We start from the raw sequence: 144179 nt of genomic DNA, 5'->3' as shown, positions 1-144179 counted from the left end.
TTTTATAAATATTGCGATAAAAATATATTGAATCGACTCAAATCAACCCGAGTTAACTTGTCAATCTGCATGTCGGGTCATGAGACCGTAATAACCCTATACAAAGCAAATTAAGGTAAATTATGAAGTTTAATTTTTAATAAATGAAATACTGATGGATAAAATTAAAAAAAAAATTAAAAAAAATAAAAAAAAAATAACTCAAGTCATTTTTTTAACGGACCAAACCCGCAACCTAAATCATGAGATCGAGATAACCTAATAGAAAAAAAATAAATTTGAATCAACCTCTGTTAACTCACCAAACATGTAATCTGATTTATGAGACGAGAATAATTTCATAAAAACAAACCAAAATAAATGACAAAACTTAATTGTTAATCAACTTAATATTGAATAATAAATTAAAAAAAAATAATAAGAAAAGGAGAAAAAATACTCGAGTTGATGTTTTAATTTTACAATTAAAGTCATGAAACTAAGATACCTTTATAAAAATAAATTAAAAAAATATGAAGTTCAGTTCTCTGATAAAATATAATAATGAATGATATAATTGAAATTGAAAAAAAACAAATCCAAGAAAAAAAATATTATTATGATAAATAGTAGTTTTATGAGGAAGGAAATAAAGTTTTATTCTTTATTAAATTTTTTTTTTGTTAATTATTATTATTGTTATAACTGCTCAAGTACCTAATCATGGAATCAGTGAGTGAGAAGACTACGAGATGGAATTATTTTGAGATTTAATTATTTTCTTACCTTTTGAAGCGACGGGAATAAGCATCAAACTAGAACACTGAATTTTGACACTTCTAGGCAACTACTCCTTTAAGTTACTGACTAGTTCCATGGCCGCGCTGCAGCGTGAGTGTGAATTTAGGTGTCAATAATGTTTTCATGGGTTTTTTTTTTTTTAATAACAATAGTCATAAAATTATAACACTCCAAGTTAACTTCACAATGATGTTAGATTTTTTTTAATATAAAAAAATAATGTCTAGATTATTAAGAATTCTTTGACAATATTATTAAACACAATTTAATTTATTAATCTTTAAATCTCTTTACCCCAACTTCTTTTTTTATGATAAGTTTTAAATTAAACTATACAAGTATTAGCCCGACAAAACTTAGTAATCTTAATGAATTTGAAAACAATCAGAATAATCAGTAAAAACATGGTTCTATTTCAAAGAGATTACAATATAATATATTTTTTATATTAAGATGTTTATATATTGACTTAACATGGGTTAATCAAGATTAACTCATTGAATTCACAACTCGAGTCATAGATATTACCAGAATGAACTAACCTGGTTAGGGCATATGTTTTTTTCTTTTCCCTCCTCTTTTTTTCTCCAAGGTCTAGACCCCATTGGAATATGTTGGGATGAAATCAAGGATTGAATTGAAGATTTATTAGATAATGGACTAAATTATAGAAAGAGAACAAAAAATAATTGGCGCATGCAATTATATATGCGCTAGCTCGTGAGGAAGCAGCTACATTGAGAAGGTGTGTGTGGCTTCCTTCGATCTTCAATAGCTACCTTTTTTAGTGTCATTGGAATCATCTTATAAATGGATTCATTTCATGGTGATGTGTGGTGATGACCCGGCTTCAATGTGGCTCTGGCTATCCAAAGTTTCAATTGTAAACCCTTTATCTTTAACCTTCTAGAAAACAAAATCTAAATAATTTTATGTGAAATCTAGTGTCATGATTTTTTTTTTACTAAATTAAAACCCACACCAAGACCATCAAAACAAATCATCAAGGTCAAATCCTATAAAATCACAATGGGAAGATAAAATTTATATATAAAAAAAACTACATGGACAGAAAAAAAAAAAAAAAAAGACAAAAAAAAGTTGTATTGTGCGAATCATAGTGGGTGACTAGCTACAACGAATTGCTTAGCTGCTAAGTTTTTCTTAATTAATGAATCCTTGATGCATGCATGGACGATGGAGAGTTGATTAAGTTGATATGAAGATAAATCCGCAATGGTGTGAAAACTATATGCAAGCTGGAGAATACTATTTATAATGAAACTTTTTGTATGTCCAAGTGCGAATAACTTAAAGATCCCGATCAATAATAATGCTTTATAACAGTGCCAAATTCAGCTACTGGATTGGCTAAGTTAAAGACGGCATGGACTTTGTGAGAGAAAAAGGTTAAAAGCTTGTGATAAGGTTGCTATGATCTTTTGATTTTGTAAGAAGGTTTGCTTATATGTTCATGCAACATTTGGCCAGTTGTGCATCGAATTGTTCAGATACATTGTACCGTGGCTTGATTTGAGGCACACAATTACCGTGCATAAGAACCCTAGATCTTTTAGTATGCTTTGAATCTCACATGGCTTTATCTGGTCTGTAAAAAGAAAGAGGAAGAGCTTTGTAAGTGCAGGAAAACTGAGTAATCGCATGAGGAGGACTGTGTTTGATTTTTCTTTTCATTTTATTTGTTTTGAATAAGCTCATAGATAGTTTCATAATTCAGACCGAAGCACATTCCCAGGGATTCACCGAACCTTTCTGTAATCATGATTTCTTGGCCAGGCAAGTTTGAAATGTAAAAACAAAGACGCTCTGTATCTATCTCTATCTACTGTGTTTGTTTTAACATAAAATGTTTTGAAAATTGAAATGATTTAGATCGCAAACCTCTGTAAATCATCGAATTTTCAAGCCACCGTGACATCTAATCTTACATTCAAGGAACCCCCGTCAGTCATCTCCCATATTACGCTCTCGATAATCTTTATTGCGTCACATTGTTGACATTTCTCTTCCCGTCTACATTAAATGATTACAGCACATGTAACCATGTATTAAACATTATTTTGCTTAGCCCACGTGTACATTCTTTGCAAGTAAAGCTAGGAGACCCTGAAAATTAGCTTGGGGGCGAGGGGCCAATGGTGGCAACTAGGAGGCTGAAGTCATGATTCCCAAAGCTGAAATGGACATAACCACCTGGTGTCAACACAGGAAATCCACCCCCGCGAGCATTGATGAAATCACCGAGTTGTGGTTTAAGCAGCTTCCAGTTTTTAGGACCTGAGGAGACATGTAGAATTTGCGCTTTCAAAATCCTATGTTTGGATAACGAGTCCTAAAATGTGGGCTTGCGAGACAACAGAGATCAGGTCGATATTTTCTTTCTAAATCTCTATACGTAGTTTGGATGAAGAAATGTTGATGTGCTATTGAAGGTTAAAACGGAAGTCATGTGGGAGAGAAAAGAATCAAAATTAGATCGCTTCAAAACGAGAAAAATGCTTTAGAATTTTAGTAAAGGAAATCCCAGGACGCAAGTTCTTTTGAATAAAATCATGTCAGCAAGGTAGCGCAGCACAGAATTTCCAGTTTTAAGTCCTTCATAAAGGAGATCCAATGTAACCTCGCAACGATAGCAGTCCGGAACACAGTCCATTGTTTGACAAGCTAGAGCACAAATGAAGAAGCTCCGGCTGAACCTACCCCAGACATCAAATTTCTGCGTCAAGAGAAAGATCACTACTTGACTGAAGACTGCAAAATCCAATCCAATACCATCACAATCCAACAAATTACTGAAATTCTAATTCACCTTCTCCTTCGCTGATGTTTGACAGGAATATCACAATACACGCGAATCAAACCCAGAAAACTGATCAGGCTTTAACTGAAATATATACACCAAAGACAGACAGAAAATAAACACAAAAATAGCCATCTTTAATTCATTCATATAGCTCACCAGTTCAGCCCCTCAATTTGATTTTCCCCAAACTCACAGAGTTATACTAAAACAGCTACAAAGAAACAATACTATATTGTACAGGGCTTCTGCCACCAGGGGAGCCTTAAAACGTCCCATAAACCTACAACATTAATAAATAAAGTCGGGACCTGTAATCTTTACCAGGATCTATCCCAACTGCTAATTGCATTTGTTGTTCTGTTCAATGCCTATCGGACGCCACCAACTTTTGTTGATATGGCTAGCCTAAGCTCTTCTTGCGTGTAAAACCGACTCCCCATCTTCACCGTGGCTTGCTGGATCATCAAATCATTCATCACAGACACATTGGCATACTGAACATCAAGGTCCAGGTCTCTCAAAGCCGACATTAGCCTAGCAGCAGGGTGGTTCTTTTTACAACATTGGATTCGTATCATCGCATCCCATCCACTTATCTTCACATCGATATCCATGTCTATCAGTCTAACTCCTTGGTTATTTGACATCTTGAGCTCCTCTTTAGGTGGAGGACTTGAATCCTTGCTTACCAACTCCCTCTTCATTGATTCCACTTGCTTCTCAAACTCCTCCTTGCTAGACTCAGCAGATTGCAGCTTCGTTCTAAGCTCGTCGATATATGATATGGCATCACCAAGAAGTGATGCTTTGTCCATCTTTGATACATTAGGAACCACAGCTCGCAGTGCATAAAACCTCTGATTAAGTTTCTCTCTTCTTTGCCTCTCTGCTTCAACATGATTCAAAGGCTCTTCTCTTCCATTGGCAGGTTTTCTCCCTCGTTTTCGTGGCCTCTTTTCTGGTTCGACAACCCTGCTGCTATCCGCCTCTTTTACAACCGAAGCCTCAAGATCAGAGTGATCTGAATCCCCTCCTGTACCGCCACTGGATTTCAGGATACAAGAAGAAGGTAAAATCACACCAGAAGTAAATGAAAGCATCCCTTCTTCATTACCACCTGATCTCTTCTTCTTCTTATTCTCCTCTGTCACCAAACCCGAATAGAAATTCCCATTTGCACTGGAAGCAGTCCTCTTACTCTCCCCAAAATTCAATATCTCTCCAGATTCTGGCTTCGTCAAATGGGAATTTCCATTTCTAACACTAGTCCCATCATATGTGCTGCACTCCCCAAAATTCAACTCTCGAGTGAAAAGACTTTGAGCATGAATTGGCTGCTGTTGATGATTCTGAACATGATGAATTCCACCCAGATGATCAGTCAAGCTACTCGAACTCTGATTAGAACTATGATGATTGTTCTTGTTTTGATCATTCCCGTTCAGATTCCAAGGAATCCCACCATTTCCATCTTTAGTGTCTGGATCAGTAAGCCATAAAGAAGACTGGTCGTTCTCACCCTGATCAGTATTTGTAGTTCCAATCGGCCAAGAAACCACCTCCAAACTATTAAAATCGAACAAAACCCTAACCTTGTTCATCAGATCCGAGCTTTGAAAAATCAATTCAGTTGAACCCAATTCAACAACACCACTGGCAGACGGTATACAAACTAGAGTCTTTAACCCAAAAACCTGACCCTGCCTGGCTCTTTCACACGGCGAAGCCCCCAACCTCTCCGACCCAGCAACCCAAACCGGACTCCCATTGAAAAGAGCTTGACCAGGTAACCCACTTCCATTAACAAAAGACTGAGTCATGCTAACAAGAAAAAACCACTCAGTATCAGTAACCTCTTCATCGATAGCATCATCAGTAACAGAATTAGGCCCAGCAATCAACGAATTCAGCTTACGGAGCACCGTTTTACGATGCTCCTGTTCAACAGCTGATGATGCCGAATTTCTCGTTCTAGCTTTTCCTTTATCTTCCTCCCCTTTATAATATCCGTCGCCCCATCCTAGGACGGAGGCGCCAGAATAATCATATGAGGATTGCCAGAAAATAGCATAAGTCCAGCCCTCACACGCGCCTTCAATTAATGTCTGAAGGCGTTGCTGGAGTGTTTCTTGGTTCAACATAGTTCTCTCAGATGGCTGTGCGGCTGCTGATGGCGTGGAAGTGGAGGCGGAGGATTGCGGAGGCGGTGCCCAAAGAGAAGAGAGATCGGAGGAGTTCATAAATGCTTCCATTACAGACGCGTTGTCGTCCGTCCATAGATTCATTGTCGGCGGCAGTCGGTAATCAGTCATCCCAGAAAGCAGATGTGTTTTTTTTTTTCAAAGGGAGATAGGGCTGGGGTTAAAGAGTTTGTTTTCGAGTGAGAAAGTGGTGAAAATAAGTTTATTTCAGAGAGAGGAAGTGGTGTTTTTGGCTGAGATTTGTTTCAGAGAGGGGGTTGCTGTGGTGGTGGTGGAGGAGGAGATGGAGAGGAAAGGAGAGGAAGGTGAGCTAGAACTTGGGGTGCATTGGGTTTGGGATTTATTTGGTATGAATTTGAGCTTAAATTTTTTTAGAGTGAAGTTGAGAATGGGAGTGGAAAGTGAGGGTGGCAGTTTCTAGGAAGGAAAGGGTCGCCGATTAATTCACGAGATTTTAGAATGGAAGGGAAAAGGCTGGCGTTAACGTCATATCACTGCTCTAGACTGTTAGGGTTAGCCTATTGTTATGCAGTGGAAGCACGTGGGTATTACGTGGCATAGTTCTCTTCGTATTTAGATAGTGTTTTGACTGAGGTGAGTCGAATTTTGTCAGCAGTATTATTAAATTTAATAAAGTGATTCAATTTTAAAATCTGTGAATCCAGCTTCTAGTTAAAATTTTAAATTAAATTATACGATACAGTTTATCCAAAATAAATTATTTAATTGAATAAATTTAAAAAATAATTTAGATACTGATAATAAGGTATAAATTTTAAAAAAATTAAAAATAATAATTTTTTTTAATATTAAGATAATATCAAATTAAGATTAATCTCAGTCAACCTCTACAATGCAGGTTATAAATTTCAATAGGATTTAATCAATCTGTTTTTTTTTTTTTTTTTTAGTTAATTTTATGATAACATTATATATGCTTGCAAAATCGAGCACCAATCAAAAAAATATTTATTTGAAATTGTGATAACCTTATAGAAAATAAAAAAAAACTATGAATTTTATTTTCCAGCCAGTACAATATTGAAGAAGAGTGAAATAAAAAAAATTAGAAAAATAACAAAAAACAAAAAACAATTATATCCGGTTTGATGGGTATACTCACTAAACTCTTGATTGGAGCAACTCGGGTCAACACGTCAAACCCGCAAACCTGGTAATGGAATGGAATAAATAATTTTTTTTTTCTAAACTATTGTTTATTTAACTATATAATAACAAAAATAAGACAATCGCAAAATCAAGTGTCAAACCAATACTGAAATGTTTTTTTTAAGATTATGATAATCTCATAGAAAACAAAATGAAATAAATTACGAAACTCAACTCTCAATCAATTCAATATTGAAGATGATTAAAAAAAAAAATTAAACTCGCTAAACTCGTTAACAGACCCATTGATTTTCTAAAATTTAATATTTTTTTTCTAAAACAATTTTTTATAAGTATACGATAAAAATAAAAATAGATAATCACGTAATCAAGTTCAATTAGAAAAAAAAATACCCCGCTAAACCGCGAATCAGGGCAACTAGGATTACTTCGCCAAACTCGCAAACTGGTCATTTACTCCACAAAATTTAATAACTAGGTTTTTTTCAAAAACAAAATTTATTTAATTAAATTTTTAAAAAATATATATCATACCTCAATGCTGATATAGTTTTATGATATCAACCCAATATTAAGATATTTTTTTTGATATTGTGATAACCATATAAAAAATAAATTAAAATAAATTATCAACTCTAAATTTTTATAAACAAATATATATAAGGACTAAATAAAAAATTTCAATAACAAAAAAAAAAGGTCAAAATAAAAAAAAAATAATAATATCACTGTAATCCAAGTGCTAATGGGTGTGAACAAACAGTATTTTCCACTTCTTTTAACTTTATACTTGATATTTAATACTTAATTAGTACTTAATATGTGGTTTAATGTTTATTCACGGCAGCTAATACTGGACTTTATGACCAAGGGCTTTGTTACCATTACAATTATAAATAAGTGGATTTTAGAAACTATTATAGATTAAAACGTATTGTTCAAGAAAATTTAACATAGACAATAAATATGTAACTTGAATAATTTTAGAATAACTTTTTATACTTTAAAAATTAAAAAGTACAAATAAAATATTTTTATATACAAAATTTTTATTTCTAAAATGTTATTTAAAAAACACTTGATTCTAAAATTGTGTTAAATAAAACATATAAGGAAAAAAAATATTATTATTATAATTTTAAAATTTAATATGAGAATTGACTTAAGATAGGACCTGAATTATGATTGAAAGTGTTAATTTATTAACCATAGTTATCAAACCCGGTCTGGAGATTGACCCGGTTAAAGGATTGGGTCCCGAGTTTTATAGGTCAACCGGAAAATTTAAAAAATATTTTTATATTTTATATAAAAAATTAAAAAAAAATTCATGTAAATATAGAATTACTTATTATAAATAATAAAATTTAAAAAATATATTTTAAATTTTTTTTTATATTAAAAAATATTATATTATTTAAAAAAAATGAAAAAAAGCACACATAAAGCCATAAAATTTTCCCTATCTCTACCAAAAGTGAAAACAAGTCGCCGCCCCCTTCTTCTTGCTCTTTCCCCTCCTTCAAGAGCACACCCCACCTAATCGATTGGAAGACCTGCAACCACAAGTAAACCGAATAAAAAGTTGAAAACTAGGGTTCAAGACAATTAAGGTTAAAAAGTTAAAAACTAGTGAGGATTTGGTTCGTATAAAAAACACCGATTGTTCTGGAAGCAGCATAGCACCCACATAATTACCTTGTCATCACTAGATTTGGCCCAAAAACGAGCATCGGCTTTCTGGTAAGGATCTTCGGGCAACAAAGGAGTTTGCTTCCATGTCTCTTCAATGTATTTCAGAATGACTAGTGATTCACAAATGACCTTGGCTCCTTCGACCAGCTATCAGTAGCAGCCAAACACAGCAGCGTTCCTCACTCTCTCTTACTCTCTGCTGCTAACAGCAGCTCATTGTAGAGAAGATAAAGAAGCCAAATAACAGAAATCACATCTGAAGAAAAAAAAAAGGGTTTCGCCCATGTTCATCCGGTCATGAATCAACTGGGTTTTGCCGAGTTATTGCACCGGCTGGTTACTATATAAAATTCATCACGGATGAATCAAATCTTAAATCAACTTGCTAGGTCGATCCCAGTTTAATAACATACTATTAACCTTAACCCATGTGTACACAAAAAATTCTTAAAAAAGAACCTGAATGATGTCATTTAGACCAAAAGATGTAATCTAAGAAATACAAAGAGAACCTTTAGAGGATATACAAATGTAAAAAATAATAATTAGATATTTCCTCACCGGTTTTGACAATACTTGGGTAGTATTTTTTTTTTAAAAAAAATTTATCTTGTCATCATTCCTTACATTAATACTATATGCTTCTTCTTTTCTTTTTTACAATTTACAAAATTTAAAATAAAATAGAAAAAAATATTAAAGTTTAAAATAGAGGAATTTAATATATAATTCTTGAAACCATAAAAACTAATCAATTAGTTTTGTTACATTATATATATATATATAAAAAAAAAAAAACCAAGGGGAAGACAAAATTACTTTGCACTAAATCGTAGTTTATTATTATTCACTACGATAGTATATGATAGCAAAATGATGATTTTGGCCTTCTAAAAGAAAACCTTTTATTTTATTTTGATTTGAGGATATTTTTGTCTTTTCACATGATATATTAGTTATTAAAAAAGTATCCATAGGTATAATTGTATTTTCTATTTTTTAAACATAATAAAATAATTTAATTATCTCTATATAAAAAATTATAACTTTAACAAAGAAGGGCACAAAAAAAAAATGAAACATGGATGGATCTTTCATTAGCAATCCCATCTGATATTTTTGTTTTTTTATCTAGTTGCTTACTTCATGAGGGTGTTTTTTTTCAAATTATTGTTGTTGTTTTTTTTAAGAAAATGTTTTGTCAATTTACTATCATTGCCGGAAAAAATTATTGCATGATTAAAATAAAACAAAGTTATTAAATCTAATTGGAGGTATAACATGAGTTATTTGTTTTCTTACTTCTTTGACATGCTCTTACATCACCTAGACATTGTTTTTTATGCAAAGAAATACAGACCCACAATATAGTGTGAGCCCGTGTCTAGTTATACATACAACTAAAAGATATGGGTTTTCATAAAGAGCTTCATTGTTTTATATAAAGAATTAAGCTCCTAACTTTTTTTTTGCTTTTTAAACTTTTTTTTCTTCAATTAAATCCTTTATTAGCTTTAATTATATGAAATTAAGCTAGAAATCATGATCAACATACCATATTAAAAGAAAGTTAACTAAAATGCAAAACATAAAGAAAAAATATGCATAATCCCAAATCTTTGATAGTTTTAATTTTAATTTTAATTTTGAATTAATTTTTATATATTTTTCTATAATTTAATAAAAAAAAATTGAACTAAGTGGGGTCAATAACCCATTATAATGAAATTATAATTAACTCACCACTGTCATGTGCGTTCATGTTATTTGATTGGCTGTTTTATTAATGACATGGTGGAGAAAATAGACAAGAAAATGAGGGGTAAATGTTCCAAAGCAGTCGTTTTTCGTATTCCAAACCAAAGTGGTCCAACGGAAATCCAAAATTATCATTAATATGGTCCCCAAGGGCGAAAGCTATTCACAAGTTTCTAGCTCCTGCAATTCCCACCTCATCCTCCTCATTCCTTTGCGGGCTTCATAAAATAGCCGCCACAACTAACAGGACTCAAGAACTCGGCAGCCATCTTCCAAATAATCGCCAGGGCACTTGACCCCGCTGAGCTACAAGCTGATTGGTCTCTCTGTGTGTGGCATAGTACTGTAGTTGATAAAGACAACATTAAAAAAAAAAAAAAAACAAACGGGGATTAAATAACTAAAAAAGAGTTTTCCACTAAAAGGGAAGGCAACGAACGCTTTGGCGTCACGAAATATGATCATGGCCCTTGATTGGGTCGTCTTTCATTGTCGGGTTATGTTATATAAAAAAAAAAAAAAAAAAAACATACTTTTCCGGGTTGTTTAAACCTTGTTTTATTATAAATCCAGGAATAAATGATTGAAGCACGTTTTGCTTGGCGAGTAGTTCGCAAATCGCGCATAGACATGTTTTTTTCAGTATTTATATTCATTTTTTTCCCTCCCTTAATTTTGTTTTTTTAATGCTAAAAAATGCAAAATATTACCCTCCCGTGATTCTGTTTATTTAATATGATGTCCTTACGGTCCTTTGCCTCTTTTTTGGAAAATATAATTTTGTTTTTTTACTACTAAAAATGCAAAATATATTATATTTTTCACAGGATACATGTTAAAATACAAATATCAAAGGTAGGTCTATTTGTACGAAAAACACTTAGCATATTATTTTCTTAAGTAATGTCTCGTCCTTTTGCTGTGAACTTCACACAATGTCTTGTATCCCATATTTAAGAATATGAGAAATTTAAATTAGATAAAAGAAATAGCTAATAAACCTATGTGCGACAATAAGGTGTTTTTTTTTTGGTGAGAATAAAAGGCCCTACTCAATACTGCATATGGAGGTTTAGAATATACTTGAAAGTGTAGTTATAGTTATTTTTTTCAATTATTAAAATGAAATAGACAGTTAACTCTAGGGCTGACAATTAATTTTATAAATATTTAAATATTTTTTTTAGTTGGTGTAAAATATTATCCAGTATCAAATTACAACAAATAAAATATAATTTGAAAGATAAAATGTAACTCACACCAAACTATAATATATTAAATGTATTTTTTTGGAAACAAATTATGAATGATATCTTGTTAGTGAATACATTAGTGTTATCGTTTTCTTGAGATTATTTTTGGTATTGACTACTTAATAGCTAAGACATACAAATTTGAGTAATTAATATATCTATTTGTTTTTGTGCTTCAAAAGTATTTTTAAAAAAGTTAAATTTTTTTAAAATTAATATATTTTTTTAGTGTTTTTCGATCATTTTAATGTGTTGATATAAAAAATAATTTTTTAAAATAAAAAAAAATATCATTTTAATGCATTTCTAAGTAAAAAATACTTTAAAAAATAATCGTAATTATATTTTCAAGTCGGCTACATGTCTTCAATGGAATGATTTGTGATGATGGAAATGTACCTAGAAAATGAATTTGTCAAAAGGACAGGGGCGATATAATTCTAGTGACTTTGTTTTGATATTAAATAAGTTAAATTGATCATTATTTTACATCATTATGAACCAATAAGGAAACGAGCTGTACTAATAAATGTTTATTCAAAATGAAAAAACCTCCACAAAAGAGAAAACACATATAGTTGAGAACATGTAATTGACATGTGACTGCACAAATATAGATAGAAAAATAAAATAAAATAAAATAAAATAAAAAACAAGATAATATTAAGTAATTAATAAGAAAAAAAGGAGCGGAGTATATCGTTGATGAGGACCACAGTTAAATGACTTCTTTGGATCCTAAGGTTGCTTTTAGAGACAGGAAAAGGGAGGGCGGGTGGTCATTATATAACAATTGCAAAATTTTTATTTGATTTTCAACGACTTCTTAAAAAAGGTCCATCAATCATGCAAGGTAACGGTCTAGATAAGAGCATTACAGTACATCTCTGATCGAGTACCATTGGCCTCGGAGTCAAGGAAGTCTTCATCCTTTAACATCACTAGTTTAGATTGATTTTGGTAATGACTTATTTCAATCAAATTCTTTGAATTTCCTGGAAAAAAAGTGACCAAACTTGAGCAATGACTACCAATCAAACATTGTAGAAGAGGTTCAAACTAGTGGTGGAGCTAGAGTGTTTTAAATGAAAAGGTAAATTATGAATAAATACTATATTATATAAACATGTATTAAATCAATCCAAAACATATATAATTCATATTAAGTAAAATTAATTTTAAAATACACGTCACTTAATCAAAATCAAAACCTATTTCAATTCATATCTATATGTATATAATAAGTATGTTGATTCAATTACACTTAATCATTTCTAAACATTTAGTTGGTGGACAATGCATAGTGTATGTGTAAAAAAAAAACAATGCTTGGAAAACATGTTTTTTACTTGATATTTTACCTACAAACAAATCATGTGAAAATATTAAATTTTAATAAACTACTCTGTCAATATAAGAGATGCCAAGAATAGTGGTTTTGCATGAATATTGATTTATTTCTTTATAACAAGAAAATAAATACTTATTTGATTAAATTAGAAGACTTAAACATTTATTTTGAACATATTTAAATATATTTATATCAAAACCTCTAAATTATCATAAACCCTAATATTTTTAATAACTAATTATAAAAAAATAAAAATAAAATTAGATAACGAAACAAATAAAAAAAAATAAAAAAAATTTACCTAAACTATAAAGGAAAAGACAAGAAAAATTAATGGATGAGTTAAGCAAGAGGCAGGAAACGACAGCTGAATAATGTTAAACAGAGGAATATAAAGAACGAAAAGGGCAAAAAGGAAAAATTAGGATAATAAGCTGTATATATATATGAGTTTAATATATTAATATTAAAAAATATATATAAAAAAAATTAAAAGGGTCATTGCCCCTTTTTATCCACTGTGGCTTCGCCACTGGTTCAAACCACCATGCATATTGCCCGATCACCACACAGGTCCCCGTTATGATTGAGTGCCCAAGCATGGTGTTCGTTCTTTATTGTTAAAAAATAAATCCTTCTATTTGGCTTTCAAGTGCGACAGTGTTACGCCCATGAAGAAATCACAACCTGGATTTTATAGGATTGCTGACCCTAAAGAAAATATGTTCTGTGATCAAAAGATGTTTAAAATCCCCGGTTTGGGGGAAGGAGAGGAGAGGAAAAAGAATCGCCGAGGAAGCCAGGTATTACTTGGTAGATGATGCTGTGTATTTTTGTGTTTGTTATTGTATTTTAAAAGTATTTCTTGAAGATTTTTTTATTTTAAATTATTTTGATTTTAAAATTAAATTTTAAATAATAAAAAATATTATTTAAATACATTTTTAAATGAAAAATATAAAAAATATATTATGATTTGATTTTATTCATGTGGTTTGAGTGGGAAATCTTGAGTGCTGACACGGGTTTCGATGTCGAAAATATATTTCTTGACCCCGCAGAGAAATTGACCAGAAAGGAGAGGTCAGTTGCGAGAGATAAACGTGAATTAAAAGGGAAGCCTGGGAGAACCAAAAATGGTAGGCCCCACAAATTAATTTATTGACCCGCGGACGGCAGCTGCACGTGATTCACGACTTCTCTCGTTCTCCTTGAATTTTTTACTCTAGCGTGTCGTCAGCTTTTTCCACGCGCCTCCTTGTCGTTACACTTTTAGTCTTTAAAGCCGCCTTTGTCACCTTCTGGAGAAAGAGAAGCCTCTCATTCCGTTTACTGCAACCCTCTGTACTGGCGGCGACCGCAAATCTTACGAGCTCTTTCGTCACCTTCTGGAAAAAGAGAAGCCTGGATCGCTGATGGATCGATCTACCTCCCTAATTGCGTGTTCCCGTTCAGAATGAGCGCCATCATTTTCTGTCAATGCCGTCTCGAGATGCTCAGCTTTCTCAATCTCTCTTAAACTCCAATACGGTGGTCAATAGTGGTCGAGTCCTGCCTTTTCCGATAGTAGTCAAACGTCCTTGTGTTCTCTCGAAGCTATGAGTTGGGATTTTAGGTCAGATTTTACTTCTTGATTTCTCAAATTTACTTGTCCTATTATTACGATAGAACTAAAAGGTGTTTAGTGGAAGGTTAAAGGTTAAAACCTACCTTTCTCAAATTCAAGTGCTTTTTCATAAATTTATTATTAAGGTGCTAAGTGATTTCAAATGGTGTTTTTGGAGAATAAAACATTGCCCTCCAAGCTCATGGGCTAATTATTACCCTTAAAGCAATATTCATTTTTTGGATCCCTTTATTTTTATTTAAAAAATAAATCTAATTAATTTTTAAATATCTCCCACAAATCATTAGTAATAATTTAATTATTTTTTATTTTTAACTATTTAACTTATAAATATACCAAACATTTTTTTTTTTTAAATGTACACTTGTAATTACTATTGAAACAACTTACCTTTATTCTTTTTACCTCGTATCAAATGCTACCAAGGAAGGTAAAAGTTTTTGCTAACTAGTTTATATATATATAAAATTAGAAAACTAGTTGGTGGAGTTATGTCTAGCAAGGAGAAGTGGACATGGGGTAAAAAATGAAGAACGAGAAAGATCACCATCTTATTCTCCAGTACCATTTACAATAAATAAGGCAAGGTAAATGGATAAATTTGCCCTCATACTACAACCCTATTCTAGATCAAGTCATTTTCCTTAAACAACTTTTTCAATTGAATCCCCCATGCTACTATACGTCGTCCATTTTCCCAACAAAAATTAGGGCCACAATTAAATGCATGGCTAGACTAATTAGTTAATGTCTAATTAGATGGAGGACTTTATTTAAAAACTGTTTGTTGGGGGCTAAGCATGTATGATAATATGGTTGTTGTTGTTTTTTAAAGTACTTTTCACTTGAAAATATATTAAAATAATATTTATTTTTTTAAAAAATTATTTTTAATATTATATAGCGCATCAAAATAATTTAAAAATATCAAAAAATATTAATTTGAAGTAAAGAAAAAATAAAATAAAATTTAAATTTTTAAAAACATAAAAATAAACAAAATTTTATAGAGAATGGAAAATAGCGTCCAGGCACATCTGTTTTCTCCCATAAGATAATTATTTAGCTGCGGTTTATTTTTGGCTTCTCACGGCCGGAAAGCTTCCAAAATCTTTGTTTATACAATCAATTAAATTGCTTCAAAATAGGTTTACCAACCTAATTAACTTAAGTTATTCAAGCTGAAAACAACTGATTAACGTATTCTTAAGTGCGATGAATGAGTTAAAACTTAAAGGTGTACAAATTACAGTCCAAAATTAGTTGATTTAATAAAGTGAAAGACCTTAATTTGTTCATGCACCTTTCAGTGTCACTCCCAAAATGACAAGATCAGTCGGACCCATATATATATTGGCAAGCCTCTCCTGCATGCTTTGTCTCCTCCCACTTGTTTACATTACCCACAACAATTCGAAACCCATATTCGGCCACACGTAGTGGATATAAAGGTTTCTACATGTCATAAATATAACCGATCAAAGATAAATTATTATGCTTATAATCTTAGCATATCTTAATCCATAACAAGCTTTTTAAGAGAATGAGATTCTGGATATTATTTGATAACAAATTTGTATAATTTCTCTTCCGACCCTCCTTTTTTTTAATATGACTTATAAATGAAAGTATGTAATTAATTGATTCAATAATAATATCTTTATGAAAATTAGTTCATGTTATCATTATACTGATTCAACTATATATACCAAATAGAAAGCATAAAATATTAAAAAAAATCTATATAAATGAACTAGAGCATCAAATGTATATCATCATAAAAATCATGACATAATATCAACAACAATACCTAATAATACTTGTCGTGTATTGTATATGGTTTTAGTTTCTTTCCCATGCACTAGTGTCATAATTCTTAATTTCTAAAGACTGACCTAAAAAATTATTTCATCGTGTTTTCAAGTTAATTTATAAATTATTAGGTCAATCTAAACTAATTATTTTTATTAAAATGATAATTTTTTTTATTTATGTTTTAGATTGTTTAGATATTTAAATTTAGTTGGGTCTATTAAATTATTAAATCTCTATGAGTTTTATTTTATTAATATTTTATTTCATTTAAATAAAAACTTGACTCGAGTTTGAATTTAAACCCTTATTTTCTCAAACAATTTACCAAGTCCAATTATTGTTTAATAACCATCCATTATAACGATGTACAATGGCACATAGAAAACCATCATGACTTACCATCAATGGCGAGTAGATTTGTCGAGCACATTATTATTTTTGAAACATAAGCATGTTCATCATCAATTATTAAAAGTTTTAAAGTTTTTTTTTCTACAACTTTGATCTGTATTATTTTGAGATTTATTTTTTTAAAAAAATAAAAAATCCTAATTTTTTAATTTTTCAATGCACTGTATCAAGAGTTGTTTCAAATTTTTTTAAGATTATCATTAAAATCAAGTAGAAAAGAAGAAAAATAAAACAAAACAAAGGTCACCACGTCAAACCGGCAACAACAATACCAAACGTGTTGCTTGTATGTGGAGGGGATACAAAGATACTTCAACCAATGCCTTTAAAATAAGATTTTGGCCACTAAATATGGCACATGTTATTCAAATCCAACAATATTGTCCACACGTTTTCAAATTTGTTTTACTTTAAAGATAATAAAATAATTATGTTGTGTAATAAAAATATATAAAAAAAGTATTTAACTATATTTATTTTTATAATAACCAATGACTTCCATGAAAGAGACCCCCTTACCTTAAAAACAAAGCTAAATGAATTTGTCAATCAAAGGTGAAATGGTAATTTCATTTAGGAGCATCTTTGTTTTGTTCTTGTTAATTTGAGCAGCTTGGGTTTTTATCTTCCTTTTTCATTCCAAACACAAAGGGACTGTGCTGTCTATGCGCGTGGTGGAGACATCCAAAATTCTACTTGAAATGGATTGCTTAAAGTTTCCGCTGCAATTTAAACGTGCATGTTGGTCACATTTTGGGTCCGAGAAAAAGATTTAACATGCTAACTATGATAGGCCTCCTTTGTTGAGTTGACTTCACTGACTCTGGTAAATTATGTTTTTTAAATGATTTTTTATTTAAAAATATATTTTTTTTAAAATTATTTTCAATATTAGCACATTAAAATATTTAAAAATATCATAAAAAGATTAATTTAAAGTTAAAAAATAAAATAAAATTTAAAATTTTTAAAATACAAGAACAAAAAAAAATCTGAACTTCCACCTTCGATAAATGAATAATTTATGGTGGCACGTGTTTTAACAGGCAAGCATGATGATGTGATAACGACATTTACGCTCCAAAAGAGGTGAGGCACGAGCGTAATGAATAAATCGGAGGGACAGTCAGCAAGGCTGTAAAAAGTTATAAAATAAAAATTAGAAGATCATTATAAAATAAACAATATAAAAATTTAAATACCTTGAAATACATACTTTAAATAAAAAATTATATATGATTTAACTTAAAAATCCCTAGACAATGATGAAGGTAAATATAAGAATGGTTTAATAAAGATATTTCTTAGAAATTGTATACTGTTAATTCTATATATATATATAAATATATTTTCTTCAATGAATTATACTTTTAGGTTGACTGAAAAACTATTTCCCATTAAATAATAACATTTTAAAACTCTTTAAACAATGAGAAATGTAGAGTAAAAATAATATTTTTAGAAAAACAAACACATCATAATTCAGAAGCTTAAATATTTTTGCAATATCAGGAGAATACAAGAAGCATGAAGAAAATTAAAGAGGAGGAAAAAAAAAAGAGTATAAAAACAAATGAAATAAGTGGGCCCCACAGGATTATAAAGCAAAGTTGAAGAATCACCACAGGCCCTTTTGGTCACACTGTCAGGGGGGGCAGGGTGTTCTATTGGGATTAGAAAGCATCTAAAGAAACAGCTGGCAAGCAATCAAATCAAAGGGAGGAGGGCCAGGAGGCCTCTGTGTCATCAAAACTCGTAAAATCGGTATAAACTCGTGAGTTTATATGATTTTATCGAGTTATCTGAGTTAATTTTAATTGTTAAATTTTTTCTATTTAATTTTACATATTAAATATAAATTTATTTGGTATAATTACTTAGGATATGTTTGTTATGAGATGAAATTTATTCACATAACAAAAAAAAAAATTAGGAAGGGAAAGACGCCTCGTCTGCAAATGGGCTGAAATATTACATTTGTTACCATAACTTCTAGCTATTGAATTATTGATGACTTCAATATGTTTTTACAGAGAGCAAAATTCTAGAAGTTTGAAGCCTCAGAAGTAATAAATATGATCCCTTTTACACGAACAGCATTGTTTAGTGCTGCCATGGAAGGCCCGTCAGGGGCCCGCGATGAACCAATATGGGTATGTGACGACTACCTTACAAAGTTACACTTCGGATTATGGGCCTTCCGGCAACACACTAGGCTCGTCGTGCTTATGTTGTCGGACCAAGTTTTGATGAGATTTTTTTTCCACTGTGTTTAATTTTTGTCTCAGATTATTGACTATCCGTTTGCTACCCAATAACATTACGTTGGAGGAAGCAAAAGAATATACTCAAGGAATATGCGGTTCAAATGTGAGGTAATAAAAAATATTTCTCATTCAAAAAAAATATATATATATAGTTGACAAAACCATTCAGGCAAAACCTGTTTTAAAATATTAAAAATTCATTCACACAAAAACATTTATATACCTTGTTGTTTTAATTAAATTTACTTTTTACGGGGTTATATTTGTCTAATGACCAAATTACGTATTTGGTAAACTAACTTGGATATGCGTTTTTATCTTTTTTAATTTAATTTAATTTTAATTATTTAATTTTTTGAAAAAATTAAACTTCAATTATATTTTATTTTTTTTCTTTGTATATAGTTATAACATTCTCATTTAATTTTTTTATAGTGGCCAAGATCTCAAACTTTTGTTTACTTTTTTTTTTTTTTAAAAAAAAATAAACACTACCATTACCTTAACATCTTTTTTTACGTTGAAAAAAAATCTGATTAATAAGATTATTATAAAAAAAAATTATCATATGCTTATTGTGCATTTTATGAATAGTTGTCAAATTTAGCTGAGTTTAAATGATATATTTAAAAATTAAAAATTAACAACTAATCATGTAAAAATTAATAAAAACACATTTATTTAAATAAAATAAAAACTTATTCATTTATGAATAATATAAGAAATTTATTAAAAATAAAAAATTATACATATACTAAAAAAAATAATCTTATACAGTAGGAAATGACATAATTATAAAGTTTTCTAATTTTTTTTTATTGTAGCAGTGACAAATCTATAGTTTTTGGGTTTTTTTTTTAGAAAAATATGTTTTTCTTATTTATTGTTTTCCTTATACTTTGATATATTTATGATTTAACACTTGACCTATTATCATTATTTTTTTTCTTATCTTAATTTTTTGTAATAAGTTTTTAGTTTTTCCTTTTGTTTTCATTTTAAAAAAAAAATATATTTGCTATTCCTTATGATTGGAATACTTTTCACTCTACACTTTTTCTATCTATACCATTTTTCTTGTTCTTATCTTCATTCTTTTATATTTTGTTTTTTAATTTCTGTCTTTATATATATTTTTTATAAAAATATACTGTACAAAGATTAAGAAAATAATATTTTACAGTAACAATTAAAATGTTGTCTCATTTTTATATAATGTTAAAAAATACCTTAAGATCTCATATAGTTTTATTAATGTATATGATTTTCACTATCTTTATTATATGTAAGCATTGACTTTCTAATTCACGATTATAATTTTTACTCGATGTCAAAAAATTTGTTAGCTAGACCTACACATTAATTCATTTATGTTAGAAATTTTTTTTCAGCATGCAGCGAGGTGAATTAAAATAGACATGTTAATACTTTTTATATTTATATTGACACAAATAGTTCTCATTTATTTAAGTAAATGCATGCAAATATTTTTTTTATTTTTTTTTGTGAAAATATACATTTTGAAAACTTACATGTTTTTTTTAAAAAAAATATATTTAATCCATGACTAAGCATGGGTGAAATAACTAGTTGTGGGAAAAAAAGATAAAATGGCAGAAGTTTGGATGGACCTTAGGGAGGCCGAGGTAAGCCTTCGACACCGTGGCCCTTTCAGGAAGAGGAAAGCATTAGAACTACATTTTGGGCCCATTGTTCGATAGATTGGCAAATAAATAATTAAATATTTTAACCAAAAACTTTTGTAAATGTAGTTGGAGCTTATATCTAATTATTGTTGGGCCCATTCTGGAAACCTCCTCTGTCTTCAAACGAAGAAAGGGAGAGAAAAGAAAAGGAGAAAACCTCCGTCTTGTTCTCTAAGAATGGATCCTATTTTAATAAATAAATAAATAAACCATATTATGTGATTTTTGTAAATAATAATAATAACGCTAGCTTCATCATATAATTTGAAAAACTAAATGACTGAATTTTTTTTTTTTTAAATACCAGACTGCAATTAAAAAAAGAGAGAAAATCTAACATGGTAAATTAAGATTCCGTAAAAACACAGATACTGTATTTGTTGGCTGTGCTTTAAAGTCTCACCATACGACCATGGGTTGACGGCCTGTAACACTCAACAAGCACTGACCGCTAGCCTCACCCCCAACCGTCAGCACACACAGGCCCATTTAAGTCATTTCCTTAAAAATAACCCTTTTTTTTTTAATTTTTTAAACAGCCAGAGCCCCTCGCAGACGGAAACAAGTCACCAGAAATCATCGTCCGTCAAGCAAGCACCTTCCAGGGGCATTTTAGTAAATAAATAAATATATATCTCCAATTCATATCTCCCTGTCTAATCTGTTGTTGTTGTTATTAAATTGAAGCCGAAGCAAACGAACTCGCTCTCTCCAACTTTGCAATTTTATTTCGCTTTATATTGATCTCTCCCTTCCTCTATTTGCGATCTACTGGTTCCAGGCTGAGGTGGAGGCGGTGTTGCAGCAATTCGCGTCACCTCTTCGGGATCACTTTTCGTTTCTCTCCCTCCCTCCCTAAATTAACACCATGGCGTCGGAAAATTTCACTGACAAAAACGTGGTGTTCAGAAAACTGAAAGCGAAATCGGATAACAAGGTTATTCTTTATTTATTTCGTTATGGATCTGATTCAGATCTGGAAATTTTATTGTTATTATATTGGATCTGGAATTTACGATTTCGTGTGTTTGTTATTAGATGTGTTTTGATTGTAATGCGAAAAATCCTACTTGGGCTTCAGTAACGTACGGGATCTTCCTTTGCATCGACTGCTCTGCTGTTCACCGTAGTCTCGGTGTACACATCAGCTTCGTTAGGTAAATTTATTCTCTGTTTTTTTAGTTCCGTGTTTAATTATCCGATTTTGCATTTAATTTAGATTTAAATGACAGTTTTTTTTCTTTTTAAAGTAGAATGAAGCTTGTTGATGCACAGGATTGGTGCAAAAAGTTAATTTTATTTGGATCAGATAATGTGAAGTGAGAATTGTACGTGATAGATTTGGAGATTAATCAATATGATTTTTTTTTACTGAGAGATAATGTGATCATTGCTTTGGAAAATTAAGAAGGGAACATCAAGCATCACATGAAAAATGAATGCTTCCTCTTTAAACTACCTGGCATCTTGTCAATTAGTTTGGACTAGGTTGTTGAGGTAGTTTTAGTTTTATTTCACTGCTGGATCAATGGTAGTGTATGGACGATTCTTTTTGCAAGTAGACCTTTGCATTTTGGAAATAATGGCCGTAAAATTTAGAATGTGGTTGGTAGGATGTAACCAATGACGGTAAAATTGAGATCTCAATTTCAGAAAATTTACTCTGGGTTTCTCTGTATCTATAGACTGGAGAGACATGTTCCAACTCCGAACCAAGTTTTGGTGATATCTTTGCTCCCATTAGAGCTATATATATTAAAATAAGGGTTTCTGTTTATCCTCTTTTCTTCTAGCATTTATTTTTCAGGAACGACTGTGATGCAATGTTATTTCCTATTCATATAGGTCTACGAATTTAGATTCATGGAGTCCAGAGCAATTGAGAACAATGAGCTTTGGGGGAAATAATCGCGCTCAAGCGTTCTTTAAGCAGCATGGTTGGACTGATGGGGGGAAAATTGAGGCCAAGTATACATCCAGAGCTGCAGAGTTATATAGGCAAATACTTTCAAAAGAAGTTGCTAAAAGTATGGCAGAAGAAGCTGGCTTGCCATCATCCCCTGTTACTTCTCAGTCAACCCAAGCAGCAAATGGACTTCCTGATGTCAAGATTAATGATGCTCCTAAAGAAAGCTCATTAGGAAAACAAGAAACACCTGATTTAGTTCGTTCCCCAAAAGCTTCTCACTCGGTTATTACCAGTTCTGTGAAGAAGCCACTTGGTGCAAAGAGAACTGGGAAAACAGGGGGGCTTGGTGCTAGAAAGCTTGCTACGAAGGTAGGTTTTTGCCTAACTTTTAGAATTATCATCAGTTATCTTAGAAGCATATCAGCTTGACATTTTTTACCTAGCCTGCTTCTTAATAGTACAGCCTTCAATTGCAGCCTAGTGAAAATCTCTATGACCAGAAGCCTGAAGAACCAGCACTTCCTGTAACTTCCACAACTAACAACAACAACAACACAAAAGCTGGCACATCCTTTGCATCTCGCTTTGAGTATATAGATAATGTTCAACCTGCTGAGATGATTTCTGGTGGCCCACAAGTGATTAGTCATGTATCTCCGCCAAAGTCATCAAGCTTTTTCGCAGAATTCGGGATGGAAAGCGGTTTTCCTAAGAAAGGAAGCTCAAACTACTCAAAAGTTCAAGTAAGCTCTTTAACATGCATTATCTGCTTATGGTCAACTGTAGAAAACCAGGTAATACTTACACTTACAGCTAATAACCACTAGTTAATGCAATACCACCTAACTGTGACTTCTCAAATATAGAGACTGCAACCTTTGAAAGGATCCAGGTTTTTATACCAGGCAAGAGTCTGAAAAAAATGGATGTCAAAATGATATTGAAATTTTTGGTTTCATCGGCCAACTGAATTTTAGACTATTAATTAATTTGTTAGATTTTAATTCTCTTCCCAAATCTGGTTCAAATATATGGTAAGTTGCTACCAATCAGCTTTTTTTCAACCACACTATATTCAGTGCTTAAACAAATCAAAGCATTTCATATGCAGAGTTGAAAAGGGGGGAAAAGCCATTTACTTAAGTAGCACAAATTGAGAGTTTGTAAAATTTGTGAGGAATGTGAAAAGCATCTATGTCCTTCCATTATGATTTTCAGTAAAAACGAGGCATCATGACATTTAGCTTGTGATGACACTTCCAAACTGGTTTAAACTCTCTCATAAGCTAGTAAAATTGAAATTTATTTTGAAGTTGTAGGGTTAAATTTGCATAATACCCGTGCTTAAGCTGCTATTTCTGTATTGTAATAATGTTGTGATGTTTTAGTGACTTTTCAATCTCTTTTTTATTTTTCAGCATGCAAGTCTAGATTTTGCAAATTATGTCTGTCCCGTAAAAAGAAATAAGGGTCGTCAGTTCTCATGGAGTATTTGTGGGAAAATCAATAGAGTGACAGCTTGGTGTTTTTACCTGAAACTACGTAGTGGAGTTTTTTAAGTTAATTTTATTTTGTATATCAATGTCATTCTTTTGATTTCACTAGGTTTTTGTGTTGGTATTATAAAAAAGTCTTCAGTTGATGGGTTTCCTAATTCACTTATGTGCATGTCTCATGGTGCTTCCTCTTACCTAAATGCTTTTCTTTTTAGCATGATTCTGTACTTCCTGAATAATGAGTATATTAAATTTGTATTTTACATCATCAAAGGGGTGTTTATATTCTGCTATGAGATTACCTGTAAGTCATTCCTTTTCAGTAAGAGGATTTAAAACATAGTTGATTTTGTCTGAGAGTTTATGTTTAAGAACCATGAAGATAAATATCATAGAATAGGTAATGTTTCTGCAGAAACCTTCTCTCTGTTGATTGTGATACTTTTGTGTATCTCTATTTTTTCTTCTCTAGCTGCATATAAAATGGATCTTGATATTAGTGGTGTTTTTCTTGCTCAGTAACAGTCTTGATATTTTATGTTTTCTATTATTTGTTAGCATTCTCGTCATTAATCACTTTACTTGTGTTTTGGGAATTGCAAGTGACATTGGAGACACTATGCCCATTGTTATTGGAATTTTTCAGATGACACTAGTGATTTAGTCAGCAAGGAATTTGTTTGTTTAGTTCTGTACTTGTTTGTTCATACATCCTGTTATTATCAGATTCAGGAAACAGATGAAGCAAGAAAGAAGTTCTCAAATGCAAAATCAATCTCATCAGCCCAATTTTTTGGTGATCAGAACAAAGCTGATGCTGATGCTCAAGTTTCATTGCAGAAATTTTCTGTATGCCCTCTTGCTACCACTATTTAAATATATGTAAATTTTATTTTGTTTATAGTGACAGGTTTCAAGAATTTCATCCCATTCTCTCTGTTTTTTGTGATTTTACTACTGTTAGTTCATCCTTATCTGCTCTGGTGGTCAATAGATTGAAATTATGGATCAGTTTTTGGTTCCAACCAGAAGTTTCTTTACTCGGCCAGGGATTCCCCCCCCCCCAGCTAACATCTACCCTTATCTGGGAAAAGAACTGTGGTTTTTGGATGACGTGAGTGAGAATTCCAAATTCTTACCCTTGCCTTCCCTTCCCATTCCAAACTTAGGTTCTAGCATGCAGGAAAAATGGAAAAATGCCGCGGTTACATAGAAGTGCTTTTTTTACCGAACCAGTTAGGTAATGAGGAGTTGAATCACCAATGGCTCCATGGTCTTCCACGCAGTATCTCTCTTATCAAACCTATACCACATGCCAGACTTGATGGAACTGCCTCATAAGCTAGACAATTCTGTCCACATACCATTGCATACATCCTAGCTGCTTAAACTGTAATGGGCATCGACCAGCTCATTTCTAATGAAGGCCACGACGAACCACTAAAATCTTGCATTTCTTTCTTCTGAAATTTTATTTAAGTTTAAAGGGTGTACGTTTTATGCTGTTTCAGGGCTCCTCAGCTATATCAAGTGCTGATCTTTTTGGTCAAAGCGATGATCACTCCATTGATCTTGCTGCGAGTGACCTCATCAATAGGATCTCTTTCCAGGTAATGCTTTGCATGTTTTGGTGCTTAAATATTTGAATGAACTTCTGTTAAGAGTAGGAAACCACTGGTTTCTTACACTGTTTTTCGTTCCTTTTCTTCTTCTTTTTTCACTTTCCTATATCTATCAAAGGTTTCTTCCCTTGTTTAACTCAGGCACAACAAGATATCTCTTCCCTAAAGAATATTGCAGGAGAGACTGGGAAGAAGCTCAGCTCCTTCGCATCAACCTTCATAACTGATCTTCAGGACAGAATCCTCTGAAGTTGATGGGCTGTGTTAAAAAATCTGCAAGTTTGCTACATTACCAATCAATATCAATGTAGTGGAATGTAAAATGAGTCCGTATAAAATTCTTTTTGAAGAAAAATAAAAGCAAGACGTTTTCAGGCTTCTGATAGGTTTTCTATTATTATACTGTAGTGCAGGTTTTGGGATCCTTTCTGTTTTGGTTTCTCGGAGTGTACTAAAGAGACGTAGGAATTGATGTTATAGACAAAGTGTTCTGTTGAAAATTAGCTGCGTTGTCGTTGGGCTAATATTAGGACACACGGCAGAACATTACTTGCCATTCCCAAGGAAACAGCAACTAAAGCTTTGTGACCTAATATTACTGATGGTGCAATACTTCCATCCTTGCAGGCACTGTTTGGTTTTTCATGTTCTAGTTTTGCAAAATTGTGTTTAGTATATTTTAGCTAATACGATCGCTGATGATTTATGATTATTAAGGGTGTGATTTCGTGTAGATCGTGGGTACTTTCGTGGTGTTACGGTGTATAATGCCCACCTGGAGTGTTAGGATGGTGCTATATGCACGGAAAAGGGAAAACAGAAAAATGAAAAACAGTTTTATTTACATGAGCAACTTTTTGTTATTTATTGTATTTCGCATAAATATTTACTTTATATTTCTCAGTTTAACTTGATTTTACACGGGTTCTTGCGTGAACAACTTTTTTTTATATATATTTATTAACACATGATCATCCTTTTGTTTTAATATATGTATTATGTAAACAGTTTATAATTATTATTTTTTATATCAAAAAATACATTAACAATATTTACATATTTATTCTTGTGCTAAGAAAAAAAATTGTTAAAACCATGAGGAAGTGAGTTAAATACATGTATTTGACATTTTTTATTTGTATTTATTAGCTTGGATAGTTTTTTAATTTAATTAATTAAACGGATGTATAAATTTTTTAATTTATGATTAATTTTTTTTGTCAATAGAACACGTTGAAAATATTTGTATATTTAATTTTTACTAAAAAAAAATATTATTCAACTTTCAGTGCTAATTAAATGATTAATTACAAATAAATTTGTGAATTTTGATTTTATTGTGCTATTTGTGTTACAATGGAATAAATTTATTAGAAGATTGTTAGTAGCTAAATTGAGAAATAAAAAGTACAATTACTAAGAAATTAGTAGATAAAATAATTCTTGCACAAATAACAATTGTCATAAATTTTATTTTTCAATCTCTTCCTTTTTTAAAAAAAAAAAATCTCCTTTCCCTTCCTTCCCTTCTCAATTAAGAATAATATGAAAAAATAAATAAATTTGGGGTTTTTCAACATAACGACTTTCAACATAATCAATGAAGCCCTTTTCTTGCCGCCAATTGGCTGAATGGAATCCCACTTGAAGGGGCTCGTAGTATTTGTAACGCACAGGGGTTGTCAACTCACGAGAGAAGTGAGAGAAAGAAAGAATCTGGGATTGGATCATATTTGTGAGCATGTGTGGAGGAGGATGGTGAAGAAAAGAGCAGCAATAGCCATGCCAACGAGGACAAAGACATCTGCTAGCTGTGCTTTTGAAAATCCAGAACCCTCTTCTTCAAAGTTCACTTGTATTGGTCAAACGAGATAAGACCAAGAAACCAAGGGCGAGATCAAAGAGAAAGGGGAAATAACTTGCCTGTTATTTTTAAGTTTTGAGTTCTTTTACATAGAAATTTGATTGTTGAATAGTGTATGATAGAGGATCTACTCTTTTTATGGCTGCTATCTTAGCCCATGTGGTAGCGTAAATCCCATGTAGATGCTTATGGTGTTTGGATGGCTTTAAAAGTGATCTTCGATTAAGGTCGAAGATTCATATCATCTGTAGTGCAGTCTGATGAAGTCTAAAAAATTTAAATAGCTTAGGAATATGATTTTCAGGTTGGATAATTAGTTAATCAATTGATTCTATCAATCTCATCCACTTTTCCTACCCAAGATAATTGATAGCTTATACTTATGCTTGGTAGACCAAGATGAATTATAGCTAGTACCTGTAAAAAGTTTCTTTTGATGGAGGTAAAGACTCTCCAATACTTAAATAAATATTATTTTAAAGAGAGAAAATATAAGAATATTCTGAAGAGAGATGCTCTAAAAATATATATGCAGTAGAGAATGGAAATTATGAACCTTTGATTTGAAAGTTTCATGGTGTATTTATAGCCCATAAATTTTATCTTTTTATGAAGAGGACAGTTTGAAGTGCAATTTTATTCTGATAGCATTTAATGAGGTATAAATATTCATGACATCTATATTAATATTTGATAGAAATATGGTGAGTCCTTAGAGGACTTTTATACACCTAAAAGGTGTAGGAAGACTAGGGTCTAATAAGTCAGATGTAGTTGAGCCCATGGAGGCTGATCTCTTCCCCTAAGCTAGACCTAAGGGAGGATGGTTATCCTCTTAGGAGTACCGCAAGTAGAATGGTTATTCCATCGGACGTGCCAAGAAAGGATGGTCACTACCTTAGACTTGCTGGACTACTGAGTCTAAGTGCCTTGGATTTGGAATGTTTACTAGACCCATGTTACCTTGGACTTGGCTAAATACCAAGTCCAAGTATATTAGGTTTGACATGTTCGCCAAACTCACATTGCCTCATTCCATTGGGCATGCCAAGGAAGGATGATTATTCTCTTGGCTATGCTCAAGGGAGGATGTATATTCTCTTAGGTGTGCTTGAGGTTTGACACATTGCCAAGCCTAATCGTGTCTGGGTCTGGCGTGCCCGGGGCTTGCAACTAGCGCACCTTCACTAGAGCGTGCTTGTTTTCCTGAAAATTTATACTTGTAAATTTTTCTTGATCTAGTGTTTTTTTAGTAAAGATATACTAATAAAAACTTGGTTCATCGGTAGTCCCTTAGTCTTTACGATATAATAATATGCAAAGATTTTAATTAATCTCCCAGTTCAGGTAAAGTAGTGAGTTTTGCTCGTATAAAAAAGGGGTAAGCTAGGAAATATGTAGAGAAATATGCATCTGGACTAAAAAAAATTCTTTTCTATATAAAAGAACATGAATTTGTAATTAGAAAATATCTAAGAGATTGAGGGTGCCATGCCTATCATCTATATAAATTTCTAAGTGGTTTTGTGAGAAACCCAATGAGGGTGAACCTATAGTTAGAAACTTCTAAGTGATTATATGTTCTTGGTGAGTGGAAGCTTGTAGTTTTCCTAACATTGTCACAGGGCTTAAAAGCCATCTATTAAATAGTGGTCTTTATGATATTTCTTTTTTACAGGGCATGAGAGCTCTCATTAAAAGTGGTAATTACATGATGTTGTTATTTGTATTAGGGAGACCAATTACATCAATCCCTTGGAGATTAATGCATATAGCATTAGAGAGATTACATCTAACCCTTAAAGATTGGTGCATATAGCACCAAGAAGATTACATTTACCTTTTGAAGATTGATGCATATAACATTAGAGAAATTACATCTACCCTTTGGAAATTGATGCATATAGCACCGATGATGTTACATCTATCCCTTGAAGATTGATATAGATAGCACTAGAGAGATTACATTTACCCCTTGAAGATTGGTGCATATAGCATCGGAGAAATTACATCTATCCCTTGAAGATTAATACATATAGAACCAGGAGACAAAGTCAATCATATTGAGAGTGGAGTATATAACACTGGGGACACCAAGTTCATCCCTTCCATGGTGTATTATTGAAGGGCTTTTAGGCATCATTTGGAGAAAATAAAAATAGTCATTTTGAATAAGTTATTTATATATAAGAAACTTACTTTTTTATTCTTATTGGTTATGGTTAATTTTTATTTAAGTAGACTGTCCGGCATGAGGGAGACTCTTCCCTTTCCTTTGGATAATTGTAAAAAATACTTCACATGTTTTCTGGTTTGAACCAGCATTTCACTTGTACTTGTTGAAAGCTTTTCAAAATCTTAAGACTTCAACTGCATTTGTGAAGTTGGTAAAGCATAATCCAAATTTACTTGTCTCACCTTGAGTGACTATCACTGCCTTAGTGAGGAGTCAAACTTGATTGCAAAGTTGTTGAAGCTTTGTTTGGGCAGGAGTGTAAGCAGTAAAGAGAAGACTTGTCCTGCGTCCTAGCCCAGTTAGGTATTGGTTGTGTGCCATTGAATGGTCTAAAAATATCAAAATCAAGCTTTAGGAAGAAACCAATAGCTTTTGATCATTTTTCTACAGACAACGTCACTAATAAAGTCCTAAAAATCCAAATAGCCTAGGAATAAGGCTCTCGAGTTGGATAATTGGTTAATCAATTGGTCCTAACAATATCATTCATTCTCCCTAACCAAGACAGTTGATAACTTATACTTGGTGCTTAATAGGCCAAGGTAGCTTATGGCTAATACCTACAAAAGATTTATTTTGGTGGAGGTGGAGACTCTCCGATATTTAAATAAATATCTTTTTAGAGAGAAAAAATACAAGAATATTATAGGGAGAGATGCTCTAAGAATATATATACAGTAGAAAATGAAGACCTGTGAAACTTTTTTAATTTAAGGTTTTATAGTTTATTTACAGTCTATAAGTCTTATCTTGTTGTGAAGAGAATGGTCTAGAGTGTAATTTTATTATAATATCATTTAATGAGGTATAAATATCCTTTACATCTATATTAATGCTTGATAGAAATATATGGGGTCCCTAGAAAAACTTTTATACACCTAAAAGATGGAAAGAGATTAGGGTCCAAGACATCAAATGTAGCTAAGTTTATGAAGGCTAAGCTCTTTTCATAGGCTAAACCTGAAGGAGGAGGGTCATCCCCTTAGACCTACAGTGGTGTTAAAAAACAATTTAAAATTTCAGATTTTAATTATTTTTTAACAAAAAAAATAAAATAAAATAATTCTATTTTCAACCCCAAAACATATTTTAATCAACCTAAAACATCAAAATTAAATTAAATTTACAAATAATTTTCAAGTTCCAATCTATTTTTTTCACCTTCAACAAAGTTTTGGAACCACCTTCATTAATTTTCTCTCTTGGACAGGAATTTATAAATACCAAAATCAAAGTTTTTAATGGTAAGAATCTTGTTACTAAATAATTTTTTGTCTTCTTAACTTCTATACTAATTGTCTCTTTCCTTTTACAATTTTTAATAATTGAAACATAAAAAAAAATAACGATTAGGATCAAAATGTAATATACTAAAAGAATAAGGACTAATTATATAAAAAAATTAAAACTTAAGTAATGAAATTGTAGTTTTGCACACCTTGTGGAAATGGCTCTATTTCATCTTTCATGTTGGTCATTCATCTCTTAGTTTTTTAAATAATAAATTAAAACTTTATCACGTAAAATTGACTGTTAATTTTATAAATAAAAAGTTAAAATTTTATCACATAAAATTGATTGTTAATTTAATATCAAGATATTGTAAAGTAAGTAATAGAAAATAAATAAATAATTTTAACGCGTAAAAACAATAAAAAGTATAATTTTAAAGGAATAAACTGAAAATTAAAATTAAATTATTTTTTTTTAGAATAATCCGCGGCATTTAGAAGGAAAAAAAGAAGAAGAAAAAAAAACTAGTTGTTTACTATAAAAAGAACTCCCTTCCCCTAGTGAAAGAGAGCAATCGGGGAGCCACCATAGCAATCTGTAAAAGAAAAATCAAAAAAAATCAAAAACAAATTGGCGCTTCAATTTTCCCTCCAACACCCCGTTCCTGACCTTTTCCTTTTCCCTCCTCCTTCCCTTTTCAAAACCCTATCAAATATCCCCCAAATTATTTTCAACTCCAATTTTTATATGTTTCTTCTTTACCCAAACAAACAAAATCCTTTCACTTTTTCCTGGTTTAATGGAGGTTTCAACTGAAGCAGCCGTTGATATGTTTTCACTGCCTTCTAAAATTGAATCCCTAGAGTCCAAATGTCTTATTGTTGCTGATGGGTTTTCTTCAAAGTCTCGGGTTGAAGCTCTAAATGACGAACTTATGGAAGACTCACACGAGGATCCAGTGAATTCACCTAATTCTCTCAAAACCTTACCCGAGTTAAGCTGTGGAGAGCAGTGTTTGGTTTCTATATCGTCAAATTCAGGTGGGTTTTCACAAATTTCGATTTCAACGCCTCAATCTGATGAGACCCTAACCATTTCCTTGCCTTCTTCTCATATCGTATCCCCAGGTAACCAGATTTCGGTTCCTTCACGGTCAAATCAAGATGGGTCTGGGTCCTTTTTAGCTAATGGTAATGAAGATGGGGTTTTATTGGATTCTGGCCACCGTTTGGTCGCTAGTTGTGATAATGGTGATAGTGAGCCTGATTCACCTATGCAATTAGCACGTGAAAAGCTTGCTTCGAGCTCGTCTGATTCGAAGCTTGCTGATGGAAATGTTGAGGATGAGGAAGAGGGTTTTGGTAATGATGACGAGAAAGAGAATCCCAGGCGATTTTTTCATTATGACCCTTATTATCACGCAATGTATCATAATCAATTGGGGCATTTTGATCCCGAGTTCCATGAGTATCATCCGGGTTTACCTCCTCCTTGGATTAGGAGGTTTCGCAGACAACCAGGTCCTCAATTATGGAATCGTTGGGATGACAGAGAGAAGAGAAGAAATGAAGAATATAGGCTTCCTGGTTTTATGCAGGAAACTGGACCTACTGGTGTGGTATGTCTAAGAGGTTATTATTTTGAATTTATTTGATGTGCATGTGTCTATTTGATGTTTATTCCTTTGTGATATTAAATTTTTGTTTTGTTTTTGGTGTTTGGTTTTGCAGGGGTGCTGCGCTTTTTAATAAAGGAAACACTTGTTATATTAATGCAATCCTGCAATGCTTTACGCATACTGTGCCTCTTGTTCAGGCTCTTCGTTCTTGCAATCATGAAATGCCCTGTGAGTACCAGCTGTGGATAGCTACTTAGGATCTGAACTGTTTGTACTGTTTAATTGAATTTCAGTTTGGTATTTACTGCTGGACATTGGGTGTTTTCAGGCATTACTGAAGGGTTCTGTGTTCTTTGTGTTCTTCGTGATCACATTGAACTTTCTTTATCTTCGTCTGGAAAGATTCTTGAGCCTTTGAAACTTGTCAACAATTTGGAAAGTATCCTTTGCACTTTTGTTTATCATTGAGCAACATGTGGCAGTGGATCGGTTATCTTAAGTGCATTATGAATTACTTTGGCCATACATTTCTTGTGCATCATCATTTAGTGTATTTGTCATTTCTGTGCTGCTGAATTCTAAGTTTCAAGGGGCTTTCAAGTACTCCCAATTGACCTTTTAGTATTGTGATTTCTCTCTCTCTCTCTCTCTTTTTTAAATACTGTTGGTGTTTTGGATACTTTGAACTTTAGATTTCTTCTGCAATGCCTATTTGATATTTTGAGGAAAATTTTCTGAAAATTTTGGACTTAAATGTGATTCTTAACCCATGAATAATTAGATATTTCATCTGTTTTTCGTCGATACCAGCAGGAAGATGCCCATGAATTCCTCCAATGTTTGTTAGAAAGACTTGAAAGGCATTGTTTGGATTCAAGCCTAACTGATGACAGCGCATCCTCCCATGATAAGAACATAGTTGAGCGGGTATTTGGAGGTCGTCTTGTTAGCAAAGTATGAGTCTGAGGAGTGAATTTTCCCATTGAATTCCCTTTATTTTGCATATTGCTGGTGTACAAAGAAAGTTTGAAGTATTCGTTTCTCTACTTTCAATGCTTAGAACAAATGTCTATTTTTTTTTAATTATTGATTCTTGCTTTGACATTGAATTTTAGTTGCGATGCTGCAATTGTGGTCACTGTTCTGATAAATATGAGCCACTGATTGACCTGAGTTTGGAGATTGAAGATGCGGACTCTCTTCAGAGTGCACTGGAGTCATTCACCAAGGTGGAGAAAATTGAGGATTCAGAGACAAAGTTTACATGTGAAAGCTGCAAGGAGGAAGTTTCTAGGGAAAAACAGCTTATGCTGGACCAGGCTCCTTCAGTTGCTGCTCTTCATTTGAAGAGATTCAAGATTGATGGGACCTCTGTTGAAAAGATTGGCAAGCATGTGCAGTTTCCACTGGAGTTGGACTTGAAGCCCTACACCAATGACAATGAGGACAGTGATGTGAGTCATGGATTACTAGTATCACTGAATAAGGATCACTTCCATTTTAAAAAGCGATAAGTGATCTTAACAAATATTTAAATGGTAATCAAGATGAAGAGCATGGAAAAAGGCATGCTAAGAGAATTTAAAATTGAAATCAAACTACGATTACTGTCCATTTAATTGATCTTTTTACCTGTAAAGATCAAATGCCATGCTAGTCTGGGAAATAAATGATTGAAGACTCGACTCATGTCACATCAAAAAGTAAAATTTGTTGGTTTTGTTGTATTAGTTTTTGTTTTGTGTGAGCATTTAATAAAACTCTTCCATTTTCTTGACAGGAGGTGGGTTTCAAGTATCAACTATATGCGGTTGTGGTGCACAAAGGAGATTCACTTACGTTACGGACATTACTTTTGCCTATATTAAGATCCTCTCCAGACACATGGCACAAGTTGGATGATCCAGAGGTAATAAATACTAGATTCAATCTCTTTGCTGTTGATTGTTGTTGTTTTGCTTCCAATCTCCTTATAGAGTATGCCTCTGCTTACTTTTAAACCTATAAATGATGAATGAGATTGCATCGTCACTGGGTTATATTGTGTTATCATGTGGTTATTTTTAACTTCTGTCGGTTAAGTCAGGGTTTTTACCATTTCCTGAACACGGATTTGTCCTGAAGTGGAATTGTGGTGTCACTTCCAACAGTTATCTTACAATTTCTATTTATGTTTTTTCAAAAGCCATCCTTTTCTTGATTTAAACATTTTACCCCTCTAAAGTCAATTGTTTGGAAGGTATCAAACCAGCGAAGTCCTCAGGCTTCCTAGCTGCTGGATAAATAATATATTTGAACAAATTTTACCAGCATCATGTGTGTTGAGCTCAGGTGCGTTCCTGTATGTGTTTAATGGAAGAGATTGGAAATATTTCTTCTGTAATTCTGCCTGTAATACCTTTTGAGGGTTGATTGAGTTGGGTGTATTAACTATTAGTTCTGAAATGATGTATCTCACAAAACTAAATTAACTGTTCATTATTTTTTCAGGTCAGCAAGGAACAGGAAGAATTTGTGCTATCTCAAGCTGCCTACATTCTGTTCTATGCTAGGGAGGGTACACCCTGGTGTTCAAGTTTGATCAAACCACAAGAGCTTTGCTCAGATCCCAGCAATTCAAATACATCACCCAAGTCAGTTCTAGATAATGTTAACCGTGAATGTACTGGTGCAGGGAATAACAAAAGTTCTGAGACCAATGTAATTAAGGATGCCATTGAGGCAACTTCAACTCACATCCCTTTTGAGAGAAAGTTCGAAGAGAGTGAATCTAGAGTTGAGACTAAGGGAAATTTTGCTCAGATTTCCCCTGCCAAAAGACCAAACTTTCATCGCATTGTGTCTATAGATGAGACCCCCATGGTTGATGTTTCTGTGCCACTTGGAGTAAGTGAGTGCCACGATGGAGTTTTGCATGATGAGATGTTATGTTTTCCACCTTCTGTTGAAGAAGATAACTGCAATCAGGGTGCTGAGAAAATTGAAATAAATGGTGATCTGCATTCCCCAACTCCACACAGATCACCCACTCCAGATAAAGGACTGCCAGGTAAGAGAGTTTATTCCATCAAAGTCTTTGAATAGTTCTTTCCAAGTCAATATATCTGAAATGAGATGAATGGACTTTTCAGAAGCCAGACATCGTATTCTGCGAGATCATCAGAAAGGGGAGAACCGGGTGAATTGTAAAAGATCATCAAAAAAGGTCACAAAGGATTCACAGACAGCAGAAGCTCTTAGATGCATCAAGAGAATGCCAACTGCAAGGGGCATGAAACTTATGGCTGCCATGCTTCCTAGGAATGACAAGATAAGACCAAGATCATCTCCATGTAAAAGGGCCAGCCCTCCTGGTTCTCGCTGCAAACCCACCATACGCATGGCAGTTATGCGTTGAATAGTTGAGGTTTTGTTTTATTTTGCTGGCTTGGTCTTTGGCCAACATAGAAGCAACATGCTTCAAGTGCTAAGGTAATGCCTCATAGTGAATATTACCTTTCTGAGCTGCATCTTGGCTACTCTGTTTCCCATATGATGTTGGGAAGGCAGGTACTCTGGTCTCTTAGGTCTGGCTATACGTTTGGTCTGGGAAATGTAAAGTTCAAATGAAATGAAGTTTACTCTTTTGCAACCTTGCTTTCGAATTTAGTGGCCTCCGTTACTAGCACTTTGAGCTTTGAAGCACACATAAATATGGCGTAGAATGTGTTGGAAATAAATGATAGAGCACTCGGCGCCTGTTCAGTTTGTATACGTGGCTGTTTACTGTTTTTAGCTTCTGATCAAGTTAGTTAAGACTGAAGAGTCAGGGTACTAGGGACTCATGAGGGTTAGGTTTGTTTGTTTGTTTGTTTTTTTTTTTTTTTTTAAATACCCATCCATACTTATACTCAAGACATTTATACAGAAAAAAATAACAAAATTTAGGGTTCCCTATTGAAAAAAAAATAAAAATAATTTCAGGTCCGAGTTTTTTCTTCCCGGAGCTGACATGGTTTATCCCAATAGTTTCTATAACGCCAAAATGAAAAAAAAGAAATATTTGCTTTTTTGCGTGATTGAAAGGTTAACTTGAAATAAAAAACAGGTAACAAGACATGTTAAAACCGCTATTTGACATGCTTTCTCAGTCATCTTATTTACCCATACAAAGTTGTGAGCTGACTTCAATCGTATTTGCTGATAAAAGCTTCTAGTTTCTTTCTTTTTTGATTAAAAATAAAGCTTTTAGTTTCTTTCGTCATCGATAATATCATGGCGAGGATGTTTCACTGTTGTGTCACGATCCTTTTAGCCTTAGTGTATCTGTACATCATGCCAGCTGCAGACAAACTGAAAGCATGTAGTAGCCTTGGTTCTATGTTGAAATTTAAAGACAAGCATCGTGGAATATGCATAGGATGCCTTTGTTCATATCAAGAACTTAACAAAGCTGATCCTAGGTTCCATCTGAATTCTAAGGCCTTATTTTGGTTGTTCCGCTACAGACAAGAATGGAACTAATTATAAAAGAATCACAAGACCTTCATACTAAATCCTTCCTTTTCTTCTTTCCATAAGGAGCGTTTGAAATTGACATGGCTGATTCATTCACAAGGGGAGAGAGTAGAGTAGTCACCAAGGAAGGCCAGAACCTTTGAGAAGAAGCCAGTTGCCGGAAATTGCTAGCACTCCCACTCAGGTGGTCCTAGTCATGGATGGACTCAAGGAGTTCACCATAAACCTGCTTAAGTGGGCTCTTGAGAATATTTCAGCATCCGGTGGCATTATTGTCACTCTCCTCGGAGCCATGCCGTGGCTCAATATTCCTTGTCAGTATCTATTTTATTCTAATCTTCTTGTACAAAATTCATATCTTGTGCTCTTGCATACTGTGTGAACAATTGATGAAATGTCTAGTTCATATAAGGTGTATAACCCGGGGCTTCATTTTGCCTTCTTAGTATCTGCAAAGACGTGGCAAGGTATTTGGGCCGTGGGATTTGAAGAATTAGCTATGGCAAAAGAACAAGGTGGTGAATGGAGGAGTGACTCTAAATATGTAAAGCTTCAAGCAATTCTTGACCTCTGCAAGAGATTTGGGGTATGAATTAGCCATGCCACATCACTCATTTTATATTGAATTCCTGCTAATTAGTTCACATGTAATTTATGCAGGTTAATGTGCCCCAAAAGGAAGTTGTGATGGGTTATCCCTTGAAACTGACGGTGGTTGAAAAACTTACAAGCCTTAATGCATCATGTGTGGTTTTTGAAAGGTAAAAAAATAACGAGATACAGTCACTGTTGTTCATTTTCTCGAGGGCCATGAAAATTTTTGCTGATTCAATCTGTTGTGCTTAGTAACAGGCATCAGAGAAGAGACATGGAATTCATTGCAGATAAATTTCCATGTAACATGGTTATGATAAATGAAAATGGAGAGCCTGTTGTTATCAAGATGCAGCCACTGACTAGTGGAGAGTTCACTTCAGGGGGATCACCAGCATCTATTCTACCTTCTCCGCTATGATTTCTCATTATCTGTTGGAAGTTCTTGAGGAGAAATTAATCACCAGAGAAACATGAAGATCACTAACAAGAATGTTTCTATTTGATTACTTATGGATTTGTAATTTAAAGATATTGGGTGGAAGTGATGCAGAGCTGATGATGATGGTGAAATTCCTCGTGGGATGCGGGCAATCAAGGACTAAATCATGACTTAGTTCTTCAGCCTACTTGGAGTTGCACTTCAAAACAGTTCCTCCTTTTCTTTTACTTGTAATAAAGCAATTTTCACTCTTATGGTTCTGTCTGTACGTTACTACATTTAGCTCTTGGAAATGGGGGGGCAGTTCCCCATGTCATGAAGTTAATTTCTGTTGGGATTGATTTAGCAAGAACATAATGACATTATGGTCCGCCATGGCAGGACTAAGTTTTAACCATGATTTACCTACTGTCAAGACATGATATTCAGAAAATTGGATAAAGTGCTGCAAGTATAGACCAGGGAAGAGTGCGGTAAAAGGCTCTCTTTCAGTAAAGGAAAGAGGGAAACAAAGTTGTGCCCGACAATAATAGCCTCCATATAAAATCTTGTGGAGAGTTACATGGACTTTTTGGCAGACCATGATGATTTTGCTGTAAAACTGCAATGTAAAAACGAGGGAGTAGAAATGCTTTTTGTTGCCACAATCTCAATTCTGTGGCAAGAAGGGAATGGCTATTATAAAGAAGTCAACAGTAGTTGCCCAAGTGTGCTGCGGTTGCATTTCTTGTATATATGATCCTTTCTAAAGAGAGAAAGGAACGATCGATGCTGACAAGGTAGAGACTAGAGAGAGATGAGACTTCTGTGCCAGAACGAAGAAATAGAAAAAAACACAGTGATATATACAAGCAAAACAACACTAGATAGATGCTTAATGAATCATGGATGGCCTTGATAAGGGATCTTTTGGTTTACAATGGAGGTGCTTCATTTAAGCAAGTGTTTTGTTGAGAAAGAGTGGTTGATCTGCTAGGAACATGCCAAGTAAAAGTTGCCTCCACATATAGTGGTCCATTACACAAGCTCACATGCACACTAGAAAGCACGCAGTCTCATCCACCCTCTGGCTATTGTGCAAATATGCTGTCCTCCATATCTGTGTGTTGACTTGTGCGCTTAAAGAGTCATAATTTCTGAGAAGCATGAACCTAAAGACCCAAATCGTCCCCTTTTCTGTGGTACTCATTGACGTTCAATTTGAAGTTCTAGACAAACAGTTTCCTGCAATATCCCTTCAATGTTATCTTGCTTCAGAATGTTCCTAAAGACCCAAATCATCCCCATTACACAAGCTCACATGCACACTATGATTTTGCGTTGACCTGACCACAGCCACTAAATATATGTGCTACTATTCAATTCTCTCTTTCTTACCACTTTCTATTCTTATAATGACAATGTGCTCAATTTATTACATGGACTGTTGCTTATTCTCTCCTTGTTCTGTGTAAATTAGACCTAAATATATTTCCTTTTGTTTTGCGACTACATTTTCTCCAGTCATAATTAATCTAACGAAAATCATGGACTTCCAGATGATTAATCAATCTACAACAATCTTAACAGTAAGTATATTCATAGACATACACATCACATAATCTACTCTGCTGCATGCATGCACAATTAATTAATTAACAAGCCTGTACTTTCAAGCTAAACCAGAGTGGATCAGGCAAGGAACGTCGAGGGAGTGCTCAGTCTGGTGTGGGTCTTGGAATTATATCGTTTCTGCTTCTCTGTATCGTTACAATTTGACCAGGACATCCGACAACACAAGCTTCTGCATGCCCACTGTACTATAATTAGCATGCAAAATGACAACCTTATAATTTGTTCTTCGAACTTGATTAGATTGTAAATGAGAGAGTGTCATATCGTGGCCGTTCCCTTTACGATACAAAATATCATAGTTGCGGCAATAGCTTGGATTGCTTGATATTTATCATAAACACAGACGGCATGCAACGTGATTAAATTAATCCGAGTCCTCCAAGTTCTACCCACAGAAGCGCCAAATTCTACGTGCTTTTCACGTCAAAACAATAACTAAAACCGATCGATAAAGAAGAATTTATATTACTTAAAAATCTGATACAAAATACGAAGTGCATGAGGAACAATCTTCATATTAATTATATAATAGTAGATATTAACATAATCTTAACCAGATTACTCTTATTTCTCGCACCACAACGGATTTTTCTTAAGGTTGGTGTAATAACGAGTTGCATTCTCAAGGAGCATAGCCACCAGTACCGTGGCCTCCATACCCAACTCCATGCTCACTACCAGCACCATAACCACCACCGCCACCACCTCCAAAGCCGCCGCCACCACCACCAGCATGGCCACCCTCTGCACCACCACCATGACCACCACCTTCTCCTTCACCATATCCGCCTCCATGTGCCCCTCCAGAAGCATAGCCGCCTCCACCACCCCCACCGCTTCCACCCCCACCTCCATAGCCTCCACCATGCTCTCCACCAGCACCATATCCACCCCCAGCACCACCACCTTTTCCACCTCCATACCCAGCACCACTATCACCTCCAACACCATACCCCCCACCGCTACCCCCTCCTCCTCCACCACCAGCACCATATCCAGCTCCACCACCTTCTCCACTTCCACCACCACTTCCATATCCTGCACCGTGGTCACCTCCAACACCAGAACCAGCTCCTCCTCCACCACCACTTCCACCACCTCCACCATGTCCAGCAGCAGCACCATAGCCAGCTCCACCACCTTCTCCACTTCCGCCACCACTTCCATACCCTGCACCATGCTCACCACCAGCACCAGAACCAGCTCCTCCACCACCACCACTTCCACCACCTCCACCATGTCCAGCAGCAGCACCATATCCAGCTCCACCACCTTCTCCACTTCCGCCACCACTTCCATACCCTGCACCATGCTCACCACCAGCACCATAACCAGCTCCTCCTCCACCACCACCACTTCCACCACCTCCACCATGTCCAGCAGCAGCACCATAGCCAGCTCCACCACCTTCTCCACTTCCACCACCACTTCCATACCCTACACCATGCTCACCACCAGCACCATAACCAGCTCCTCCACCACCACCACCACCGTGCCCACCACCACCACCATAGCCAGCTCCACCACCTTCTCCACCTCCACCTCCATAGCCTGCACCGTGCTCACCTACAGCTCCATAACCACCTCCTCCTCCACCACCTGAACCACCCCCACCCCCACCACCATAACCCTCGACACCACCACCACCAGCTCCATGGCCGGTTCCGTAGCCAACAACTGGAATGTGACCAGGTATTTCTTCAAGATTAAGAAGGGCTCTAGTAGCAGTACAGATGCCCAAACCTAACAGAGCAAAGAAAACTGAACAAAAAACTTTGTAGGTAACCATATCAGGACGTATTTAAATTCACAGGAAACTTGTTTTCAGTAAGCAAGTGAAGGTGGTTATTTATAGGAATGGGAATGGGTCCAAAGCCGCGTTTCTTTGCTCCAGGAGTGGTTGAGGCACATGCAAAAGCGAAGAAGCGTGCCCCCACAGTCCGGTCCACCAACACATATACACAAAGTGCCGTCAATCACCCAAAGGAGTCTCGCTCTAGCAACCCAAGGGAAGAAAAAGACATAAATAGTCTCCCTCTCACGCACTCTCTAGACTCTGCTCATTTACTGTCCTCCATATTCTGATATAATTCGTGCGTTATCCTTATTTGGAGTGGAAGATTGTAGGAGGAGACCTAAAACCTAACCTATCCTCTTTCCCGCTTAGCTGGCTACCGACAACACCATTACACACCAACACTTGGTAACTGCTCTGCTCTATATCTCAACTTATTAAAAGTTGGCTACATTTTAATCAAATTCAATGCAGATAATATGCTCTGGGTACATGTTAATATTTTGCATGGTAATGATAATAAACATCGGCTACCTTTTATTATGACTGGTAAGTAATTTCATTTTCCTGTTTAGTACTGTTAGAAAATTTAAAAAAAACAACATAAATGTCGATGGAAGATATTCCTTCGCAGTTTCCCGATGAAAGCTACAGCGAAAATTTTTGTGAGTAATCTAGATGGATGACATGGTGACGGAATTAAAAAATAATTCATTGACAATTATGTTGGCATTGTTGAGGTGTTAAATTACTGATGAGAATTTTATTAGTGATTTTAAGAAAAGTTAAAACCCGACAATGGCTTTTTTCAACTCATTTTTATCTTCCTCTTTTAGCAAATAACAGTCGACAACCCTCCTTCACAATCTCCACAGTTCCAGCCACCACAACTTGTTAGCCCTGAAAAAAAGCTTCCTCTTATATACCAACTTGAATATTTTGAGTTACAAATATTTATTTGATGCAAATTAAATTTAATTAAAATTTTAATTCAAAAACCTATCAAATTTTAGCAAAAAAAAAAAAAAACTTCAGATATAATTCTTATAAGACAACCCACAAATTCTTCCAACAACCAAGTTTTATAAAAAAAATAAGTTTAATTTACTTTCAAAGCATTTAAACCAACATAACAATTGTTTCTTCGTATGAAAAATGTCTTTATTTGAGCAAGTTAACTTCTCTAAATTCAAAGTCAGAATATTTCATACAAGATTATTTTTTTTATAAAAAAATAGTTATTGTATTATTTAAATGTAGATTATCTATTTCATTATTTTTATATTTTGAATGATACAAATGGATTGGAGAGATGTGGAAATTAGAATTTTCTATCCAATAAAAAAAAGAGAGAGAAAAAAAAGAAAAGAGTGGCTAGAAAGAGGAAGAAAACTTTCAAAATTTTCTTATATACCCGAAATTAATTTGATGTATATTTTAAATAAAAAAAAGAATAGAAAAATATTGCTTGGATTGACCATCACCCTAAAAAAAACATCATCTATTAATTAACCCCATAAAAAAACAACAACCATATATTTTACAAGAGTAAAGTTTAACTCCCTTTAACTCTATAAAAAACACCCCATAACTGTAATTACTAATTACCAGAATATCAATTACTTATTTTCTTTGTAAGACGCTAATATCTATTCAGAAACCCGTAAATTATAACTCATATTGATTGACACCTTTTTATTTTTTCTATTTAAAATTTTAATGCTTAAACTATGGAACACACACGCACACAAACCATTTTAAAACCTTTAACTTGTGAAAGTCTTGTATTTGTCACAAATTAAACATAAAAAAATTACTAAAAACTTGAAGTACCTAAAGATCCTGGATATTGTTCCCCCCAAGTTTTTAATATTTAGGTTGGATGATTTTTTTTCTATTGTTAAGAGTTGAAGTTCCTCTTAAGAATTGTGAATTAAAGAAAATTTAATAATAAAAATATATATAGTTTAGGAGAGCATGTCAATCAAAATTCAAGGATATTCTAATAGTAATCTTTTTTATTAATATACAGTGATGCTTATAAAGAAAAATAGGAATAATTAATTAATAGTGTGTCTTGAAGGACTACAGGGTGTTTATTGGTTATATATCGGCGGCACACATTTCGAGCCTAATAGTCAACTAATACAATACAATGATGTCGTTTTCTACGTGCATTTGTTTCTCAAAAAGTAGTTTCCGGTAAATTACTTTTTTAAATTTTCATGTGTTTGTTTGTTATTAGAAAAATTGATCAAATAAAAAACACTCTCCAATCAATGAAAAATACTTTCCAATTCAAAGAAAAATTTAACTTGTTTTCTAGAAAAGTATTTTCCTTTTATTTTGGACAGACAACACTTTCTGGAAGTTGCGAAAAATTTAGAAGTGTCATATTATTTGTTGATTATATCAAATTTGATCCTTAAACCTTTGATTGCTAGATATATTTTGTTTTGAATATTTTTTATTTAAATTTCTTCCCTTATAATTTAATTTTTATATTAACTTTGGTCCTTATTTTTATTTTTCTTTTCCCTTATCATTTTTTAATTGAAATTTTTTATCTATCAAATTTAATACTCATTCTTTTAATTGTTACTTATTTTATTTGAAATAATTTATAAAATGTTAATTATTATTATTTTAATTTTTTTGACTTTCAATTTTTTTTTTTATTTTTAGATTTGATCTCTATTATTTTGATTATTATTTATTTTATTTGAGATAATTTATGAAATTATATATATTTTTTTCAATTTCATTCTTATTCAACTTTTTAATTTGTAAGATTTAATCCTCATTATTTTAATAAACTTGAAAAAAATAAAACATTAATAAGTTATTTTCTAGCTCATTTTCCATGACATAACCAAACACTGGAATGTTTTTCAACTTATTTTTCATTATACTATTAAACATCAAAAAATAATTTAGTTTCTTGGAATCCATTTTTTTTTTTAAAAAAACTACTTTTCAGCAAACAAACGAGGCGTTAAAGAGACATTTGCGTTGAAGAATTTAGTTTATTTACTGTTTTATTCAATTTGTGACTATAACCTAATTATTTTGTGGCTTATTTGTTGAATTTTTTTTTTTAATGACAGGTTAGGCATTATTTGATTAATTTTATGTTACAACTGGAGTGAATTATTTGGCATCTTTGCTACTCTAAAGGTGTATGTTCAAGCATTTTCAGTTAAAGGATTTTGATAATTAAGATCTGATATAATGTTTTGCTTAGCCCCTGTTTGTTTTTGTATTTTAAAAATGTTTTTTTTTAAAATAAATTTTTATTTATTTTTTATTTCTAATTAATATTTTTTTAGTGTTTTTAGATCATTTTAATGCGCTAATGTCAAAAATAAATTTTAAAAAATAAAAAAATATATTATTTGAATATATTTTTAAATAAAATACACTTAAAATAACAATCATAACCACACTCTAAAATACATTGCATGGCTAGCAGCAATGGTTGCTGATCTTCATAAATGCTCAACTTCTTCATTGACCTCTTTCCTTTGGGCAAGGGATTTTGAATTGGCTTCCATCACTTTGATTGCAGTTTTTTCACATGACAAAAACACATCGTTAGATCATATAAATTAATATCAACTGTTTGTATTGAAATAAAAATAAAAATAAAAATAAAAGTAAAAGTGGGTAATCTACTCGACAATTTCCAAGATTAAAAAAGAATCTATCTAATTTAAAATTAACAAAAAAAATAAAATAAAAGGAAGAGAAATAAATATAGAAGAGATGGATTTTTCAATGAATAATCCTTTTAAATCAATCATCAAACGATTTTTAAATATATCAATGAAAAAAAATATTTTTTTTTCTAATATTCTGAATTTTAGATACCAAAGACAATACAAAATTAATGTATATATTTTTACTTGAAACTTACATTTTTTTTTTATTGAATAGAGAAAATATATCTAGTCAAAAATATTTAAAAGATATGTGAAAAAATATTTGAACTACATGTCTAACATTATATATACAAGAAATATATTATAAATGTAAATCATATATATATTCTCTGTATTTTGTTCTGTATATATTATAAATGTAAATCATTCTCTGTATTTTAATTATGTATTGTCTCCTATCACCATATAAATATAAAGACAAGAACATAAATTTATATCTTGTTTATCTAACCAAAATAAATTAGCACCATCTCTAATGTCCCGTCTTTATGATCTATTGTCTTGTTTTCTAGTTTTATCTCACCATCAAATGCTATCAAAATATAATAATAATAATTTATTTATTTATTATATAGTAATTGAACACATGTCTCCTAAAAAATCTCAAGATTTGAGTCTCTCCTCTCTTTTATGAAAAAAAAAAATAGAAATTTAATAAATTATAATGATAGAGTTTTTTGGTTAATTAATGATTTATAAATATAACAAATTAAATATATATATTTTTTTCCTGATATGTTATCGTTATCACATAATTTTCTTATTCTGGTACTAAATTTATTAACTTTTCTGCATAATTTAATTGATTTGTTATCTAATTTTTTATTTATTGGTAAAAATAATTTACTAAATATAATCTATTACTTTTGATGACAAGATTTGTTTTTCTTTTTATTTTATTTTTTGATAAAAATAACAAGATTTGTTATTGAATTATAAATAACTGCTACTATAATATAAAATAAGCTTTTTAGTTACCACTATAACTATCACTAAGCCGTTATTATTATTATCTATATATTATTTTTTTTTATTTCATTATTACCACTTCACAAATATTAATGGAAAATAAGGTTTTATTCGTATAGAAAAATGTATTCCTTAACTTATAAAAAAATTAAAAATGACTCATTTTTCAAGAAAACACTCCACCTCTAATTATTATTAAAACACAATTTAATTCCAATAAATTTAAGTCACTATGATTCATTTTTTTATTTACATAACCAACACTTTATGTTGGCTATTTATTTGACAAGTTTAGTCTCATTTTATTAATGAATTGGAGGCTACTTTTCATCATGTTATGAATAAAAAAGTATAGTAAAGTCATGACATTTAAGAATTAGCCCATAAATTACCTTCGAGCTGTATATCAGCCTCGAATTTATTAATATCACAATTGTCAAGCACGCAGGGACCTAGCCATTGAAAGCTGACTCTCAAATTCCAAAAATTGCTGGGGACTTGCGAATTATCCAACTTGGAATTCCAATCATTCAGTGAACAGTAGCATAAATTAATAATTGGAAGCTCTGAACTTGATTTTAAAAGAGTGGACTTGGACGACCTGAGGTCGGAAATTAAAATAGAAAAAGAGGATAATGCTCCAAATGGAAATTATACGTGCTGTAAATTATCAATGGAGATTTGGCATACAACGAGACAATGCAACCATTTGGTTTCGTTTAACCAACCTGCATTATAAATAATTTATACGCATCTTCTTTAATTTGACCTTATTTTTCTTAGTACTATAGGCTAGAAGACACGTCAACGTATTTATAAGATCATAAAATAGTGAGAGTGCAGTATTAAGGCGCATAGCCACCACCTTGGCCGCCACCCTCACCCTTCCCACCACCTGAACCATACCCAGCATCATGTTTACCTGCAGAACCGCCTCCTCCTCCACCACCACTACCGCCTCCTCCTCCACCACCTCCACTAGAGCCACCTGCTCCACCTCCATGACCTGCTCCTTCGCCTCCACCACTACCGTATCCGCCTCCATTAGCACCTCCAGCACCGGAACCGCCTCCACCTCCCCCACCACCACCACCACCACCTCCAGAGCCACCCACTCCACCTCCATGGCCAGCTCCTTCTCCTCCACCACTTCCATATCCTCCTCCATGGGCACCTCCAGCACCAGAACCACCTCCACCACCTCCACCACTGCCGCCACCTGCTCCTCCATTTCCTTCTCCATAGCCTCCACCAGAGCCAGCTCCTTCACCTCCTCCATAGCCAGCTCCACCAGCACCTCCTCCACCTCCAACCCCACCACCACCACCACCACCACCACCACCTGATCCTTTCCCACCACCACCACTTCCATATCCACCACCACCACCTTCACCACCACCACTTCCATATCCAGCACCGCTAGCTCCTCCTCCACCTCCACCTCCAACCCCACCACCACCACCACCACCCGATCCTTTCCCTCCACCACCACTTCCATACCCACCACCACCACCTTCACCACCACCACTTCCATATCCAGCACCGCTAGCTCCTCCAGCATAACCAGCACCGCCGCCGCCACCACTGCCTCCTCCACCACCACCTGATCCTTTCCCTTCACCACCACCCCCACCTTCACCACTACCACTTCCATATCCAGCACCACTAGCTCCTCCAGCATAACCAGCACCGCCGCCACCACTTCCTCCTCCACCACCAGCACCACCATGTTCAGCAGCACCACCATAACCAGCACCGCCACCAGCACCTGAGCCACCTCCACCGCTATATCCTCCACTTACATCTATACCAGCACCGGCCCCATGGCCACCTGCTGAAATATGTGCTTCAAGAGTAAGGAGGGATCTTTTTGCAGAGCATATCCCTAATAATCCTATGAACACAAAGAAAACGACTGCAAGAACTTTTTGGTTAGCCATGGGAATGTTTTTTAATCCCATCAGCTTGGTTTTGAAATGAAAACCGGCAAGGTACTTATAGGGATGGGATAGGGGTCCAAAAGCGCGTTTACGGCATAGAAAGCAGTGGTTGAGGCACAATGTGATATTGGCTTGATGCCCCCACAGCATCCACGAAGTAATAATACACTCACTCATACTAGTAGATCCACGCGAGAGTGCTTCTTGCTGTTGCCCACATTTTGATTATGTAATGTGTACGTGAATTTGTTTGCCTAAATTAAGTGTTAATTAATTGGCCTAAAATCTTCTTATATATATCCTCTAGTAAAAGATCGAGTGATATCCGACTACCTCGTACTCTTTTTCACATCAATTGCTAATATAGTAAAAAATGTCATATTCGCCTGAAACCTCAAATTTATCAGCATGCTGCATTTCTTGTTAACTTATATGAGCCAATATTTTACTTTGCCTTTTTGTTATCAGTCACTTCACATTTTTTCTCCCTTTGAAAGGTGTATTTTAGCAATTTTAACATTTCTTTTAGAACACTAATACCCATTTTACTCGATAACACATTTATGCTCTTTTAACTTGATATGCAGTAAAGAATAACAAGACGCTTATTCTAATCAGTGCTGACTTTTAGGACAAAATTTTAGGATGATTTCTCATAATAATATGAAATAGTATTTGTCTACCATGTTTTCTTAGAGCATATGTCCCAGTCCACCGTTAGCGAGCTATCCCATATAGTGATCGAAGAAAACTTCTAAAATTTTAAATTTATGAACTTTCTAATAAGTGCACTGAGGATGCATGTTTCGCATGTTTGCTACGACAATTATTCCAGTCGAGCCATATAAGAGAGAGTTTTGCAGAGATAGAAAGGTTGACAATATCTGATCTTCCGCCTCTGTATAATTGATTTTGAATTAATATATGTAGAACTTATCCTATCGGTGAGCAGTGATTTCAACCGTTACTCATAATTCTTCGGCCATAATCATTATAAAAATGGCTAGTTCGGCATTGCCACTACTTACTTGTCCGGAGATGGGTAGGTATCATCTTCAAGTCATTAGTGTGCTTTTCTTTTTAATAAGCTGATGAGATTGGTAAATAAAACTCTTAAAAAGAATGAGAATTTGAACTAAGCCTCAAAGTACACCAAAAGAGGAACTCTTTGTATAGTCTTCACGGCTAGAACTTGCATAAGAGAGGGGAAAAAAAACCAAAAACATCTCCACCTGCATCTCTTCAACACCTAAATCAGACACAGTATAAAGACTAGATTGCTTTGCTTGTTTTCCATCTACTTGATGACCACCTTAATAAAACTTCTCGTCTTTTATTAAAAAAAAAAAGAGAGTAAAGTTTGAGTTACTTCCAAGACTACAAGTCCAGGTAAAGGGTTCTGCGCGCTATCAATGAAGCTTTCATTATATCTTTTATGTACAATTAAATGGAAACAACAACAAAGCATCTACTTATAATCCATTTCTCATTTGCATGGAGATTGTGGACTTAGTTTATAATATAGTGGGATATCTCTTGGTGCATTTCCAAATCACTAGATAACCTACTTTTTTAATGGCCTCACATGGTTTTTGAAAGATTTCAAAAGAAAACATGACAACCCTCTATCTTTTGGCATTTTTTTTCAAGTATTTGGCTAGCTAGAAATGACTTGCTTTTTTAATGAGGCTCAACCTAATGTGAAAAGATGCTTTTCTATAACTTTGATTCATGTTTCTTTATGATTATAAACTAGTGAGAAGTATTTCATATAATATATACATTAACACAATAAAATGTATATATACTTTAATATTGATATAATATATACATATATGTATAAAATCTATAATTTTCTAATTTAATATAGTTATACATACCTTAAATAGATAAATATATTTTTCATTTTTTATTAAATAATATATAGTACTCGGACACTGAATATTGTCTGAATAGATACCCAGAATATAATTAACATGGTATGAATATCTAAATATCTTGGTAGAATATAAATAAAATATGGATTATACAAGCTCAATTTAGGAATATCTATTGCCATCCTTATCTTATAAGCAAGTATTGTTGGCAAACTCTGACATTAATTCCTAATATGCAGGTACCTACCGTTGCCATTATTGTCTAGTAATTTGTTAGAATCTATTAGCATGCAAAATTTAGCGTACGTGGCAAGTTCGTGCAATCCTTAACAATATTGTTCTGGCTCGATAGTTCTGATCAACAAAGAATTTATGGCTAACATTGATTAGAATTGTCGGTGTCGAGGTCTTGCTGATGATCATTATAGTTTTTCACACATGATCTATTAATAATAATTAAAAAAAAACAAAGTTTTTCACCCATTTTCTTTATTCGATTTCTAGAATCTAATACTAAATGAACTGTAAGCCATCTGACAAGGACCACCTTCTCGAATGGGCTATAAATTCTGTCGCCAGATTTTCCCAGTCTCAATCTAAAGCCACTCACTCATTTTCATCATCACGAATACTACACTGTCGAAAGTCCCTCACTTTCTTATTAATATCATTGCATATCGTCAAAGTCGCTACATTTACAAGTTCCTCTTTGTTTTTTCAGCCTTTCATATCCTTGTGATATCGTCATGATTAGAGTTTGTAAATTAGTGCAGTCCAACCAAAATTTCCATGTGGGCTGTAGCTATTGCTTTTGTTTATAGCTATGCGTGTAATCTCTAAACTATTGAACAATTTTATTTTATTTTTCATCATGTTTACGCAGGTCCTTCTGTTTTCTCCCTAAAATCCCTCAATAACAGACGAAACCTGCCGCCAGCACAGCTTAATGCTCATGTGGCCAACATGGCATTGCCCCATCACGCACTTTCTCGCCACTAATAACAATGGCCGTTCATGTATATTTTAATTAAGAGAATGGAATGCCTGTATCTTAATTATTATTGTATTCTTTTGTTCAGTTACAAACGGGGCCCTAATTAAAGCCCAGAGAACGAAAACAAATCTAGCTGCTTACAGAACCTGTAATTCGCTACTGTACAAAAATATTTCCACAAGGTCTCCCTAATAAAACTTTGAAGCTCTGGGAAGGATTACGTGCATCTATCTTTCACTTGCCTTTTCCGTTACTGGTTACTTTGCTATGGCGATACTTGATGCATTGGCATGCATTATGCAATGACGAGTAGTTATTGTAGGGAGACCGTAAGCTTTATTCATCTTTTTGTTTAGCTATGCACTATGGTGAATTATGCATACATTCGATGTCCATGCATTACTTAGCTGCTAGCTAGCTTCATGATATTGTTGTCTACATATAGCTATCATGGCCTTCGTCCCCATCTCCAGTTATTTATTCATTACATGGATTTATCAAGATACTCTATCTCCATGGAAGATCCTACCTAGCTAATAAACTGAAATACAGAAAGCATGAAGCGGATACAGTAGATGTTTTACACTTTTAGGTGCAATGTCCGACCCTTTTCTTTTGATTATATGTGTATCAATTAAGGGTGCTGCTTACCTATTATCCCCAAGAACAATACAACTGCTGCTACCTTTATAACATAAGCATGCAAGAGTATAGTGGGAAATCACATGCAAGCGCCCCCATCTACTCTTGTCTTCAACGAGTGGGACCGTTCCAACCCATTTTGCTTACCAAGTGGGATCCTTCTTTTCTCCACGCCTATGCTTCCCACCCAATACATCATTGGTGACGTCCACAACAGATTATATGTGCGTGTATACATACAGAAACTCTAAAAATATTTTAAATCAAGTATATAAAGATTAAGAAAATAATAAAATTACATTGAAATTTATTAAATTATTAAATGAGGTTCTTATTTAAAAAAAAAAAACAGAGAATCCATGATTATTGTATTGATAACCTTTAACAAAACTTTGGTATTCTCTCCTTTTATCTCTTAGCGTCTTTCTCTTTACTATGAGGTTAGCTATTATTGGATGTGCTTTGAAGAGTTGAGCTAGGTATTGTTCTATAAGTGATTATGGTGGTGGTTGGTGAAAGGGCGAAGTTGTTTTAGACACGAGAGTTTGGACCAGACAGGGAGAGGAAAGTGATTTTCATGTAAAAAGAGGTAGCGACTAGTTTCACGGTGGGTATGCTGGTTGTGTTGCAATGGGTGGTTCCAGTGGATGTGTGGAAACTACCGTCGGTAGGCGTTTAGGTCTGTGATGGTGTTGGCTAGCGTTAATGGTGGAGATAAATGAGAGAGAGGGCTGTCACGATTTTCATTTTTGTTTTGCTCTTTTTTTTCTTTTTCCTCTCCTTTCCTCTTCTTTTTTCTCTTTCTTTTTTACTCCCTGTTTTATATATTGTGCAAATATATATGTGTGTGTGAGTTTTCTTTTCATCTCTTCTTTATTTATTTTTTATTTTTTAAATTATTTTATCCCTATCCCTTTATCTAATTATTGCTTGGAGTGGGGGTCAAAACTCTGTGTTTATTTTAGTCCCTTTCTCTTTGTATGATTATCATTTTACCCACATATCTTTAAAGAAAAAATTCATCAATATGAAAATGATAAGTGAAAAGGTAAAAAATTATGGAATGGTAGAAAATTGTGTTGAAAATGCATTTTTTTAGGAATTTTTATACCTTTTATTTTTAATAAAATAATTTTCATAATAGGGGATAAAAAACAAGTGTTGACAACATTGATGGATGAAAAAAAAAATCAAATTCTAAAAGAAATAATAAATATTATATTGATAAATTCAGGAGTACCTTATAACTTATAATGGGAAAAAGTTTTAACTGCTAATAATATACTTAACAAAGAACCCTATAAAAAATTAAAAAAACATTATATGTGTTGTGAAAAGGTACAGGACCTTCCTTTAAATACTTCAAAATATAAGGAATGTATTGTAAAAAAGGTAGTTTCTGATCCTAAAAAGGTCAAGATAAAATCTAAAACATTTGGTCCTAATCCTAAAAAGCAAGTTTAAGTAGTTATCATAAAATAGAATATGATGAAGTTAAGCCAAAAAAGAGTAAGAGGACAAAAATAACCAAAACATTTTGTCTTAATTTTCTAACATATTAGAAAATGGACCTTAAAGTTACTCCAACACAATGTTGTCGCACATGTGTGGTGTCACTGACGAATATTCCACTTCATCAAATGTATCTATCAAATATAAAATATGGGAAGAAAATGATTCCTTGTTTTTAATCAGTGGAAAATGAGAAAAGGAGTCGTCACCTTAGTATTTTGATCACTTGAAACCCTAACTAGTCTTAGAAATCAGGTACGGGGGCTGGTTGCATAAAAGGAAGGTATTAGCACCCCAAATAATCCTTACCTAAGTTAAGCTACATTGTTTGATTGTCTGATAAAAATCTAAGGTGTTATTGTATTTTTAATTGTTGGTCTGTCAATGGTTTAAAAAAAATCCTCCTCAATAAGAAGGTCCTTATCTTATCGGAGTAAAAAAATAAAAACTAATCGTTCTAATGTTAATAATAAAAAAAGAATTTTATTTTTAATATCAGGAATATGTTTTACATACAAATTCATAATCCAGATACTAAAATAAAAAAATAAACAAAATATTTTTTGGGTATTTTTAAAATATTGGCCTAGTTCTCATGGATTTAATAAATTTATTATTAAAGCCAAAATGCATGCTAAAACACATATTTTTTTTTTTGTATGAAAATACAATGTGATGATTTTGTCGTATGCATGAAAAAAATATTTTGTTTGTTTTATAATTTTTTGCAATGTCTTGACGAAAATCGGGTATTTTAATACTGGATTTGTATATTTATGATATAAAAATACAAACCAATATTACACAAAATAGATACAAAAAATACACGAGAAAATCACAAATTTTTTTTAGAAAGTATATATATATATATATAACAGGGGTATTACTCTCCACTGTTCACACCTGCCGAAGAAGAAGAATAAGAAGAAAGGGAAGGGGAAGGAGGCTGACATGTGGCGTAAGCTTGACTACGACGAGGAGGTTTGGCTGGTGGCTCAGTAGGCTTTTGTGGAGGGAATGGTGGCCGATGTCGGTTACTAGTGAAGGAAGAAGAAAAGTTGCAAAGGAGAGAGGCACGACAACGCGTTCACTATTCAAGGTGTTCGAGTGGTTACTTGTGATGGAGATGAAGGTGTTCAAGCCGGTGGTGACGATGTTGATGGTTGAACGCTGTGGTGGAGAGAAAGAGAGAGAGGTTTTTGCTAGCAGCAGAAACCTAGTTAGGGAGGCTGGTTTTTTTGTTGTCTTTGGACCCAAATTTCTCCACCCCTGGAGCATTAAAATCACATCTATTTATAGGTGGTAGAAGAAGGACACTTTGTCTTTTCTAGTGCCAAATGTCGGCCCTTGATTCGACCTGAAAGCACTCCAACCATTGCTTCAAAGAATCAATGATGAATTGTCAGTTTATACTAGTGTGTAGTCAGATATGATAGGATCGTTTTCGTGCAGGTTTCATCTAAATTTGGGAAGAAATGAGCCATCAAACACCTTAGGAGTAAGGTTCCTTGGGCAGCCTGCTGGAGAAAAAGATGAATAGCAACTTCTTCCAATTACACTTTAATCCTTTAATTTGTGATTTATCTCTAATTACACCTCTGATTAACTTCAATTCAAACCTAGATTTCAACGTCTTTTTCAGCTTGTTCCTTGGTTTTGAATTTATTTAATCAAGTCCTCAATTGACCATTAAACTTTAATATTTATACAATTAAACCTCTAGTTTGACCAAATCAACTCTTAAAAATTGTAATTGACCCCTAAACTTTAATTTCTTCCGATTAAAGCTCAAATTGACTTAAAAAATCAATTTTGTATTGAAATCAAACCCTCTATAAATTCAATTAAACTTTCAATAAAATTTAATTGAGTCCATAAACACCTGATTTTGGATATTTCTTCTTCAAATTGAATTTTTCTTTGTCAACAAGGCTCGCATCAGTCAACGATATACTGTAAAATTTTAATCTTTGTATTTTTTAACCTCCTTAACAAAAATTTAGCTATTTTCTAGGTATCCGGCATCCTCTTCTCACTGCTATTATTTTTTGGATTTTTTTTTAATTTTTAGTTCGAATATATTTTTGTTTTTTTAGAAAAGACAAGATGAATTTAGAGAATAATCCAAAAATAGGTTATGACAAATGTCATGTCCTAAAACTTCCTACTGGAAGGAAGCAATCAATACTGAAATTAATACCATTATACAAAATAATACATGAGAATTAATAAATAGTCCATCGATTCAAAAGTAAATTATTAGATCATAAGTACATCTTAAGAGAAAGATAAGAGCCGAGAAAACTATTGATAATTATAGATCAAGACTTGTTGTTAAAGTATTCAAATAATATGAAAGTTGAATTATTTTGACACATTTTTCTATGTTAAGAAAAAATTTCATACCAATATTGATAGCTATCATTGATATTAAAAGCTTGAGATACATCAAAATGATAAAATATAACTTCCTTAAATAGTGATTTTGATGAGAGAGTCTATACCAATACAACTTGATGGGCTTATAATTAAAGGGTAAGAAAACAAAGTCTATATATTTGTCGAGCCATTATATGAAAATAAGCACCTAACTAATTGTATGAAAAAATTAACAAGGTTATGTAATTACATATTTATTATTTAATAAAAGATATATATTTTATGATTAGAAAAAAAAATGAAAATTTTAACAAATTTTCTATAGTACTCAATTAGCACAATAAAAAAGTCAGCGTACTAAAAAATAAATTAGAGTTTATAAACTTGATTAAAAAAATTAAAAATTAGTCTACCAACATTGAAAATTTTCATTAGTGAAACGTTTAAAAAATTCATCAGAAAATGGAGAGATTAACAGAAGTTAGGTAAAAATATATAATTGAAAGTTGAAGGACTACGCCCCTCTTTCAGTAGTCGTCAGCTCGTTCTTGACAGATATTTCGTAAGATGGGCTGGGCTCAATAAGGTTCTGTACACGTAGTCGGTAGAAAAGTTGGAGTGGGTGGGCTTCATCTTGTCGATGCTGTGCTTCGTTCAAGTATCGAAAAACAAGAAATACACTCGAAAGCCCTTCCCTCTCCAAAAAGATCATCCATTGTATAACTGAAGTTAAACCCACATTCGCTGTCAAAAAACAAAAAGTTGTATATATATATATATATATATATTCTTTTTAATTTTTTCCTTTTTCTATTATTTATCATTTGCTTGATAATTAATGATTATTTTATGAACTCATTAACTAAAATTAAACGTCCTTCTAATGTAGGTTGATCCAGCACCCTTTTAATATCGTTTTTTTTTTTTTTTTTTTTGCAGTTTTTAGATTATTGACTTTTCTAATTAGAATTTTTTGTAAAACAAATTATCCATTGAGTCCTTTTTTTTTTTGAAAATATAGACATAAATAAAAGTTTTATTTTATATTTAACTAAATTAAGAGTTCTTTATTATATATATATACTAATGAATTTTATCAAAAGGTATCAATCCTTTTCTCTAAATGACTTAAAGATAATATAAAAAAAATAATCACGGATCCTCTATAAGAAAATAAAAAAAAGGGTGATTTAATAATTTATTGATTTTGATGAAATTTTATTATTTTTGGGTTTTAGAATTAAGACTATAGGCAAGAATATAGATATTCGGAATGTTTTGCTTAAAAGAGTATTCTTAATTTTTAGTAGTGATGGAAAAACGGAATAATAGTAATTTTATAAATATTTTTATATAAAGGAATAAGAAATAATGCAAAAAATAACTTAGGATCTTATATATCTCAAGTAAATAAAGTAACAAAAAAAAAACTATGCTTAGTAACAATTTTTTTAGTGTTTGATTAAAATATTTCGGCATCGAAGAGATGAAGAAAGTTGGGACAGAAACTTGTTTGGTTATGGAGAGAAGATAAAAATTGATTTTTATTTTTATTTTTATTTTTTTGTCTTAGGGATACTTTTTAACCAATTTTATGACCCTTTAAAAGGAGGCACAATGATACACAGAGAAATAATTCAAGTTTTCTTTTCCACAAATATCACTTTAAATATTTATAATTTGAACCTCTATTTTTAAATTGAAATATGGGCCATTAATTTTAATTAACTTAATTTCCATCATCAAATTTGAAAAGTAGAAAATATTTAAAAAAACAATTATAAACAAATATGGGAAATATATACAAGAGAGAGAAAAGGATAAGAGAGAGAAATAGATTGGATATTTTATGCGTTTATAATTTACTCATTTTTAAATATATTATATCACACACACATACATTTTAATACTTTGAAAATATGTTTTGAGAAATTAATTGTATTAAAAGTTTGATTTTTCATTTCATAAAAAATACAAACAAAATCAACTGTTAAAAATAAATAATAAATTATTCTATACAATCTCATATTTTTTAACAATTAAAAGTGATGAATTAAAGAAATTATTTTTCATAAATTGAATAAAATCAATTAACCATGAAGTATTTTTTACTAAAAAATTATAAGAAGAAAGTTTGTTTTACTGAATGACTGAGTATTTAATTTAACATTATAAAAAGAGAATAAATATCATTATTAAAAAATTAATATAATAATTAAGGAATACATAATATAAAAATAAAAATTATTAATGTTCTCAAACAAATCAAACTTAATGATGAAGAGGTGGGGAATAAATTATAATAAAAAATGTGCATTTGTGATGAAATTATTATTTTATATTTGTAACTTTGTGATGATGCAAATATTTTAGTTGGTATATGATTGATTTAATTATTTATTTTATTTTTAAATATATTTTAAGAAATAATTTTTTTAACTAATATTGTTTCAGAGATTTTACATTTGGCTTTAATAAATTTCAAAATTTTTTTTAACAATTGAGACATGTTGATTCATATATCTAATTCACTTTCATTTGAAAGTCATTTTATATTGAGAAACATTTTCAAAAAGACTTAAATCAAGTCAAATAAACTACTTAAAAATTGAAGAAATGTTTATGTGTATGTTCATTCATTATTATTATTATTATTAAGCCTTGTTTCCATTTTTGAAATAGAAAATAGAAAAATTAGGCCATCCCTTAATGCTAAATATTAACATAGAATATCTAAAAGTAATCTAAAAATTGGCCCAAGGCTTTCTATTCTAATTTTACCAATGTATGAAAGAATACTAAATTAAGTATTTTCTTACAACAATCTTTCTTATCCACTACTACACCAACAAACAAAAAGATATTCATATATATATATATATATATATATATATATATATATATATATATGTGTGTGTGTGTGTGTGTGTGTGTTTTATTTAAATCATTGTTGATTTAATCTGAATATAAATATCCTAATAGCTAAAACTCATACAATCATAATAAAAATAACTGACATAATAAATAACATACAATCCAATTTAGTTGATCCTTGCTCCCTCCTCTTTCACTTCTTCAAAAATAGTGAACCAATCATTTCATTCTATGTCATTTTTTTTATTGCTATTATTCCTTGCCTAACATTCATAATAATATGCAATTAATCTCAAACGAAAAATATTTCATCACAATATTCAATAATATATTCAAAGATTATTAAAAAAATTAATTCAAGGTTTTAAATCAACCTTCTAGAAGGGTTGGAGTACATCGAAGCAACTAAAATCAGGCAAAGAAGTTGTTGGAATTGAGAGGGACAATGACAACACATGCAAGTCACACTAATATAAGACAAAGGTTATAGTGTATCTTATCATGCATGGATTGTTCCATGGGATACACGATTTCTCCCTCTTCCTTTCTAAGTCAATGGTGTCATCATGTCTCTGATCCTCTGCTGCTCATGGTCTCTGATCGAGGCCTTCAAAGTTTTGGTTCTCTTTGTCTCTCTTTTTCTTCTCTTCCTCCCTTTTATTTTTTTCTACTACAATCATTGCTACTGCTGCTTGGTTTCCATGAGGTTGGTCAAGTCATGATGGTTGGTGGTATTTGGGTAAACTTTTATAGTTGAAAATGAGTGAAGGTTGAAGAGTTATTTTGTCAGATCAATTCTGGTTTAGCCGAAGAGACTACTGTTTTGCTCTTGAAAAGGGTAATGGAGTTGCTCCTAATCAGGGGCGGAACTAGGATTATTTGTTAGGAGGGGCCAAACAATATAATATATATTTTTAATTTATTATATATAAAAAGGAAAAATAAAATAAAAATACTTGATTTAGTTTTATTTAAAGAACGTATTACAAAATATATAATAATCTTTGTACCTATTAAATACAAAGCATACAAAATATATAAGAAGCATTAACTAAAACGAAACATTATTTATGTTTAATAAACTTTGAAATAAAATAATAAATTAATAATTCTTACATATTTATTTTAATTGTGCTCGTCGTTCTTTCATCGAATAGAAATCATCGATTATCATATCAATTGGGAATCTTTCAGCAATTTCTTTTTCTATATAGACAATCAAATAATTTGCAAGAAAATCATCCTCCATCCGATTGCGAAGTCTTGTTTTAACAATCTTCATCGCTGAGAAAGCTCGTTCAATAGTTGCTGTCGAAACAGGAAGAGTCAAGATAAGCCGAATCAACCTGTAAATGAGTGGATAAATTGTTGATTTTTCTGTTTCAACCAATCCTTAACATAAATCTGCAATCGATGACATATTCTTTAACTTTGGATGATTGGGTACATGAACCTCATAATGTTGCAACTGAAATCTCAAATGAATTTTTTCTTGGTCAGAAAAATCTTCAGGATAGAACTTGTCAACAAGCAAGCATATATCTTCAACATTGAATAATTTATAGCTATTTCTAGGATCTAAAGCTGTGCTCAATTTAAGAAGCTCGATCGCCTGCTCATTGAATCTGTTATTTAGCTATTGTAATTGTTGATCAATGATAGCTGTAAATATATCAACTCGGTAATGATGCTCAACTGTTACTGATTTTTTTTTACGACGAGATCGTCCCACACTAGAAAAACAAGTATCCATATCAGGAACTTCAATGTCTTGATGCTTACAAAATGATGTCACTTCTTCTAAAAGAGTTTCCCAACCATCGTCTCTTAACTTTTGAATTAAAGTCTTTGTGTTAGTCATCAAATACATAGCATTTAAAATGTCTTAAGATTTTTGCAATGCTTGACAAAGCATATCAGTAATTCCCATAACATTCTTCATTATATGTAAGAAGAATGCAAAATCAAATGACATTAGCAACTTAAATGAAAAGGCCGCATCACCTCGTTGAGAATAAGTAGATCCATCTAAAGCAATGTTCTCAAGAACCAAGCAAGTTGCCCCATACATTTTTATCAAACTGCAAATTGATTTGAAATGCGAACTCCATCTGCTATCTCCAGGTCATTGCAAACCACCTACTTGATTAACTCCTTTACCCGTTTCAATCTCACCAATATCAACTAGATGCTCAATTGTAGCTGCTTGAAAAGCCCGTAACTCATCATTACGCTTGCAAGAAGCACTAACAATGTTAATAATAAAGATCAAATTCTGAAAGAAAGTGTGAACATCAGATATTTCTCTAGCTACAGCAATAAGAGCCAATTGTAAGTGATGAGCTAAGCAATGTACATAATATGCATAAGGGCAATCATTAATGAAGAAAGCTTGCAAACCATTCCACTCTCCACGCATATTACTGGCACCATCATATCCTTGACCCCTAATATTTTAAACATCAAGATTATGATGAGATAAAACAAAGGAAATCGCTTCCTTAAGAGTTGCAGCAGTTGTATCTTTGACATGAACTATATCCAAAAATCGTTCTCGTATAAATCCACTTCTATCAACAAACCTAATAAAAAGGGCCATTTGCTCTCTTCTAGATTCATCTCGAGCTTCATCAACAATTAAACAAAATCTTGCATCACCAATCTCATGACGAATCAAAGACTGAACATTTCTAGCAAAGACATGCAAAATTTCTTTTTGAATTTGATGTGAGGTGTATTTAGCATTTTGTGGAGCATTACCCAAAACAAGAGCACCTACTTGTTCATTGTATGATGCTAAAAGTTCCATCATTTCAAGAAAATTACCTCGGTTTTTTTATTCTGGACGTTCATCATGCCCTCTAAAAGCACATGCTTGAAATGTGAGCCAACGAACAATATCTATTGAAGCTTTAATACACAATCGATTATTCTGAACTTCTTGAGTAGTTTGCCTCTTAACTACCTTCTCAATATGACATGACTGATTTTTCAAATTTTCCAAGCACCTGGTAGCAAATCTATGAGCTGAATTTGGACCTTTTCCCATATGAGTCAAAAAAGCACATCGTTCCCCATCATTAACTTTCTTCCAACAATTAAATCCTTTAACAGTAAATATGTCTGATCCTGGCTTTCCAGATGGTTTACTTAAAAATAAATAGCAAGGGAAACAAAATGCAGTATTTTTCTCTGAATATTCAAGCCACGGATAACTTTTGAACCAATAAGACTGAAATCGACGAGGATGTTTATTACCAGTTAGCGGATATTCAGACATCAAAGGTTGATATGGCCCTAAATTAATGTATGCCCTTCGAATTTCATCTTGTTGATTAATCGGGTATTCCCAAATTTGAGGACGATTGCTTGGATCTCTAATTAAATGAGCAATATCGATTCTAGTAAGAGGCTGCTCACTAATCAGCGCAGGTTCTTTGTAAACTGAATCACATAGAGGCTACTTAACCATAACTTCAACATTACTTGGAGTTGGTTCACTAAGCTGTGAGTTATCAATATTTTTTCCTTTTTTTTAAAAAAAAAAAAAGAATCAATTCTACTTATTTTGTTCATGGTTCAACCTAAAATCAAAACATATATAGTGAGAAAAAATTGATAATTTTGGTGGCTCTGCTAAAAACAAAAAATAAAAAAAATCCATGCATAATCAAAACAAACCAATAAAATATATCTAATTAATTAGGAAAAAAAATCACTATAACAAGAATTCAAAAAAAAAATTATTAGAACTAGCAAATTTGAAAAAAAAAAAAAGCAAAAATTATAAAAACAAATCTTATTAAATTCTTAATAAACATCTCAAAACAAAATAAAAAAATATTTTAAATTTGAATTATCAATATCCAATTACGTACCTTGTTTTGTTTACTAAGAGATAAATCAAACAGTACTCTGCCTCAATCTTTCCGCATAAAAATTCTGTTTAGAATCTTTATTATTGTTTTTGTTTTGAGTGGCTGCGTTGCAATTACAACAATTTATATTAGGGTTATATTATAGCATAGGGAGGTAAAAGACAAAAAACACATTCACCCTTTATATTTATTTTTCATTCCCTGGAGGCTGGAGACACATATTGCTTTCCACGTAGCCCTTAGGCATGCTTTTTTTTATCACAGTCCATTAATCACAACCCATTCTTTTCAGCCTTTCTTTAAAAAAAAAAAAAAAGAGAGTAAAAGTCTTGCAGGGGCCCTAGGGCCCCTGCTTGCCCCCCCTTTCACTTCGCCCCTGCTCCTAATATTGTTTAGTTATTAAAGCTGTTACACGATGGATGTTGGCTAGAATTGTTGCACGATGGTTGATGACTAGAGTTGTTGCATGATGGTCGTTGTTTTAGAACTTGGAGAGAAAGGAAGATGACTTTTATGTTTTTTTTTATCCTTCTAAGATCTCCCTTTTTTTTTTATCAAAATTTTCCTAAATATTTTTCTACTACTTTTTCTTTCTTTCTCACACTTATTCAATTTTTCTTCTTTTTTGATTTTTTTTCTTTAAACAAAATCTCTCCTCACCTTTTCCTTATTCTATTTATCTCTTTTTTTTTTTTTTTTTATGGTGGCTAAGGTTCTCTCTCACCTTCTCTTATTTTCTTTATAAATTTTACGGTGTTTTTTCCACCTCCCTTTGTTCTCTCTAATTTGTTTTTATGTTGGGTATGGCTTCTTATCCCTACCATTCTCATAAGAATATCTTCTCAATTTATACTACCCCATCTATGAATATCTTTATTTTTTATTCTCTATTCTAAGAATATCATTATTATATTTTTTTATATATCCTTCAGTTCTTACTTGATTATCATTAAAGTCACTAAACTTTGTTTCTTCTTTATCTTTGATTTTCTTTTTCTCTTTTTTTTTATTCTTTATTTTTTTATTTTAAAAAAATCATTAACACGACTATGATAAGCAAAATGGTTTAAGATCATGAAATTGTCAATAATTAGTTGAATTAAGTCAAAAAAGCATTTTTTTTGGAAGTTTTTTCTTTTTTTTTTTTATGTCATCACTCAATCAAGTTTTGAGTGATGACAATCAGAAACAATAAATTGAACCTAAAGATGCTTACTAGTGACCATGTCATGGAAGAAGTGAAAATCAATCTCCATATATATTTCATGAGAACATGAAAAACTTGATTGGTTATTAGATAGGTGGCTTTTTAGTTATCACACTATAAAAGAGAAGGAGTTGTACCAAAAATTCCAAGTCCAAAAGGTAGAGACTTGACCCATTGTAATTTTATTACAACATTAGCAATGGGTTTATACTCTTTTTTTGTAGAAGACCAAGCAACAATATGTTTTTTTTTTAGAGAGTTTTGAGTTTCACTAAAACTTGACAACAAAGGATTCTTTAAAAACAATTTTTTTATTAACCTATAATTTCTTTAAAACATTTGAATGTTTCATGTTAAAGAACTTATGTTGGAGAAAAAATTCTTACATAGTTTTAACTTAAAAAGTGAATGGGCCTCACTTTTAGTTTGATCTCAAATTTGCTCATTAACCATGTTTTAACAAAATTTCCAACAAGATATAGGTAGATTTTGAGTTCTTTTAAATTAAGATTGCTAGGGCATCTCTAATGGGAAAGCCAAGAGAAAAAAAAACCTAATTCTTGAGTTTTTCTCCTTTGATTTTCTAGTTTTAATGGGAGGGCCAAATGAAGAGTCAAAATGACTCTTTTGTCAAAGAAAAGTCATTTCTAGATATCTATCAAAAGAGTTAAAAGCACTTAAATGAATTATTTAAAGATTTATTCTTCCATCTCCACAACTTTTCTTAATGGCTTTTCTAAAAAAACTAAAAGTATTAATATTAAATATATTAAAATACAACTAGGTTGTTAAAATGACTTTTTTTCATTGGAGTACACATAAGAAAAAAAAAGTCTTATTACACTATTCAAGAAGTTATATCAATAATTCAACTTTTCTAAATGGCTTTTGCTATTGAAGATTCTCTGATAATTTAATTAGGTGAGGATATAAATTACATTAATTTTGATATTTAAATTGTGTTTGATGTTAAATTAAAACTCCAAAATTAGAAGTGAAATGAAAGGAGAAAATGAGCACAAGTAAAGTCATAATTTTTTTAAAGTTTCTTTTACAATTCTAACATAGTTTGGGAAATGTTTTTGGGAGAGTTACATCGGTTTAAAAATATCTAAAAAATAACACAATTTAATCACTATCATATTTCTAAATATCAATTTTGTATACAACTGTTATTCCTAATATTGATTGTTTAGTCAAAACCAAAAGGCATTTCTCATGCAAAATAACTGTCATAACCCAATTTTGGGTTATTCCCTAAAAAATTAATTTTTTTTTCAACATAAAAATCAAAAAAATAAAATAAAAGCTGGTAACGTGGAGAAAACAGATCAAGGAGGGCTACAAAAACAGGAAAAAATCAAGATGTGATTTTTGAAGGAAATTCAAGGCCTAATTGTACCCTATTATTCCAAAAAATGGAGAAAAAAATGCAAATTCATGATCAAATTAAATGATGATTAGATGAATTTGCATAAAAATTAAGTCCTAATGATATAATTAAATTTTTAATAAGCCAATTTGATTTAATCATGGGCCAAATTAAATTTTTAATTATGTTTAAGAATTAATTTGGGTCCAATTAAAGGATTTAATTAAGTGCAAGGACTTAATTATAATTTAAATTAATTTTACTTAAGACTTAATTGGTGAAACATTAAGTTTGAGAGCTTAAGGGCTTAATTGAGAAGATTGAAATTTTAAAAGATCAAATTTAATTTTTACCAAGTTAATTGATTGAAATTGGGGGCTAAATTGCAAGAAAATTAAAGTTTTAAGGTCAATTATGGGTTAAATTGAAGAAATCTGAGACCAGGGACCAATCTACAACAGGCGGCAAACTATGGTGGTTCAATAGACAAAAATCGAGGGTGAAATTGAAGAAACTGAAAGTTTAATGGTCAATTAGGGGTTAAATTGACAAAATCCGAGACCAAGGACCATGTTGTAAAAGGTGTGTAACTTCGGGGTTCTAATTGAAGTTCATCATGGGTTTAATTGCATTAAATCAAAAGTTTAGGGTCAATTAGGGGTTCAATTGAAATCAATTGAAAGCTGGAGGACTAAATTAAAAATCAGCTAAAATCCCTAACTCAATCCAAAACGGCGTCGTTTTACGCGTCGTCTAGTCACTGTTCATTGTCTTCCCCGTTTTACCCAAAAGAAACAACGTTGGAGCCTTATTTGCAGGTGCATTTAATGCTTGATTTCTCCATCAAATCGAACAAAACTTGCATGAAACGGATCCCCTGATATTCCTCTACAATCCCATGTGAATGTCTTAGGATGAATGATAGCACGGCGACGCCGGTGACGGCATGAAGAGGTCAACTCAGACAGCCTTTTCCTGCAGATTTGACAACTCAGGGAGGCTACTTTGAACCAACGGTTGTGATCTTTCCCAACCAAATCAAGGGCTGAAATTTTACCTCTGTGCAGACGAGATTATCCTCTTCCACCACCTATAAATAGAATCTTTATTGATGACCTGAAGGGGGAGAAAATTGAACTCAAAGTCGGCCAAAAACCAGCCTTTCTTGCTCATTTTTCCTGCAACTGTCCATTCTCTGCTTTCTCTCTCCACCATGGCCTTCAGCCACCACCACCTTCATCAACCATCCTCTCACCATCATCCCCACCTCAAGTAGCCATCAAACCACCTAACGTGGTGGTTGCACCACTTCTCTCTCTCTCCTCTGTAAAAATCTTCTTCTTTCCCACTGTGACCCTGTCAGCAGCGACAACAACAGCAAACACCTCGCACAGAAGCTTTTGCCCTTCCTAAAGACCGCCAAGACAACAGCTCTCTCCTCATCCGCTCCAACAATTCCAACCGTGAGCTTCCCTTCACCTTTGTAGGCGTCTTCTTCTTCTTCTTCTAGCTGCGGCCACAGCCGGCCGTCGCCCTCACCACCTCCAACCGCACCGTGCACCACCAGTTAGGCCACCAGCTCCTTCAATGCCAGGTGAGTCTCCCTTGTCTCTTATTCTTCTTTTTCCCTTCACTGCCATCGTTGCACGTGAATAGTGCAACGAGAATTATAATTCACGTTGCACTGTTCCATGCAACTTAGTCACTAGGTTGCCCAGTGACTAAGTTGTTTTCGGGCTAGACCTGCCTTAGCCCAGCCTAGTTGGTTGGGCTGGGTCCAGCCCGTCCCTAAAATACAAGAAGAAAAATATGTTGGATCGAGTTCGGTCCAACCATTTTGAGCCTATAATCAACACACTTGTTTTTGGGCCTGTGCTGGGCCTAGCTCACATGCTTTGATATATTTAATTGCTTAATATATAATTAAAAATAAAATAAAATAAAAAAAATTTCCAAAAAATTTCAAAAATCCTTTCAAAAAATTTGTGAATTTCTCAAATATTTTTCTACCAATTTTGTTCAATATTGGATTGTATACTTACACTGTAAGATACAAATCCGGTGTTAAAATACCTGGTTTTCTCTGAAATATTAAAAAAAAATCAAAAAGGAAAAAATATTTTATTGCATACGGCCAAATCCTAAAATTTTTCCAAGCATATTTTTTGTTAAAAAAAAAATGGATATTATAACTAGTTTATGATTATTTATTAGGATTTGGCCAACATGTCAAAAATCTTTTTCCAATCTTTTTTTTTTGAGGATCCAGATGTAGACTTAATATTTGTGGGGTGTAAAATTACACGATAAATTACACCCTCAGGTATTAAAGATACAAAGTAGACTTTAAAACAGTTAGGATTTAACCAAATAGGGTAAAGACTCTCTCATGAAGATAGATTTGCCTTAAACCTTAGAAAAGACCAACTCGACTTAGAAAAAATAATTAAAGAACAATGCAGCTTACCTTAGGTAGGGTGCACTGAGGGTGATGTGTCTTTCCCTTGCACAATCAGTCCCTTACCCAGACTCCTGCAGACCATAGATTCCTAGTAACCATAATACTAGATGACAACTCCTAAAAATTAATTATAATTTTATGATTAAATCCAAAAACCTTTCCCAACACACAAAACCTCACACAGGAGGCATAACAAAGCGCCTCCACCGTCACCAGACGATGTCGTGTTAGCGCGCCCCCGCGACAATAACTAACCTCATTAAAAGTTCATCCAAAACTTTATATAAACTCAATGGTCAAAAGATGAGATTCAAGCTCTAATGACCAAGAAACATAGATTATATAAGTTGATGTTGCAAGATAAAGAAAAAGAAAAGAAAAATAAATAATGGGTCATTAAGATAACACCAAGACTTCTTGATTGACACACTCAGTACTATTAAAAAGATCTTGACGAGATAATTATAACCCCACCTCGAGATCTTTTTAACAATGTATGGTTAAAATTATCTCATCAAGATTTTTTTAAGAATACTGAGTATGTTAAAAGCAGAGTTTTAATATGTTTTAGATGATCATTTATTTATTTTTTTTTTTTTGATTTCTCTTTTTGGCCACATTAATTTATTATATCTCTCTTTCATGAGTATTGAATCTTAAAATCTCATCTTTTCATACGTGTTTTTATAAAAAAAAACATTTAATAATAAAATTGATATAATAAAATAATTTGGAGACTTGATGTATAACATAGTCATGCGGTGTAAATTTGAGGTTTTACCTTTTTTAAGTACTAAAAAAATGTTGCACCCGTGTGCGTTTGTCTGTGGGGTCGTAGTACTAATTCGCAAGTCCCAAAAATGCGTTTTGAGAAGAGAAAGTTTTCGAGACATCCAATGAAAAGACTTTAGAAAGCAATAATAATAATAATAAAGGCTTAAGGTACCATCAATATTTCGCCTTTATTTTCTTCTTTTTACGTGCGATCAAATTGGAAAACGACACCTTCACGTGTACGGTGGGCAATTACACCACATGAGTTGTTCCTCTTACGTGGGTCCAAACTTGACAGCCGTAAGAGAAATTCAGGTAGTATTTACTACCGTGTAATTGTTTTTTAAAAATTTACTTTTTATATCAATATATTAAAAAAATTTAAAATATAAAAAAATTAATTCAAAATAAAAAAATTATTTTTTTGAAAATCATGGCGTTACTTCAACAAACTCTTAACATTTTTAAAACATTTAAAATTCTATTTAGTAAAAATGTTTTTTTTATATAAAAAAGTGCATAAAAAGTACATTTAAATTATATATATATATATATATATATATTATTTGCGAATCTTTGAAAATACTAAAACATTAATAGAACTTTATTAATAGAACTTCTTTGGATAATAATTTAAAATTTAGAGCCCGAAAATATTTTATTAAAAAAAATTTTATAGGGTTATTATGGTTTCATAACTTGGATAACAAATTTGACAGGTTAATACAAATTGATTCTAATCTATGTAATATGTTTTTGTTTCAATATTTTTAATAAAATATTGTTTTGATTTATTTGAATAAAATTATATTTTATCAATTATCTAAGTTGTTTTTGAATTTATCAAGTCGATCAGATCATGTTAGATCAATTCTCATATAATTATGCTAAAAATTATTAACAACACTTAAATTTTAGTTTTACATAAAAAAAAAAAAATTAATCTGACTAGCAGTATATTACTAGCTAGCAATGATATAATTTTTTACTAAACAAACTGCTTCTGTGATTTTTACAAAGAAAAAAGTTTATTTACTAACTAGTAGACAAACATGACATTTAAGTTTTGAGGTTTTATTTCATGAAATGCTTTAATAAAAACTTCAAAATTATCTGCCATATAAAATTTTTAATTTAATAAAAAATGAAGTGATGAGATTTTAATTTATAATTGATTAATCATTAAGATTCTAATATAAATTAATGCTAAACCCATTCATCATTAATGTGCATGGATTGAAAAGCTGTCCAATAAAAAGGTGTATGAATTGATGATTTCAATAGCCAACCAATTTATAAAATTTAGAGTACCGTTTATGTACTTTTATTACTAAATAAATGTTGACTACTTATATTCTCTTCTCTTGTTTATTCTTCGGATTCTTTCAATTTTTTATGTGATTAAACGACGGTATTTGAAACATTCAAAAAGTCTTTATATATATATATATATATATATATATATATATATATATATATATATATATATATATATATATTGCATGGCCAATATGAGTATTGAAAAGTGAGGTGGCAAGCATGGAGTTGAAGGTACATGTTTTCTACGGATTGACTAATTCATAGTAAAAAGTTTGTTCCTAGTCAAGCTCCTTAATAGAGCCTTTTATTTTTAAAATAAAAAATACAAAGTGTTTTGCAGTGGTATTTTCAATGTAACAAAAAGGAGCATCTTTCCGCTAATAGAAAATTTGCCAACAGAATCGGAGATGAAAAAATATATTATAAAGGATTTATATTATATTAGTTAATTTGTTTATAATAAAATAATTGATGAACTTCCAGATAGAAATAGTGCACCAAACAAAATAAAATTTCCAACATTAATTCTGTTATTAAATCCATCGATGGCTTTGACTTATTATTGACAAAATAAACCGTTAGTAAATCCATTGATGATTCATATGACCGACGTAATTAAACCGTCTAAGAATTACATTTAATAGTGGCAAATCTTATAATTTTTTTCAATTCTCTATAACTTTTTGAGTGACTTAATCCATTAGTCATTCCATCAGTATTGTATTTAATAGTTTTTTTTTTCAAAAAATAAAATAAAATACACAATAAAAAAATAAAAAACCAAATTCTTATTATTAATTTTAAAAAATATTATTGAATATAAATTATATAGTGGATAAAAGATAGAGGACGAGGCAGAGGTGGATCTTAGCTAAAACCAAGAGGGCGACAAGAGTGATCACAGGTACCAGTGAGGGTTGCCAATAACTACTCAAAGATATTCATTTTATCCCTTAGGTCGGCCGTCTCAAACCTAAGTTGGGTCGTCTAAACTTGAACTTGTTCTCGTATAATCGTTTGGATGGCTAAATATTGTTGGCTTGATCCTAATTGCGAGGAACTTGCAGTCGATACATTATAACACGTTCATATATCTTTAGTTGTAGCATTGGAGATACCATAAACCTAATTTTTTATGGGTCCACCAATAGATGCAACCTCAAAGCACAAATTCAAATAGAGTTCTGGATGGATTGAAAGATTGTCCATGTATCTCTCATGCATTCAGTGTTATATGTTTTTTGGAGAAAAAAAACAAGGAAGCAAATTAGAAAAAAAATGACTTTCAATTTTTTTTGTTAAAATCCAATTTTCCATGAACTTTTGATCTCGACCATCTTGACGTACCCTTTTTCGATAGTCATCATTTCGCACGTGGATTTCAATAAAAAGCTCTAACAATCTTGGATCACGTCTAAGCACCGCAACATGTAAAAGAAATCTATTGTTAGTTAAACATTTTCATTCAATATGATATTTTTTTAAAAAATATATCTTATAAAACATAATCTTACCATCCATTTTGCATTCAAAATGAACAAAATAGATATGTTGGTGTGTGGTAATGAAACCATGAATCTCCTTGATTTAGTTCTCTACAGCATGTTATAACTGCCATAAGAAACACTTAAATGTCACGTGCTGGATATAAGCATCTCAGATACCCTCCAAGATATGTAAAGGTCGGAAATCCCTCCACACCATAGTTTTTAAACCCAACTCGGTGGTTAACCTGGTATAATCATTGGGTTACGGGTTAAATGAGTTGACCCGGGTTAACCAAAAAAAAAAAGGGTTCAAGAATGATGGAATTGTGCGCCCTACAACTTAAGAAACACAAATTCTTCAGCTGGTAGTATCTCCTCGATCCTTTTTAGCGATTCCTTGCTAGGTTCCTCATCCACACCAATGGTCATTACTGCTTGTTTTCGTGGAGCGTTCCTGCCAACGCTTATGAAACTCCCATTTACATTCTCCTTGCCAAGGATATTCCCCACACTGCCAGTCATACCTGGTTGATCAACCTGACTACAAAGTATGAGGCTACCATCCATGCTCACATCAACACTAAATGAACCTACCTTGGTGAGGTGGGGCTTCTTGTCTTTCACTTTTCCCTCCACTTTAATCTCACTAGAGTCAGAAATTGCAATGGCAAATTTAGATTCCACATTGGCAATTTGGACTTGGATGAACTCAAATGGATTCTCAGGTGAACCATCCAACAAAAAGCTTAAAATTAAACTTTCAAATTTTACCCAAAACTAAAACCTGAAATAAAAGGGAAGAAAACTAACCAAAACCAAAATCTTACCAAAAAAATTAATCAAAATAATCTCACCATGTCCCCGCTTTTTGGCCGCTAAACTGACACTTTATACCCATTAGAAAGAGGCACCAAACACCTTGGATTTGGATTTTTAAAAAAAAGGTTTTGAGGTAGTGGGGTTAGATTGGAGATCTCCGAGAGAGAATGTGAGAGATTGAAAATTGTTTGAGTAGAAGAAGAAGATACTAGTGAAAACAAGTAAGATAGCAAGAGCAAAGATGAAAGGGTATTTTCTTTCTTTGACCAAATTTTGAACATATATCATCGCCATGTGCTTTCTTTTTGTAAGCTTTTGGGAGAGAACGAGTTTAAGCAACTAGTAAGGATCGAGATCCACAGAGATTTTGGGTCGGAAACAGAGAAAGACGATGACATTCAATCAAAGAGAGTGTTTAGGCAAAAAATGATGTCGTTTTGTTCATATATATATATATAAGTTCGGGTCTCAGCCGGGTTTAACCGGGTCGGTCGGGTTCCGGGTTGACCGGATTTCACCGGGCCAATTTCCAGGCTGTTTTTTGCTTAGACCCGACCCGGATCGAACCCTCAGGTCAGGCCAGGTTTCAAAACTATGCTCCACATAACCATGTCTTCCAAGATTAATCTCTTACATATTTCTTTGAGCTTTTCTAGGCCTCGTGCCATATATCACACAACTTGGTTCATAGAAGAAAATTATCGATTAAGATTATAAAAAATAAAATTTGTAACATTTTAAAAAAACCACAAATTTAATTCAGTCTTATTTAATAGTGTTGTAATTCTCTCACACTCTCTTGGCAATAGCATTGTCAGCCTTCTCCTAGTAGAAGTTTTCCTTACATGTCAGTTTCATAAAATAATTAGTTTATTAAAATTAAAATTCAAAAAAACTAACTGAATTAAAAATTTTAAAAAATTATTTATGGATATACTAAACTTGAACTTCCATAATCACACATCAATCATAGTTCAAGGTTAAAAAATTGTTTATGTTAACCTTGAACTTCCTGAACCACGTCTAGGCTGTTTGGGCTTGGCCTTTAGCGGTCAGAAAGTCGAGGTTATAAGTTTTAGATCCAAAAAAACCCCTTTTGTTTTTTGACTTGGAAACATAAAAAAATCAACACTTTAAGGACCTTAATAAACTCATTGTAAACCTTGAAACACACTTAAATCTATTAAAATCAAACTGAATTAAATAAGATTTTCGAGACCTGGTCTATTTTTTTTAGTGATATGAATTGTAAGACAAATATATTAATGAAAATCCTCTTGTCAAAAGGAACTCATTGACACCATGATTAACATTTTTAGTGGTTGGAATATGGCTAACCACTATTTTCTCTTTCCTCTTCTATTTTACAATGATTCTCTTTCCTCTCAAATTTCAAGAATAAAAAAAATATAAATCTAAAGAAGTTTAATGCTAAAAAATAAAACACTAAAAAAAAGAGACCAAGAAAAAAATATAAAGACCAAATTATAGTTTTTAGCGCCCATAATTAACGTCAAAGAAAAAAGGGTTACAGATTTTATGTGTTAAATTTGGTTTTTGTTGTTTTACTCGTTTGGAGTTGATAAAAAAAAATCTTATTTTACAAAATTGAACATCAATTTAAAGTATAGACAATTTTTTTTTTTTTGATATCTTGAATATGATGAGAAACGAAAACTGAAGCAAATAATTAGCTTAAAACCAAGTGAATATAAAACGGGAGTATGAAATTGAAAAATAATAATGTTAAGCGATCTAAACGAATAATTTTTTAACGAAGAAAAGAGGGACCATAATCAATCGCAGTGCAGTCAGTGAGTCTGACATCACAGTAAAAAAGACAGGGTTTTCGCTTCCTCTTTTATGTATATATTTTGTAAAGTGCTGTATTGTAATTTTATGACCTACAATATGAAGGCATGAAATAATTGAGCTGGGAGATGAATGGCCCCATGTGATGTGAGTTGACCAGGCGGGCGCCATTGCATATAGGCGTCATTTATGCACGTTACAGAACCTCGAGATAAGAAGACAACGGTTTCAAAGTACAATAGAGATAATGAAATGATTAAGGGGCTATTAGCTTGATTAATGTTGAAATCATGCCAGCGGTTTCGGAATCAATTTTTTGTTATCATTTGGAGAATAATAATCACGAGATCATTTGAGGAAATAATTGCTGGCTATGTGTCCGAGTAGTATTTCCTATTTTTAATTTGTTTCTGGGTTCGAAGAGAAGCTCGTGGTGGCACTTTCTTTTGCAGAAGCTAGGGTTGGTTTTATGATTATGCAGGTTAAAGAGGAAACAGTATTTTGTGAACTTGCATTCGGGGATCGGTTCTTCCCCCCTCTCGAGAGAGATTGATTTTTTCTTCCTATTTTTCCTTCGACACTTGCTACGAGAGTACTTGGGGCCTGTGGGTGAAAAGCAAAAGCAACAGCAACTCCACTCACCAGCCAATTTGCTGCTCAACAAAGAAGAAGGAGTAGCTTTCTTTATGATCCAAATGAGTGAATGGAGTAGGACCGATGATGTACTTTCACTTAAAAGTACGCATTAAGCAAAGAAAAAGGCACTTTAGAAGACTAATGTAATGGCTGCTCTCCCTGTTTTAAGATCTTTCGCATCATTATACACAAAGCATAAGCCAAAGGGATCCATAACTTGCTCTATCGTTTAAGTAGCAGCTGTAATGTCACTTCGAAGTTAAAACTTGATCTGCCTTAATACTTTTTTATCGAAGCATGTCTTTACTGTGGCTTTGAAAACATGACGTGCTGTTTCTTTTATGACAGAAAATTTTGTGTACTGCTTTATTCCTTGTTAAAGTAATGCATGTGCTCAGATTCCACGTCCCTGTAAGAAATCCTCGAATCCACTTGCAAGATATATTCTCAAACCAGCCAAGAGTATACTCATGAAATTAAGCTTAGGATTAACAGAAACGGCAGTTAGAATCTTCTTAAAAGGGAATTATTTTTGCCAAAAACAGTGTGATAATATTCAAGAAACAGAAAACAACTAAATTTTCTATTTGAATAAATATATAATCGAAGAATAACAAGGAGTTGACGTCATTGCTTAGGCTGACTGCTCGATCTGGTGAAGTTTGGAAACCAAGATTTGATAGAAAGGAAAAAAATAAATCCATTTTAATGTATATAGTTCAAGAAACTAATGATACTTGAGAAACTCGACCAGGATTTTGGGGATTTAGATTCCTCATGTATACAAGGGCTCATCGCTCCCTTAATTTCTTAAGTCTTTAATAATTGTAGTAGCTAGACAATCATTAGCTAGGTCGAACGTAAAATCATTTGTTTACTTTGCTGGAATGGACCCACACCTTTTATTAATTTGATCATTTGCAGGCCACAAGGAAGCAGTGATGTGCTGTCCTAAACCATTACTATAAACTGATGGCTCTGCAAATTTGTTAAAAACTTAATTACGGCACTAGGTATAGCGAGACGCCGTTTTTGGACCTCAAATAGGAAATGAGAGGACGGGGAAATTAAGGTCTTAAAACTAAAAAGTTGTACTAATTAAGCTTATAATTATAACTAGTATTTTCATCAATGCCAGAAAATTATCAAATAAAAACAGAAATACCAACAAAAAAAAATTCCAAGGATGACATTTATTAATAGAATTTTTTATTTTTATATCTATCGGTATACACCAACAACCACATTTTCTCGGTATATACCAAGAAAATGACGAATGGTACATGACATTTTTACAGACAAAATGACCGATAGAGTTATTGACTGAAAATTTCATCAGTGATATTTAATTTATGACATAAAAATCGACTCTCCTCTCCTCCTCTTTCATTTCTTCTTTTTTTCTTATGTATTTTTTTTTGCAACAACCAACCACCTCCCAATCTCAACACAATTCAACCTCCCACAACAAATATGGTCACTACAATACTCAGTTTGTCAATATTCGTATTTTGATTCAAATTTTATTAAGAATTATCCACTTTAAGTAAGCAAATATACCCTCTTTTTATTTGAACTCAATTTTAAAATGTTGATTTATTTTTTTTTGTATATTTATTGTAGAATATGTGTTTTATTTGGGTGTTTACTTATTTTATAGTTTTTTATCATACAACTTTGTTGTATGGATTTATAATTTATACATGATAGGGTTTGTTTTAGATTTTGTAAAATTATATTTGTTTGTAAATTGATGAAACTTATGTCAAATTTTTTACTAAGTTGTTTTGTAATGAAATAAATAATGGTGCATTTAAAGGTGCAACGGTTCGTTGATAGCCGAGCTCAACACTTTGTGGAATATTGGTTTTTAATCATTTTTTTAAGTTATTATTTCCTTGAATTTGATGATTTTATTTTGTTATTTCAAGGATACATATAAGAGTTGGTTGAAGGAGAGGTATGAGGGCGATCCTTCAAATCATCCGGATATCGATTTGGATTTATGGTTACAGACAAGATCATTCGACGGACTCAATAGAAATCAGGTGTATAGACTCTGTAACACTATGGTTGAGAACTTGCAGATGACTCGTTATGCTTTGAAAGTTGGATACTCGGAATTGATTTCGAGCATTCAAACTTTGGAGTTTACGGTGATGTTAGATCACCAAGTACAGGATCGGACGACCCATATTAATTATAAATATAAACGACCTACTGCTGATTATGAAGAACACTGTCAATTGGTAATTGAGATGAGATCACATATGTGAAGTTTATGTGCACTCTCTAATTGGCCTCACGGTCCCAACGATGACCAACATCCTTCTCATTTTCCAGTGCCGCCTGTATTTTACATTTATTATATTTGAACATACAAATGTTTACATTTATAATAAATATTTGATTTTTATACTAATTTATTTTATTTTAATTATTTTTCTACTTCTATTCAATATATATTTTTAAAATATTACTGACGGAGTTACCGAAGGCATAACTCTGTTGATATATTTCAGAGATTTAAAAAAGAATTACTGCAAATTCCATTATTACTGATAGGCTTACTAACGGAACTAGACCATCAATATATTTCAGAAAGTTGGAAAAGAGTTACTACAAATGTCACCGTTACTGTCAATGCACCGATAAAATTACAAATAATATTCTGCTAGTAATATGTTATATTTACCGATAGACATATAAACGAAATAAAATGGATAAATTTTTTTTGGCATGCTTTGTCTTTTTATAAATTTATCAAAATATTTATTATTGATAATCTATAAATTACCGGCAATAATTTTTTCAATAAATTATTTTCATGGATCTATCAGTATTTTATATATATATATATATATATATATATATATATATTTATATAGGTAAAACTGTAAAATGTTATGGTATACCATGATCTTGAAAACGGTGCTGATAACAAAACCAATCCCTTTTTTAAAGAAAAGGAAAAAAAAAATCCCATGCAATCCAACAGGTTCATGAAAACAATAATTGCTGCCCTACCCTACCCATGGCGAAACTATACTTGTTTTTGTTCCTTGTGAAGCTTACAAATCTTATGTTATTTTTTCAGCACCGCAATCATGATGGAAAAATCAACTGCTAAGTGCTAACCCTTTTGTCAGAGCTTGCTCTTCTTGAACTGGGGTTGCCGGTAAATCTCAGTGTTTTGTGGGTAATGTGCTTCAAAGTTTTTTTTTTTAATGATTTATTAGAGAATATTTATTATTATGTTAATATTTTTTAAAAAATATTTTTTATTTAAAAAGATATTAAAATAATTTTTTTATTTTTATTTTATATAAATAAAAAACAAAAAAAATTAATTTGAAGTAAAATAAATAAAAGATTTTTAATTTTTTTAAAAATACTTCTGATATGCAAAATTAAAGGCTATTAGTCAAAATTCCTTCAAGGATGTGTTTGTCAGAGATTAAAAAAGGTTTATATCTTCTTGATTCCATCAATTGAACGAGCTAAGATTTTATTGTAATCTATCCTCATTATTTTTTATTGTTTAAAAAAAGCATTAGTCAAGAAATAACGACTCCACATGCTAAGAACGAGGAGAACATCTTCCATTACGATCTCAACATCTACGAATTAAACTAGCTTCATGATTTTTACCATTTCAATTGATTGTTCTTCCTTTCAACGACAGAAATACTCTACAAGATACATCGGTGGCCGTGGGGCTTCGGAGCACAGAGCTGGAGACGTGTCTGTACATTCTGCTAACACAGAGACAAACTCAAAGACTGATATTTAATGTCATTCTTGCCCGACAACCTAGCCTAGCTAGTTACCTTCTGTTCTTGCCTAAATTCTTATTCAGAGGAGACCCACTCTAATTTCTCTTTCGGCACTTGAATTCTTGCATATTCTAAATTGTTACAACTTTTACAAGTAACTCCCAAATCGATCCCTTACTTCACTTTAAACCACATGTCGAGTGGGCCCAAATTACAATCCATTATAAGGTCGTTACTTAACACTCAAAGATTCTCTTCTAATCTAATTGCACCCCAATCATGCAACCACCCACCACTGCTCCGCTATAATTGGTAGTGCAATTGTAATTATTTTTCAAAATAATTCTTTAGAAAAAAGTTAAAATAATAACTTTTTAAAAATAATTTAATTACACGCCCGAGAAAAGACCCAGCACAAAACGGCAAAGCTAAAAATTGCAAGAAAAAAAGATAGAACAAGGTTAAATTAAGGAATTTCACTAAGTAATCGCATATTGATCACTCTTTCCATATATAAATTGCAAAGAAAAAATAAAAAATACACGATCTACATGATAAAACAGTGTCACGGTGTCTATCAAAGAAAACTGGAGCAACTAATCTTTCCTTGACAAAAAACATAAATAAAACCAGTACTTCAAAACAATAATGAAAAGGGTGGTAAGAATATGTATTACTGTTTGGTAGTTAAAGACTAGGTAGTAAAAGAAAATCAACCTCTATACAAAGGCGACCTTTCATGCGCCAAAATCCCTCTCGAGATTGATTGCTTGAAAACCTTGATCGGACTGGGGAAATACCATCCCTTCCCTCCCTTTGACGATCTCCTCACGTCACTTCCTCTTGACTCTGAAGTCACCGCCACCGATCTTGACTTCCTCATCATCCTCCTCCTCTCCTCATCTTCATTTACCTTCCTCGCTGATCCCTCCCCCTCCTCCTCCTTCAAAATCACCACGTGTCGTCTCTCTACCTCCTCTCTCATGCTCCTGTTACCATGCCCTCCCTTGAACAATGACCAGAACGACGAGGACGTTTTGTGGTTGTTATAGCTATGGTCAGCCGATGGCTTTGACCGGAGAAACGGAACAGCTAGGGATCGAGAGCGACGAAAAGCGGGTTCGCTCTCGATTAAATTGGAGACTCGACCGACGCTTCCGATTCCGGAAGCGGAGGAGAAGCAGTGGAAGGAGGAGGATGAAGTGGTGCCAGAAGAGGAGGACGCGGTGGTGGCGTAGCAAGTGCAGGGGCGCGCGCTAGCGCAGTCAGGGCAAAGAGAGGAGAGACGTTCGCGGAGGCACACGTGGCAGATTCCTGTTCGGCGACGCTTGGAAGGGTGCTTTAAACATTTCCATATCTCTTCTTCATCAACATAAAGAGCCATTTGGTTGTAAGTTTCCTGTGTAGATCCCTCCCTCTAACAAAGAATTTCTTCTTTCCTTTTTAGCCTTTTCCTCTCTCTCTCTCTCTGGAAAAATGCTATCCTGTTTTGGCTCCTCTATTTGGCTCCCAGGTTTTATAATATGACTGCACATGTTAACCATGGTTAAGCATCTTGAGTGAATATTTAAATACGGTTTAATTAATTACTTTCAGCTACTTCAGCACATGAATAAATGTTTTTTATTTGAAAATAATATTTTTTATATTTTAAAATTTATTGTTAATACTAAAATTAACAACACTAAAAAAATCGTTCTAAATAAAAAAACAATTAAATTCTTAAAAAATATTTTTAAAATATAAAAATAAATTTAGAGCGGCGTGAGAGAATGGCAGGCGGCGTGTTTTGGAGAGGATAATAGTATAAATGTGCATGACTAATAAGAGAGTAATTTACGGCCTGGCTAGTCGCGAGCGCGGGGGTTGCTAGACAATGAAATTAGCAGTGTATTTGGGTTATATTACGGGGATGCCATTACAGGGACGGTGTTCACACGTGAAAAAGAAAGCATGTTTGTGGTGTCTTGTCGTGAAGGGGAACATGCAGCAGTATCGTGTATGGAATGGGACTGGTCATGGATGAACAACAAGGTGTGGGGCCTGCTGGATTGAATGATTTATTTTACTTTACCTGCAATGTGAAGCTGAGATTAGAAAGCGATTGTCGGGATATTAATATTATTATGTTGACCCTGATTGATTTGAGAATTTTTTTTATTATTTTTTTTTATTTCCAGGCAGTGGATTTCGCTGGTAATTAATTAGTATATATTTTACAGGAATCGTTGACCAATAAGGCCGAAGATAAAAAATAGTCAAAACACACCCATCTAACGAAGTGATTGATGCCTATGACGTGGTGAGATCTCATCTACCCGTGTTCTTTTAATCCCTAAAAAATAGCCAACATTTTCTTCTTTTCTTTTCTTTTTTTTTTTTTCTAAAAGAAAGAGCTAATATTTCTTGCAACGAAAAGAGGCCATCATTTCTTCTGGTGGTGAACCACCGAGGTTATGGATTTTCAGACTCCAAGGTTCCTTACTTTCTTGTTTTGAGGAAATCAAAGTTCTGTAAATCAACTCTCTTACATCTTGGTAATTGTGCCTAGGTTACAAGTGACGAGGATGAATAATTTCTTAGAGATGATGTGGCACTTTACGCATCCGAATGATTTTTTATTGAAGATGGGAGCAGGTAGCTACAAAACCTGCAAAGCAAGTCCTCTTAATTGGGTGAGGATCCTCTTTTCTAAAAAATTTCAAAATCAACGACTTGTTTTTTTATGGATTAATATCGGAATTTTTCCTAAATTGACAAAATAATCTATTTTAGAGTTTAATATCAGAATTTCCTTTACTCACGAGTGTTATATTTTAAGAGATTGATATCAATTTTTTTTTAAATAATTCACAAACAAGTTTAAAAATAAATTTAGATGATTAATAGTTGACATTGAATAAATTTAGAACACATATAGAAAAGAATATTTCATTTGATACCATATGTTAAAGGTAACGCCAATCTTCACATAGAAATAACTAATTCAATACATTAATATATGAGACATGTGTTTATTTTAGAATTTCTAGTTTTTTTTTTTAATTATTAGGTGGCAATTCTATCATTGTTATTTTCCCTTTTTAAGTTTGGAGAGTTTTATATTCGTCATGATGTGATAGCATAATGACTCCACTTGAGTTAGAGTTGACCCTAACTGTTTATGTTTTTTTTTTAATTTATTTTTTTAATTTCTATTTATTTTTTTGGAGCATTTAATTATTCGCATTGTTTATGTTCATTTGTGCAATTTAATTTCATTTACATGCATTTTATTTTTCCAAGTTTTCACACACTTCACTATAAATTTATAAAGCTCTAGACCCGAACATGTCTATTCTGGGATTATATAAGGAGATTCAAATGACGAGTATGATTTAGTGTCACTGATGCTCACTTAGACTCTTGGTCAGATCAAAACTCACCCTATGCACCTAGGATTGTTGAATCTTTCCCTAACTCATGTTCTTTAAGGTTAAAAGGGTAGGTTATTCTATTGATAATTTGGATATCTAAGAACCTGAAAAATCTTATTGAATAGACAAAGTGCGCCTGCACCTTAGAAATTAGATCACATCTCTTATGATTAACTCGTTTTAGAACAATAATAAATAACATGGCATTGCTATACATATCCTTTTATTATGTATTCGTATTACATCTTCATCAATTCTTATAGAAAATGTGGGATAATTGGACAAGTTATCATCGATTAATGAACATAGTTGGATTAGAGAAAGACCAATATTATGAGGCATTAAAACATTTTTCCAAATCAGCCAATGTTCTTATGGGTTTGGGGAGCTCAATGAGAACTTTCCAATAAAGTCCCACCTAGTCCATCCTCAAAGTCCCAAGACAATAAACATTCATCCTTTGCGCATTTTATTCATTTATTATGAAATCCTACACCTTTATTGCAGGAAAAAAAATATAAATCGCCTAGCTAGAATCCATTTTTTTTCTCAAAATTTACAACACCATACGAGATTTTAAAAAATAAAACAGATGAAAGATAAAAAGAGAAGTCAAACTTGGAAGAATCAAATCAACTTTTAAAAGATAAAATGACTCAACTAATTGGTTTGTTAGAACAAACCATTCACTTTGAAAAGACAATTTTATAAAATTAATATAGTGATGCCTTCCTCTCGTTCTCTAACATTAGCCAAAACATCTCTAATGATTCCTCTATTTTGCCGCTCTACACATCCTCATCGAAAAAGAATTTTAGATGCCTATCTAATTAATCAAGGCTTGTTATTTGTTGCTTCAAGTGCTCCTGATCATCAAAAGCTCCTGCAATCATGCCTAGCATCCATAGCAAACTAGTACTTATACTTCTTCTTCATTCCTATAAAATGCTACTTTCTCTACTAGAAGCCAAATACCCTAAACATTCATCCTTTGTGCATTTTATTCCTTTCTTATACAAACCCTGGACCTTTTTGCAAGTTGCATAGGGAGAAAGGCACTTTGATCCATTCATTAATTTGCTTTGGATTGCTTTTGCGACTTATTAGAAGATAAATATCTTTAATAATAATCTATCATTGTTACATGGATATGATGATGCCACGACAGTACTTATCAATTGAACTAAACTCTCCTACGAGACATTCATATATTTAATGGATGTTAGGCATACGGGGAATGTCCTTATTTCGATGGCATGGCTCTGTTTCGGGTTTGCGCTTGGATGCCATGGCCATCCTTCTGTTTAGCCGTGACTTTTCCGGGTAAGGATCTCCTGTGACGACGAGCTATTACCGAAAATGTACTCCATGCATCTTAAGATGATATTAATCTAAATTATAGAAAATTTTCTGAGGTTTGAGGGTGACGTGAAACATGCGGTAGGTCCGTACATGTCCATAAGTGTATCTCAAAAATTAATTAATTATTTACCTATCAATTCAATAAATAATCTGAATCTAATCCTAAGAGGTCAAATATAATTTAATTAGTTAGATTTTAAATTTATTATTTAAATATCATTATTTCGAATCTTACAAATCTCAGAACTATTATAATATTATATGGTCATTAATTTTTAGAACCCATAAAATCAATTGAAAAACACACAAACTAACTCAAACATTAAAGTTTAGAGATTGAAACATTGATTAGAAATTAAACAATTAATATCACCAAAACACATCCATTGTACTCCTGTTCGCTGTCTTTGGTCATCCTTTTTTAACTTTACAGCTGACAAGAACCTTAAAGTCCAACTCCGAAGCTTAATTGCGATGGTGGAAGGTGGAACCTCAAATCTGGCTGTCTATTTATGTAGAAATAGAATCCTTGCCCCTTGATATATGCCTGACGACACGCTGAGGCCGTGAAAAGCCATTTTCAATTATCACGTGAAATAAAATATATAAATCTAATATCCATGTGAAAAAGAAATCCATTTAAATTGTAAATAAAATATTCAATATTAGAATCTTATCCAATATTCTTTTAACAGTCCAAAAATCTTATATATTGAATGAGTGAATCACATTAGTGAGTATGTAATTAAGACTTTTAGAAAGTGATTTCAAGAAGAGTTTTTCAATAATTCTTTTTAGATAAGAAATAAATATATGAATAAACTAATATTTACATACTCAACAAAATAATATTATATCTTTTACACTAGTATATTTGAAGAAGGACCCTTCTCATATATATACACCTAATTAACAACCAATAATATATAAAACTGAAACTTGAGATTTCAATTATTACATGAATTATCAACCTATTTTTAGTATATTAGTGTTGCTTTATATATTAAGAATATATAGTAACTAATTTTGAGGGTATAATTCAAATGGTCAGGTTCTATGTTTGCTTTATAGAAATCATCAATTCGAGTCTCATAAATCTTAGAGCCATTAAAAATTTACATGGTTTTTAACTTCAAGGCCTATAGGATTAATCAAGGTACGCATAAAATTAACCTAGACATCTATGTTAATAAAAAAAAATATATAACTTAGGAATAGCTCCCTGACCCATCAGTACGTAGCACTAAGAGACTCAAGATTCTCTTATATAATACTAATTTTTTTTATTTGATGATTAGAAGGTTTTTAATCAGGTGTAAATTAAAATTAAAATTTTCCCAATAATCTTGAAAATGAATTCGGAATTTTGTTTTCTATTTGTTTTATTGGATCTCTAACAACATAGAAGCTTTTCAATAGATTGACTTTGCAAGCCACCTTACGTTTTTTTTATCTTTCTTTGAGCATTATATTACGGTTTGTCAGCTCTTTATTATACAATACAGAAAGTGATGTTTGATGTTAGTCTCTTATTATATATCTTAATTTATTTGGTGGAATATGTCAAAAAGTTTAGGAGGAAACTTTCTCAAGTAGCTAGCAGTCAATCTGCTTCGCTTTCCTATGAAAATTTCCATGTCAATATGTCCACACATCGATCCGTGCACATATGAAGAAGAATTATTTTTATTAGTAAAGGGTTTTGAATAATGTGAATACTGAAATACTACGTTGACTACACGCTTGCAAGTGCTAAACTGATAATCCATATCTCAAGAATAAATTACATCTCCATCAAATTCCAACTTTTCAAGTCATCAACTTTGACAAAGCCCTTAGCCTCCAACACCGAACTAAAAAAAGGCTGGGGAGGCTTATTTATCGGTTGTAATTTATAAACTAGTGTTCTTTTCTTAATCAATTTCCGTTGTACTTTATAGAAAGAGTGAGCAAATAAGGAGGCTTGGACGTTCGATGGGTTAGGATAAGCTCTCCCCTGTCCAGCTCTCTTGAAGGCTGGGCTTGGATTAGGTTGTGTAGGCCTAGAGTCGAAGAAGTGGAGACTCGGATAAGAAACAGGACTTGTCATGTCATAGAAAGGGAAGCGTGTAAGTGGGTTTAATGGACCTAGAAAATGTTCCCGATATGATTCAGCAATTGAGCATTAGAGATTGTGAGAGGTAGGCATAGAAAGATGAAATAGAGTCTCTTAAGGAGTTCGGAGGCAGAAATCAAAGCCCTTTGCAGGAGGAATATCGATGGATCAGGTAGAGCATTCAAGGAGTATCCTGTTGTGGAATATCACTGCCAGTAACAGGGAGACTTTGCTGTCAAAAGCAAAGAAAAGGAGGTGTTCATTTTCAAATGTCAATTGAGGCATAAGAAATTCTTCCCGAGACTGTAGCAGTTTTTTCTATTTCTTTTTCTTTTTAAGAATGAAAGCAAATCTCACTAATGAAACCAGCAATACAAGGTTACAGAGAAAAAGATGAAGCTGCCAAAACACCTAAATGCCTCAACTGTATCCCCATCTCCTACATATCAGTTGGTTAACATCAGCTGATGCTTGCTTTCGCAGAGACGTGACAGCAGAGATTTCCCAGCCCAGTTGTAATTTGACATAAGAACATTATAATCTAAAAAGAAAGAAGGAATTCCAGCCTATTTTGCTTTATAATATCAGTCCCAAATCCAAACTCAACCCCAAAAGGAGAAAAAAGGCTTGGGCAATTCTTTTTAGACTACATGCCAAGTTCTTCATCTCAGTCCACAAGGAGCTACAAGTCCAAATGATGGCCCAGTCTTTAGAATGCAATTTCTTCTTCTTCCTATTTCCCCACAACCCTATTATTAGAAATTTGCAATTTCTTTAGAATGCAAATTAATCTCCATATGATGATGATATGGGCTTTGTGCATGCTGGCTAGCAAAAAAATATTAGGCAGAGGAATCTGAGTGTCTTCTTCTTTGCTGTGTTCATTCAGTTATTTCTTACAGTTCTTTGTGCACAGTGTAAATGCTGATTTAACTTTATCCAAAATGGAGTTGATAGAAATATACATATAAGGAAATAAAATGCATTCATATTGGTGTGGTGTTATTTTCATTCCTTCAATTATTAATCTCACTTCATGCTATTAGCAAGTAACCAACTAGCCATGTTCATTGTTTTTATTTAATTATAATATCGGGTAAATCTTGAAATTTAAGGTTATAAATAAAAATTAATGATATTTTAGAATATTCTGAAAATAAGCTTTTATTTAATAATCTCATAAATATATTTTTTTATGTATAGACTTTCCTAATTAAATCTGATCATATAATTAACTCGTAATTCTATTTATAATTTTCTAGCCAAGAGATATTAGGATATGATTGAATTTAAAAAATAAAATAAAACGACATGATTATGTAACCATAGTTGCATGTAGACTATTTACAAATTAATGATTATATATTATGAACTTCAAGCCAACAAATTATAAAAACCTTAAAGTTAAATTAATGGGATCAATGCGTGTTTCTTCCAATTGATCATGACACAATATAATTAATTACTCAGCGTGTATAATGAGGTATTATTCAGAAAGATGGGATATTATTGATTCCACATGATTAAGTTAAACAGTCAGAGCACTAACATGGTCAGGATCGGTAGCTGCTGCCCTTGTACCCACCATTTGGATAGCGATGTTGTGTGAGCTTTTAAAAGATGGCAAATAATGAGTAACCATGCACTAACACTGCACAAGCCTTTGCTTTACATAATTGACTCACTTTACTGTCCTTTTCAGGTTCTGCTGAGAGTTTCGGCAACCTAAATGAAGCTAAAAGGGATTTGCACTAAGAGAAAAGGGCACTCAATGCAAAGCACCAAGAGAAAAGGAGAGACTAAAAGCATAGTCCAAGCTTCATTGTTCATCATAAAAAACGATAATGGCCAAGCTTGCATCTATAAAATGGCTAGTTTCTTTCACACGGGTCAATGGGAAGATCATATGATCCGTTCTCTTAAAATTACCTGGGTGGATTAGGGTCCGCTAGCTTCCATTCCACTGATAATTTTGAATGATGTGTTCTCCTTCCATTCATATATTCTTCTCCTGGTGATGATGATAAAGAAGCTACTATGCATCTTTGAGCCTTGGTGTGCCTCCAAATGGGAACGAACCTATCATAACTAAACTTCTGACTTAATAAATGTATATTTTGTTGTGCATGCAAAACCATGATCCATGATCTTGAAGCAAAACCAATGGGACAGTGCAAAACCATGATCTTGAAGCAAAACCAATGGGACAGTGCAAAACCATGATCTTGAAGCAAAACCAATGGGACAGTGTTAGAAGGTAATTAATTTGTTGACGTAAAGGCTCCATAAAATAATTGAAACACTATATGCTTGGCCTTGTTGTGTGGCTGTCATACAGCAAATTCTTGGAGGATAAGACAGAAAAGAAGGTAGCTGATCGCATGCTTATACAGAAGTTTTGTATATATCTCACAACATCTATTACTGCCTTTTATTTTATTTTCACACTGTAATTTTCTAAAAAAAATTTATTTTTATTTTGTATTTGCTAACTGATATAAATTTTAAAAATTTTATTGGTAAAGATCATCGTAATATACTAATAAAAAATTATATCAATATTTTTATTTATATTTATCAATTTTTCAGTAAAAACACTCTTTACAGTTGAAAAGGAATGATCAGTTGCTTATATATATTTATATATTGAAACAAGATCATCTATTTCGAGAACAAATTGTTTCTTATTGTGTCTCCTGTGCGCTGAAATTAACTGCGTGATGAAAACAATGAACCAAGGACGAAAAAACTGTGTAAGAAAGTGTTGGTACCCTCTTTAGCAAATTAATGATCAGTTAAATTCTGTCAATTTGTTTTCCTTTTCTGTGATCTTTTTTTCTTTTCCAGTCGAGAAAAAATTGTGTGCCGTATAAGTTGGATATCATTCCAAGTTAAAACGTGATATGATGTATTTGACAAAAACAGCAATCAGGTGCTTAAATGAAACAGACAGCACATGAAAAGTATATTAGAAAAAACAAAGAAGAGAAAAAAGAAAAGGAATAGTATATGAAAAGTAAATAAAGCGAAAAGGACCTGATTGCTGATCGATCACGTTTCACATAGATTAAGTGGCTGTTTGGGAATGTGGCTGCGGGTGAGGTTCACCCGCAGCCACGCCAAATGATATTTGGTAAATAAAAAAAAATAATTTTTGATGGTGGGACCAACCAAAATCCCAGCTGAACCGCTGGTTTCGAAGAAACAACAAAATGCTGCTTCTCTCGTATGGGAGAAAGCAGAACAATGGAGCATGGCTCCACTGTTCAATGAACAGTGGAGCCATGCTCCACTATTGCAACAGTGCGAGTGAATTTCACTCGCACTGTTACTTTTAAAAAAAAAAAAAAAAAACATTGCCAAAAATTTATTTTTTTTTTTTTTTGAAAAATCAGTGCAATTAATTGATTTTACTCACATTGTTCACGTGAACATTAACATTATTAATTTTTTAAAAAATTAGTTTAAAATAAATTAAATTTACTCATATTAATCTCAATTTTATTCCTGATAATATTTTATCTAATTTTATTGCACGCTTAAAAAATCATTTTTTCTGTAGTTCTTATCGAATGAATTTTGTACATAATAAAATTGTAATTTTTTTAAAAAAATTGTGTTTTACTTGAAAAAATAGTATTTAATATTATTTAATAACACTACATAAATTAGAAAGATATCGCATGATAACGTAGCATTTGTGGAATTTGATTGCAATTCCAATTATGTTCTTGCCGGGTCCAACCCAGTTAAAAAGAAATTCAGTTTCTATTTTTATTTTAATTGTGTTTTATTAAAAAATTAAAAAGAGATTGCTTGATGACGTAATAAAAAATTCAGTTTTTGTTGTTGCGCACTTAAAAAATCATGGAAAATATAGTCATTGTTGGATACATTTCGTATGTAATGACATTACACATAGTTTAATGGAATAATAAAAAATATTTGATATCAATATTATTTATTTCATGATACAATAACAGTGGTTAAATTTACAATATTTAAATTAAAAATCATTAGTATTAATATATATATATTTTTTAATTATTTTATAACCCTAATTTGAAAAACATTTTTTAACCAAACACATTAAATTATTTTTTTTTTCAACCTCAATTTCAACCACAGTTTTAACCAAACATATATTTTTTCAAACCAACCTCAACTAAAAGTACTTTTTATAAAACTACTTTTTTAAAACCACAACCACAACAGCAACCGCAACACCAAAGAAGAAGAAGAAGAAGAAGAAAATAAAACCTTTTACAGATTCAATAAGACCAGTGAAGCACCAGATTCAAGTCACCTTTTACCAAGAAAAAATGGCGACCATGACTTTATCTGGATTTCGACTGATAAATTGAGATGATTATGCGAAATTGCAGACTCAATTCATCGCATCATCAATTTGATTGATTTGTTGACTAGCAATTTCACTTCGATCATGTTCTGATCAAATCCATTTTTTAGAGCCTCAATTCCATATCTTCTTTACTTATGCGAGAGGTGTTCGAGACTAAAGGGATTAGTTTAAAGAAAATCTTCTCTTATCAGGCCCGTCATGCATAGTTCAAGAGGTGAGACAAATGATTCTTGCCAAATTGAAGTAAGTTACACGTAGTTTTGACAAGGAAAGAGATGCTGAGGCCACCACCACTTGATACTTGTGGTATTACGAATAGTTTGTTTTTATATTTTAAAAATATTTTTAAATAAAATAAATTAAAAATATTTTTTTTATTTTAAATTAATATATATATTTGTTATTTTTAGATATTTTGATGCGTTAATATTAAAAATAATTTTTAAAAAATAAAAAAATATTATTTTAATATATTTTTAAATTAAAAAAAAAACTTTAAAAAACAACAATAATTATATTTTCAAGCTGGATTTACAAGTTATTGTTCACTTCTTGTCAATTTCTTTATCTTCTATCATCAACCTCTATTTTTATTATTTAATGTATAACTCGTCATCATCTACAGGCCTTAACATCATAATATTGTTTTTCTTGAAATTTATTTCCTGTCAGGTCAATGTCCTGATTGCATGCCCTTGAATTTTTCAAACACGCATTGGGAAAATATATCAATTCGATTGAGTTTTGTGCTTATTAATTAAGTGTTAGCAACTCACCTAGACCACACAAACGAAAGAAAAGAAAAGAAAAAAAGCAAAAGCTATAATATGTAAATTTTAACTTCCTCTCCTGGAGTTTATATATTGTTTTCATTTCATTTAAAACTCTTTTAATTTGTTTCAATTGTTATAACCTAATTTGTTATCCTATTTTTTTATTTAAAAAAATAGGAAAATACAAAAGATATATGTTTTTTCAATAAATTTTGTTAATTTTAATCATTTCATTATTTTCATCTTTTTTATTTAATCTTTGTGTGTCAAGAAAAATCATAATTCTTGAAAATCATAAAAAATACAAAAACAAATAAAAAAATATAGCTAGAGTTGAAACTGAGCATCACAGGAAAATATAAAAGTTGAAAATTTTTGCATTCCAATTAAGGGCTAAATTGAAGAGAAAATTGAGAAATGGGGTTAATTGGATTTCATTTGGCCAAGATTAAAAGCAATTTAAAGTTAGAGGATGATTTTGAAATAAATAGCCAAATTAAAAGGTCACTTGAGGACTTATTTTGAAGGGAAAAATCAAAATTGAGAGTTAGATTGATTAAAAATCATAATTTTAGGAACCAGGGATGAATTTACAACAAGTGGATAAATCTAAAGGTCTAAATTAATTCAATTAAGGATGAAATTGAAAGAAAAAGGTGACTTAGGACAAATTGAATGAATTGAAAATTTTCAGCGATCCAAGGACTGTAAAGGAAATAAGAAAATGTTTATTTTAGTCCAATCCAATCCATTTAATTCATTTATTCAGTCATATTAGTTCCAATTAAGTCCAACTAAGTTAATTTAATTCAATTTAATCTCTAATAAATTAGTCTAATTAAATTAGACAATTAATTCTAGATTCCCAAGATATCAGTTGATTAAGCTGCAGTTAAAAATCTAGAAATTGAATCCCAAAACCTCAGCAAACCCAATCTCATAATCCCCCAATCATAACCCAAATTTCACGCCAAATTAATCTCCAGGAATCAAGTCCCAAAAATCATTCAAGACTATATTAATTCCATTTTTTTTTTTCTTTTTAAAAAGAGATGAATAATAGGTTCTAAGGAAAAGAGTGGGGAACCACTGTCTAAAAGAAGATCCCTCATTGACCTCTTTTCTCTATTAAAAAAAAAAAAAAAAACCATCTTTTCTAAATTGCCCTACTTTTTGCCAACACCTTTTCCCTCCCATTCATCCCAAAACAAATGAGCATCAGCCTTCATCTTTTCCCAACACTAGAAATTTTCCAGTTTTTCATTCACCAACAACTTAAATTGTTTTTTTTTTCTGTGTATTGTGTTCTTCTAAATGTTTTTTCTCAAGTTTTCTTGATTTTTTTGTGTTATTTATTATTATTATCTATTTTTTTCTCTTTTAATTAAAATAAAATCAACATGTTTGATTGGGGCATCACTATAACCCGAGTTATAATTTTTTATAAAAAAAAAATACTCTTAAAGCATCTAAATAATAAATTTTTTTATGAAAAAATAATACCATCCGTAGAATAGCACACGCACACGTCTAGTTGATCACTAGAGTGAACTATAGAGAAAACTCTAGGAACTTAAATCGTCTTTGCCCTTTTCTTTTTTCTTTTTATTTTATTTTTTTTAAAAAAAGGGGTGTAAACTTCAAAAATTGACATGGCAGAAAGCTAGTGACGTGTATGCTTAGGCCACTTGGCCGGCCACTAAAGCAGTAGGGAAGGGACCCAGAAAACGAACCCCGCGAAGCTGCTGAGAGAAAGGGCCCCACCATAAGAGCAGATAATAGAAGTGGGACCCGAATGAGAAAAAAGTGGAGCCCAGAAGAGCACTGAAACGCCGTAGCATTTGAAAGTCAACAAGACTTTTTGTGTAAAAACAAAAACACGGCTCCGGCTCAGTGTGAAACATTAAACACGCCATAAAGCCAAGAGAAAGCAAAAGAAAGAGGGCAGCAGCAATTTCTGGGGTCGGTCATGCCTGGTGTGCCGTGACCGTGGGTTCAAAGTTTACTTTGACTCCAAGTACCAGCCACTAGCTAGCCATCTCCAGTCAAATTCAACCATCATACGCGCATAATATTTGTTTTTTCTCCTGACTTGCTATCATTGTATACATCATGAATTTACTAATATTATTATCATTGTATACATCATGAATTTACTAATATTATTATCATTGTATACATCATGAATTTACTAATATTATTATCATGATATATACAATGATAATAAGTGTGTGTGTGTGTGTATTATAACGTATTTTCATCTAGAGACTTGATTAAGTTTCCTCTTTAGTTAAGTGAAGATAAAGAAACGTGTTGAGGCAAAACTGGACTTAAATCATAGCAAAACCTGAGATCAGCTAGCAATAGAATTTTATTTTATTTTTTAAAAAAAATCTAGTATTTTTTTTATCATTTTGATATGGCAATATTAAAAAAAAAAATTAAAAATATTATTTTTATGTATTTTCAAATAAAATAACATCTTAAAAATAATCAATTATATTATCTCAAACACCCCCTAGTTAACTCAAGGCTAGAGAATTACAAACTCATGTAGAATTCACTCCTATAGTTTCAATCCTTCATTTTTTTTCTCTTAATATGTTAATATCTTTGAACAAGCCATCAATACAATATTTTAAGCTCGTATATTTAAATTAGAAATATTAAAGATATAGAACACGTTTCAATCTCTTTTTAAGGAGTTCAGTCTTAGACTCACGCAGTCGTTTGATAATTCAAAAAAGCGATTTACTATTTATGGATCCATACAATTTTTAAGTTTAAAACACTGAAAAAGAAAAGCAACGAAAACATGCTTTTCATTCTTTACCGGTTATAAAAAACAAGGAACAGTGCAATTCACTGCACTGTTCACCAGTGAATTGCACTGTTCACGTGAACAGTGCAATTCACTTGCACTGTCCACAGTTTAGTTTTTTTTTTTTTTAATTTTTTAATTGTATTAAAATTTTTAAAAAAAAAAAACTAGTTTAAAGAATTAAATTCATTTACAAAAAAATATTTTTTTCTCGAAAAACTAGTATAGAGTGAATTAAATTTACTCACACAGTAATATCAATTTTGTAGTTTTTATCGAATGAATTTTGTACGTAATGGAATTATAAATAGTTTAATGAAATAATAAAAAATATTTTATATAAAGTATTATTTTTTTCATGATGTAATAGGAGTAATTAATTTTACAATATTTAAATTTAAAACCATCAATATTAATATATATTTTTTAAAATTATTTTATAATCTCAATTTCAAAAGCATTCTTAACCAAACACATTAAACTACTTTTTTTTCAACCTCAATTTCAACCACAGTTTTAACCAAACATCTATTTTTTCAAACCAACCTCAACTAAAAATATTTTTTATAAAATAATTTTTTTTAAATTACAATCACAACAGTTAACGCAATAACAAACACACTCTTAGCTGAACTTTACTTGTGAACATGATAATCGCCCCTTCTTTTTGCCATTGATGTTCACAGCTAGGCACGATCTAGACACGAAATCACAGAAAGATATGTGTTCTCTCATTAAAAAAATAATAATAATAAAACAAAAATATGAAATGGAGCAATTACCAATTTACCATGCTTGTGAATTTGTGCTTGCATGCAGGCTATGGACAAGTCAGGAGAAGCTTAACTTTTAGAAACTTTGAAGGCTGACTTGTCTTTTACCAACAAATCACAGAAAGATATGTGTTTTCTCATTAAAATAATAATAATAATAAAACAAAAATATGAAACGGAGGAATCTTTTGGTTATCGATTACTTCAACTCCCCGATAGGACTGTCATAAAATCAAGGGATTCCACTGAGCGCTTGAACATTTCCTTGTTCATCACAATATTTTAATATGTAATAAAAATGGGATTTTTTTCCCTTTGTAGTTTGCTGTGACGTAATCTGTGAAGTCTAAAATCATTTTCTTTTATTTTCTTTTATTTATACTACTAGCTAGCTAGCATTTAAAACCCTAGCTGAATTTGCTCATTGATTATCAAAGAGTTGTTCAATCGTGGAGAATCTAACTGTTACTGTTACTTGTAGATGTCATTTCTGGTTGAAAGCTCCTCAGTGGTGGGCGTTCAGTCCGCCATTCTTTAAACCTCCTTTTGCGCATTTAGAATTTAGAATTTGAAAAGAAATAAAAAATAATTAAAAAAGACTCAAGATTTCTGAATTAAACCTTTGATATTTTTATCCCTTGGTGACAAGCATGCATGGTAAATAAGAAAATACAGTAATAAGTAAAAGAACACATGGCGTGCTTACATAAAAATGATATTTTATTGACTGGCTTGTATGTATTAGGCAAAGATTCACGCATATGATTTTGATGTGATTTGTTTTCTTCGAAGCGAGATGAAATTATCAAATGGATATGCACAAATTTAACTGTACAATACAGGCAGCGATTTGGTGTAATAGTTTATTTTTTTAAAATAATTTTTATTTAAAAATAAATTTAAAAAAAAAATTTAAAAAAAAAATTTATTTTTAATATCAAAACGACGAAAAAAAATAATTTAAAAGTAAATATTTTTTTAATTTTTTTTAAATATTTTTAAAACACAAAAATAATCGTATAAGAGTATATATAATTAGAAGTAAAAGTAATTAATGTGAAGTGATTAGTATATTTAGAAAAAATAAAGATGGCGAGAACATGTTTTGCACGCTTGATTTAACAAATGAACTATTTGTGTTTATATAATATTAATTTTTACTGGAAAGGAATACTAAATTTACGATCAATTCCCTGATATGTGTGGGTTGGTGACCATAGATAGATATGTTTGTTTCTTTTGTCAAATTGTGATTCTCTTTCATTCTTTCTTCCTTTTTTTATCGTCAAATATGATTCTCTCTCTTTTAGGTTAAATTTTACTAAAGTGGAAATATGAAAGTGCTAATGGCTAGCTAATTTGTCGTCCTCTGACCTACCAAAAGGCCCGGCCCACCTTACCTAAAATCATCGTATGTCGTCTTTTTTATGGCAAAATCAATCCACCATGGAGACCTATCTATGAGTTCTTTCTTTTCTTTTTACTAATTACTATGTATATATAAAAAAAAACAAAAAAAAAACTAAATGTTGTGCTTGTGAGATGATAAAAGGCCTCTTTAATATTGTTATAACTATGATAATTTAAAATACTTTTCACTTAAAAATATATTAAAATAAAATTATTTTTAATATTAACATATCAAATGATCTAAAAATATAAAAAAATATATTTTAAACAAAAAAATTAAATGTTTTTGAAATACGGTGCTGAATTTACTATCCCATTCTATATTTAACAAGGAAACTGAATACTGTTTGATACACGTACGCTAATTAATAACATTTGCCAAAAATTAATTAATCAAGAACATTGTAACTGGCATATATTTTGCAATCCAAATCCGCAATGAATTGGTGGGGTAGGTTATACACAAACCATAAGTAGGTCTTCACTCTTTTTCTCGAGTTTTGACGATCGAAGGCATTAATGGCCGTCGTTGATATTTTGAATGCTTTGACCGATGACTGCACGTACGTATAAATATCCTCGATTCATTGAATCAATCTCCAGTAATTATAAATCTGTACAGAAAAGGAAGTAATAGCTGCCAAATGGGCGATTTACCAAGCTCGGGAACCCTAATGAGTTATTGTGCTCGGCGCGCTGAGTCATTGCTCAGCTTGAAGAACACTTGAGACTATAGGTAATTATGACTGATAAGAAGGTTTTGTCATTTATGCCTATTGCTGGTGATTTCCATCTCTGTTATGGAGCTCGCATTTTCTGGCTACTTGCTTTCTTTTTTTCTTTTAGCGTAGTTCTTTGCTTTTCAATTAGATAAAAAGCAATCCATCTTATTAAGTCAAATTAGTTCATCCCTAGAGAAAACGAATGTCGATTCAAAAACTTAATCAAGCTTTTTTTATTATTATTATTATTTAGGGGCATACAATTCTTAAGAAATTGGGCAATAGTATGACGCATAATTGCTATGGGAGAAATCATCTTTCGGTTTTCTTTATACATATTTCTTTAACTTTCTAAGAACATAAACGTATGTTTTTTTTTAAAAAAAAATTTCTCATAAATTTACAATTTGTTTAGAACTTTATTAATAAATGACATAGTATATAGATAACAGATAGCTAGGTTCAAGCTCAATTTTAACCTGTTAGAAAAAACTCTAATAAATCTTGAATATTAATAATATCAAATATATTCTAAAAACAAGCTACGAAATTGGTTTAAATAATAAATAAATTGAAATAAGCTGTAAAATAAAAAACATCTCAAAACAACTAGAAAAATAAAGAAAGAGATCTGAAAATAATTAGAAAAATACAAAAAATAATAATAATTGAACAAGCCAAATTTAAACATGTTCCTTACCTCAGGTAGCACTAATTAAATAACCCCGTAAGAATGAATCTTATAAAATAAGATCTTATAATTTCATATCAATTATATGATGAAATAAAAATTTATTTAAAAACTGTTTGGAAACACGATCTAATTTGTGTTTTTTAAAAAAAAAATTAATTTTTTAATAAAAATTATTTTTTTTATGTTTTCGGATTGTTTTGATATGTTGATCTAAAAAATATTTTTTTAAAAAAAAAATATCATTTTGATGTATTTTTAATTGAAAAACACTTTAAATTATAATCATAATTACAATTTAAAAAAAAAAAACTTTAGAATCAGCTAAAAAAACATCGGTCTGGTAGGCTTTCAGCTACTGAGGTTTAGATTAAAAAAAAAAAATCATATATATATAAAACAATTCAGTTTAATTTTATCACAAAGAGATGATTAAGTGCTTATATGAAAATGTGCCCTAAGAAGTATCAATAGTTGTTATTACAGATTCTATTTTTGAATGAATGAAAGAGTGGCGTGTCGGGATCAATATTCCAAATTAACATGCTCATATCAAAATTATAAGCTGATTCATCCAACCAATTCATAGGCTAATATCTAGATGAAAGCATTCGAATAAAAAACAAGTATTTTTTATTCTAATTTTAGATTCATTCATAGAAAATAATATTTTTTATTCTATTTTAGATTCATTCATAGAAAAAAAAATATCTTGATGGTCTGAAGGGTAGGTAGGAATTCTCCTCCTTCTTGGCTTTTTCCCCCGATAACGCCACGAAACGTTTAGTTGAAACTACATATGCTAAATGGATCGGCAAGATAAAATGTTCATCTTCCTAACTTCTTGCATTTATACTTTATAGAAATCGATAACCTTCAATTTTCGAGTTATATAATAGAATAGAAGCAGCTCTCTCGTAATTTCCAAGTCCTCGGACCCGTCCTTCTAGTGTCTTAAAAGAGATTGCGCGTAGAAATTTCCTGTTCCAACTTTTGGGGGTCCCCAAAACAACAAATGACTTTTCTTTTCTTTTTTTTTTAAATGGGAATTACGAGCAATCTACAAGCTTTGAGGACTCCAACACTGGCCACTCTCGAAATAGTTGTATTATCAATTGAATGAGCGTGTTTGGTAGTGTAGTAACGATTGTTTTTTAAATAGTTTTTTCTGTTAAAATACATGTCAATGATATTTTTTTATTATTTAAAAATTATTTTTGATATCAGCACATCAAAATGATTCAAAAAGTACAAACCGCACTCAATTTTAGCAAAAAAAATTCAAAATTTAATAAAACGCAAGTTGAAACGCACAGCCAAACACTACCTAAATGTACCAACTACATTGTTCTACCACCAATGTATGGAAGTATTCAAATAGAATTAAAAATGTTTATAACCGTGATTGTTTTTAAAAATATTTTTTAAAAAATATATATTTTTTAATTTTTTTAAATTTATTTTTGATATCAACATAAAAAAATAAATTCTAATCAACCATCATTTAGACGGTAATCCTTCTAGAAATGCCAAGATAAAAGTCAATTTGTTCTTTTATAAGTCATAGCCGACCGTAACCTTGATATAAACCGGTATCATAAACCCACTACTTCTCCTAGCTTTTCATAGCAAATGAATTAGGTTTGCCCAATTGTTTCTGATCAACCGGTTTATGAACTTCTCAAACCATACCAAAAACATATCCTTAAAAGAGAAAATAGAACTCCAACGAGTTATATATTTTGAGCTTATTTTATAAGACAAGCATAGAAAATTTGGACGTAGATATTTTACACAGTTTGACAAATTAAAGACATATCAACTAGGATAAATAATAATAAATAAACCACCAAAATCATGAATTCGGTAGGCTTAAGACAAAGAATATTGATCCCTCCCTCAAAATTTGCAAAAAACACAGAAGATAAGACATGAGATGTCTATCCAATCCACTGTAATATAAAACAGGTAGTCTATCCATCATATAGAGCATAGCTAGTAGACATGACCCAAAAAACCAGGATTAGAAATAAATAACACACAATGTTTTTTTTAAAAAAAAAAAGAGAGAGAAGAAGAAGAAAACCAATAATGTTTTAAAATAAATAAAGAAAAGAACAGTAAGTGAAAGAAAATACGATAAGAACAAGGGAAGCTGAAAATGAAAGGGAAAGCATGAGGTGGGTTCCTTGCACCCAACGCATCTTGATGGCTTATTTTAATAGAGGTTTGGGTTCGGAGTTAGGCTTGGTGGTTTGTAGACTTTCCTTGTGTGAAGAATGAAGATAAGAACGACTCCCCCCCACCCCCCTCTCAAGAGCCCCAATTCAATACCCCTCTCCCAGCCGCCTCTGCTTCTCTCAAACTAAAAGCCTCTCACCCTCTGCCCCCCTACTTTGGACAAACCAGGACGAATTCGCTCATTTTCTTCAATTTCTCTAAAACTAAGAGTGCTCTGTTTCTTTACACTCATTCAAGCTGGCGATCGAAAATCAAGAAACCACTATGAAGCCCAAGAACAGGAGAATAATGGTAATGCTTTTGCTTTCTTATGAGCTCTTCATTTTCCTTCTCTTTTGTTTTTTGGATTTGAAACACTGGCTTGTTGTTTTCATTTGTTTTTTATAATGTCACTTTGTGGAAAATGCCTATCATTTTACTTGGTGGGGTTTTTTTTCTTTTGATTTCTATGTATGTACTTGTGTTATAGTTACAATGGTAGCCGTTCTTCTTTGTTGTTTGATAGAAAGATTGTTGATTTTCTTCGTTTGTTTTTCATTGCCTTTTAATACTAACAATCTGTTTGTGTTGAATTGTACAGGGAGCTGGAGGACCTGATGATGAAGACAACAGGTGGCCGCCATGGCTTAAACCTTTGTTGAGAGAGAGGTTCTTTGTTCAATGCAAGCTGCACGCAGATTCACACAAGAGTGAGTGCAATATGTATTGTATGGATTGTATGAATGGTGCCCTTTGCTCTCTCTGTCTTGCCTACCACAAGGACCACCGTGTTATTCAGGTAAATTCAATTGCTTACCAAATGTTGTATTTGCGTTTTTGCTCATTCTTGTCAAAGTTTTGATTTTTTACCTTTTCTTTTTTCGCTTTCCTTTTCTGGGACTGAGAGAATCCCTCTGTTTTCTTTTACTTTTGTTGGACACTGTAAATCCAATCTCTCTTCTTCTTTTTTCAAATTTCCATTTCTAGTGGCGGAGTGATTTTTTTTTTAATTCTGTTTTTCAAAAATCTCAACTCAATCTAGACTTAATTGAATGCAGATTCTACGTTTCAAATATAAACTCTCCTCCTCCTCCTACATTTTCTCAACACCCAAACAGACGAATTTGGCCAATTATGGTGAAATACTTTCTTCAATTCTTTTTATGGGTTTTCCATATCCTGCAAAACTCACATGGGTTTGCGTTTTATTTTTCATGATTCCATTATGGACAGTTACAGAAAGAAATCATGAGTTCCGCGTGGTCCGACACTGTCTTATTGTTTCTTTGTGAATGTACAGATACGGAGGTCCTCATATCATGATGTGATAAGGGTATCTGAAATACAGAAGGTGCTAGACATCTCTGGTGTTCAAACTTATGTTATCAACAGTGCAAGAGTTGTGTTTTTGAATGAGAGGCCTCAGCCTAGGCCTGGAAAAGGTGTTACCAACACCTGTGAGGTCTGCGAGCGCAGCCTCCTCGATTCCTTCCGCTTCTGCTCTCTTGGGTGCAAGGTATAATTACATTGTCCTAAAATATTTTATTTCCAGTCTTTCCTTGTTTGGTTGCTGAGAAAGTTTTGGGAAAGAGGGAAATGAGATTGAGACCCACCACTGTTATTTTTTCTAGGTCAGCAAGCATTTATAAAATTCCACTTAATTGAATTCTATGCTGGTGCTTGGTGCTTGGTGGTTACAGTAAGTTGACTTTTCTCATTTTTCGGAGGGACTAATGAGAAGGCATTGTTGGTATCGAATATTCTTTTATATTTTTCCCCACAATTTTCTCATCAACCAGCTGACCACAAAATGTGAGGAAAATGAATTGCCCCTAGTGCTCGATATTTTCTATCCACATTAACATGCGCACTTTCTTCTTAAGTAAACGATGTAAAAAGGGTACAAATGTATTAATATCTGGTGTGCATCAATGGCAGATTGTTGGGACATCAAAGAACTTCCAGAAGAGAAAGAAGCAACAAGTGGCAATGGCATCGGATTCGGAGGACTCTTATAGTAGCAGCAGCAGCCACGCGAGGTACATGAAGAAGAACAACATCAACAATGAGAACAAAGTGCAGAGCTTCTCTCCTTCCACACCACCTCCAACACCAGCTAGTTACCGGACGGCAAAACGAAGAAAGGGAATCCCCCACCGAGCCCCTATGGGAGGACTGATAATAGAATATTAGAACACCGATGCTTTAGCAAAAATTATTAGATCACTCTCATGTATACATGTTTGTTATCTCATTGCCCCTCTTCTCCAACCCCATGCTTAGAGCTCTTGACAGAAAGGGACCAGTAATGGAGGTTTCAGCTCTATATCTATGGTGATGTGTTGTACATACGAAGCAGCAGCAGCAAATAGAATACGGGAAAGAAGAAATAACATCAATGTGAAAGGACTGGATGGCAAGAATAAAAGAAAGCAAGCCTTTTTTTATTTATTTAATTAAGAACGAAAGAATAGAGGAGCTTGCTGGAGTGATTATACATAAGTTTTGGGCTTCAAGGAAAACAAAATGTAAATAGGGTTTTGGTGGGTGGGTTCCCTAGGAAAGAGGGTAGTGAAAAGACAGTGAACTCCTTATCTTCAAAATCGTACTTCTACTACTAGTCTACTACTAAGTTTCCGGATGGTGTTTGTATATATATATAATATGTATGGAAAATAAAAATAAGAAAAATTTATCTTTGAATGTAAAGACGAAGGGTTAGCAGCAGCGGCTTTTTTTAGTTTCTCTATTAAATTGTCATTTCTTTTATTTTTATTTTTTAATATGTACTGATATGAATAAAAAATATTTTTGAAACGTAATCTTCGGGATCCGAAAATACTGGTGGCTCGTGCGTGTCAGCACTCTATTGGGGGGGGGGAACCTAAGTGTCTTGATTCTCAGAATCAGGAGGCAGGTAAGCCGCCCCTTGGCTAGGATTTTATTATTATTATTATGGGTGAGAAAAGGTGGTTTGGTTTCTTAGGCAAGTGGGCTATTCAACTCGGTCTATGTGGGACCCGATTTTTGTGCTTCATTCTGGACCATACAATTGCCTTTGACGAGGGCTTAGGTGGCTGAATGATTCTTTGGGTTGTTGATAATTTGTATTTAGTGGGAGGCCCTCAAAATGTTCTAATTGGTGGCGATGCGTTCGGTCTTATGTTAATTTTTAGGGTTTAGTCCCATGTCGCCGTTGATAAAAATCTGAATTGCATTTCTGATCTTTTTTATTATCTTAACCATATTTGATGTTCTTTTTCAAGTCAAATTTAATGGTCCATCTGCTATAGGAGTTTTTTCAAATTCGATATCCTACATTTTTTTTCTTAATTTAGTGGTGTGTTTTTTTTTTATTATTATTAACGTGATTGTTCGGATTAGTTTGCGTACACTTCTATTAATTCAACGGGGCATAGAGTTAACAACCATGTAAATCTCCAATAAACATCATATTAGCAACCACAATATTCATGTTTTCTTGCTATTATTTTTACTATTCATATTTTATTATGCCATTATTTCTTCTTTTAAAATTCTTTGTTGTGTATAAAATTATCTATGCAAAACAAATATTTTTTTCATAAAAACCTTTGGTTTTGCCATTTATTGCCTAAAATAAAGGTTTCTTATGATATTTTATTATTCATATAAATAGTAAAAATCATAATATATATTTTTTAATCATTTTATAATAACTATATATCATAACTTAACCAAGTTTAACCTTGTTATCAAACATTTGTTTTTATCATATTTATGATATTCTTAGTTTTCAATCGCACGCAAAATATAAATATACTATTTTAATATTTTAAAAAAATAATAATCATAAAATTTTTACGGTAAATAAAAGATATATTAATAAATATACATATATATATATGTATATTAATAAAAAAAAATTAAAAGTAACTGTATTTTCTAGCTTAATAATAGAGCTAAAAATTTTTCTAATAACTGAATATTTATTTTCTATGTTTAAAAAGTTTTGCTCCCTCTACACTCTACAGTATATCGCGAACATACGGCCTATTGCAAAACAGTAATTTCTTTGGAATTCAACCTTCAACAATAAATAAAAAACGTGCTTCAAAATCAATAAGATGTTGGCCCAACCGCCCCCACCCGCCTGGGCCCTCACTCGGGATTTTCAATTGAGCAAGGGTATTTATGGCAGTACAATATATTATAATTATGCAGATATTGTTCGGTGTGTGTATATATATAAAGTAAAAAAATCCCATGTCTGTATTTTAAATTGTTCAATTGAGCAAGGGTTTTTGTTAAGCTCTATACATAATTGTATTTTAAATCTGAATTTTATAGAAATTATGATAATATATCTTTTAATTTATAAAAATATTTTTTTTTTATTTTATATGTATAAATTCATTTTATAGTAATTTTAACTAGATACACATAAAAAAAATTAATCATAACAATAAAAACTATTCCAATATTAAATATTTTAGAAAAGTGTGGTGTCAATATAGAAGGTGGAAATAAGGTCGTCCGTTTATTTTTTTTTCCCGAACTTTCCAAACCTCCACGTGGTTATTTCGGCATGTCATAGCATGCTATTGCTATGTCAGTTGTTTTATATCTTTCTTTACCGTCCAACTCTGTCAATTGTGTGGTAGGCCAAACCTTCGCACATCTTTTTGCGTTGTCGCATGTTTTACTTGGTAAAGTTTTGTGCTAGCCAAACGTGACTTGCCCCATTTATCACCATCATCAGCATCTTGCATTTACCCTATAAAATTTACCTACATCATATAAGTTATTAAAGTTTTGACTTTTTTTATTTCTTTTTAGATAAATCATAAAAAGCGATGAAGTCATGAAGATTTCATGATTAGATTGGACTTTCCATAAATGTGTTTTGATATATAGTGTTTAGGCTAGAGTATATGTCATGTCTTTGAACTTTATTATTCCGATAAAATAAGTTTATTTTCAGAAGATACGACAATCTGATACTTAAGTTTGTTGATTTAAAAGGAAAAAATTATGCATAAAGAAAAACATAAGAATTGTGTGCTTGTTGAATGAATTGGTGTGAAGCTATTCAATGAGCTTGAATGGCCTGAATTGCCTTGCAAAACTTGAATGTTTTACCTTATGACCAGAGATATTTATAAACCTTAATGATGTTAGTGATCTCGTAGGGAGTAAAGACCATGGTGGTGTTGCATATATCTTATTGTACATGGAGTTGTAGGTGTCTTGTGGAGAGTGAAGTAATGACGGTAAGCGACTTTGTGGTAAGTGGTGAAAAATAAATATCATTAATAAAAAGGTTAGTACACATCATTGGCTATGGTGCTCGTTGTGTCACCAATTGACAGATTGGTGCTATGCTTTGCATAAAGAATTTGTGTGCATTGAGATGTCCATATACATGTATAATATCACTATGACTTCTAGGAAACTCAAGGAGTAAATTAAGGAATGTGTTCGACACGGTATTGGATAGCATAAGGTGGTGAGCACGTGTGGATGAAGCCATTCAAGCTAAGTTAGAATGTCTTAAGCATCTAGAAATTTTTTTATGCGGATTCAAAAATAATTTCTTATAAAAAGTAAAGAAAGACATTTTAAATACTCACAATAACTTAATCTCATGATTCATCAACTAAATATTCCGACTTGGATAGCCTTAATAAATATGGTACATGGAAAAATGATCCAAATATACTTACATATAGGAATCTTGTGGTGATGAAAAAATATTGTATCGCTCCATTAATGCTTGATTTGACAAAATAAAATTTTATTTTATTAATTTAAAAAAATTAGAGTTTTAAAGATCAAATTTGAAACTAAAACAAATATTTAGCCTTTATTTTCTGCTAGTATTAGGAACTAAACTGCACGGGCAAAGGAAAAAGTTTAGCTCCTTGTTATTTTTTTTTTAAATTAAACATTTTACATTGAGTTTATTTAGGATTAAACTTAATGATTTATTTTGGTTGCCTAAGGATCTTGCAATATTAAAAAAACATTTTAGTCCTTGGTTAATGCTTTGTTTGACAAAATAAAATAAATTTCTATTGATTTAAAATAATTAAAGCTTCATAGATCAAATTTAAAACTGAAAATGTGAGGGATTGCATTGAATGAATGAGCGGAAATGGTTGTTAACTGCGACCCATGCATCATTGTGTGAGAAAAGCCATCATGTTGGTGCAGTGTGCGTGTAATTAACAACCCTAAATACTGGGACATAACATAGTTTTTTTATATAGAAAACACATGAAATTATATATATATATATATATATATATATATATATATATTTAATTAAATGCATGCATAAAGTTTTTTTTTATTTATGATTAGATTTTTTTAGTAAAAAAAAATGTTAAAAAAAACGTACATATATTTCTTTTTGGAGAAAAAAACTTGTCCGAAACCTGCAAAGCGTGGATAAAATTACTAGTAATTTCTACTATAATTAGGCTTACAATTCAATGGTCATTAAATTTGTAAAAAATGTGGACAGTAAATGACCTTGTCTTGGATCAAAGAAAAACAAGGAAAAAAAAACTTAAAAACTAAAAGGTCAGGCTGAGAAAGGATATAGAGAAAATATATTTTAAAAACATAGTAAATTCACATATTTTTAAGAATGAGATCTATTGCTTTTAGAGTTAAAATTATATTGTAAATTATTCTCCAATAAAATTAAGCCTACATGTTATTAACATTAGGTATTTCTAGTAAAAGTGTCACTATCATTCACCAACCTCTCAATTACAAAAAAGTACTATAATTAATGGTGAGTACTAATATTTTCATTAATCGTAAAGCTTTCCACATCCTATTGATAAGCATGACCAAGCTCTATATATATATATATATATATATATATATATATATATATATATATATATATATATATATAGTATCATTAGAAAAACAAATAAAGTAACTTTTTCGTATAACGAGAGCAACAGGATAAACAATGAATTTAGCTTCAAATGACGAAATGAAAAAAAACATAAAATAAAACTAATATGCTTTCTCAGCATGCATTCGTATATTAATTTTATGTGAAAGATTTGTAAAGTTCATAAAGTAAAACGACTCACATCATATAGATGGAACTTCCATGGTGGGTATGGTGGCAGCCATGTAGGATCACATCATCTGATATCATTAGTGGATGTGGTATCTCCCTCTACCTCCTTCTTTGCTTGGTGTTGACTAGCTCGCTCCTCTCTCTCCATGCAATGCTCATCAACCCTTAGTTTTCTCTATCATACTGATTTGATATTTATTTTTTTTAGTTGCGCTTATTTTTTTTTTATTAACATGAATGTTTGAGTTAACTTGAATGTACCTCAATTAATCTCACAAACTATAAAGTTAATGATTATACAAGTCTCTAGTGGCTTTTAAATTTATGAGATTAGAACTCATAATCTTTAAAGAACAAATTTAAAATCAACTAGTTGAACTATATCTTTCAAGATTGCGTTTACCATATTTTGTACTAACAAACAAAGTATCAGAAAATATAAGCCTGAACAATGAATAGTTCTCCCAACAAGTGTGAAACTCGAATCGATGTAGCTGTCTCTCTCTCTTATTTTATGTAGTTGGATTAATTTAATTTAATAATATGGGGCCTTATGCCTTAATCAAATTGCCCGAGGCATGATGTCACTGGTTTACTAACTCTTATCTATTCTGATGCTAATTGATTAGAAAAAGCAAAGAAGCACCCACCATGCCGCCATGCCCACACCTCGGTGAGGATCGCCACCGTGGGCCCCTTGGCACCCTGTTTGTCCATCCACATTACCTAATTTTTGTGCATGAAATAGGAGAGCCACACATTTGCTCTTCCACATTTTTATGGGTTTTTCCATGGACACTGTTTGTGGCTTCTTATTTTAAATAATATTTATCAGATGGTCACTTTCAAAAACACGGCGAACATCATAATCTCCGGTGGTAGTTCTGGAAATCTCACTCGTAAATTATATTATCTACTCCATTGACTCCTCTGCGGTTTCTTATTCACTGAAAATAACTTGCAATAATCATACCACTCACTGAATTTTATCGATACTAATAAGAAAGAGAGACCAACCCTCCTACTTTATCTATCTACGAAAAAAAACAGCAGCAGCAGCAGCAAAAACCGGCCTGTTTTCTTCACTGCCACATGTATTCTCTATTAATGATTTACAAATACTTTTTTCTTGAGGCATGGGGTCTACTACTTAATTATCTACTCAGATCGCTCCCTAAACAAATAAATAAAATAAAAAATTAGTGAGATCACTTCTCAATTCATCCTCCGAACATGTAATTGATCAAATTTATTTATAACACTATCAAGTTTCGTAAAGATATGACCATGAAAAGTTTCAGTTAATTTCATATCAATAGATTTCTAGCTTAAGGATAGTAAGCTTATGGTACTCGTATTTAATTTCTTCTTCTTTACTATTGAATTTAAAGAATATCACAACTAAAAAAAAAAAACTTTTTATCTTTAGCAAACAATCTTCATTAAACTTTTTTTTATCAAATGAAACCATAAACATCAAATCAATCATTTTAGTGTTAGGAATTTGTGAAAACAATGAATTTCTCTCTATGATAGAATCCAAGGATACTCTCTCTTTCTTTATCCTCTCACAAATTAATGACTGAAAAATAATAAAAATAAATTTGTATACTAAAACTGAATTTTAAAAAAATAAGGTACTGAAAATTAAGTTATACTTTTTATAATTGAAAGACCAAACTGAACTTTCACACCAACTTCGAACACAACATTTATTTCTGGAGCCTTTTTCTCCTTGGTACTTAATTTTTTAATTTTTTCTCTGGTCAGCAAATAGGAAGCAATTAACATTCACTTTTGTAATTGAAGGACTTAATCGATGAAAAAAACATTTGGGGACCAAAATTAAAAAAATCTAAAAAGTGTGTGCACAGTGTTTTACACTGTTGAACAGTACCCTTCCGTTTTACTTTTTTTTTTTTAATGAGTGATGATAATATTACCCAATGGAAAGAGATAGAATTTATGGAACGAGATTAGAGAAGTGTGGCTCTCTTTTTTGAAACAGATTCTTTTGAACTTCGTATCCTCCCAGTCTTTCAGTTTTCAAAACAAGATGATCTAAAAGCTCCTGCCAATATAACTCAATACATGTGATCAGAACCTTCTTTCTCATACACATCTGAAGCGACAATATCTGATGATTATCATTAAACCATTAAGAATTCCCTTGGGAGCTGCCTTCAATGAGTGCTGGATGCCTTAAGACTTAAGTTAACCCTAAAACTTGAGTTCACATTTGTATTTGAACATTGGATTAATACCAGTTCTGTTATATAGCTATGAAAAGATTGGAATCTAAATCAAATAGAGGACGGGGATAAAACGACCCCACTTCTGTGATGGGTGATTCGTGGCTCAATCTCAAAATCTTGGTTGAATCATGAACGCTGAATTGATGGCCTCTTTTTCCGATGTAATTATTAATAAAAGTATAGAACACATGGTTCCGAATGAATCCATCACAATTCAATTTGGCGCATAATTTCAATCTCGTAACAGTGCAAGTTATGCGAGTAGACAAGACAACAATACTGAGTGGGATCGACTGGGTTTTGTCTTTCATGTGATGTTCAACACCGAACCGCGTACGTTGATAGAGATAAAAACACTTGGCGAGTAGAATAATCTATGAAGATAGACACACTGATGCCCTAATCACTGAACATTATCCATGTTTTCATACGAAAATATGCTACAACGAGCAGGCAATTATTGGATAAAAGATGAGAAACTTGGAGCCCATCTTCAGAGACCTCGCCATGATTCCGTCAGACAAAACTAGAATCAAGGAAGGCAGTTGGAAGTGATAAGATTGGCAGCGACGGCGCCAATGTTAAGTCCCTTTAGTACTTGCCAAACTGGTTAAAATATTTTGATGGAAACCCTTCGTGTAATCTAATCTAACCCCACAATGTATGGAAGATGGTAATAATCAATCACGGAACACGAGTTGGAGGGACCTTCTCAAGAATTGACTACTTTCGAATTGTATGTGAATTGCACAGCACAACTCCAAGAAGTTCAGTATTTTTTTTTTTTTTTTTTAACTTTCAAGTCAACATTAAATTAATTTTTGTAGCGTTTTTTTTTTAGTTTTAATTCTTGCTATAAAAATCACCTTATGCTATAATACCGAGCACACACTATTTCAAAGATAATTCTTGCTAATGTTTTTCAGCACGAACAATGTAGTTTATATGCTAATTGAAATTAAAGTTTTATGGATGATATTAAAAACTCATCTTTAAAATCAATTTGATGAATTTAAAAAAATTTAAATAATTCTTCTTGATACTATTTCCAAATCTTAAACCTAGGGAATCAAGAAAGAAAACAAAATTTTTTAATCACTAAATCAACCTCATAGAGTTATAATTTATTTTATTTTCTTTTTTATAGAATGAGGTTATGATTCTTGACATCACCTAAAGGGTGAACGGCGCCCATCCCTCATTGTTGCTTCCAGCACCCACAAAATGGGCTGACAAATTATTTTTTTAGAGTCTTCTTGCTTTACAATTGAATTTCATGATATAGTAATGTCAGATAAATTATTAAAAATTATTAAAGTGATAAACAAACATGCTATAATTAAGTCATATATATGATTGAGATCTTATGCTAGTGTCAATATAAAAACACTAGCTGTTAGTTTATGAAAAAGATAATTGAAATTTTTAACAACATATTGGGATGTTGTGTGTGTGTGATCATAGGAACGATAATGTAAAGCTTCACATAAGAGTTCTAAATTGATATCGTCTTAATTTTGTTTTGTGTTAAGTTAGGAGACTTGTTGTTTTGGTAGGATATTTTGAAACTTTCAATTATTAAAAATTAAAAAATAAAGAGGAGTTTTTGGTCAATTGATGTCTTTACAAATTGGAAGCATTATAGGAATCACCCAGCAAGTTTAAGAATTCGTAGAGTAAAAAATTGTATAAAAACATGGCAAGTTGGATTTAATAATTTGTGAGTCAATTATATGATTATAATCTGATATGACAAGTTTAAATAGGTAGATGCGCATATTAAAATAAAAATAGTTTCAGTTTAGGTTTGTTTAGAAATAACGGAAAGATTATTTTTTATTTAAATAATATTTTTATTTTTTAAAAAAATTATTTTTAATATAAATACATTAAAACAATATAAAAACATTAAAAAATATATAATTTTAAATAACAAAAAAAACATTCAACTTTTTTAATAGGTGACGCCTATCTGTAATTATAAAAGTGGAATTTTCTCAATCTAAAGACTTGAACTGAAAGTTACCTGTTCGCATTTATGGCCATATATTGATTGCCAAAAGTCAATTTGTTCTCTGAAAAGAAATGATCCTGAATATTGTTTTCTTCATCAGGGAACTTCTGGAATTCCTGAAAAATCATATTCATTTAATATATTATAATAATATATTTTATATATTTATGTATTTGTGATATCAACACATCAATATCATCTAGAAATACATTAAAAATCAATTTAATTTTATTTTTTTTAAATAAACAAATTATTACATAAAAACAAACACGCAATAGTTCACTAACCAGACAAGGCTGCCAAGTAGGGACAACCATAAACCAAGAACATTCTCCTCCTTAAGAGAGGCCAGGCTCACTAAAGGCTCATTTTGAGTTCATGGAGGTCCAAGTAAAAACCAAGGAGGCTCCGATTAACTCTTTAAAGGGATTGATTTGCCCCTTGACCCAACTCATGGACTTTAGAAGGCCACCAAGTGCCGCCACATGCCCACACAGTGATTGAGGCGGTGCTCAGTCACTGGTAAATTGAAAGTATAGAATCCACTCGCTAGGGCTTAACTTGACAAAATTCTGATTTCTAAGCATTAACATTCACAGCATTAACCGCCGTGTCTATGTCGATTTGCTCCTCGCCACCAACATGCGGCATCCGAAGGTGGATATTGTTCTTCTATGTCTTTCACAAATTTACTCAAATTGCTCCAAATTCCTAACTATATTATTATTAAAGCATTTCTATTATATTACTTCGTTCCCGTTGGGTGTAAACCGGCGAGCCAAGAGAATATTTACCGCAGGCTGAGTGGCTGTTTATTTTTGCATATTGAAAATGATTTTGAAAAATAATTATTTTTTTAAAAAAAATTAAGATATTTTTAGTGTTTTTTTTATCATTTTGATATATTAATATTTTAGAAAATATTAAAAAAAAACATGATTTTAATGTATTTCTAATTAAAAAACACTTTGAAAAACAACCAATATCTAAGTGAGTGTTTGTTTTTGAATTAAGCTTGTTTTTTAAAAGATTTTTTTAATTATTTCTCATTTGAAAAAAATTTTAAATTGATATTTTTAAAATATATATTTTGATGGTTTTGATGTATTAGTGTTAAAAATTAAAAAAAATTATTTTAATATATTTTTAATTAATAAACACTCTTATATATATATATTACAATAACGTGGCCATATTATTATGGGAGTAGGGGTCCTTGTTCTGAGTTTGGAGGCCCTTGTCAAAAAAAGTAGAAGAAAGTAAGATATACTCCCAAAAACATATGGGCCTTCTAGGCCAATTAAAGGCCTCGAAGATCCACACAATTTAATGAAGTAGGGCTCATTAGAGGACAACAAGGATTACTAGGGCTGTCATAGAAGATATATTCAATAAAGTTCTAGTGAGATTTATAATTGAATAATGCTTAATAAATGTTGTTTCAATTCAGAAAAGAGATACATATAGTCTTACACAATGTCCAAAAAACAAAAAAATTGAACAATTGTATTGCCAAACCACTAAAACAATTTACCGTGATAATTTCATAGCTATTTTATTCTATCAAAACAATAACTATAAAAAAAGGTGCAAAATATATGAAATTGAAATACTTTATTATCATTAAAGAAGAAGTTTAGAAACAAAGAGTTTCAATTTAATATATTAGCATCAATTTTATTATTGTTGATCTATTTATGGAATGATTATCATCCAAAATATTTAATGATTATGTTGAAAGAATGGGCATTATTGGACATCATTATTAATATTATATCATGATTTTTATATCGATTATGTATTTGATATTATGAACTCATTTATGTAGATGTTTATGATATTTTTTTTTTTATTTTCTATTTAGTATACATTATTGGGATAGTATGAGGATAACAAGAATTTTCTTTGACAATTATTTGTATATAAAATTTACGAAATTTTAAGATCTGAATATTATAGGTTATATTTGATTTTTTATGTTTAATTTTGGTGAAATGCAGATATATAGAGAGAGATAGATAAAGGAAAAGCAGGCATGATAAACCAACAAAAACACAAAACCTATTTGCAAGCCAGCCGGTATAACAAGTAGAGTTCAAAGGCATAAACAAGACTGAGCCGGCCTCAAAGATCTTGAGTATTGAATTTGGAGAGCAAAATTTTTCCATAGATGTGGAGGAGAAAAATGGATCAAAGGTAGTTCTGATCTGAGCTGTTTATGCTCGTTACTCTGTCATGTTTTGTTTATTTGTATCTTGTCATTTGCAGCCTTTTTGTACACCTTTTTCTTAGAATATATTATCACAAAAACTTAATAGTATGTAAAAATCATTGTATATCAAGGGATATTTTATTATAAATTATAATAGAAGTTTCACTTTTTATTTTTTTACAAATATTTTTTTAGTTTTTTTTTTCTCAACGAGCGGGTGGCATTCACACCATTAAAGAAACACGTGTGACGATTTCTAGTGACCAAATCTAGTGTGACGATTTCTAGTGGCCAAATCTAGCCATCCGCTGTCTCATTGGATGCGCAACCATACCTCCTTCCATATGGTGTGGCGTGTGTAAACAGTTTCACTTTTTTTTTTTTTGTAATTATATATTATTTTTTTTTTAACTCAATGCCTGGGTTTGGTAACAGGCCAAATCTAAGCGATTTGGGTCTTGTGACCATGCCTAGGCTCTAGGGTCTGACATGGATTTTATTATTTTTAAATTTAAAAAGTTGTGCTGGAATATTGTTCTTAAATTTGCCAAACAAGCAAGATCCAAATTATTTGGATGCAAAACCTCATTATTGCTTAACACAACACGTTTAAAATATTTTTTATATTTTTATTAGTTTTATATTTTTTTAAAAAAATTAATATTGGCTCGCTACATAACATGAACAGATATACTAGGGTGTATTTATCTCTCATTTGTTCCCAAACTGAACTGATCACTTCGTTTTATGTGCCTTCCAGTTTGTTAGTTTTGCATGATTTACTGTGTTCCTGCTGGTAATTATTACATATAAGTAGATTAATTATATTTGAGAATTTAATTGCCATAACATAATCCAATGTGTGTGTACTTACGTAATGGAAGTCGTTCAAGGATATAACGAAAAAAGTTGGGTTGACTACTGGCCAAATTTAGCTTTACTTGACCGGGATCTTGACTTCATTTTGACTAATTCTTTGCTGAAACAATCAGCAGCATCTAAAAGGCCATTGAGTTTTCGACTATAGATGAAGGGATCATAGTATTAAAACAGATCAGAAACAATCAAAACACGATATTTTATGAACATTTGTGCTGTGATTTTCAATAAGCTCAAAAACAGTTGCTTTAATCAAGAGAGAAAGGTTTGCTGATGTTCAATGACAAAGCCAATGGAAATTAAAGAGGGAAGAAGAAACATAAACCAAAATAAATCAGTTTGTAATCTTCGACCGGAAGACGGAAGCATGACGCTACAGAGAGGTCTGTGGCATGAACCAATCCAAATGGGTTATGACCCACTTCAAACCTCGTCGATAAAAGGGAAACAAATGGTGATTTTTTGTCAAACTCCAGCTGACAATGGGACATGGCTGCAGGGGCTGAAACCCTGAAACCCTCCCTCAAAAGTCACCTTACTGGAATTCAATCCCATTATTGTATTGTAGTTGGCGGAGCACAAAGCAATCAACTTTCGGTGCCCACCGCTAATCGCGCAGTGCTATCAACATCTTTACCCGGATTTCTTCACTAAGACCGAAGCACATCGAAACCCCAAAACAGCACACACTTTAACCAGGAAATTATATAATCTTCTTACACGAAACTCAGAGAATTAGCAAAAACAACGTACGAACCAGCAAACATTACAAACATCAGTGTCCAATTACCTCGGTTCTATGTATAACCTTGCTTGTATCTGCGGAACAAATCTTCTGTCTTGGCATTCCTAAAGGCACAGCAGCCTACCAAGTATACGCATATTAAGGCAACAAGAGTAATGAGCAAGATGATATCTGCCCTTCTCCATTCCTCTTTCAAATTAGCCAGCAACCCGGCCTTGCATGAATCGCAGTTGTAGCAAAGTTGATTTTGGTCATTGTTCCATTGCAGGCAGTCCATATCTGCAGCGTTGTTAATGGGACTAATCCAATACGTTGGATTCACAAATGTATACCCACATAGGGTTGGGGGCTTACAGCATCCTGACTGTAAACGATAAAAAAAAGCAAAAGAAAAAAAAATAAAGATAAGGCATAAAGAAGATATCGCATGGTAGAGGAGATCTAATCAACTTTATTATTCTATGCTTCATACGCTAGCTGTGGATAAAGGTTATTCTTTCTTTAGAGTAACTGAAACAAACGCTGTTTATTTCGAAATAAACTTTAGGAACTTCATAATTAAGTTTAGTATAATAACATTTTAGTAGTAAATTTACAATTTTGAAAAAAAAAAAAAAAAAATTATATGAGTGATGTTAAATATGTGTTGTATTGATGAACAAAAGACCAGAGAAATTTCCATTACTTCACCCTTAACGTGTTTTGTGGATCTATTCGAGGAAGATGACATCGCCCATTATTCTATTAATTCTAGGTAGATGCTAGAAAGAAAGAGAATTAACAGTTTGGGGAAAAAAGAGGATCGTTTTCATTTCTTAAATTATAATAATTTATTTTGTTTTTCCTGCTTTAATTTCTCTAAGAAAACGGAAATTCGCATCCGCCACATAGAAAGAACAATGCCATTGAAAGGCATCTTTCTTCTAAATCAATTGTAAAGGTAAATAGTAAAAATGGGGGGGACGAAGAATGAAAGCAAGAAAAAGCTTCAGTAACCTGTAAGGGGCTAATATGAGCGTTGAAGAAATCTTGAGCCATGCGATAACTCTGGTTCAACTCAGCACACATATTGGTTGAGCTAAGGCAGCCTCTTATCCGATCCCACTTGTATGAACTCTGAACCCTCCGGCGAAGCCAACCTGAAAAGTCATCAAGACGATACTCCAAGTAGGCTCTGCTGGGTTCAAGGTGACCCGAACCCCTAACGGTGACCATGTAGATGAAAACCACTAGACATGCAAGCAATATTATAAGGATGAGCATGGCAACGAGATAAGAAATAAGGAGCCATGGGATTCTCCAAAAACCTCCCACGAAGCCTGCAAGAGCTACTATTAAGATTAGTATTCCCAAAATGATGACAGGCCATTGTAGAATCTTGACACAAGAGTTGTCTGGTTCCATTGCTAGCCAGATCCCAGCACCTATGATCGGAATGGAGAGAAGCATGGCAACGAAGTTGATAGCACCAATAACATTACTGCTCAGTGCCATTTTAGCGTGGGAGGATTCTCAGTAGTGATTTTGTTTCTTCTTGGGTTTCAAATAATGATGAGGACAGGAGAAATAGTGCAGTACTGTCGATAGATGTTGAAAATAAGCTACTACAGAGCCTGCTTTAAGTAACGTGGCCCACCTTTCTCTGATTCCTTGCCTTGGATCCATGACGACAAAGCGAGCTCCGCTAATTTTCAAAATGTACATTTTTTTGAGCTTTGCAAAACTTTTTGAAAAGGGATGCCGTGTGTAAGATAGGGAGGGAAGAAAGGAAAACAGAACTAAATTAGTTGGAAGCAACTATAAACGAAGCAACGTATTCTTCAATATAATTGGCTGTTATTATATCCAACCACATTTTTTATATTTTATAAATTATGGATACATTATGCTTAGTTAATTTTTTTTTTTATAAATATTTATAAATTATACTTATTTTTTTTTATGGGTAGAACTTACTTTAAACTAAGATTAGGCTCGTTAAATTAGCTCAAAATATATTATAAAATATAAAAAATAATTTATATTTATCACATCAACTCAATTAATTGACTAATACAAATATTATAGATGAATTCAATTGATAAAATAATATAAATATTATATATCACTCAATTTTTATAAAGTTTTTTTGGTACACACGTGTAAAACTATTAAAAGAAGCATTTTAATTTCAAAATTTAAACAACTGAGGTTAATAATTTTATATTAATATTTTAAATACCCTTTAAATAAAATATTAATTTTATAATACGAATAAAAGTTTTTAAATTTAAAATTTGCATATATCCTTAATATCTTATATTAAATTATAATTTTAACTGAAATAAATAAAAAATAATAAAATTTAAACTCGTAATTTTCAGCTATCAACCCTATACTACAATACTAAAAAAAATCAAATCAATTTAGAATTTTAAGTAATTAGAAAAGTTATCGTTAATGATTTTATACGAGTCACACTCGAGGAGAATGGACAGTCTTCGTACCTGGGCCTCAAATGCTCGATCCAATCAAAAGCTTTTCACCAGATCTAACAATCAAAGCCTGAAAGATGGATAGAGGGTTGAAGAAATATTGACAAAATATATCATCAGCACTGCAACTGTTTGTCAATTGTCACCAAGCATTAAGAAACCGTCTCCGAGTTTTTTAATATTTTGTTTGTTTTTATGGCCATACTGCTTCTTCTTTTTTTTTTTTTTTTTTTTATATATTAATTTTTAAAATAAAATTTTAAAAATATATTATTTTAACTAAATAATTAACTGAATGTAATATTAAGTTTATTACTTAATAATCACATGATCACGAGTTCAAGTTTTATTATAATCACTAAAATATTATATAATTATTAATTTAGGAGTTCATTTTATTAATCGAAGTACTTATAAATTAATTAGGAATATTCACCTTAAAAAAATTAACTAAACAAATAAATTACTATAATTTTTTTTTCCTTATTCTTTGATTCATTTTCCTACCCATCCATCTTTTGTAATACAGAGAGCATCAAGTATAATCAATGTCTCTTCAGGTACTAAAAATTAGCACTCCCTTGATTGTTTTTTCTTAAGCTTTCAAGTCTATCGATCGGATCATTATGTTTTTAAATTCTTTTTCTTGTTTCCTTTAGAATACTCCACCTAGACCATTATAAAATGAAATTTAACTCATAATTTATAGAGATTCTTTGATAATGCAGTAATTATTATATTTTTAAAATATTTTTTTATTTAAAAATAAATTGATATATATTTTTTAAAAAATTTATTTTTCAAATCAACACATCAAAACGATTTCGAAAATATATAAAAAATTAATTCAAAATTCAAAATTCAAAAATTCGAAAGTTTTTAAAAGATTTAAAACACTAGAACACAATTATGAAAAAAAAAAATCATTCTTTCATTCTAAAATTACAACTAGATCTTCATTTTCAAGTTTATTTAGGCCTGGTTGTGCATATTTTTTAAAGTATTTTTTATTTTAAAATATATTAAAATAATATTTTTTTTAATTTTTAAAAATTATTTTTTATGTTAGTGCATTAAAATGATCTAAAAACATTAAAAATATATTAATTTAAAAAAAAAATATATTTTTTTTTAAATTTACTCTGTAACTTTAAGTTTCATCCATAAACAATACTTTAGGTTGAACTTTAAATATGGAACATTCGTGTCAAGATCAAAGGAAGAACGCAATAGTACCCCGAGCGAGAAACAGGGTAGAGTAGACGTCACCGTCGTCACATTATCCACAAAGAAAAAACAAATAATATTTTCCTTTTCTTATCTTCTCCCTCGCCCATCTAAAATGTTTTTATTTTTTTTATTATCATCATCTTAACCTTCGCAATGGCGGCATCAATATTAGAAGCAGCAACACTCTCCTTCTTCTCAACCCGTCATCCTTCTTCCTCCAGATTCTTCCTATCTCCCAAACCACCACCACTCTCTTTAAACCTCCACATTTCCAATCCTACTCCTTTCATTTCCCACAGTTTCCCTCAGCCTTCCCTCACCCAAAACCACCCAAGAAGTAAAAGCCTCTGCTTTCAACTATGCTCCACTGTACAAGAAGTAACGGTGGAGATCACACCAGAGGAAGAGGAAATACAGGAAGCAAACCTAAAAAGAAAGCTTTTTGTTGTTAATTTGCCCTGGTCTTTCTCTGTTGTTGATATCAAGGACCTTTTTGGCCAATGTGGGACTGTATCAGATGTTGAGGTTCTTTAATCTCCTTCCGAAGTTTCTGTCTTTAACTGTTGATTTAAGTGATTTTCCAATGTGGTTTTTGTTTTTATGTGTTGAAATGCAGATTATAAAGCAAAAGAATGGGAGAAGTAGGGGATTTGCTTTTGTGACAATGACTACTGGGGAGGAAGCTCAGGCTGCTATTGATAAGTTCAATTCTCTTGTATGCCCCTTTTCTTTGCTTTCCTTTTGTGTGTGTCTTTATTTTCTTTTTTTCAGTTGTTACTATTTGTTTTCTGTTTGCGATTTGATTTCCTAACTTCACATGGAGCTTGAGAGACTGTCTTTTGTTTAGTGTTATCATAGTATGCGTGGCATTTTTGGTTTACTTTTCCGGTAGTCGGTTTCTTAATCAAAATTACATAACTTTTCTTCTAGTTGACAGGTTCAAATGAGTTTCCCTTTTAAGGGAATAGGATGATACTTTTTCCTTGTTCATTTTTATCAATTAAGTTTTCTGGTGAGTTATTTTGATGTTGGGAGGAATGCTAAAATATGAGAATCTATCGGACTGCGGTTGGTGTGCTCTAATTTAAGAGAAACTTCTATCTTCATTGTTTAATGGAGCTACTTAAATTCTTTATGGCCAGTGTCCTCTGCTTATTTTTGAAGTTTCAGTAGCTTTATTGGATTCGGAGAGTTTTTTTTTTTGAAAAAAATGAAGTAGGGATCCAGACCATTTGGCTTGACTAATCCTTTGGAGTAATGCCAAACTCCCCCACCAGCATGGTTAGGAGAGAGTTGTTTTCTCGCTGATAGTCAAAATGTTTTAAAGTTTAGAGTCCTGAAGCTTTGGGGAGTTATGGTTATCTATGAATGTCTTGTTTCTTGAGTAGCTTTTGTGTCGATTTCCTTCTCTTTCACCATCTCTCTATTGTACATTGTTTTTGCCTTTCCCAATCCTTGAAATACTAGTTTGATGACTTTGGAAAATATTCAACACTGCTCATCGTAGATTATCATAAATAGTTTACAGCTTAGTTACCGTTTTCCATATCATATTGGATATTTCCAGAGACATGCATGCTTTTGATTTTTAGGATTTTTTCTGTTGCAGGAAGTGTCAGGGAGGATTATCAGGGTGGAATTTGCAAAGCGACTCAGGAGACCTCCTCCTCCACGCCTTGCAGGCACTCCTGCTGCAGATATCCCTGCAGGAGAGACACGCCATAAGCTTTATATTTCTAATCTTGCATGGAAAGTGAGAGGTAGTCATTTGAGAGAATTTTTCTCCACTAATTGTAACCCAGTTTCAAGCAGGGTCGTGTTTGATGGCCCTGCAGGAAGATCTTCTGGGTATGGGTTTGTCTCATTTGCCACAAGGGAGGAAGCAGAGGCTGCTATTTCTGCTTTCAGTGGAAAGGTAGGACGTAAATATGCTGTTAGCATTTTACGTTTAACTTTTTTCTTGGGTCAAAATACTAGTTAGTCATATCAATTGGCTGGATGTGTTAAGTTAATGTAGTTTTAGCTTGACTACTTTAGATGCCAATCACTTGCTTGAGCTACTGTAGTACTTGTTTCTGTTGTTGCTTTGAAGAATGGTTCTTTCTTTCATGTATGATGTTTACAGATCTTATATGGGTTGGATTCTTTGAAATCTGGGAGGGGGTAGTACTCATTCATATTTTTTTCAGCTCGTGTTTCCTTGTTCTTATTTATTTGCAAAGATTTGTCAGGTTTTATTACTTTTCTCGACTTCTTAGACTACTGGTTCCAGCATATCCATGTGTTTCTGTGCATCAAAATGTTCTCTCTTTTCTTCTTCTTCTTCTCTGGCTACATATCAGAAGGCTGATTAATCATCAGGGACAGATATATGATCTTTTCGATATTTGTCTTGTAGGAACTAATGGGTCGGCCCATTCGTATAAAGTTCAGTGAAGACAAGGCTGATGAATCTGGAACTGAAAAGAAAGAGGAAGAAACTTCTGAGGTACAGCTTGAAGAGAAATAGATCGTGATGTTATTTGGATTGCTGATTAACGTACAAGTATAGCAGGAAGAGGACTCGTAATCATGTCCATGAATGTAAGTGATGGAATGTCTTCTCAGTCTGCTGAATGTTTTGCGTTTTCTTCTCATATTCTTTAACGTTCTATAACTTGTTAAAAAGATGGACATTATTTTTTATACTTGTTAAGCATTCATCTAAAAGGCGGATAGGTTTTTCACTGTGCAAGGTTATGCTGTTTATTGCTCACGGGTTATTGTGGATATACTATGCAAAATTTAATATTTTTTCAATTTGATCTCAAAGAAACTTTTTTTATATATAATTTAGTCCTAATTAAAGACCAATTAATTTTGATTTTTTTATAAAAAGATGGGATTGAAAAAAGAAGGACCAAAATGAAAAAGACATCAAACATAGGATGGCATGCTATAAGTTTTGCAAGAGATGTATTTTGATATTTGAATTTTAAAAATCAAGCAAATTATATAATTTCAGTAACTTTTATTTTTTTGATTTAATTTTGATAAAAAAATTATTTTTATTATTTTTTAGTTTTTAGTTGAGAGAGAAAAGAGAGGTCGTTCAATTCTAGTAATAGAGAGAGAAAAATATCATTGATATTGATTTAGGTAACTAAAACAAATGATATTTGTGTCAAATGGTTTTATTTGATAAATAGAGTTTATATTAGATTTTTTAAAAAAAAACTTTAAAGTTCGTGAATAAATAAATATATGCTCGAGTTGAGTTGATTTTTGGATTCGGTTTGATTTTGGTTTTTGAAGTTGTTTTTTGAAGTTATAAATATGTTTATCATGGTTTTTATGGTGTTTTGTAGGTATTTTGGGTAAAAAATAAGTTTTTAAAAAAGTTTTTGGGTTAAAACATTTAAGCCTTGATTTTTTAGTTACTAAATCTGGACAAATCAAATGAATCAAATGAAATACTGTTTAATTTTGGCTTTTAAAATTTAAAAAATTTGTTTGTAAACAAAAAATAATTTAAAGACTTGCTAGGGCATATCCGCACGCCGCCTTAATAAAATAGGCTAGGTTTATTAGCGCTTGACCTTTGATTTTTGTTTTTTATTTGTTTTAATTAATGAATTTTTTTATAGTTTTTTCTCTATTTTTTTTTATTTAAATTAGTACCCATTATTTTTTTCATTTGTTTAGAAAGCTTTTTTTTTATTGACAATTATTTTTCTAGTTATGCATTTAAATTTAATTTTTTTTATATTACATAAATACATTAAAAAAATATATACAAGTTTTTTATAAAAACAATAAAAATATCTACGCCTGATACATGTATAGATTCACCGTGTGGGCTCAGGGAATATAATGGCTTCAGTCCTCTGGGCCCGCCCACCATGGGAGTCGTTTTCCATCTCTCACACAGACGCCTTAACTCTGGCCAGTGGCCCAGGTTAGTGTATTGCAAGTCCGATGACCAAATAAATCAATGCGCTAAGAATCACACGTTGTCCCTTCCACTTTTTATATTGCTAAATAAAGATTATTATTTCAATCTTTATTTAAATAAAAAGTATTTTGAAGTTCTTTTCCACCACTTTTTAATCTGTATTGCTTCTCTATTTTTTTTGTTTTGGGTGGAACATGACCTTGAGTGCTTCTACAACGTTCATCTTTTTTCTACTTTCCCTTTTTCATTTCTTTCATTTTGTAACATCTGATCAAACATGCTTATATGTTAGAGGTAAAATACCTGTTTAAACTACCCATGATTGAGTAAATGAGGAAGAATGCTTGTCTTTGCAAGATGGAGCTTTGTTTTGAGGACCTTTTTAGTATTATAATAACGATTGTTTTTTTATAGTGTTATTGTTTAAAATAATATATATATATATATATATATATAAAATTTATTATTGATATTAGTACATCAAGACTATTTAAAAACAAAAAAATAAATATATATTAACTCTAATTAAGAAATTATACTAAAAATAACATTCTGCTAAAAAAAATCTATCGTGAATAATTAATTAACTAAACCCAATGTAAACCTTGTCACATCAAATAACCTAATTTTAAAGTCAAATAAAATCAAATATATTACAAGTTTAAGATCATAAATTGATATATTATTAAAATATTAAAGTCTATAAATCATTTATAAACTTTTGAACAATCCACTTGATATTCTAAATTTTCTCCAAACCATCTGGAAAAAAAAAATAGAGAAGATGAATAGGCAGTAAAGGTGAGTGCCACACACTTAATAAATAATAATTCATCTTCTTAGCAGGATGAAGCGTACCAAAACTTACTAATACATATAGCTTACAATTACTTCATTTAACATACCAAAACCTAAGTACTTTTAAGGTTTTAATAGACCAAAAGCAAACTTATAAAACCATTTATAAACTAAAATAATTCACACCAATCATTTTCAACCCAAACATGAATTGTATATTTATATTTAAAGTCAAAGGAATATATTTATTCTAACCACCCTATGACTAGGCATCAGATTCTAAATAAATATGTTTATAAATTATAAGTGCTAATGTTTTACCCTCAAAGATCAAGTTCAAAGCATAGTCAATCAAATTCATATTTAATCTATAAATGGGTTCACAAAAACAAAACATATTTAAAACACTTTTAAAGTCATATCCATACTTTTACAAAACACTTACATTATTTACAAATCATTTATCATGCATGGTCTATTTAATTCATGAAAAAATAAATATTTTCATAAAAAACTTATTTAATACATAATATATATTTTCCAACTCAAAATAACTAACTATATAAATGACAAATTCCTTATTTGATGCACAAATCTAAGATTAACTTAGAGAAACTTAGCAATAACAATCACCATAAATTATATATTCACTAATACTCAATTGATTTTAATTTATAGTTTAATCAAAACTTAAATATGTTACTAGCTTAAATGACCTTAAACACCCTTCAAGAATCACCTAACACCATAACTGTGTTATTTCAACCTGCTGTTTTTCTTACAAAATATATATTTTTAATAATTAAATACCAAAAATAATTATGCATCGATAATTATGGTCTAAAAATAATTACTTTATGAAATCCAATAAGAAAAGGCTAAAAATGTTTTTTTAATTTCAAGTAAAGTAATATTCTAAGCATAATTACAATGAAGTTGTCAAAAAGTATTAACTGTAGATAGTTTTAGAAAATCATTATCAATTAAATAAGTCAATTTCATATAGAAATCAAGTTTTTTATGAAACATCTTATATGCATTCAAACTCTATATAAAAATCAATTGATATTAGTATATTGAAACATTTAGAATCAAACTATAAAAATTTTTCACTCTTCAAAATAAATTTCAGTAATTAACTACTAAATTTCAATAATTAGAAACTATTTTTCATAAATTTTTAAAAATTGATAGTGAGTTTAATTTTATTTTATTCTTATAAACTTAGAAATTACATATTTAAGTCATCTACTTTTAATGACTAAAACTCTTAATCCACAACTTTGACTTACTTTCAAATAATTTTTTCTTTGTTCTTATATACACAATATTATTTATAATACTCTTAATTAATAAAAAGAACACAATAGAAAACCTATATATATATATATGGTTTTTAGAGGTAGGGGTGTGATTAGCTGGTAAAAGCTGTTTAGAATTTTAACAAGAAAAAGGAAAAGGAGAAAGATTTGATGATACGCTGGTAAAATCTGTCTCAACAATTCATACTTGATAAAGTATGTCCGTAGGGCATTCATATAACTCCTGGCTACTAGGAGTGTTGTTATGGGTTTCCTGCTGTTGTCAAGCATTTGCTTGTAACCATGTCATCCTTTGCCGCTAACTTGCCGTGATTGGATTCTGACTGCACCGGAGCTTGAGATTACTGTCATTATTTGTTTGCATTTGAATCAGTGTTCCTATGGCAGTTGATTGCTTCATAGCCTTCTTTGTTATTCAGCTCTAGGCTGCAAAGTCATCAGACTTTCATGATTATGCTTTATTCATCTGATTTTTATAAGCTCTATGATATAACAAGAACACCATCGAACCTTTTCTTGGTATATATGATAATATGCAAGAATCGTTCTTGTTATGGTTTCATATCTGTTATGATCATTTACATCCTTCTGATTCTATCTATACTATGATTTCAATATTAACATTTTAAAATCATTTTCTTTTTCGTCAAGTTGATTTGGAATCTTGTGCTCCATCTCAAGATGGACTTCACGCAGTAGAGGTTCAAGCTTATCTTGATGCAGTTGGTAGCTAATTTTCGTTGTTTACTTGAAGATCAGGGCACATCAAAGGAAAAAAAAATGAAAATAATAAATGGTTGAGAGATAAAATCAACATCTTTGGAGGTATATAACTTCTAGTTGCTAGCTTGTGGGCATCATGGGATGTTTACTTGAGGCCCGTTACGAACTCCATGTACGACTACATTGATGAAGATAATCCAGTCTTAATTTGAGTAGTCTGAAGCATTAATTAAAGACTATTATGGGCCACTAAAGGTGAAGAGATACTGAGAATGTGATAAAGAAGAGAAAAGCAGTCCATTAAGTTGAGGGTGGTTGGCTGTTGGTAGGTCAGGGAGAGTGCTTGGTTCACAGACGAGACGACTCTTTAAAAACCTTTTCAGTCAACTTCAATGACGTATCTTTTCTAAGCTCAATAATTTCAATTTAAATAATATCATTCCTTGTCTGCGTTGGTTACCGGTTAGAGATGTTCAATGCCATCTTGATCCTAGTCAGCATCGTGATTTATTTTTGTGGTGATCACTTGATGATCCAGAACACGTTGAGGAGAGAAAGAGGAGATGGTTTCATTTTCCATAGCATTTTGTTATTACAAAAGTGAACACAGGACACTGAAGCCACATTTGTTGAGATACCTTGCTTGTTTCTGATTGCTCATGGACATCATGGGAAGTTACTCTGTGTGTGTCTCTGTGTGTGGAGCTTTATAGAAAACTGAAAATTAGCTGTGATGATTAAGAATCTAATATTAGCATGCAAGTATATGTATAGGGTAAATTATAGGTCATTAAGGGTGTGGCTATGGAGAAGGGTGCGTAGACCGCTGAGAAAGTGAAAGTGAAAAGAAGAGAAAAGGTCCACCTAGGTTATGGGGTGGTTGCTTGGTTAGAGAGAAAGAGAGCTCTTGGTTCTCACACATGACTCATTAAAGTTTGTTCGACTGACTTGAAACTGAGCTGATGCAATGGCATATCTAGTAGTATTTGCCGCATCTTTACCCTGACATTTTATCTCAAGGAACGGCCTGGATTTCATGTTAGTTTACAGTGATTCCTCGGTACTTTTTGAAGAGATGGCCGATGAATCTGTGTCTCAAGTCTCAACAGGCACTAGTTGCTGAATCTTGTCTTGTGATTTCTTAGACCTGGCTACTGCTGAAAGCCTTTGTCACCTCGGTTGAACTGTAAAAGAAAAAAGACGTTGGTCTCGAGTCAGGTGGGAGAATATATGCTCATCTCAAGTGGAATTCAAAGACCATTTGCTGCTCGGGTCCACAAAGCAGCACTTTGATGCTCTGAGAGTAGACAATGGAGCATTACAGTGTATTGAAAAATCATGTCTCGGTCTCCCCACAAAAGATTCTATTCTCTTGAATTATGCCCCTTTCCCTCTTCCATATCTCGCCAAGGGAAAGCCTGCCCACACTAGTACACTACAAACCGTTTCACCTCTCCAAGTAAGCTCAATTTTCTAAATCCAGAGGACACGAAAGGGGAAAAAAAGGAAACAGAAAAAGGATTATAGTGATCGCAACATCCTATCAGCTCCATTGTGAGAAATTCTCTGTGGCCTTGTCGTGTGCCACCTGCAAGGAGGGAAAGAGAAACGATGAGACTAAACTTTGTTGGTGAAATTCATAAACCGATATTTTAAAATAGTTTTTTAATATAATATTTGAATTTTAATGATAATATCCGGAAGTTTCAAATTTTAAAAATTTAACGGTTTAAGATTTCGACTTGAGACTAAATATTGCAAATGAGATTTCACACAGGAGTTTCAATGCTACATGCTCACCCCTACCGCACCAGTCATGAACAATAATAAAAGCATTGATTACTTTAATGAATTCCCCAACCAGCATCACCTCCTTAGTCAACATACCATTATCTCCCCCACAAAAAGAGATAGCACGGAAAAGAAAAGGCGATGAACAAGAAAAGGAAGAGAAAGGAAAGAAAGAATTCTAGTCAATAGTCTTTACTTTGCTTTCCATGTAAGCCCTTCCCCTTCCAAATCCCAGGCTTCTCCTCTGTGGTCTCTTAAAATCTTATTACTCGAACTCTCTCTGTTCTTGTTGTTCTGTCTTCTCCTCACCTCACCTAGATAGATAATACAACATCAGTTCATAATTAATGTTTTGCTCATATGCTTCTAAGGTAATCTCTATATAATTTTTCTTTTCCTTTTCTTTCTCAGAGCATCTCAATATCGTTGGTTTTATGAAATTATTTTCAAATCAATTCTTACCATAATTTTATTGTTTCACTGTTTCTTCCACCCAGTTGTGAAAAGAGTCTTTCAGGTTATTTTGTTTGGACTGGTACAAATGGTCCAAATGATTTGCTTCTCACTTTAGAATGTGTGCATCGTGTCAGAACGGCTAATAGCTTAAAATCCTATAGTTTGTAAGGCTTGTGATGGCATCACTAGGCACCCCAAAAACTTTGATTCCATACGTGAACAATAAAGACTGTTCTCAAGGATTTTGTAGCTTATACTGTCGACAATGGTGCTACATCATTTTCCCTCCTCCGCCTCCCCTTGAATTCCTCGATGACAATTCAAGTCCAAAAATCTCTCCCCTTGTCATTGCCATCATAGGCATACTGCTCAGTGCTTTCCTTTTAGTAATTTACTACACCATAATATCTATATACTGTGGAAACAATGATCCAGCAAGGAGAAGGGATCAAAATCATGGCCAGAATGAGGAATTTGAGGGCGATCACAACCCCTCTCTCCATGAGCCTTGGCACGCTGCAACAACTGGCTTAGATGAGGCTCTTATAAGGTCCATCACAGTATGCAGGTACAAAAAGGGAGATGGTTTGATTGACGGGACAGATTGCTCAGTTTGTCTCAGCGAGTTTCAAGAAGATGAGAGCATAAGGCTTTTGCCTAAGTGCAGCCATGCTTTCCATGTTCCTTGCATTGATACATGGCTCCGCTCTCACTCGAATTGCCCATTGTGTCGTGCCAACATTGTTTTCTTTAGCGCTGCCCCGCCTCAACTGCCTCCTCCGGTGGCTGAAACTCCTCAAGGCAATGAATCTTGGCAAAATAGCCAGCGATCCAACGACAATGTGGCTGCTACACAAGGCACGGAAAGGGTTGCTAGAGATGAGCAAGAGATGCAGAATCCTGCTGGGGATCCAAAGACTCCGTTGCGCGTGTTTAGTGATTTGGGAAACTTGGAAGAGAGAGATACCATAATTGAGATGCGAGATATTGATGGGTATCAACGCATTAGGAGATCAGTTTCAATGGATCATCCATGTCAAAGCCACGCTTCTGTCGCTGATATTTTACGCATGAATATCCAGGATGGAGGTGTTCGAGTAGAAGACTGTTCAGGAGATGTTGGATCATCAAAACATTCTGCAGAAGACAGCAAATTCACGTCTAGCAACAGAAGAAGAGTCTTGCATTGTGTGCTTAATCCCGTTACAATGAAGAGATCATTTTCAAGCGGAAGATTCTTTCCCACCGGCCATGGAAGAGTACGTGACGCCACTAGTCCTGTTTAAACGGAGAAACTCCGATTATTTTTCTTTTTAGAGAGGAAATTGTTAGTAGAATGATGAAGAAATACAAGAATTATCGACGGTCATATTTTCCATTAATCAAGGTTATGATAAAGTTATGTAAGCGTGAGGATTGTGTTCCTCTATATATAAAATTGATGAGGGATATCAATGTTTCTTGCAAATTTTGTCCTGTCAGCATTTTGTTTGTTCTGCATGAGGGATATGCAGATGTTTTCATCTATTTGGCAACACAGAGTTCCTATTCCCCCTGTTTCCCTTTTGCAATCTCTGGTCTGAAGCTAACTTTCTTTTCCCTCTGCTTTTGGTTCCGTGCACCTAATACAAGCGAGATTTGGGTGAAGGAATTTCGGGAATGAAAAATGTTATTCCCCATTTTTTTTTTTTTTTTTGGAATAAAACAACTTGAAAATGGCTTTAAAAGATCATGAGCCATTGAGGCATCATTTTAATATTTAATGGTTCATGTTTATTAAAAACAAACTATTTCCACGTTCTTTTTTTAATGCGTAGTATGAATCAATTTAAAATTCGGAAGACAGAAAGGAAAAAAAAAAACAAAACAAAACGGAAACACAGTCCTGTTTAAACGGAAACCTTGCCCTTTCTTTTAGTGCCTGAGCTAGGGTTCTGATGAGGTTTGCATGGTTGCTGTAAATGATGACGAAAGATATTTGTTGGTGGGATTTTTTTATATATATTATTTATTAAATAAAAAACTTAGATATTCATTAATTACTTTTTGGGTTAGGAGTATCCTGTACATTATCTATTATTATTTATTAATTAATAATAAATAAAATAGTTAATATATAAAAAATATGTATATATATAATAAATGATAAAAATAATAAATATTATTCATATATATTTATTTTATGTCAGTATTAATATATATATATATATATATATTGTATTAAAAATAATCTAAATATTATATAAATATATTTATATAATATAAATATATTTTTCGGTTAAATTACTCAATGGATTTCAAATCAAATTTGATATTATCTACAATTTATCTATCATCCATGAAAATTGAAATACAAAAAAAGACTTATCTTTCCAAGTCGCATCAAATTAATTTCCATCAATTCAAATTAAATTGCCGTACTTATGTAAATCAGATGGGACGGGGTATGGGGGGCCATGGGAAGAGCTTATTGATAAGATCATAGCTGGTCTATCTTAGTTCCTTCGTTGGATCTAGTGGGCTTTCCATTCGGCCCTATGAATAGTCTGTAATGTAATTCGGCCTCTAGAGCCTTACTACCGATGGGGTTTTCCCTTCTGTAACAAAAGAAATATTGGAAAATATGGGCCCTGGAATGGGCCTTATATTTGTTAGAGCATATATACAATGCCTTTATCTTCTCTAAGTCGAGGTGGCCGTGGAATATATATATATATAATTGACTTGATTGATTATCATACCAATTAATCAGAAGAAAAAAAAAAGAGGTTAAGTGTTTCATCATTCATTAACAGAGATGATTTCTGCATTAAATTAATAATATATTAATAATATTCATGAATGAAGCAAAGAAGTAAATTTAAGATCTCCTAATTATTTGAAGTAAGAAGTATTAGTGATTCATAATGACAAAATTAAATATTTAAATTTACTGGAGTTGATCCATCAAATCTAAAACTAGATTATTTTACCGGATCAAGTTTCATGAGTTTTATAACATTAATGTAATAAGGCAATCCTTGTGCTTTTCTACACATTACAAATGAAATTAGAGTTTTGATACTAGAATATGCTTTAATAATAATAATATAACAAAAAATAACAAAAACTACGAGCACTCAATCGTTAGATTTTCAGTCCTTGAAACAGATACCTTCTTCACATGCCAGATTGTTGCAAACATGGCTACTCTCAAATCTCATTATCACCCTCATTCCCTTTTCCTCTCTAATCCCATCATCTCCCTCCTTCCATTTTCCTTTCTGTTTGAAAATACACTTTTAAAGTTTTAGCCCTCATGAACTGTTAAAAAAACATAACAAAAAACATTACAACTTACAAAGCACATGTGTCCAACTACACTGAAGATGCATTGAAAAGCCCAAGAACCGGAACTTCATCACAAGAGACAAAAGTGGGTGGCATTATGGTGATTTTGGATAGATAAATGACTTGACTGATCAACACGGGGCAGTTTCTTCCTCAATTATTCGAAGCATGTTGTGGACAGCTCCTGCTATGTCATCTACCGAGGTGAGTTGGCATCCTTCTTCAAGCTGCATCAAGTATGTTCAGATTTTAGTCCGAAACTGCTTCTTTTTCTGCAATTCTAGGCAAACGGACATGAGTTTCTAAACTTAGAAAACACCAAAAATACTACAAAGTGTCGTCCTTACACACCCTGCCCATTCCCCCCTGGCCCGTATGGCTATAATTGAAGACCATTGCTTATAAAATGGCGACAGATTTCCTCGCCATCGATCTCATTATTGTGGGGTCATTTGTTAGGAGCGTATACTAGTTGCATAATTATAGTGCTATGCATGCTTTCTGAATGAAATACATGACCCATGTAACATGTCCAGTAGTATTTAGTCAATGAAACGACTGCATTTTTCTAAAATATGAGATAAAACATCCTTACAATAAAAATATTATTGATAGAGATGGCACCCAAAGTGACATGAACCATATAAGAGGAGGGTTCGGAATTTACTTTTCTTTTGTGTCGGGGTCCAAATTAAAGTAAAATGAAGAAAAACAATAGCACAACATATATTCATTGTACATACCTTGGTACTGATTGAGTATAGAACCAAGGGGTCCATGGTGGTCACATTGATGTGAAGGACAGTGAGGTAAAGTGTTTGAAATCCAACAACCAGCTTTGAAAGCTGTCTGGGGCTTCTTCTTGAGAGAATCCGCATATTTGCATGGGTTTCAATCAAATTGACCTCAATATCGGCTATGGATGCTTTGGTTTTTGACGTAAACTTGTTAGGGATTTGAGACCAAGTGTATTGAGGATACACAAAAAACTGTGCGAAGGGTGGTGGTGGAAACTCTGAGGTTGCAGTAGCATCTTCAATGTCATAATCAGGTCCTGCTAGTCCTTGATGTGGTTTGAGCTTTTTGGCTTCAAGGGATTGCAGAAGGTGCTCTAACTCCTTCACGAACTCTATGGCACCACCCACTATAGAAGCCTGGTCACCCTGCACTTTAAGAAAGGTTTAACGAGCGTAATTAGCACATGCAGGTAGGTAGGAATTAAGTAATATATAATTAACACGCATGATGACTGAGATAATCGCAAAGTTTAACCTTGAATGTCACATTAATTGAGATTAATCACCAGCAGCACCACACTTGAACGCTTGCTCTAGACTCTAATATTGCTTATTCTCACGTGAAAATAAAGGAATTATGCAAAAGAATGAGCAAATTAGAGTGGTGGAACCAAGATTTTCAACTTTTCGTGACTGGGTTATGAAATGTATACATGCTTGAATATGAGATATGTAGAGACTCTAAGCTGCGAAAACTCTTCAACTAGGCCTCTTTAGTTAACGAACTAATTTGCTTACTCCTATTTCACAATAAGCTCTTTTTAATGTCTGAATGTTCATTTGCCAACCGTCCACTAGGAGACTTACCGAATTCTATTACAAAAAGTTGGCAAAAACAACAATCAGTAGAACATCTCCATGACTAATGATCACCAATTACTTAAATGTAGCTGGCATTATAGGAAAAAGGCATGCAAGAGAACAGATATTAGTTATCGGAAACAATTGGAAACAAACCCTTTGAACATAAGATTCAGGCACGAGAGATCTCAAAACGGCAAGATACCCGTTCATCAGTTTCCTCCGATTCCTCTCAACAGCAATATGAGTCATCCTTTGTGTCTCAGCTTCTTCTCTGTTCTTGCAAACTCTTGGCTTTCTTCTTCTTCTTTTCTTTTTTCCTTGCACAGCTAATAAATTCTGCCTCCTATTGGTGGCTTCTACAGAACATCTTTGTTGAGTCATTTGTGAAGAGCTATTTACAGAAACACCATGGTCTTGAGGTTTCAAATCCTCTAACAAGAAACCTGCTGTCTCTAGGGAGTCATGGCAGTTATATGGAGTTGCAGGGATAGTGTCATAGCTTATGAAGTTCAGGAACTCACTAGAAGACAGTGCTTCTAGTGCCATTTCCCTCCGAACTGTCAGCTAAATTTAACTATCTTCACCTCTCTAAATGGAACTTAAATAACTCAATGTTGCATTATAATGACAACCACCCCTTACTCTTCAAACTTTTATATACAGAGGCATGTGTTCTGTACACTGGGGAAGGGGCAAATTGGTGAAGAGGTAAATTTATGCTGGGAGGGTAATCTAGAGAAAGAGAAAGATATGGTGCCCGCGAGAGGGGGCAGAAAAAAGTTGTTTTGCCTTTCTGCTTGCAAAAAGTGAGGAGCTCTCTCTTTCATTTGTGTTTCAGTAACCTTCCGGATAGTCATAGGTGCTATCAACACTGCTGGCAATGTTTCTGCACAGGTGAGAGAAGAGAGGAAAGGGGTGGGAGGGGGAGGGGGGGACCCAAATCTATGTAGAAATATGCATACAAACAATATATGCAGCTGTGTAAAAGCTACCCCTCACATTCAAATCTGTGTTGGATTTTGTGGAAAATGACTGGCTCGCGTACCGTAGATTCTCTCACGAAAATGGAGAGATTATTTAGATACATAAATTACAAGGATTTTATAACCTGTGTGCTTCACAACCCATAGCTTACCATACATGCCACTCAAGGTTTGTCTCTAGTGTGCAAAATGATAATATCTGTTATCTGGGCCGTTCATCATGCAGCTTGCCAAATCCAGTGGCCGGTGGCTGTATATGTGATAGTGACTACTATCATATTTATGTGTGAAAATAACGTGCCTCGATGATGTTTCAGTTAAAATTAAGGTTGTCAATTTTATTATGTTTTATCTGAAATGATCAAAATATTTTATATTAATTTAAAAAATAAAACAAAACAAAATAAATTTTATTTCATTTTAAATCTCAGTCCGTTCCAGATTTTTCAGCTAAATTCCACCCGAAAGTTCCGGTTTCATTCCACATGTTCCGTTCCACTCTTAAAAAACCATTAAATCAAATTGAACATTGCTCAATTTCATTAATTAAACCACCTGATTATAAAAAGCTCTTTTTCATTACTATTTTCAATAGCAATGATATTAATAATAATATTGAAAATTATTATTATTATTTTCATTAACAATGATATTAATTTTTTAAAATTAGATTTATCACTAATATATATGGTTTATATTCATGTTTTTTTTTTTCATGTTTATACTTTGTAGGAATTTGAGGAAAACAAGTGATGCTTTAGATTCCATTAACCACTTGATAACATTGACCTAACTTTATATTTAAAATCTTTTTGTTAAAACATTTTATTTTCATAATATTTTGATATTTTGTTTAAGTTGAATTATTTTAAGTTAAAAATCTATTTAATCTTGACTACTTAGAAATATTTTAAATTTTGAAATTATATTTGTTTGGTATTGTGTTTGTATTGCATAATTAATAATTAATTTATCTTGAATTTAAATTATGTTTGTTGAATATATATATATATATATATATATATATATATATATATGTGTGTGTGAACAGTACAACCCCGAAACGGCACACCGAAAAACTCCAAAACTGAAACATTCTATTTCAATTAAAAAAATAAAATATTTATCGAAACGAAATTGACAACCTTGATTAAAATGGTAATAGAACACTAAGCACCATGATCTGCAGTCACAGACAACAGGGGTCATTTACAGCTTGTTAATGGTCAATACTTGGAGCAAACTCGGTCACCATGTACAGCTTGCCATTCAAATTCTCCAAAGCCTTTAGCTCGTTCCCTCATCTCGTGTAAAGGATTTGCTTGCTAAAGCTTTAAGAGTACAGTTATGCAACATTTGAATTTAGAGGATCTCTTTTTTATATTATATCCCAATATCATTAGCTCAATTGCCAGTAATTTCTCCCTCTTTTCTTAGGAAATCTCCATTGGTACGTTCTATGGCCTTATCTCGAGTTAAAGCTTCATGTACGAGTTAAAGCATGTGCTAGCTTGCGTAGGGTCATTAGGTGGTGGTTCTTCGCATTCAAATTCAGTCTACTCCCTCCCAGCATCCTTAGATATCCAGCAGAAAAGACTGCAGGGATCGCAGTCTTTCCATAACACAATTGATATTCTACCTGTACTACCGCAGCAACTCAAATAATTATTCCAACCCAAGATTGCCCCCATCAATAATTGAGATCAAGACTAGAAAATACAACACATTTTGGCGAAACTCACTGAACTGTCCATAATAAACACTTCAATGGCCATGAGAATCACAATTCACAACTAACAGAAGCGCTTTTTTCAGTCAAATATTGCAAGTTCAACAAGGCTACCTGTGCTTTGAGCCCTGCGGTAGTAGACATCCCTCGTCTTCTAAATCCAAACCCACCAATCTAGTTATTTTACCCTAACCAGGTTTAATTATTATCCTGCCTCTCTAGGAACCACGAGTGCAGTCAGCGAGTCCCACAGCCACAACTTGGATTTGCATATTAAGCAGTCATCTATATTCTGCCGCAAGTCTCGACATGCCTGTATCGCATGGGCACAAATGCATCCATTGCAAATCAACCTTTCCCATGCATCAAAGGGAAAGAAAAAGAAAATCTCTACTCATAACTAGCTTTATTAGTATAGTCTAAGAGCTACTTTCTGGAGATTCAAGACTTTGAAGACATGTCACTGGACAAGTCCATCTATTTGCATCTCTACATCCAACACGTAATTTGTTTGGTCTCTTTTACAGATGTTCAAATATCGATCCGTGTAGAAATATACGAACAGGGGAACTGTAGCCTTATCTTGTGATGAGGACCTATGTTAGGATGGTCTGAACTTGGACCATGGTCCAAAATGTCAGGCTCTGCAGAGAATCCATGTGACCATCAGCTTCCAAAGTGCAATATCCTAGCAATCGTCCAAACTTAACTTTCAGCTCCGTTTTCATCTACCTTTCCCCCCTAATTCTTATTGGCTATACTGTTTTTGAAGTTTTTCCTCTCATCTCGTACTGTTCAAGATTTACACAATTCAAGGAAAGGATCTATATTTCCATACAGAAAAGGGATGTAAGAAGATCATGCCATCAACAGTAAAAGTTGTATGCTTTGTCTATCATAAAAAGCATATGGCAATAGGGAAATGATTAATATGTAGCAAATTATGTGTGAGTGCTTGTCAATGCCGGTGCCTTCTCTTATTTGCCACCATGACAATTAGTTCTATTACCTTGATCAAATAAATGCGGCATTGAATTTTAAATATAGTTGAAAAAGAAGAAGAAAGAATAACATGGGAATCACCTGAAAGATTTCAGCCAACACCAGGGTAACATAAGCTCGATTGCACTGCCAAGTTGAAGATCACATGCAAGACACGTGAATTCAATTTAACAATACCTCTTTTCCTCTCTTTTCAACATCTTTTATCAGTGGATATATTGTTGAATTCAAGGCATTTGATCAGTTAGGGGGGGTGAACTGATCCAAATATAGGCAATTTTGGATGCAATCGATCAAAATCACTATATGGGGCGTGAATTGACTTTTTGATGCAACTACATAGGCAAAAACAAACAAACAAACAAAAACAGGGGGGGGGGGTTTCTAATGGTTTTAAATTAAAAAAGATTTGAGTGATTACAAGGCAAAATCTGGATACTTGCAGATCAAAGATCATGGATCAAATAAGTAGCATAACCAGAGTTGTAAATGCAGCTTATCGTTCCTAAAATGAACAGATATCGCACTACTTCATAAAGGTCCTTGGAGGAATCATGCATTAGAGGAGAAGAAATGAAAGGCACAAAAACGAATTAAGAGAATATTTCTATGCTACAAGCATTCCTTTTCAATAACATAAGCGTCAAATGATCAGTTCAGATGACATTATCCTTACCAAGTATACTATACATTCCCTCCTTATTTTTTTCTCAAGATATCTGTTCCCTTTTTGTACTCATTTAATCCATGACTCCTCAATCTTCAGTGAAAGCAATTATAATGCCGCTAGTGTGGAAAAGAAATCCATATTGAATCACGTGAACAAGAGGATGAAGCAGTGCTGTTACTTGAATGTACTCCTGAAATTCTATATTTCAGCAAAGGTTCATCAGTACCGACCTCTACCCCTATAGTTTAAAATTATTGCCCTTGCGAGTTGTGGCCTAGTGATTGAAGGGATTTGTTTTCTTTCTTCACACCAGGGTTCAAGCTCTACTTGTGTACGCCTGTCATCCTCTCGGTGCCTTACATACTCACTGAGCTTACAGAATGTTCAGTGAGCTCGGGAATTAGTTGTGGTACGCGCAAGCTGGTCCGAACACCCAGATTAAAAAAAATAAAAATTATTATTGCCCTTGCGAGTTGAACCGCTACTTAAGAGACGGCTGATTTTTATCATTTTATTTTCTCTAAATATCTTTAAGAACTTGTTATATTGACATCTTGGAAGTTGAGTTGAGCTTGTCAGCAAAAGGACGGACATTTAGGAGCTGCTAGCTGTAAATTGCTAGCAGCCTAGAACCCTTGCTCCTATTCTATGACAGCCATCAAAAACTGCTGATGGTTGACGAGCGATCGCTACTTTTTAAATTTATATTGTTTTTATTATTATTATTAAATTTAAGATATTCATTTAATTTTATTTAGATATTTCCTCAACTTAATTTTTTTTTTTAAATAGTGCATATTCAGGATTTAACATGCAAGGTTTATATTGCAAAAAAATCTCAATATTTATTTTGTATTATTTTAAATCTTATTTAAGAATAAGAATAAATTGTGTTCTAACACACAATGATAATAGGTGAGAATTTATCAATATTTTCTCATGAAGGCCAATACCAAAAAATATAATAAAAGAAAATTACTTAATAAAAATTAAATTCAAACATTAATTGAGATATTTTTATTTATTTTTAAATAATTTTTCTTCTATAGTCTCATAAATTGATAGATTAAAAAATTCATTGTAGACAACATCCTCAATTTTTACAATCTCAAAATTCAAATCTTATTGAATCTTAAAATTTTCAATTACAAGATAAATAATTTACAACGTGATTTAGAACACATGTAAATACTACTTACTAATTCTTATATCTTGTAATATTTAATTTCATTAAACATTTTTCTTTAACTATTAATGATTGCAATTATGTATTAAGTTTATCAATTGGAAGGGAATGCTAATGATAGTTTGAATTTATTATATTTAGATCCTGAAAAAAAAAATGAAGTGTTATAACAAATATTTCATCAATGGATATTGTAATGTTTTGAATTAAAAGTGTAGGAAAAGGCAACCAAGCCCTTGGTGGTTTAGAAGTAAGTATAATTAAATGAGGGGTATTGTGGTAATTGAACAAAAGTTGATAAATATAAATAAAAAAAAATAAACAAAGAGAGACCTGAAATTAAGATTGAAAAACTGACGAGAGAAGAGAAGAAAAGGGAAAGAAAAAGAAGAGAAAAGAGGGAAATTAGAAGGGAAATAGAAAGGAGTTGAAGGAAATAGGTTTAAAGGTAAGATTATGCTTTAATGTGTATAATATGTTTTCTTTAGCTTTAATTTCGGTTTTAATGAATGTTAGGGTTTTGAGAATTTGTGTTTTGGGTTTAATTGATGAATTAAATTGAATGTTAGGGGTTGATTGTTATGGGTAATTGATTATTTGATTGATTTTGAGAGATTGAATTGAAGATAATGATTTTGAGTTCTGATTTTGTTTGAATGGTGAAATTGTGTTAGAAATTTTGGAGAGAACAGTGGGTTTTCTGTTAAAATTCTGGACTGGAGGTTGAAGATGATGAAAATTCAATTTGGTCCCTCGATTTACGAAAATTACAGTTTAGTCCTCGAACTTTGGAAAATTGCAAATTGGTCCCTGGAGCATATTCCGAGATTCTGAACAGAATAACATATGAATTATGGACAGAATTACTGTATAGATAAGAGAATTTAACACTTTTAATTTGGTCCTCCAATTTGACAAAAATTACAATTTAACCCTAAAAATTTGGTAAAATTTCAGAATGGTCCCTGAAGCATAATGATACATCTTGGACAGAATTGAGGATTAAATAGGGTCAGAATTTCAGTATATTCATGGATTTATGACAAATTTTAGTTTGGTCCTCCATTAGATGAAAATTACAATTTGGCCCTAAAAATATGGAAAAATTCCATATTAGTCCCTAGCTGTACTATTAGCTTTTTCATATTAGTTTGATGAATAATTAAGGGTTATTTAGTTAATTATTACCAATTTTATTAGTTGTTTTTATTATGGATTAGATTTCGGGAAAACCGTTAGATTTTAGATTTTTTAGAAAATTAACTAGTTAGTTCAAAAACATATAGGGTTATGGTATACATCCTTAGTTAAGTGTATTAAATAGGTTAAATGTTCTTTTGAGTCGTTCTTGAATATGTCTCCTTTGTATTCAGATAATCCTGATATTCTACCGGCAGGACGTCAGTAGGATTTTCTTCGGTGTCTACTTTTGGCTTCTGTTTGCTTTTGAGTCAGGTGAGTGGATAATTTTTCATATGCATGAGAAATATTATAAATATTTGATTTGTTAATATGAATTGGATCATGCTTCTTGATAATATATATGTTGATTATTATCCTTGTTATGATAAAGCATGATCAATTATTGATTCTGAATTCTTGATATGAACCAGTATATATTTTGAATTGACTTCTGAATTGATAGCTTCTTATTTGATTGATGTCATGAGTTGAGCTTTGAGATATGAATATGTTTGTTAGACTATGATTATGAACCTATGGTATGTCAGTCAGAATACCAATGCTAACAGGGTAGTGTTAGCCTTTGTGCACATTGTATCTGAACCCTAGTTGGTCGGGGGAGTCACCAATCTGTGTGGACTAATCATCCCACAGTACGGAGCCTCATGCTCATTGCATTTTGATTTTCTGACGAGTTTTACCATATGATATTCTTGTTATGGTCTATTTGATAAACCTTCGTATAAGAACCTAAAGCCATACTTGTATATATATATATTTCTCATTGTTGTATTACCTCGTGTATGTATATTGAATGTTATCTACTCACTGAATTGTTGAACTCACCCTCTCATTATTATTATTTTTAGGTTTATAGCTTGATAGCAGGTTACTTTTGTTAAACCTTCCGAACCTGCTTTTTGGTTGTAATTTGTACATTTTTTTTTGTCAAGTTAGTGCTCCAAAACTATGAATTATATTAACTCTTGTAGTAAAACAATTAAATTATATTATTAAGTTAGTTTTGTTGTTAATGCTGCGTTAAACTCTGATTGAGTTGTTTAAAGGATAGGATTGTATATAAGTTTGGGTTCGTATAGGTTTGGAACCTTGAAAGGGAACCTTACTTTTGTGTCGGTCATGGATCCGGGATTCGGGTCGTGACAGATATATAACTAGTAATTTTGGGATTTTTTTTTCCCTTTTTAAACTAATTCAGACTAAATCTTATTTAAAAAGATTTATAAGTTATTTTAGAATTGATTTCATATTATTTGGAATTTATTAAACAAATATTTACTCTATAGTTTAAGGTTATAACATAGGGCTTGAAAAACCCTAATTATTAATTTTTCATTGTAAGTTGTGTTAATTGGTATTAAAACAAGTTGAGCTCTTTAATATAAAAAGATGTTGATAACATCTTCCCACTTTATGATATAAAAGTGAAAGCCTTCTAAGATGTAGTGAGGGCTTAAAAGGCATAACAGAAGGATTATAAGGTAGCTTAGAGAAATTGTAAAACTTTAATCCAATAAAGCATTCATTAACAGACATAACTAAATAACTAGATTAGTTGTCTCCAAGAAAAGGCATAAACATGAATCTTAGTGAGAAGATGGATGTATCTAAGGACTCAACTCAAGGTAAACCAAACCCCATACATGTTTCTATAATCCTATATGGATAACCAAAACTTGTATATATGGAGGAGTTCAGTGATTAAAGTTGTAAGAGGTTATAAGAGTTTTACAGATAATGACAAGTTATAACCTAAGAGATAAATTTATCTCGAGAAGAATGAATTATAATTAATAGTATATTTCTCTAACTTTAATAGAAACATGGATATACAAGAGTTCTTTGATTGGGTTGCTAAATATAACAAGGTTTATAAATGTGATTTTGTTATTACAAAATTACTCTCTCAATATAAAGGACTTCACAACTAAAAATTTAAAGGATTTTTATATTTCATTAGATAGCACTCAAGGGATTTAAAGTATTTAAGTGTTATGAGAATGTATGCTCTTGTGCAAGACTATGAAGGTTTGGTGTAATTGCATAAATATGAGTATTGATTAAGGATTGATAATTTTGAAGTTGTTTTGCTTTTAAGATGGCTTGTATAACATATATGTTCGAATTCTTTCTCTCTCTCTACACACACACACACACTAGTTGTTTATAACCGTTACAGTCCCAATGAGAGCGAAACGATCGATCAGTTGTTGTAGAATTCTCATGTGCTCACCGCCAGTCGATTAGTTCATTTGGTATACCCAAACAAGTTGACCGGTTCATGCAAAATCCAGATTTGTTAGTTTTAATCCTAGGTGAATTCTTAGAAACATTCTATCAATCCTTTTAAAATACATGCAAAGTGAAATGTTGGCATTCATTTTAATTTTTACTATCAAATAGGATATAAAAATTTACATTTAACACTGAAAATGTATACTTAAATTAAGTCTTCATTTTGCTTCCTTCATGGATTTTCGTCATACTTATAGATGTATTCTTCATATAAAATCTATTCAAAGTTTATTTTCAACGAAGCATATAGTCCAATTTTTATATTATTGTTATTATCAAAATATATAAAAACATAAATGTATGACCTAAAGGTTAACAAAAATAAGATTTCATAGTAACCACTTTCAATAAAAAATGAATTCTCATGAGTCGGTTAAAGTTGTTGGTTACTATTCATTGCTATAGTACATGCTTAGAGTAGGTTTTTATAAGTTTCAATTTGGTTCCTAAAATTTATAATTGCTTCAAATCTAGCATTAAACTTTGATTCTATCATTTGATTCGATAAATTTTAATCAAACTTCCAATTTTGATAATTATGTTTTATTTTCACAATAAAAAATACCTATAATAATTTATTGTGAGAATTTAATATGATTAAATAAAATTTTAGTTAAATAGTACTAATTAGTGTGAAATTGCAAGCAACAATGTACTAATTTAGCTAAAAATATATTCAAAATATGAAACTCTCTTAACTATATTTTTTTAGTCATGTCCACTTATTGTTAAGTTTAAGTGAGCTTGTCTTAAGGAGGAACCTATAAAAATAAAAATTTTCAACTAATCAAAATTTATTGTGTTATTTTTATTTTATTGTTACTTAAAAATAAAATAAATTTGAGATAAATAACATAGAAAATAAATGAGCCTTTATATTTTTATCAATGGAAGCTTGACACATGGGAGGAGATATTTAAAATATTTTATCATAAATATAAGATTTCATAAATAAAAATAAATAAATAAAATAATATCATGTGGCATTGAAAAAAAAAACTTGCATACCCTTACAAATATCTATAAATAAAGGGCCCCACTCTAGATATAAAGAAATTTTTTTTCCGAATAAAATACAAAATTTTTTTTTAAGACAAACTTTTTAAGTATAGAAGCTCTCATAAAAGTTCCCGAGCTTTCTTTCAACAACATTTTGAAGACATATCAAAAGTGTTTTACAAAGTATCAAATCATCAAATCTTGTGCAGCAATGCATGTCTATATTCATGTTCTTGTAAAACACAAATTTTGACTTGGTCTCATAAATAAATAAATTCACTACAAATCAAATTCAAGAAAATAATCAAATTATTGTTTTGTTTTATTTTATTTTATGAAGAATTTAAATAAAAATTGAACCTGTTCATATATTTTGATAAAATTAAATATTTATACACAAGTGATTGTTGTTTAATTTTCAGGTAAATGGTAATATTCTTGACAGTTATAGGGATTTAAAACTTTGTTGTAAAGCCTTTCAGCAAAAAAGAAAGTGTTTATACAGGAGAAAGCATTCATAAAATCTCAATTATAAGGCTTACAGTCATCGATTTAAAAGTTTCAACCATGTCCTGTTCATAAGAGGAAAGATTTGATTATATATAAGGTAACGACAACAAGAGAGCAAGCTAAATACCTTAATCCGATTTTGACAGGGAATCAATAAGCTCGTATCTATGCATTTTTCTGAGGCCTACAAACAGCAGAATGACGGCTAGCCAACTTCGAATAAATTCTGTATAATTTTTTAGACTGATCAAAAAGTTTCAAATAATGTAATCAAAATATTGTGCAAGAAAAGGAAAAAAGGAGAGCATATTAATGGAAGCGTTATTCTCTTTTGATGCCTCCATGCGACCACCCTGAGAAGCCTCCATGGCCATCATTCATAGGGCCTGAGTAGTCCCCAAACGTAATACAACTTCCTGTTGCACAATGCCCCCTTGTAATTTTTACCTTCACACGTTCCATCAATCTCAAAGTATATCTATCCTCTTCTTCTCTAGTTGCTTGTATTGAGTGCCCTGTCGAGTGTGACCTTGACATTCCCAAAATCTTTTCATGCCCTTCGTTTTGTCTGCCCACATCCTGAGTCGAGCTTCCTCTACCATGTCCTTCTCTACCTTCCTCGCCACTATCTTCGCTAACATGAATGCTAATGGCATGCTCTAGCAATACGTTTGTTTCATTAGTATCGTGCACATTAATGTCCCTTCGGTGATCTCCTATCCGAGCCTTTTCCAATGCTTCCTTAGGCAAGTCAAGATCTCTACGACAAACTGGACATGTTTTGTGGGATTCAAGCCAAAGATCAATGCATTCTTGGTGGAAAACATGGTAGCAAACCGTTAAAAGGCGTACTAGATCTTCATCGGAAAACTCTGCCAAGCAAATTGCACATTCAAGTCCGTGTTGTTCGCGTCGAAAATCTTTAACGCTTGAATATGTAAATGTTGGGAAAAGTTGTATTTGTGAAGAATCAAGTCCGGGATTCTCTTTTGAACTAGCCGGATTTACAAGGCCAAGTGAACTCTGCCTGAGATGCCAACCGTGGACTATGCCTTCCATAAAAAATCTATAAAAGCAAATAGAGAAGAAACCTATAAAGAAGAGCACAAGAAGAATTACGGTTACAAGTAGGGTTATTGCCGGTGAGCCAATTGATAGAGTTGTTGGGTATGATGAAGAATTAGACGACATCGAGGATCAGAGATGTAGCCTCGTCGGCTGGCCGGAGCTTAGAGTTTCGCCGGTCTTAGGTTTTTGCATGGATGAAGGGAAATTTAACCAAGAGAAAATGAATCTATTTCTGTTGTGTTGGTTGAATTTGAGGCCTAATAAGGAAGAGAGAAAGAGGCACTTCAATGTGGTTGGGATCATATAAGAAGGTGGCTTAATTTGGAACGGTGATGTAGAGACATCAGTTTCTTGTCCTTGGCTGTGGAATGATTGGTTTCTTTCCCTTGACAGAGATAATGGCCATTGAACGAGTCCTTGTGAGAAGGGTGAGGAGCTTTGTCTGAACAGCAGCAATTTTGGCTCAGCTAATTTCTCTCATCCTATTGTGCCAAAACAAATAGTAACATTTTTCTTTTTTAGGTCATTGGTCCTATTTTCACATAATCACCAAACACAAAATGTCCCACTCAACCCAACCAGATTCAGATCATTTGTACAAATCACAATCAAGATTGAATCTGGAGTGATGTTACTGTCACACCTGAGATTAATATGGTCTTGCCTTGGCCGTCCGGGGTTATGATGCATGCCAGCCAACCTCCCAACCAACCACTAGACGGGGGTTCAAGCCTTGGTACCTCTCAGAACATAATTAGTGCAACTACTTTTTGTAACCTTAAAATGCAATGTTTCAAGCTTCGGCAGTAATAATGGCGAAAAGCTTAACATGGTAATAACTGGTGGC

The 144179-nt window shown here is 32.2% G+C and overlaps 13 protein-coding genes across 16 annotated transcripts; 5 read left to right on the top strand and 8 right to left on the bottom strand.

Annotated features, from left to right (window-relative positions):
- Positions 1–3717: 3717 nt before the first annotated feature.
- On the bottom strand, positions 3718–6210 carry LOC118039265 (transcription factor MYC2). Its single transcript, XM_035045921.2, has one exon. It carries the CDS (start codon positions 5914–5916, stop codon positions 3973–3975), a length of 1944 nt encoding a protein of 647 aa, XP_034901812.1. The 5' UTR covers positions 5917–6210; the 3' UTR covers positions 3718–3972.
- A 15157-nt stretch (positions 6211–21367) lies between these two features.
- On the top strand, positions 21368–26491 carry LOC118039264 (probable ADP-ribosylation factor GTPase-activating protein AGD8). 2 transcript variants are annotated; one of them, XM_035045919.2, is made up of 7 exons: positions 21368–21756; positions 21858–21976; positions 22665–23097; positions 23205–23471; positions 24951–25073; positions 25736–25834; positions 25988–26491. In XM_035045919.2, exons 1-7 carry the CDS (start codon positions 21688–21690, stop codon positions 26093–26095), a joined length of 1218 nt encoding a protein of 405 aa, XP_034901810.1. In that variant the 5' UTR covers positions 21368–21687; the 3' UTR covers positions 26096–26491. The 2 variants fall into 2 exon arrangements, with proteins under 2 accessions (XP_034901810.1, XP_034901811.1); XM_035045920.2 differs by having other exon boundaries at positions 25965–26083.
- Positions 26492–31737: 5246 nt separating this feature from the next.
- On the top strand, positions 31738–36827 carry LOC118039263 (uncharacterized). The gene is made up of 9 exons (XM_073411289.1): positions 31738–32219; positions 32307–32798; positions 32912–33025; positions 33126–33236; positions 33579–33751; positions 33913–34251; positions 34578–34706; positions 35288–35846; positions 35929–36827. The coding sequence occupies exons 1-9, from the start codon at positions 31979–31981 to the stop codon at positions 36192–36194; spliced, it is 2424 nt and encodes an 807-aa protein (XP_073267390.1). The 5' UTR covers positions 31738–31978; the 3' UTR covers positions 36195–36827.
- A 3564-nt stretch (positions 36828–40391) lies between these two features.
- On the bottom strand, positions 40392–41786 carry LOC118039262 (uncharacterized). Its single transcript, XM_035045916.2, has one exon. The coding sequence runs from the start codon at positions 41731–41733 to the stop codon at positions 40567–40569; it is 1167 nt and encodes a 388-aa protein (XP_034901807.1). The 5' UTR covers positions 41734–41786; the 3' UTR covers positions 40392–40566.
- Positions 41787–60773: 18987 nt separating this feature from the next.
- LOC140956063 (uncharacterized) lies at positions 60774–61457 on the bottom strand. The gene is made up of 2 exons (XM_073412236.1): positions 61231–61457; positions 60774–61095 (listed from the first exon to the last, which is right to left on the bottom strand). The coding sequence occupies exons 1-2, from the start codon at positions 61455–61457 to the stop codon at positions 60774–60776; spliced, it is 549 nt and encodes a 182-aa protein (XP_073268337.1).
- A 10023-nt stretch (positions 61458–71480) lies between these two features.
- LOC118039177 (D-3-phosphoglycerate dehydrogenase 1, chloroplastic) lies at positions 71481–72045 on the bottom strand. Its single transcript, XM_035045795.1, has 2 exons — positions 72002–72045; positions 71481–71892 (listed from the first exon to the last, which is right to left on the bottom strand). Exons 1-2 carry the CDS (start codon positions 72043–72045, stop codon positions 71481–71483), a joined length of 456 nt encoding a protein of 151 aa, XP_034901686.1.
- A 6611-nt stretch (positions 72046–78656) lies between these two features.
- On the bottom strand, positions 78657–79693 carry LOC118039261 (uncharacterized). Its single transcript, XM_035045914.2, has one exon. The coding sequence runs from the start codon at positions 79572–79574 to the stop codon at positions 78903–78905; it is 672 nt and encodes a 223-aa protein (XP_034901805.1). The 5' UTR covers positions 79575–79693; the 3' UTR covers positions 78657–78902.
- Positions 79694–98918: 19225 nt separating this feature from the next.
- LOC118039260 (protein RGF1 INDUCIBLE TRANSCRIPTION FACTOR 1) lies at positions 98919–101545 on the top strand. The gene is made up of 4 exons (XM_035045913.2): positions 98919–99148; positions 99438–99635; positions 100137–100352; positions 100775–101545. The coding sequence occupies exons 1-4, from the start codon at positions 99122–99124 to the stop codon at positions 101027–101029; spliced, it is 696 nt and encodes a 231-aa protein (XP_034901804.1). The 5' UTR covers positions 98919–99121; the 3' UTR covers positions 101030–101545.
- An 11936-nt stretch (positions 101546–113481) lies between these two features.
- On the bottom strand, positions 113482–115624 carry LOC118039259 (protein TORNADO 2). The gene is made up of 2 exons (XM_035045912.2): positions 115025–115624; positions 113482–114392 (listed from the first exon to the last, which is right to left on the bottom strand). The coding sequence occupies exons 1-2, from the start codon at positions 115520–115522 to the stop codon at positions 114081–114083; spliced, it is 810 nt and encodes a 269-aa protein (XP_034901803.1). The 5' UTR covers positions 115523–115624; the 3' UTR covers positions 113482–114080.
- A 2206-nt stretch (positions 115625–117830) lies between these two features.
- On the top strand, positions 117831–120458 carry LOC118039257 (28 kDa ribonucleoprotein, chloroplastic). Its single transcript, XM_035045911.2, has 4 exons — positions 117831–118257; positions 118349–118447; positions 119342–119647; positions 120131–120458. The coding sequence occupies exons 1-4, from the start codon at positions 117886–117888 to the stop codon at positions 120239–120241; spliced, it is 888 nt and encodes a 295-aa protein (XP_034901802.1). The 5' UTR covers positions 117831–117885; the 3' UTR covers positions 120242–120458.
- Positions 120459–126303: 5845 nt separating this feature from the next.
- On the top strand, positions 126304–128306 carry LOC118039256 (E3 ubiquitin-protein ligase Os04g0590900). The gene is made up of 2 exons (XM_035045910.2): positions 126304–126671; positions 126798–128306. The coding sequence occupies exon 2, from the start codon at positions 126933–126935 to the stop codon at positions 128040–128042; it is 1110 nt and encodes a 369-aa protein (XP_034901801.1). The 5' UTR covers positions 126304–126671; positions 126798–126932; the 3' UTR covers positions 128043–128306.
- Positions 128307–129856: 1550 nt separating this feature from the next.
- LOC118039255 (transcription factor bHLH71) lies at positions 129857–132911 on the bottom strand. Of its 3 annotated transcripts, XR_004685899.2 has the most exons (4): positions 131841–132908; positions 130830–131249; positions 130097–130313; positions 129857–130019 (listed from the first exon to the last, which is right to left on the bottom strand). XR_004685899.2 is itself a non-coding variant. In XM_035045908.2 (3 exons), exons 1-3 carry the CDS (start codon positions 132231–132233, stop codon positions 130218–130220), a joined length of 909 nt encoding a protein of 302 aa, XP_034901799.1. In that variant the 5' UTR covers positions 132234–132908; the 3' UTR covers positions 129857–130217. The 3 variants fall into 3 exon arrangements, 2 of the variants coding, with proteins under 2 accessions (XP_034901799.1, XP_034901800.1); XM_035045908.2 differs by having other exon boundaries at positions 129857–130313; XM_035045909.2 differs by lacking the exon at positions 129857–130019 and having other exon boundaries at positions 130219–130358; positions 131841–132911.
- Positions 132912–142226: 9315 nt separating this feature from the next.
- On the bottom strand, positions 142227–143914 carry LOC118039254 (RING-H2 finger protein ATL29). Its single transcript, XM_035045907.2, has one exon. It carries the CDS (start codon positions 143453–143455, stop codon positions 142586–142588), a length of 870 nt encoding a protein of 289 aa, XP_034901798.1. The 5' UTR covers positions 143456–143914; the 3' UTR covers positions 142227–142585.
- Between the last annotated feature and the right edge of the window lie 265 nt (positions 143915–144179).

Source organism: Populus alba, chromosome 1 (genome assembly GCF_005239225.2).
Source record: "Populus alba chromosome 1, ASM523922v2, whole genome shotgun sequence".
In the NCBI taxonomy this organism is placed as follows: domain Eukaryota; kingdom Viridiplantae; phylum Streptophyta; class Magnoliopsida; order Malpighiales; family Salicaceae; genus Populus; species Populus alba.
The sequence above is the reverse complement of the archived record's forward strand: the minus strand, read 5'-3'. Positions and strand labels throughout refer to the sequence as shown.

Coding starts and splice junctions, on each gene's coding strand:
- LOC118039265 (XM_035045921.2), bottom strand. CDS start 5,916: ATGACTGATTACCGACTGCCGCCGACAATGAATCTATGGACGGACGAC.
- LOC118039264 (XM_035045919.2), top strand. CDS start 21,688: ATGGCGTCGGAAAATTTCACTGACAAAAACGTGGTGTTCAGAAAACTG. Junction 21,977..22,664: donor GTACACATCAGCTTCGTTAG/GTAAATTTATTC, acceptor CTATTCATATAG/GTCTACGAATTTAGATTCAT. Junction 23,472..24,950: donor CAAACTACTCAAAAGTTCAA/GTAAGCTCTTTA, acceptor TGTTATTATCAG/ATTCAGGAAACAGATGAAGC.
- LOC118039263 (XM_073411289.1), top strand. CDS start 31,979: ATGGAGGTTTCAACTGAAGCAGCCGTTGATATGTTTTCACTGCCTTCT. Junction 33,237..33,578: donor ACTTGTCAACAATTTGGAAA/GTATCCTTTGCA, acceptor ATGAATAATTAG/ATATTTCATCTGTTTTTCGT. Junction 34,252..34,577: donor ATGACAATGAGGACAGTGAT/GTGAGTCATGGA, acceptor TTTTCTTGACAG/GAGGTGGGTTTCAAGTATCA.
- LOC118039262 (XM_035045916.2), bottom strand. CDS start 41,733: ATGGTTACCTACAAAGTTTTTTGTTCAGTTTTCTTTGCTCTGTTAGGT.
- LOC140956063 (XM_073412236.1), bottom strand. CDS start 61,457: ATGGAACTTTTAGCATCATACAATGAACAAGTAGGTGCTCTTGTTTTG. Junction 61,096..61,230: donor CAAATGGCCCTTTTTATTAG/GTTTGTTGATAG, acceptor TTAAAATATTAG/GGGTCAAGGATATGATGGTG.
- LOC118039177 (XM_035045795.1), bottom strand. CDS start 72,045: ATGGGTATAAAGTGTCAGTTTAGCGGCCAAAAAGCGGGGACATG. Junction 71,893..72,001: donor GGCCAAAAAGCGGGGACATG/GTGAGATTATTT, acceptor TTTAATTTTAAG/CTTTTTGTTGGATGGTTCAC.
- LOC118039261 (XM_035045914.2), bottom strand. CDS start 79,574: ATGGCTCTTTATGTTGATGAAGAAGAGATATGGAAATGTTTAAAGCAC.
- LOC118039260 (XM_035045913.2), top strand. CDS start 99,122: ATGAAGCCCAAGAACAGGAGAATAATG. Junction 99,149..99,437: donor CCAAGAACAGGAGAATAATG/GTAATGCTTTTG, acceptor TGAATTGTACAG/GGAGCTGGAGGACCTGATGA. Junction 99,636..100,136: donor AGGACCACCGTGTTATTCAG/GTAAATTCAATT, acceptor GTGAATGTACAG/ATACGGAGGTCCTCATATCA.
- LOC118039259 (XM_035045912.2), bottom strand. CDS start 115,522: ATGGCACTGAGCAGTAATGTTATTGGTGCTATCAACTTCGTTGCCATG. Junction 114,393..115,024: donor CTCATATTAGCCCCTTACAG/GTTACTGAAGCT, acceptor TATCGTTTACAG/TCAGGATGCTGTAAGCCCCC.
- LOC118039257 (XM_035045911.2), top strand. CDS start 117,886: ATGGCGGCATCAATATTAGAAGCAGCAACACTCTCCTTCTTCTCAACC. Junction 118,258..118,348: donor GGACTGTATCAGATGTTGAG/GTTCTTTAATCT, acceptor GTTGAAATGCAG/ATTATAAAGCAAAAGAATGG. Junction 119,648..120,130: donor TTTCTGCTTTCAGTGGAAAG/GTAGGACGTAAA, acceptor TTTGTCTTGTAG/GAACTAATGGGTCGGCCCAT.
- LOC118039256 (XM_035045910.2), top strand. CDS start 126,933: ATGGCATCACTAGGCACCCCAAAAACTTTGATTCCATACGTGAACAAT.
- LOC118039255 (XM_035045908.2), bottom strand. CDS start 132,233: ATGGCACTAGAAGCACTGTCTTCTAGTGAGTTCCTGAACTTCATAAGC. Junction 131,250..131,840: donor CTGAATCTTATGTTCAAAGG/GTTTGTTTCCAA, acceptor CTTAAAGTGCAG/GGTGACCAGGCTTCTATAGT. Junction 130,314..130,829: donor TATACTCAATCAGTACCAAG/GTATGTACAATG, acceptor TACTTGATGCAG/CTTGAAGAAGGATGCCAACT.
- LOC118039254 (XM_035045907.2), bottom strand. CDS start 143,455: ATGTCGTCTAATTCTTCATCATACCCAACAACTCTATCAATTGGCTCA.